The sequence below is a fragment of the Phalacrocorax carbo genome, chromosome Z (genome assembly GCF_963921805.1).
Source record: "Phalacrocorax carbo chromosome Z, bPhaCar2.1, whole genome shotgun sequence".
Lineage (NCBI taxonomy): Eukaryota > Metazoa > Chordata > Aves > Suliformes > Phalacrocoracidae > Phalacrocorax > Phalacrocorax carbo.
In genome coordinates, this window is record NC_087548.1 from 23,964,083 (window position 1) to 24,108,261 (window position 144,179).

The window sequence follows — 144,179 nt, forward strand, 5'->3', positions numbered from 1 at the left end:
GATCCCTGTTCTTGAGTGAGTTGCAAGGTATGGGAAAAGATTTTGGCCGCCATCTAGGTGAGCACATTGTCACCTGGCTGCTGCTATGCTGGGATAATGGGGCCAGTAGCCTGGAATTAGAGGGGAAGGAAGCCAAACAACTGGGATCCCTTTCTGGGGAAGGGGTCATTGACAAAGCAATTGGAAAAAGAACACAAGCCCTCAGCCTCTGGAGGCCACTCCTGTCCTGAGTGAAGTGAAGGTATCCCTTTAAGGAAGATGTTACATATCTCCCAGGAAAATGGACAACCATGGAGAAAGGTATCCAGTACCTGAGGAAACTAGCTGTGCTTGAGGTGATTTATGGTGACCTGGACGATCGACAGTCATCCAAAGATCCAGATGAAGCCAAGTGCACACGACTCATGTGGAGGAAGTTTGTACGGAGCGCACCATCCTTGTATGCAAACTCATTGGCAGTAATGTCCTGGAAAGGTGATGAGGCAACAACAGTGGCAGAGGTGATTGATAAACGCCGGGATTATGAAGCAAATATCTCCTCCTCCCTCGTCTCTGCTGTGGAGTAACTGTCCCAAGAGGTCCAGCAACTCAAAGAAGGTATGTCCTGCTCCCCACCTCTAAGGACTAGTGCCTCAGCCGTTAGGAATAAGCGTCCTTTTGTTCAAAAGAGAGGATACACACCACAGACCACCCTATCGTTTTACCTGCATGACCACGGAGAGGACATGAGCAGGTGGGATGGCAAGCCTACCTTCACCCTAAAGGCACGGGTACGTGAGCTGCAAGTAAGAACAATCACTCAGGGAGGTTCTTCCAGGAAAGCTGCTACTCCTGACACCCCAACTACCAGTGCTGGGCTGGATGTTCAAAGGGAAGGTCACCTCTATACATCATGCAACTGATGCTACATGGAGTAAATGGGTTGCACTGATCACCCAGCAGGTTCAAGTAGGAAACCCCAGCCGCCCAGGAATCTTGGAAGTGATTATGGACTAGCCAGAAGGCAAAGATTTTGGATTATGACCAGAGGAGGAGACGACATGTGCTGAAGAAGCCCCACTCTATAACAAACTGCCAGAAAATGAAAAGCAGTATGCCCTGTTCACTGATGGGTCCTGTCGCCTTGTGGGAAAGCACCAGAGATGGAAGGCTGCTGTATGGAGTCCTACACGACAAGTAGCAGAAACTGCTGAAGGAGAAGGTGAATCCAGTCAATTTGCAGAGGCGAAGGCCATCCAGCTGGTCTTAGACATCGCTGAACGGGAAAAGTGGCCAGTGCTCTATCTCTATACTGACTCCCGGATGGTGGCAAATGCCCTGTGGGGGTGGTTACAGCAGTGGAAGGAAAGCAACTGGCAGCGCAGAGGCAAACCCATCTGGGCCGCCGCATTGTGGCAAGCTATTGCTGCCCGGGTAGAGAACCTGGTTGTAAAGGTACGGCATGTGGATGCTCATGTCCCCAAGAGTCGGGCCACTGAAGAACATTGAAACAACCATCAGGTGGGTCAGGCTGCTAAGATTGAAGTGGCTCACGTGGATCTGGACTGGCAACGTAAGAGTGAATTATTTCTAGCTTGGTGGGCCCATGACACCTCAGGCCATCAAGGGAGAGATGCAACATACAGGTGGGCTCGTGATCGAGGGGTGGACTTGACCATGGACGTTATTGCACAGCTTATCCACGAATGTGAAACATGCGCTGCAGTCAAGCAAGCAAAGCGGGTAAAGCCTCTGTGGTATGGGGGACAATGGCTGAAATATAAATATGGGGAGGCCTGGCAAATTGACTATATCACACTCCCACAGACCCGCCAAGGCAAGAACTGTGTGCTTACAATGCAGGGCCCATCCACCGGCTGGCTGGAAACATACCCCGTCCCCCACGCCACTGCCCGGAACACTATCCTGGGCCTCGAAAAACAAGTCCTGTGGCGACATGGCACCCCAGAGAGAATTGAGTCAGGCAAGGGGACTCATTGCCGAAATAACCTTGTAGACACCTGAGCCAAAGAGCACGGCATGGAGTGGGTGTATCACATCCCCTGTCACGCACCAGCCTCTGGGAAAATTGAACAGTACAATGGACTGTTAAAAACTACACTGAGAGCAATGGGGGGTGGGACATTCAAGCACTGGGATACACATTTAGCAAAAGCCACGTGGTTAGTCAACACGAGGGGATCTGCCAATCGAGCTGGCCCTGCCCAGTCAGAAATCCTACATACTGTGGAAGGGGATAGAGTCCCTGTAGTGCACGTGAAAAGTATGCTGGGCAAAACAGTCTGGGTTCTTCCTGCCTTCGGCAAAGGCAAACCCATTCATGGGATTGCTTTTGCTTAAGGACCTGGGTGCACTTGGTGGGTGATGGAGGAGTATAGAGGAGTCCGGTGCATGCCTCAAGGGGACTTGATTTTGGGTGAAAACAGCCAAAGAACAACGAGCTTTTTACCCTTCTGATTCTCTCCCCTATCCCACCAGTGGGGGAGTGAGACAGTGGCTGTGTGGGGTTTAGTTGCCAGCTAAACTCCAACACTTACCCATCTTTCTGAGCATTCATTTAAGAGCATCGTCCTTCACAGTTAAAAGAAAAAGCAGTGAAATAGAAGGCAGCAGCTTTTGGAAGCAGGTGATAGTACAGGTTATCCTATAATACCGGAGGGTTTCTTCAAAGCTGCTCTAGAGAAATCTTAGTTTCTAAAAAGCCTCTGACAATTGAGACATCCCACGTGAGAAACAGTGACTTCCGTACTCTACCTCCATGGGAGCCTAGAGCCGCAGCCAGGCTGTGGTTTGCAATGGGTACCAAAGAGGACAGGAAGGACAGAGGCAGATAGGATGCAGCACCTTTTTATGAAGCTTTGTAAATGACATGTTGAGAGACAGACTTTGTGATGGAGCCTGCTGTGAAGGTCAGCTCTAGACAGATACTGAAGCAGTGAGAATGAAGATCATAGAATCATTAAGGTTGGAAGAGACCTCTATGATCATCAAGTCCAACTGTCAACCCAACACTACTGTGCTTCCTAAAGCATGCCCTGCAGTGCCATGTCTACATGTTTTTAAATACCGCCTGGGGTGATGACTCTACTACCTCTTTGGGTAGCCTGTTCCAATGCCTGACCACTCTTTCAGTAAAGAAGTTTTTCCTAATATCCAGTCTAAACCTCCCCTGATGCAGCTTGAACCTGTTTCCCCTTGTTCTATCGCTAATAACTTGGGAAAAGAGACCACCACCCACCTCACTACAACCTCTTTTCAGGTAGCTGTAGAGAGCAAAAGGTCTCTCCTCAGCCTCCTCTTTTCCAGGCTAAACAACCCCAGTTCCCTCAGATGCTCTTCATAAGACTTGCTCTCCAGACCCTTCACCAGCTTCATTGCCCTTCTTTGGACACACTCCGGCAGCTCAATGTCCCTCTTGTAGTGAGGGGCTCAAAACTGAACACAGTATTCAAGGTGTGGCCTCACCAGTGCCAAGTACAGGGGCACGTCACTGCCCTACTCCTGCTGCCTACACTGGTCCTGACACAAGCCAGGATGCCATTAGCCGTATTGGCCACCTGGACACACTGCTGGCTCATGTTCAGCCGGCTGTCAACCATCACCCCAGGTCCTTTTCCACCAGGCAGCTTCCCAGCTGCTCTTGCCCAAGTCTGTAGTGTTGCATGTGTTTGTTGTGACCCAGGTGCAGGACCAGCACTTCATACAATTGACCAGTCTGTCCAGATCCCTCTGCAGAGCCTTCCTAATTTTGAGCAGATTGACACTCCCGCCCAATTTGGTGTCATCTGCGAATGTACTGAGTGTGCACTTGATTCCCCTGATCCAGATCATTGATAAAGATATTAAACAAGACTGGCCCCCAAAAAAGAGCCCTGGGGGACACCATTCGTGACCATCCACCAACTGGATTTAGGTCCGTTCACCACAACTCCCTGGGGTCGGCCATCCAGCCAGTCTTTTATGTAGTGAAGAGTACACCTGTCTAAGCCATGAGCTGCCAGCTTCGCTGGGAGGATGCTGTGGGAGACAGTATCAAAGGCTTTGCTAAAGTCCAGGTAGACAACATCCACAGCCTTTCCCTCATCCACTAGGCAAGCTACCTGGCCATAGGAGGACAACAGGTTAGTCAGGCAGGACCTGCCTTTCATGAACCCATGCTGGCTGGGCATGAATCTGGGGTGTCCTGCTCAGGGCTTGTAAGCACACTCAAGATTAACTCGTCCATGATCTTCCCTGGTACCAAGGTCAGGCCTGTAGCTCCCTGGATCCTCCTTCCAGCCCTTCTTGTAGATGGGCATCTCACTGGCAAGCCTCCATTGTCTGGGACCACCCCTGTTAACCAGGACTGCTGGTAAATGATGGGACAGTGGCTTTGCGAGATCCTCCACCAGTTCCCTCAGTACTCTCAGGTGGATCCCATCCAGCCCCACAGACTTGTGAGTGTCCAGGTGCCACAGCAGGTCATAAACTGCTTCCTCCTGGATTATTGGGTTTATTCCGCTCCTCATCCCTGCCTTCCAGCTCCAAGGACTGAATACCCTGGGGACAGCTGGTCTGACTATTAAAGACTGAGGCAAAGAAGGCATTAAGTACATCAGCCTTTTCCTCATCCTCAGTGGTGTTGTTCCCCTCTGTATCCAAGAGGATGGAGATTCACCATGACTTCCTTTTTTGTGTTAAAAGTATTTGCAAAAACATTTTTTGTTATCCCTCACAACAGTACCCAGAGTGAGTTCTAGCTGGGCTTTTGCCTTTCTAATTTTCTCTCTGCGTGACCAAACAAGATCCCTGTACCCTTCTTGAGTTGCCTGCCCCTTCTTCCAAAAGTGGTAAACTCCCCTTTTTTCCCTTGGTCCCAGCAAAAGCCTCTGTTCAGCCAGGCCGGTCGCCTTCCTGGTGGTTCATCTTACGGCACATGGGGACAGCCTGCTCCTGCACCTTCAAGAGTTCCTTCTTGAAAGGTACCCAGAATTCCTGGACCCCTTTGCCCTTCAGGACTGCCTCCCAAGGGACTCTCCCAACCGGTGCCATGAACAGGCCAAAGTGTGCTCTTCGGAAGTCCATGGTAGTGGTTCTGCTGACCCCCTTCTTACTTTGCCAAGAATCAAGAAATCAATCACATCACAGTTGCTATGCCCAAGACGGCCTCCAACCACCACATCTCCTACCAGTCCTCTGTTTGTGAACAGCAGGTCAAGCGGGGCACCTCCCGTGGCTGGCTCACTCACCAGCTGTGTCTTCCACACATTCCAGGAACCTCCTAGACTGTTTCCTCTGTGCTATGTTGTATTTCCAGCAGATATCCGGGAAGTTGAAGTCCCCCAAGAAAAAAAAGGCTATTGATTGTGAGACTTCTGTCAGTTGCTTTTAGAATGCTACATCTACCTCTTCATCCTGGTTGGGTGGTCTGTATCAGACCCCCAGCAGGATGTCTGCCTTGTTGGCCTTCCCCCTCATCCTTACCCATAAGCACTTGACCTTATCATCACAGTCATTGAACTCTATACGATCGAAATACTCCCTAACAGATGCACCCCACCGCCTCTCTTTTCATCCCTTCCCCTTCTGAAGAGCTGTCATTGTTTTATATGGGATAAGATTTAATTTTCTTCACTGTAGCTGGCATAGTGCTGTGCTTTGGATTTAGTATGAAAACAATGCTGATAACACACCAATGTTTTGGTTATTGCTGGGTAGTGCTTACACTAGTCAAGGACATTTCTAGCTTCCCATGCTCTGCCGGGTGCACAAGAAGCCAGGAGGGGAGAGGGCACAGTTAAGAGAGCAGATTCAAACTGGCCAAAGGGATATTCCTTATCATGTAACGTCATGCCCAGTATGTTAGCTGGGAGGGGCTGGCCGGGGGAGGCAGGGAGCAATCGCGGCTCAGGGACCGACAGCGTGTGTTGGTGGGTGGTGAGCAGTTATATCGCTTGTGGTTTTTTAATCATATTGTTATTTGTTATTATTATCATAATCATTGTTATTATCATTACTGTTTTGTTTTAGTTATTAAACTGTTCTGATCTCAACCCACAAGTTTACTTGCTTTTGCTCTTCTGATTCTCCCCCACATCCCACAGGGGTGAGGGGAGTGAGCGAGTGGCTGCGTTGTGCTTAGTTGCTGACTGGGCCTAAACCATGACAAGAGCTTAGAGCCATCCATTGCAGCGCTCCAGTCATAAGAGTAAACTGTAAATGATACCAAGCCCACAAACAAGATAAATGCTCGTTTCCAAGAAACAGTCACTGGGATTTCTCCAAGCGAAGCCGATTGCTAGCAGACTTGGAATGCAGGTAGCTACCAGAGGACAAAGGGAAGAGAGAGCACCTCACTTCAGTCATGAAAGAACTGATGCTTTTAAAATACAGAGCTGCAGCTTCTTGCTTACAGTCTGTGTTTTGCATGTAAGGCTTTCAGAACCAGAGCGCGTACGCTGTAGGCAGGCCCTGCTCTTATGGGAAGAGCTTGTCCCATTATCCCTGGCAACTCTCCAACTGATGTGGAGACGGCACGTCAGTCTTGTCAGAACTGCGGTCAACAAAGCCGCACCGGCACCTTCGGGTAACACGTAACGGGCCGGCAGCGTGCTTCTGTGCACGACGTCACGACCGCGCGCCACGCCCGTGGCTCCGTGTGTCGCCGGTCACTGACGTCATGCCGCCCAAAGGCTCGCCAAGGCGGGAGCTGGCCGTGCGTCTGCGGCAGTGGTGCAGCGGTGGCGCGCCACGGGGTGAGCCGGCCGCGCGCCACGGGGCATGACGACACGCGGGCTCGCCGCGGGGAGGCGGCTCCCGAATATCGTCTCGAGCTTCGGAACGGGCGGGGGTCTCGCGCGCCGGCCCGCCACGGCCGCCGGCAGCCGCCAGCAGTGAGATGCGCCCGGGGCCCTCCGAGCGGGGCCGGGGGGATGCGGGGGGGGGGGGGACGGACTGCGAGCTGCCGCCGCTCCGGGCGAGGTGGTGCGGTCGCGCGCGGCGCGGCGCGGAGCCGGCCGGTGCCGGGCCCGCAGGCCGGGTCGGCGCTGAGGGCAGCGGGGGAGCAGCGTTCGGCGGCGCGGTTCGGTGCAGAGCTCACCTTCCGCAGGGAAGGGCAAGGCTGGGCCTCGCTGAAGGCGGCTGTTTTCCTCCCGCAGGGTGAAGAGGAGCAGCTGCCGTTTTACTGCTAAGCAGGTTCTTCCCTAAGCCAAAGGCAGAGTCAGTGCGCGGTGGTGAGTTGTTTCTCCAGTTTGTTACCTTCAAAGGCAGCCGCGTGTGCAAAGCGTAAGACCGTGGCCCTGAATCCATACCGATCGCGCTTCCGGCTGCTCCTGTGCCCCTTGCTTCCCATGCCTCGTCGGTGAAGCGCAGTCCATCGCGTAAGCTTCACTTCGGTGCCGGTGTTCTTCTCTGCTCTCTGCTTTTCGTCTCTCGTCCTCTCATTGCACTGTTCTGCAGAAGGGCATTTAGTACCATACATGTCAATGACATAAGAAAGGTCTTTCTTACCCAAGGTTTATGTGGAAACTTCTGGAACTGTGTAATGAGAAGCAGGTTTTAACTGCGGTTAAGGCGACATGGTTTAAAGCTGTTTCGGAGCATGAGGGCAGACTGCAACTTGCATTTCTGCTTCAGCTGTTGCACCCTAGCTGGTTACGTGAAGTGTTCTGTCGTATTGTTTTGAACATCTGTTGAGATGAGATGAACAAAGATGAGATGCCCAAGGAAAGAGATTGGTCTTGGGAGATGGGCCCTCCCATCAGGTTACTATTAAACTCTAAAAATATTCTTCTGGTGTCTGTGTGTTGCCTCGGCTTTTCCTGAGTCATCAGCACTGAACCCTGCGACAGAGTTTCTTACAAGCTATGTGCAAGCAAATCCTAGGAATAGTCCCACTGACACTTTTGTACTGCCTGTACTGCGTTTTTGGTCAGTTTGGTCAGTTTTGGTCAGTTTGGCGCTTTGCGTTTAACCAGAAAGGCTGTCTCCTCAGTATTGTCAATGTGATCTGACTGACTTCCCTTATTACTATTGCCCACCTTGGTCGCTGTGGTCTTTTATTCCTGTGCTCCTCTTTGGTCTTTGTTCTTTTGTCCTTTGTGTCTTCTGCGTGCTGGCTTATTTTGAGACTGAGGTTTCAGTTTTGATGTCTTGTGTTTGTAAAAATGAATTTGGAGAAGTTCTAGTCCTTTGTTTTGGTCCGTAGCAGCATGGGGAAAAAAAACCAAAGCCCTGTAAGTCTTTGCAACTTGGGTCTTTTTATTTGTCTTCTTCACTCACTGTGGCTTAGATTGGGCAAAGTAGGGACAGCCTTGTTGATTTACGTAAGGAAAAGTTAATCTGTTTTTGAAAAAATCTTGGTGAGGACTGCCATTAGCCATGGTAGTGGCTGTGGTCATTAGTGTAGTTGTTAGTGGTTTTAGGTAGTGCCTCGTGTAGCCAGGATGCTGATGGTTCTTTGGTTGTACTGCTCTGTCAAAACACTGGCATCTGGCATGACTGATACAGGTACTGTAGGGGCAGGAAGATACTTGTGGGACAGCGTACGAAAGTCTGGGGAGAGATTGGTCTCAATACCAACTGTCCCTGAAATCGACAGTGTCCCTGGAAGCATCGCCAATATGTCAGTCATATCATTGTCACTGTAAATGCTAGCGTTTGTGTTACGCCTTTCAGAAGGTGGCCCGTAAGTGGCTCCTGTGGCTTTTCAGAGTGGTGACACTGATTTTCTGGTTCTCCTTAAAACGAATGTGCTAGAAAAGACAGCCTTAAGTTTCTACCTGAACCTGCCAAGCTGCAGTTCATAGCTTTATGGTGATGTATTAGCATATAATTGCTGACAGAAGCATTTGGCTCTGTCCCCTCTGTGAGTGCCCTTCAGGAAGTTAGTTGTGTCTCCTAAGTGGAAGCTAGGGGAAGACTTTACTAAATAAGTCCCCAGGCTCTCCTTGTAGGTGATTAGCTTTAGGCCCCAGACCGTCTTAGTAGCTCTGGCTCCTCTCCAGTTTCTACACTTCCTTCTTGTGCTGGGGAAAGGGAGAACTTTGATGGCAAAACTGAAGACAGTATTCGAGAAGCAGTCTCAGGTACTGCTGCAAACACTGTTCAGCAAAAGGCCTAAAATCAGCTTCTCTGAAGAAGTTATTTATGGTTTTGTTTACACAGACGTGCTCTGTCAGCCTACTGACTCTCAGAAGTTCTCTCTTTTTCGTTTTCATCTGGTAGTCAGACTGATGGCCTGCTCTTTTTTCAGTTGAGTAGGCGCTCAGAATTATACTTATCAGGTCTTATTTGAAAGTGTTGACAATGTCTGTGTTTCTTTTGAAAGCAAGTAATTTAACTTTTGAATGTAACTAAATGAAATAACTTCATAACATGAAGTGTTACTCCTCCTTAAATCTGTTACCCCAGAGGTGCCACCGCCGTTGCTGATGGGCTCAGCCTTGGCCAGCAGCGGGTCCGTCTTGCAGCCGCCTGGCATTGGCTCTGCCGGACATGGGGGAAGCTTCTGGCAGCTTCTCACAGAGGCCACCCCTGCAGCTCCCCCGCTGCCAAAACCTTGCCACGCAAACCCAATACACAGGGCAGTAAAAGCAGAGAGAGAAAAAGGTGCATCACATGTAAAGTATAAAGCAGAGGTTGAATTCCTAGTTCCATTCAGTTATTGCTGTAAAGAAAGATCTGATTTTGTGGCTCATAGTTTTGAAAGTACACTTTCTTTGACACTAGGATCTTCAATTTTTAGTCTTTTTTTGTTGAGGAATTTTGGAGACTTACAGATTGAGATTTCTTATGGGGTTTTTTGTGTTGTTTTTATTTTTTCAGTTGTGCAGGGCTGTCACTGGTGTAAAAGGTCTTTTATTGCTATTTTAGTGGTTTGGGTGTTTGGGTTTTTTTGAAAAATCAAAATCTGAAACCTATGTCAGAATAGATTTAATTTCTCTAGCTTCCTTACCATCACTATAACAATTTTACACTTCAGTATTTTTTTCCTGAACATTGGAAAAATCAGCACTTTTTTTTTTTTTTCTGGTGTTAAGCAAAAGCAAATCCTCAGGCATGTTTGCTGAAGAGAAACTGTGTTTGGCTGTTTATTTAGAAAACTTAAGTATATAAATATTTAACACGTGTCTGTGTTGCGGAAAGTTTACATAGGTTATAAGTGGAAGTTTTTATGGACAGAAATCCCGTGTTAATTGTCAGGCTTCATAGTTGCTTCTGTGTATGTTTCTCTTTAAGTTGCAAAGTTTTGTGTTTAGAGAGCACAAGAATGTATTTAGATTGGAAATCAGGCAATTGGCATTCTTGGTTCAGCTCATTAGCATTTTGTATGCCTAATAGGTAATGAAGGAATAAAAATATATTGAGGAAAATCCAGTTTCATTCAGGACTTTAATTGTGAAACTACAATTTATCCTCTTTTGATCAATATAAAATGTCTAGATCAATTGGAATTGTAGAGTTTAACTATCTGAAATGGGTCACTATCTCTTCTGGGGAAAAACTATTCTGAAAACACAAAAATGTTAATCCTCTGTATCTTTGCCTGTTTCAGACAAGCCCGTGGTTTGCTCTGCCTACATCTGAAGTCATTGCGAGTTGCAGTTTTGCTCTGGGTTTGCTGTGCTTCACAGGGGAGGTAACTGGTTTAAAATCAAAATATTTCCTGTAATTTCTCTGATCGGGTAAATGTGCTTGTAATGATAGACTTAGTGCCTGTTTCTTCAGCTGAGAGATTTCAGAAAGCAAAACCCATTAATGGCTGTATCTTGATGCTGCCTGTGAGTGGGTGTGCTGCTATCTTATGCAGTGTAATCTAATGAAAAAGTAGCCATAGGTTGTTTAGATAATGTGAATGAAAATATCTGTCTATATTCACTGTCCTTTTTTTTTTCTTAAGTGTATTTCCTCTTTTTTAAACATTATTAGGTTTTCATGGATCTCAATAGTGCTAGCACTATTGTCTTGCAAGTCCTGACGCAAGCTACCAGTCAAGATACTGCAGTACTGAAGCCAGCTGAGGAACAACTGAAGCAGTGGGAGACACAGCCAGGTTTTTATTCAGTCTTGTTGGTAAGATACAGTGGAAAAGCAGACTTTGAGTAACTTTTATTGTGGCTCTCTGGAACACTGTCGAACCATGATGTCTGGCTAAGAGAAGCGTTGAGCTGTCATGGTGCAGCTGCTAGTAACCTTATGCTGTGCAGTGGTGGGCATTGCCATCAGTGTGTCTCAAAGCAGGCTCTTTTCCCAGGCATTCAGCAGAAGGAGGAAATCCAACTTGTAGCAGCGCAGGGGGGTGGCTCTGGCGCTAAACCTTTTGTTGGCCTGTTGTGAGTCGTGGCTAATAGGCGGCCGAGAGGAATTACCTTTTGTACCCCATGAGGCAGGGACAGTTGTATATAGTGAGGCAGTAACCCGGTTGTCTTATTGTGGAGGTGATGCACTATGACCGTTTTCATAGAAGTTCCCCCATGGTTTTCAGTGCACTGAGTTTGGTACCCAGCTGGGATTGCTTTCCTCCTCAGTGGAGAGAGACTTCCAGGGAGTTAAGCTGACTGGGCTGGCAGCGAGGTTCCTGAAATGGGAAAGGTGAATACTTCTAAAGGTACTATGACCGTGCAAAAACAGATGCATTTATAAGGTGAAAAGTGATGCAAACATAGTCAAAGAAGAGTTCTGATTCTGGTCTGTATGTTTATAATAGTCTTAAAAACACAGATAACCTGCTTTTCCTACAAAGATCTTTCTTCAGTGCCTCGGATGACTGACTCAGAGTGGTGGAGTGACATGTTCTGTTCTCTGTAGACCCTCCGTTTCGTTTGTTTGGAAAGTGGAAGGCGAGTCAGGGGATTTAGGGAAGAGGGTTTCTGTAGTGATAAACGATCTCAACAGAAAACAGCAGAAATTGCCACTGACTGGGCGTTTGTTATTTTCTGGACATTTGCGGTGGGATGTTTACAAGTCAGGCTGTAGAGTACACTCCCAGTGTAACTGAAGTTGCTATGAATTTGTTTTAAATATAAGGACTAAAAACGAAGGGTTTGAAAGGATCAAATACTGTTAATTCTAGTAGTGTGGTTAAGTAGCCCTGTTTGGGGACTCATCAGCCTTTCTTCAAGTGTGAAGTAGAGACAGGAATTTTCCAAACGAAGGGAAAGTAGAAAATCTGTACTTCTTTGTTTAACTTGGTTATGAGAGGGGTACTGCCTGGGAGAGAAGACAACTGGCAGCTTCCTGCTGGAGCAGAAAAGGGTGGGTGGAAGCAGATGATTTTAAATGGAGGGTTGGTGAGGCAGTAGATCTCTGTGGGATATGGAAAGTAGTATAATTACTCACTGTCAGACACATTTGCCCCTAGGGTGATCAGGATAGAGAAATGATAATGAACCATGAAAGGAGCATCTCTAAACGTACTGTTTTTAGTACCTAGTGGAGTTATTCAGGTTAGTTTCTATGCTTCTGTTTTGAGGTGTTATGTACCTCTCTGCTGAAAATGGGAGCAGAAAAGTCAGAGAGAGAGTGGCTGTTTTTGAAAAGCAACCTCTGTCCTTTACCAGTTGTATGAGTTTATGTATTGTTTAACGTCATCCCTGTTATTTCTACGGCAGCATTAGTGCGTTGTATGAAATTCTTTATGTTTTGGGAAGCTCACATACAGCTGGAGAGTATGTAGAGAGGTTTTGTTGGTTCCTGTGTAGATCCCATGGCCTTTTTTTGCATTTCTTATCCAGGCCCCACCTAGTTTCACGGTATTTGATTCGAGGAAGCTTTGCTTCCAATGAATGTTGTAGCAAGGAGTGGAATGGTAATTAGAAGGCTCAATGGGAATTTCAGAACAAATAGTTTTCTTTTTCCGTGTTTCACTTGTCCTGCAATGCTTTTCATGGATATGAGGCTAAAGGGGTGTTTGAAGTTTCCTCTTCACAGTGCCAAATGCCTAAGTTGCACTTGGGAGAGGTCAAATCTGGCAGAGGTTCAATCCCTCTTTCGAAATGAGCTTTGGGAAAGGAAGTCATACACATACAGATCCTCTTCATGTTGTGTGGTGTTTGTCAGTGGGCCACAACCTTTTTGGTGCTTTTCTACAGGTTGCTGTTTTTGGAGTCAATACCTTTGTTGGCATGTAAGCCTGTTTGCTTTCTAGCGATTGGAGTTTGTGAGGGTTTTTATCGTGTTGGGCATTATATCTAGAAAGCTGTTAGTATTACAGAAGTAGAGTTTGAGACAAGTTTAAATTTTTACTTCATAGTGAAAATGCTTGAGGAGGTCCCAGGTGTCTATAGTGCTGAGTTCTTGGAAGGGTTTATTTGTGGTTCTTCAGACATGGCACACAAAAGTAGCAGATGCTCTTGAAGTTTTTCATGTCCCTTCCCAGTGGCCTCCTAAAAGCAATTGATACAAGTGGTACGCTCTTTCTTTACAGCGCACTGTACAGTAAGACCACTGAGGTCATGCCTATTTGCTGCCTGAAGGTGGGAGTAATGCCTCAGGCCCTCAAGAAGGATCCATCGAATGCACTGGAAAACAGGAAGAAGACAGTTGTTGTTCAGAGCAGTACCTGTATTAGGATTCAGTAGCCTACCTTTATTTTAGCTTTTCCTGCTTGGTTAATTTTACATGTTACTATATGAAATAATCCCTCTGTGTTTGTCTGTATATACAAATAGGCACATAAAAGTGTACCTAGGTAGATACAGAGATAGGTACGTGTTATGGATAGGTAGCTTTTCAGTAGTAGAAACTAATTTCCTTGAATAAGCAGAGGCAAGTTTGAGAGTTGCTGTCCTACCAGGTCACTGTTCTGCAGTCAGCAGTGGTAGCCAGGACAGTTCTCAGCACATGTCAAGACAATGCAGAAATCTCCTGAAAGGTCTCAGAAATCTGTGGCTCTGCACAACACTGAGTAATTCCTTATTCTCGTCAGAATCCAGCTCTGTCATTAAAGAGTGTAATAATTGGCTGGTTCTAGTGCTTATTACCATTTTGTTTCCTGCTCAGCCGGATGACCTCAGAAATACATTTGCCCTGTGTGTTGGGTTTCTTTTTTATAAATCAAGCATTAGGGCTAGTGATAAGCATTTTTGTAGTCCTTAAAAATTAATGTTTAACACCTTGTTTCTCTTGTCTGTCAAATGGTGACTAGTGCATTTTGTTTATATACACCTGTACATAGAGGTGTGTGTAGTTACACATATGCCAGTTGCCAGCGCATGTGTTAAAACACTTTCTCTGCTGTCTGTGGTGTATTGAGTAGTTTGTAACGTAATGGGTTTTTTAAACAGAACATCTTTACAAATCATACCCTGGATGTGAACGTAAGATGGTTAGCTGTGCTGTACTTCAAAAATGGAATTGATCGCTACTGGAGACGGGTGGCACCACAGTAAGTCCTGGTTTTCTTCCACTGCACCTTCTACAGTAGGTTTTGTTACAGTTGCCAAGCTGGAAAGCAGCAAATTCCTTGGTTGGTTATTTATGTTTTACTTCAGAAAGCTGAGTTAGAAGGCTATTTCATAAAGCCCAGATTTTGAAGTGACGTGATGAGCTTTATAAAGTTAACACCTGGACTTTCTGATAGTGGCAGATGTGAAAGATAGGAAGTCTCTTGGAGAGATTATGAAGGAGACATTTCATTGAAGCCAATTAATAATTTGTATTGACTTGAGAAAGAGGAAGTAGCTATCACGAGAGAAAGACCCGATATTCATTTTCTGTGGCTTCTGATAATGTGTGACAAAAAGTTCTCCAGAGAGGCTAAAAATCTAACCAGCATTCTCAAGCACCAAATCGTTGACTTAAAAGTTAGAAGCAATGCCATTATAATTGGTGATACCTACAGAGCTATACACTTCCCAGTGTTCTGTGTGAGGTTTTTTTAACTCTACTCAGCGTGATAAGTCTTTGCTATCGGAAGTAGTGAGTCCCTGTGTTACATGCACAGGAGAGGGACACATGACCACTAAAATATTGTTGCAAATGTTTGCTTTTAGGGTAAAACTGACCTCAGTTCTCTATTATTTTGAGATTAATATTTCATACTTGTCTAGATTAATGTAAAAGCTGTGTTTTAGGGAACTTTAGGCATCATTTTAAATCTCAGTGTATAGAACTAGTAGGTTAGTATCTCTGTCTGAGGTCAGAAAATGGGAAGTGGTTGTGTTGGTGTGTTTAATCTTCATTTCCAGCCATGAGACTTCATTGAGAGGTGATGGTTGTGTGCGTGCTTCTGAATTGTTGCAATGTTAGGTGAAACAGTTTCATCTCAGCAATGTTGCGCAATAACTGAGGTATTTTTCTATACCAGAAACAGCTTTCTAGTTGCTCTCAGTAAATTAGAGTGGATTTTTTTTTTCAATTTTTCCTGATTGTATTATATAAGTATTTTTAAAAGCAGCTTGTTCTGTTTCCTGCCTGGAACTTAAAAGAAAATTACATGGGTCATATAAAGTCTGAAATAGTCCAGGAGTGCTATGATACTGTGACTTGTAGTATCAAATGGAAAGAGGTTGCTTAAAAGGAAGTAAAAAGGATAGCATAAAACTGCACTTGAATGAAAATGAACATTTGTGGCTTAGAATTCATCGTTGCTTTTTGAACAACAACATGCACATATTCTTCACTGAAAGGTATGATTTTCAAAGAATCCATATTTGGAAGTGTAGCTGTAGGATTTTCTTGTTGAAGAGGATTTGTGGTAGAAGAGGATTATTGCTTCTGCAAAAAGAGCTGTCACCTGATACAAGGATTGCCTTACACTGGGCACCTTTTTGTCACTATCCATGAGTATGCATGGGCAAACTCATGATCAAGTCATGAATGCCCATGGTAATAACCCTGTAATAACTGTCTAATAACCATCAGTTTATAGTTTGTACAGTTTTCCCTTATGTTCATAATATATCTGGGTCCCTGACTCTGAACTTTCTCTTTTGCTGTTTGTGTTTGCAAAGGTCAGGTCAAAACCTGAGGTCATAAGGCCTCATAAATATTTGTCTGTTTCTCTGTTCTCTCTCTTTTAAAATATCTCGGTGATAGTGGAAAACCAAGGGACGTTCTCTTGCTCGTTTATCAAACTGGAACTTGTTAAAGTTTTAAGGAAATGGCATATAAAAGTAATGTTTGCTCAGTCAAACACGGATGCACAAATGGAAATGATCATTTAACCTCTGTGTCCAGTAAGAGTGAGGAGATAATTCTGAATATGAATTAATAGTTGTTTTTTACTGATAGTTAAATAATATTCTAATGAATATACTCTGACAGTGCTCTTTCTGAAGACGAGAAAACTATGTTGCGTGCTGGACTTATCACCAACTTCAATGAGCCAGTGAATCAGGTTAGTGGTGGACAATTGTTATTACCCTCGCAGCAAAGGCTTGTATTGCTATCTAATTTGGTTTCTCTCTTTACAAAGTGTTCAATAATAATACTAATGAAGTTGTGGGCTGATTTTGGCTGGGATAGAGTTAATTCTCTTCACTGTAGCTGGTAAAGTGCCGATGGCACCTTCATGCTTTGGTCGCTGTTAAGTAGCGGCTCAGTGTCGCTAAGTAGCGCCTGTAGTAGCCGGGGACCGTTCCAGCTTCCCGCGCTCTGCCACGTGGGCAGGAGGCCGGGAGGGGCGGGGCCACGGCCAGGTCAGCTGACCCCGACTGGCCAATGGGATGTTCACCCCATACCATGTGACGCCACGGCCAGTACATTAACGGGGCAGTTGGCGCGCGGCGGGGCGGTTGCGGGTCAGGCACTGGCGGCGTTGGTTCGGCGGGCGGTGAGCGGCTGTGACACGTGCTGTTGGTTTGGGTTGTTCATTCCCCGTCGCCCCCACCCGCCCCGGGTTCCGCCTCGCTCTCGTTATTTTCCTTTTCATTGCGTTGTTGTTGTTGTTGTTTTATTTTAATTATTAAACAGTTCGTATCTCAACCCTTGAGCTTTCTCACTTTTACCCTTTTGATTCTCTCTCCCATCCCACCAGTGGGGGAGTGAGCGAGTGGCTGTGTGGAGGCTGAGTTCCGGCTAAACCACAATAGTATCTTTTGGCTCCCAGCGTGGGGCTCAGAGTGTTTGAGATAATAACAGCTGCTGGTCATTGCACCATGCTCTTGTTTTTGTAGTATGTGTTTAAAGATTGGTGTTTGTTTGTTTATTCTGCTGTGTTCTGCTGTGATTAGTGATGTTTTGCTTAAGAGATTTGTTATGTAAACACTGGTTTTCAGCCTTATCTGGTATTTGGGTTTGTGTTGGAACCCTATCTGTACTTTGGATACCACCTTATTGAGGCAATTAGCAGTTATGCCTCCTCCTCTGAGAGATTTTATAGGGAGGAAATTAAACAGCTGTCTACTTTGCCTGGCCTCTCAAAGGACCCTTCTGTTGCAGGGTTGCTGAAGGTCAAAGAACAACAGGTGCTGATTGCCACCACAACAGTGCGTTGGCAGCAATATCGCACCAACCGAGACTCCCTGATTCCCATCCACGAGCTCATTCATCGACTGGAGAGCCAAGGAGTGATCAGTAAGACCCACTCACCCTTTAACAGTCCCAAACGGCCAGTGTAGGAGTCTAATGGAGAGTGGAGGCTAACAGTAGACTATTGAGGCCTGAATGAAGTCACTCCACCGCTGAGTGCTGCTGTGCCAGACATGCTAGAACTTCAATCCGAACCGGAGTCAAAGGCAGCCAAGTGGTATGCCACAACTGATATCGCTAATGCATTCTTCTCCATCCCTCTGGCAGCAGAGTGCAGGCCACAGTTTGCTTTCACCTGGAGGGGCGTCCAGTACACCTGGAATCGACTGCCCCAGGGGTGGAAACACAGTCCTACCATTTGCCATGGACTGATTCAGACAGTGCTGGAACAGGGAGAAGCTCCAGAACACCTTCAATACATTGATGACATCATCGTGTGGGGCAACACAGCGGAAGAAGTTTTTGAGAAAGGGAAGGAAATAGTCCAGATCCTTCTGAAAGCTGGTTTTGCCATAAAACAAAGTAAGGTGAAGGGACCCGCACAAGAGATCCAGTTCTTAGGAATCAAATGGCAAGGTGGACGTCGTCAGATCCCCATGGATGTGATCAACGAAATAGCAGCTGTGTCTCCACCAACTAGCAAAAAGGAAACACAAGCTTTTTTGGGTGTTGTGGGTTTTTGGAGAATGCGTATCCCAGATTACAGTCTGGTTGTAAGCCCTCTCTATCAAGTGACCCGGAAAAAGAATGATTTCAAATGGGGCCGTGAGCAACGACAAGCCTTTAAGCAAATTAAACAGGAGATAGTTCATGCAGTAGGCCTTGGGCCAGTCCAGGTAGGACAAGATGTAAAGAATGTGCTCTACACCACAGCTGGGGTGAATGGCCCTACCTGGAGCCTCTGGCAGAAAGCACTAGGGGAGACCCGAGGTCGACCCCTAGGGTTTTGGAGTCAGGGATACAGAAGGTCCGAAGCCCGCTATACTCCAACTGAAAAAGAGATATTGGCAGCATATGAAGGGGTTCGAGCTGCTTCAGAAGTGGTTGGTACTGAAGCACAGTTGCTCCTGGCACCCCGCCTGCCGGTGCTGGGCTGGATGTTCAAAGGGAACGTCCCCTCTACACACCATGCGACTGATGCTACGTGGAGTAAATGGGTTGCACTGATCACCCAGCGGGCTCGAGTAGGAAACCCCAGTCGCCCAGAGGGCCTCCTCCCAGTGGAGGAGACGACATGTGCTGAAGAAGCCCCACTGTATAACAAACTGCCAGAAAATGAGAAGCAGTATGCCCTGTTAACTAATGGGTCTTGTCGCCTTGTGGGAAAGCACCGGAGATGCAAGGCTGCTGTATGGAGTCCAATGCGACAAGTCACAGAAACTGCTGATGGAGAAGGTGAATCGAGCCAGTTTGCAGAGGTAAAGGCCATCCAGCTGGCCTTAGACATCCCTGGTGAGGTTGCTTCATGTATCAGATATGGAGAAGGGTTTTTTTGTTCCCTCCTGCCAATCGACAAAATTTGATCTGAAAATAACTAAGTCTCCCAGTTCTTCCTTACAAATGTTGACGTCAGTTTTCTGAAACAATTCTCCTACCTAAGCAAGTGGGCAGGAATGTATATTGTGGGAAGTTTTGTGGCATGGTCAGAGTTAAGCTGAAGCAGCTAGGGAATTAGGAAAGGAGGGCATAGCTCTTCCCTCTTATGCCTGTACATTGCTTGGATTCCTTTTGATAGCAAAAGAAGATGAATTATTCCCTGGGCTGGAAGTGTGGTGGAGGTTGTAGGGGTATCTTGAAGGAGAGAACATCTGCTTCATCAGTGCAATCAGCGACCTTTTCCATGCGAACAGGATAAGAATGGGGATAGAAGAACATGAAGGCTTTGGCTATCTGAGGTGGGGTTATGAGTGACTATTTGAAATTTACTAAGGAACGTACTGGGGAAGGGGGTTGTGGACCAGCAAAGTGGGGAATAGCTGGGAAGAAGGTATGAAAAGGGCCAGTCATGTGTAGACCATGGCTGGTCAGTACCTGTGTCTGAACCAACCCTGCGCCTAATCCCCACCACCTGCCATGTCTTCTGATTGAATCCTTTACCTGTCTTTCTGCATAATCTCACTCTGTTTGTGGTGTGTGTGTGCTGCAAGGACTAGGTGCAGCTACTGGCAAGACTGGCGTGAGTGGGATTTGGTGCCAGCAAGCCGAGTGAGATGGTGGAGGTGGTGGAGGTGGCCGTGGCCTGTGGTGTGAGGGTCTGTAGCGAGTGAGAGTCTCAGCTTCAGCCACTGTGTCTTACAGGCACGCGTGCCTGGCAGGGGGCAATGTGTGTCTAAAGCTCAAACTTAGGTACAGCAGAATTAAGGGTAATGTATGAGTGTATTCATCAGTCTATGCTTGTTTGTAGAAAGTGATGGAGAGTATCACTAAGTTAAAAGTGTTTCCCAATGTTGTGGTTCAGCCTCAGTCGGCACCTAAACACCACGCAGCCGCTCGCTCACTTCCCCCCACCCCTGTGGGATGGGGAAGAGAATCGGAAGAGCAAAAGAACTTGTGGGTTGAGATAAGCACAGTTTAATAATTACAATAAAAATAATGATTATTATAATGATTATTATAATAATGACAAGAATGATAATATAATAAAACGGAAAAGGAAAAAAGTCCAGAAACACAAACGATACAACCTCTCACCACCTGTCAACCGACGCTGCCTGTTCCCGAGCCACGATTGCTTCCCTCCTTGACAGGCCAGCTCCTCCCAGTTAACATACTGGCCATGACATTACATGATACGGAATATCCCTTTGGCCAGTTTGAATCCGCTCTCTTAGCTGTGCCCTCTCCCCTCCCGGCTTCTTGTGCACCCAGCAGAGCATGGGAAGCTAGAAAAGTCCTTGACTAGTGTAAGCACTACCCAGCAATAACCAAAACATTGGTGTGTTATCAACATTGTTTTCATACTAAGTTCAAAGCACAACACTAAGCCAGCTGCAGTGAAGAAAATTAACTCTTATCCCAGCTAAAACCATGACACCCAAATATCTGTTTCTTCTTTTCCATGATTTCTGGAACAAATAAATTTAGTGGTCTTTATGTAAAATTTAAACAAGGTAGCTGGCTTAGCATTTTATGTAAGTATTTCTTTATGCGTCCGCATCGAATAGAAGACTTTTTTTCCTCCGCATTGATTGTGTTCAGCAAACTTAAAAATAGTTTGAGGAAAAAGCACAGAAAAATCTAGCCATCCATACTAGTTTTTTTTATTCAGGCTTTATTTGGCTGTTAATTTCTGCATTGTACATGTTGAAAATGATCTTTGACTTTGTAGTATCTGTGTTTTGTTTTGCTTTTTTTCAGATAGCAACTCAGATCTCTGTACTGATAGCTAAAGTTGCCAGGGTGGACTGCCCAAGGCAATGGCCAGAACTTATACCCACTCTTCTACAATCTGTGAAGGTCCAGGATGATCTTCAACAACACAGAGCCCTGCTTACCTTTTATCATGTTACAAAGACCCTGGCATCCAAACGGCTTGCTGCAGATAGGAAACTTTTCTATGATGTAAGTAACGTGATGCAATGTTGTAGAGCAACACACAAACCACATGTTGTACATGCTTGCCACTTCCCATGGTGAGCTGGCAGTGCCTTAGTGGCAGGTATGTTGACTTTAATGTGTGCCTTAGAAACAGAATTGCTCTTACTTTGGTGGGTGCGTGTACAATACAAAATACCTGGGAGTCAGCTCCTAGGTGAAATGGTTTTGAGATCTTTATTAATTTTGCATGCAGCTTCAGTGTTGTTATAATAAGTTGTGTTCAGAAGCAGAACTTCATCTACAGAACAAGATCTATGTATCAGCCACGTGTCACCATGCCGTACAGCAGATCTTTTCATATATGAACTTGCAGTGGTTTTGGAAGTGTGCTCTGGATTCATAATTGAGTATAGTCTTCGAAAAATACTGTGTTTCAGGCATCCATATGTCAGCACTTTTGGCTTTTATTGTCAGTGGGAGTGTGCGTGGGGTTTTCCAGATCAACTTTCTCCACGTTAATTGAAAGGCAAGCTGTGAATGCAAATGCCAAATCTTGCGTCATGCAGCTTACATTCTATGTTGTAAGAATGCACTGATCAGAACACAGATTTACCTTTGGCTGTAGGCTGTTACAATCTTCAATCCCACTTGGAGTTAGGCAGTGATGTAATAGACCTAACTGAATTTAGTAGAGTTAACTGAATTTTTCCAAACATCTTACATTTGAATTTTCAAAATTTTCAGATGTTTTCTCTCTCTGCCATGTTTAGGTATGGATCAATGTAATCTTTGTATAGGAAATATTTGTTTATATTTTGAGATTTATTAGGCCATTGTACATGGTCTGGATAATTGCAAATCACTAATTCCAAAGCAATAAAGAGCAAAGCGAGATAATGACTTCTTTTCTAGAGCTCTCCTAAATCGTCTTGTTGCTTATACAGCCTGGCTGTGCAGCGGAAAATATGGCTAATGCTCAAGGATATAGCAAAAAGAACAAAACCCAGTCCCAAAGCCCCACTTTCATAAAAGAGCCAGATCCATGCCATCTCAACAGAGGGACAGAAAGGAATTTATAGGTTGTAAGGTGCAGTATTTGTTAAAGTTGTCATGTCCAAGAGTACCTTTGATGTGTTTCCACCTTCTTACCATGCTCAAAAAGAGCTTAGTTACTTTCAGCCCTTTTTTTGTTTCCAAGAAACTCGTTAAGTTGGGATGGACCTTTCTCCTTACGGGATGCCATTTTCCCAGCATGGTATTTTCTTTGTTTATGCTTTTATTAGTGGAGTGTGGCAACTTCAGACATGCGAAGCAAAGGCTTATGAAAATTTTTTTTAGATTTGTAAGGCAGTTCTTGTCAACAATAGAATTGGCATTTCATTTTAATAAGCATAGTCTTTAAGCAGGCTTTTTATGCTTAAATGGTGGTTTTCAACTTGTGGCTATGTTCAGTATCCAAAGCACCTCTATCCCCCGATTTAATGTGAATGAAAATTTTCAGTGCATCCAGTTTCACTGTCGGGGGAACACTGTCTATCTTCATGGGTTTTTGAACTTGAGGTGGAAAAGGAAATTTTCTGAGCATCTGGTGCTGTAGGGTTCACAGTGAAGGATTCTTTTTTTTTTTGTTGTTGTTTTTTTAAGTAATGGCAAAATTGGACAGTGTTGAAGTCTGCTTCTTCTGTCCCCTGGTAAAGGGAATTCACATCTGTTCAGTGGCACATGACTTCTCTTGGATGGTCCAGAAACCTTTCTTGCAGAATGAAGCCCATCTGAAGCTAAAAGCTTAAGTAATGGATGACAAACATTCTTGATACTTTCACATAAGTAGTCACAGTTTCAACATTTTTTTAAGTACAGCTTTGGAAACACTTGATAAGTTTTCATGTACTACAGTACTTGGAAAATTACAGGGTCATGCTTATGGAGAAGGCGTCCCTTATTGAAGAAGAGAAAAATGTTAGATGACGTGTGTATTGTGAAACACTAACTTGTAGATGCAGCCGATTTATAACTTCATCTTTCTGGTGAATAGTACAGTTATGATTATAATTACATTAACAATCTCCAAGGTGGAATCGGCTGCTTTAGTTCAAACAGAAAAATGTAACATCTGGTTATATACCATTGGTGATATGCTTAAAAACCTCCATTTTCTTTTGAGCCTATTTTTCTGGACCTAGTCTATTAAATGAGTATGGTGCCTCTTTGAAGTAAAACCAGGGAGTTTTGTTTTTCTAACAAAAATGTACTACTACATTCAGGAAGCAATTGATTTTATGTGTTAAAACCTGTAGGACTTGGACATCTTTTTTATAATTTCACGTAGCCATGTAGCACATACTGGAGAAGTGATATCGTGGATTTACTGCAAATCAGTAAGAATATCGGTTACAGAGTTTTCCCCTAATTCATTTGACATTAAGCTTTTGAGTCTTCCTGTTGCTTCTTGGCCCTGGTTTGAAAGAATGCTGTTATATTTTTACAGGTTATCTGATTTTTTTTTCCTGAAACTGTAGTTCTGCACAACCTCTATCTTAAACTGGGAGCACTTTTCTTTATAGTCCTACCATAATGTACAAGAAGGTTTTGGGTGCCTCATTTGCAACTGGATGCACACAATTCAGTTTAGTGTCTCTAGAACCTCAGTGAGAAATTTTACGATTGTTGTGATTTCTTTACTGCTTTGGGGATCTTTTTACCACCACCAACATGCTTTGCCCGTGTTTTACTGACTAGAGGAATTTAAGGCAGCCAAGCCCCATGACTAGGTCTTTAGGTCCTGCAGTAATACAAATTATAATTGCTAGCTGAATGACTTCAATGGGAAAAATGTGGTGGGTCCTCCTGGATACTTTGTGTATTTGTGGTTCTGTCCCCCCAGTTTTTAATACAGGAATGTTTGTTTAAAATTTTTGTAGTACTAAGGTACGCTGATTGGATGACAGACCAATGGGTTTATCCAGAGTATATTCTACTGTTAGGACTATTATTGCTGCTTTGAATTGGTTTTGGTTTTTGGGGGGACATTGTTTTTTGTTTGTTTTTGTTATGTTATCTGAGTGGTAACTGCTTACTACATTGGTTGGTATTAGTGTGTTCTATTTAAAAGACACACCCTGCCCAATACACAGAGTCAACACCTGAACATGAGTAGGTTGAAACTATTGATAATTATTCTGTGATGTGTTTTTGCAACTCCACAAACACACCATTGAATGATTATCAAGAGTTTATCCTGTCTCACCTTTACTCAGTCAAAGGAACCAAGTAAACGGGTCGTATGCGGTTGTGATGCCATCAATGTCACACGTAGCAGACTTAAGTGCAGTTTCTTCCTTAACTTTGAAGCTGTCAAGTGCTGCCATAACTCAATGAAAAGTTCTTTATCTTCTCTTTATACTTCAGATAACTTTATCAGGTAAGCACTGTTTTGTAATAAGAATGGAGTTTGACATTTGTTTGGTGCTAGCTGACGAGAAACTGTCGTTCTATACATCAAATAATTTGAGGGAAAAAGTCAGGGTTTGCAGCTATCAATCAACAAACCAAAAGTTAGTTTCAGTGTAGGCATTGTTCAGTACTATTTTTATTAGAAGTAGGCGTGTAACTGCTAAGTGTGTCCCAGGGTAAGCTGATTCAGGTATTAACTATGCCCTAAGGCAAACAGTTTAAGTCTTGCGGGAGAGGTGGCGATGAGGAGAGTGGATAGATTTTTGAAGCCTGATACTGTACTGTAGAGCTTTGGCTGTATTTAATGAAAATCACTAGGTAAGAAGGAGGCATGAAGAGTTACCTTTAAAGTGGTAGAGTCATAGACCAAGTAGTCAGGGAAGCAGGTGAGTGTATCATAACATCTTCAAATTAAGACAAGGTATTTTTCTGGAAGAGGTCTTTGGATTGGTAAAACTCGGTACAACAAAGAAGTACGTGAAACACTGTGGCCTGTAATATACAAGAATGTAGATTAAGTAATTCAACAGTTGAAACTGGCTTTTAAAATTTAGGAATTTGTTATGCCGTAGCCAAATTCAAGAAATCAAATATATTGTTGGTGTTTCTTCCTTTTGCAGCTTACATCAGGTATTTATAGCTTTGTGTGTTCCTTGTGGAATCATCATACCGATACGTTCCTACAGCAAGTGTGTAAAGGGGATGAAGCTGCAGCCTCAAATTCTCTAGAAAGAACGTTGTTGTCATTGAAAGGTAATATAATAGAATAATATTAAATATACGGAGTCAAATAAGTTTCTTCACAGTGAACAAGTAAGGGTTCTTTGGTAAAGAGTTAGCATTCTCTAACAAAGCTATGCCCATTGGGAAAAGCAGTAATCTTGGTTTATTTTGCCTGTACCTTTAGCAAGGCAGAAGGAGGATTGTTCACACAGAAGGGCAAGAAGGGGCTCTTGTTTCTCAGTAGTACTGTACTGTTCTGATATGCCAGTTGTAAGAAGTCAAAGCCTAGGAGGTAGGAAGGTGGAGGGCATAACAGTATTTTTACGTGCGTTGTATTTTAGGCTTGCATCTGTCTATCTTAGGCACTTGACTGAGAAGCTGGACTGTGAGTTTTGTTGCATTAAGCTCACCTTGTGTTCAGTGAAGAGGTAGCCTTAGCAGTCAGTTTAGGCTTTAGGTTGATGCTCAAGTAGTCATCAGTGGGATGAATACATGCATATCCTTACTGTCCTTTGCTGCTTTGAGGAATCGAGATGTTTGTGTGCGGTGCTTGCAATATAGATGATAGCAGTCTTGAATTGTTTCAGGAGGTGCAGTGTGCAGCTTGTCTGGGTTACCGGCAGTGATTAAACCTGAGAAAATTCATAAGATAGCTTATGGGCCCTAGTAGACTGTAGCTGGCGCTTTTCCTGCTGCAGAACCTTTCAGAGGTTGAATACTTACAGCTTTTGCAGAATTCTCCTTGATTCGGTGACTCTTGGAGTACTATTTTACAGATAATGTACTGAATTCTAGAGTAATTTGAAGAAGATCAGATTCATGTTAGGTATGGTTGAGGCGTCCAAGGGCCTGAAATGAAATGTACTTTTTGATATGGAGAATTGGAAGAAAGGCACAGCCACTGTAATTGTAATCATGTTCTGAAATCTGCTGGAACAAGGGCTGAGAAATAGCTACACAAGTAACTTTTTCCCCCCCCCCCCCTTAGTGCTTCGTAAACTGACAGTCCATGGGTTTGTAGAACCTCGCTGGAGTGTAGAGGTGATGGTAAGTGATGTAATTCTGTTTCTAGTTCTAGGTTAGAAATCTTTTGTGATGATTTCAGTTGTTGTCTGAGCTATGTTTCCAAACCATTGCAAGCGCGCACTTGTGTTATGTGAAGGAAGATGAAGCAACGCGCTCTCAAAGTTGTCCTCTCATCAGTTAAGAACTGCCAGATCCTAGATAGATGTTAAACACTTTGACACCAATGGCACGATGTTTAAAAAAAGAAAAGGTACCCCTTCCAATTCACCTGCCTTGTGATAGTGACACCCCTGTTGCCTACAGGAAGATGTCTTATTTGTAGTGTCCCCCATCATTTGAAGAGGATGTTTTCATTTAATGATGAATGTAATGGCGTATTTGTCCTACCAAATTCTGTTGATAGAATTTGTCAGAGTGAGACGAAAGCCAGTGCTGTGTGGCCCATCTGGGGAGCCGGGTGGGAGGGTGCAAGAAAAGAAAGAAAATAAGCTTCATCTTTAAAAGACACGTATACTTTTCAATTCTTCAGGGTTTTCTGCATGCAGTGTTTGAACGGCTAAAACAGTTTCTGGAGTGTAGTAAGTATCTGAATATTTTTCCTTGTATTGGTGGTTAAACGGTAGAAGCTGGATGAAAACATAATACAGTTTAGTGCCTGATCATTAATCATTTAGTTGTAAGGTATTCTGGATAAGTGCAAAGCTTATCCAAAAGCTTTCAATGCCACTGAAACTGTCAGAAAAGACTTCAGTAAAAATGTCCTTTTACATCAACAGACTAAAATTCCACCGAAATTATCCTTGGTGTGACAACACCAATTAAAAAACCCAAACTCTTATGCTATGGATTGACAAAGTATATCCATATTAGAATTTGCAGTTTTCTATGATGCTGCAGACCATCCTGCAATTTCTTCTTTGGGCGGGTTTTATGTTTTTCTTTCTTCTGGAGTTTGCCATGTATTTTGGTAAGTGTCAAATGGGAAATAAAGAGGACATTCTGCTATCTATACTTTATAACTGGAAGAGTAGTATTGTGCAACAGGCAACTGCAGGTTAACACTGTCAGCAGAAATACAAGCATAATTGGCAGGTGTTAGTGCTTTTGCAGCAAAGTTAGCTGAGCAAGCAGAAAGGTGGTGTTTGGCAGTGCTGCGTCTGAACTCACTGCTCTTTTCTTGCTGGTACACTTGTAGTAGAGCTGGTGTGAGCCATGCATTCATCTGAAGCCTGTCAGGTCATTCTTCTGGGATTCAGCAACACTTACTCTGAGAATACATGTCTAAACTGATTAGAAAGAATTGTTTGATTATAAAGGAAGGTACCTGGCTTGGGACACTGTACTTAGGTGAGAGGGGCTGATATGGGCTCTGAGCCTTGTTTCTAGAAAAGATGGAGACCGCCACTGTGTTCAGTACCAAAATAAAATCCCTTTGATGCTCGTCTGAAATGCAGGTTGCTTTGCATGCAAGTGTTTGCCCCTTCTAGTATACTATAGCATGCCCTTTCTGGCCCTTCTTTCACTTTTTGTGAGATAGCTGCCTAGCTTTAGTAGACTGAATTGAAGGCCATCCCATCCTGAGGCTTGGTGGTTATCATAGTCCCCTAGAACCTGAGGCCTGTGGGGTTTCAATGTCCTAAGACAAGAACTGAGCTGAAGCTTCCCATTTCCACTTCTCTACTCAATAAGTTGTTCTGCAAAAGCGGGCATGCCTCCCTCACAAGGTTAGTGTGTGGTATGCATTTATCACATCGTGGTTTTTGCCTGCATGCCTTCATTATGGCTCTTCTTGCTTTTCTCTTTTGTTATAAAAACTTCATCTATTTTTTGTAAGTTCAGAATGTTTTCCAGTGTCCATAATCGATAGGTTTTTTTAAGGTGGCGTTTGTAGAAAAGCACATAGTGTTACGTAGTAAGGATAAAGCATCATTTTCATAAAAGGGCATTTTCATCTTTTTGATGCTTTCCTACTTCCTGTCTATGCTAGTACTTGTTTGCATTATTTTAACTGTCTTTTGTCATTGAGTTGTCTGTAATGATGCCCAAATTGTTTTATTCTGGTCAGTTACTGTGAATTTCAAAGCAGCTGAGAGTCAGGGTTAAAGATTCCACATACCCCGACCCCACCCCAGTACCCATTACCTTAACCTTGAATTTGAATTTATTCTGCCATGGAAGTGTTTTCCGGCTGCCATAATGCTCAAAATACATGTAAAACAAGTTGTTGTCCAGTGTTAATTTTTTAAAACTGAGCTCTCCAGAAGGAGAAGGAAAGTCTGAAAAAAATGATAGTTGTTAAATATCTGATTTACCAGGTAGAAGTGTAAGAGCAGAAAACGTATGCAGAGACCGTCTAGAAAAGACTATAATTCTGTTCACTAAAGTGGTAAGTAAATTCTCCATTCAGTTACTGAATAGTTTACCGTTCTGGAGGAACAGTCCCATTCAGCTATGTATGTACCTTAAAGCCAAAAGATTTCAGATCTTTTAAAGAAATGGAAGGTACTGCAACTTAAAACTTCTTTGTTATGAAATATAGTTTTGAATTTTTTTAAACTGAAATGTTCAGGGTTTTAGGTGTGGCTGATATGTTTTATGTATTGTGTTGCCAGCAAGTTGGTGTGGTTGAAAACGGTTATTGTCCCGTAAACTTAAAAAAAAAGGTCATATTGAACATGAACGAAGAAGTTCAGGGCAAAGTGATGCTTCATTGGCCATTGGTACTGATCTCTTCCTAGTCTCCTGTCTGTGTTGAGTTTTCTCTGATTTTATATAAATTGGCTCTTGGTTTTGGCAACTAATTTATGAAAACATTTACTAAAAGACTTGCGCAAAAAGTAATTTGATTTCTTTCTTGCTCTTCTCCTTCCTTGATTTGTAGCTTTTAGACTTCTTGGATCAGCATCCTTTTTCATTCATCCCTTTGATTCAGCGGTCATTGGAGTTTGCTGTAAGCTATGTTTTCACAGAGGCTGGTGAAGGAATTGTATTTGAGCGGTTTATTGTACAGTGCATGAATCTCATTAAGATGATTGTAAAAAATGATGCTTACAAGCCATCTAAAAATCTTGAAGGTACTGCTGCTATTTACTCAAAATGTTTTCTTGTCTCTTGAGAAACTTTTGCTAGTTGCTCCCAACAGTAAAACTCCTTGAAGACATTCTTTTGCAGGACTTTATGTTTTAATAGGTAGTAATGTGTGCTTCTGTCTCTACATTGATAATTCTTATATTGATGGTTAAAGTATTAATATATAGAGAGAGACATTGACTTGCTGAAGTAGTTTCATATACATAAGTAGCGTAAATATCTTCTCCTTGTTGATTGTTTTGGTTTTCATTGAAGTAGTTTTAAAAAGTATTAAGGGATGGGGTTTGGTGAATAACCCAAATTCATCAATTGGTTTGATGCATCTTTCCCTTGAGAAATGTTTGCCAAAATGGGGTATTTGCCATAATTAACTAATAACAGTAGCCTGAAATAAAGAAACACAGTGAATTGAATTGGACATGCGTTTGAATACAAAGCAGTTTATGTGGTCTGCTTTGTAGGACTATGTTTCATTCTGAGTCTTCATACAGTGCTTTATGTAGAGATAATAAAAAATAGAATTGAACTGTATTAAAAAAAATAAGAGCTTTCCAAATTACTTTGACATTCAGCAATCACTAGATAACAGCATTCTCCTTCTAAATTTGGGGGAAGAAAAAGTTTCATGAACATACTGGTATGTGTCCGATCACAGAAACCCAGCATTTAAAATTATTCAGAAGAGTGATGTATTTCAGCGTTGCTCCATAATTTTATGATACATTAGAATGCCCTCAATCCACGGATTATTGACAGGTATTTCTCCTTGCGAAAGTTCGTAGCTGTGTTTGAGTTTTGAAATAGAAATGTGGTCACTTGAGACAAGAAGAACATGGCACATTCTGATAAAAGCTATAGCACTTGACTTTTTGAGAACAGGGTGGTTAAGATAAATTAAAATAGAAAATTTATGTTATGTAATTTCTGACAATATATAGCGTTTGTGTTGATTGTACAGCACACAGTGTTTGGTTTTATTGCTGCTTTGTTTTTTGGATGTTAACTCCTAAAAAACCCAAGTTTTTTTAAGATTGTATTTGAATAAACTTTCTGAACTTGTACAAAAGAATCTTTCTTTGAGGTCCTTGTGTTTTTCTAATTCAGTAATGATAAACAAAACAAAAATACCAAAAGCAGCAGGTATGTGGTTTTTCTTTTCAACTACATAGTAGCCAAAAAGCATCATAAATAGTTTGTGAAGCCCTAATGACCCTTCAGTGTAATTGGGTTGTTAGAGAATTCTCTTCAAAGTAAATTAATTTGGGAGTTTAACTTTCTTAGAAAAACATACCACCTGAAAGTCTGTTGTGAAAGTCAGCGATGAAAATGTTTTCTTTATTTTCTTCTCTGAGGATAAGATTTTCTTCCCTGTTGATTTCTTTCTAATTTTACTAGACTACTGTTTGATCATTAAGCCCCTTAACTGTAATTTGGAATTTTCTGTGTTTTATTTCAGATAGCAGTCCTGAAACTCTTGAAGCACATAAGATAAAGACAGCATTTTTCACATATCCAACCCTAATGGAAATATGTAGGAGATTAGTCACTCACTATTTCCTGCTGACAAAGGAAGAGTTAACGATGTGGGAAGAGGACCCTGAAGGCTTCAGTAAGAAATGTGTTGTGTAGTTGGTTGCAGTTTAGGTATTGGTGTAAGAGTTTTGTATCCCCATTGCCTCTACAACTTGCTTACTGCAATATTGGCTGCTTGATTTTCTGAAGTCTTGTTATGTGGACAAATACTCCCTCTAGAGATTGTTTTGAGAAGAGGAGATTTCTCAGTAGTCTATGGTGTTGACATACGTGAAATTTACTTGAGCCATGGCTGAAATAATACTTTTTCCTTTTCTTTATGAAATAATAGCTGTGGAAGAGTCAGGAGGAGATTCTTGGAAGTACAGTCTCAGAGTAAGTGTTTCAGTTTGAAAGAAAACTATTCAACATTTCTGGATGGATTTCCTGGTAGTCTTATAACCACAAGAGGTTGGTAAACTCCAAACCTACCAATTTGGTAGAAAGATAAGATTGTGCTTTTCAAAAAAATTATTTTGTTAAAGAAGTTGCATTAGAATTAGTATGAATTAACTTTGTTAATTTCTCAATGCTCAAACGTGCTGCAATACACTGGAAACTACGCTCTTTGTATTCTAGGAGGGAGGGAAAAGGAGTTTGCTTCAGCATTTGTATTTTGTAGTATCTGATGGTTATTAAATGCAGTAGGAGTTGTCTCCTCTTTAAACTGGTAACTGATGTTATCAGTTGCGACTCTTTATTAGTAGATATAGTGAGCGAAGAACATTTCAGATGCATCTGTGTTAGCATTTTAGTTCAGATTGAAAGTATGCTGTGGTAGTAAATCTCCCAATTATTGCTGCTGTGGTTTGCTTTGCAGAGAGGTTTCAAAGTTCATTTGCTGTGTTACTTTCATTGCAAAACTAGAACACACAACCCTGTGCATCTAGTGTTTTCCAAGTGCAAGCGGGTGTTTGGTCCAGGTGACTCAGCTCAAGCTAATGCAAAAAGAAACCATGACATATCTGCAGTGTGGTCACCAGCTGCTCAGCACCAGCCGTTTGACTGCACAGATGTGGTGTTCTTCAACCGCACAACTGGCTGATACAGATACAGCTGTGGAAATCTTGCTGGAGTTGAGCATACTGTATAGTAGGCAGAGTGGTATTTCACGTAATAGTAATTCTGCCGCACCTTTGGTGCGAGAAATGCAGCACTTAAATACATTTTTTGCTAAAATTTCTTAGTTGCCTGCATTTTGATAGATTCTGAAACAGATCTTTTAATTTTTCAGCCATGCACGGAAGTTCTCTTTTTTGATATTTTCCATGAATATAATCAGACTCTCACCCCAGTGCTTTTAGAAATGGTTCACAGTCTACAAGGTAAGTTTTTTTTTGGGGGGGGGAAAAAAAGGAACTGTAAAATGTAGAGTTCTTTACATTTTATTTTGTGAACTGTTAAACAATTTTACCCTGTGATGTCTGTTTTTATATAGTGCATTCACTTTGTATTTTTGAAAGGACATATTGATATTTTAAAATTCTTTGGAAATAATACCAGATCGTCAACAGTGTTCAGCAATTTTTGGGTTTTGAATCTGTTCATTTAATAAAATACACGCTTCTGACTTTCTTGCATGTGGCTGTTAAAAATGTTCAGCTCCGAAGAACTCACTGAAAATAGCATGTGAAAGCAGAGATTTGATTTTAGTGTATTTACTGAAGAAAGTACAAAAATTCAAATAACTGAACTTGTTAATGTAAAAGAAAACAGGGAAGCAGGATTAATTCACAGCATCATTACTGAAAGTGTAAAAGTGCAAAGTTGACTGCGCTCTTTGTTTTAGTTATGCTTTTTTCTTTATTTGAACTTTGTCTTGTAGGATCTACCAACATGGAAGATAGCAGCGCTATACTTATTAAAGATGCTGGTAAATTAAATTTACTTTACCTTTGAAGTAACAGAGGCACTTTTGTGTATGTGCTTGACTTCTTAAAAAGTATGTGAAGAATTTGCAAGATTTATTTTTTAAGACGTTTGGAGAGTAGGACCTAAAACCTGTTTCTCCTTGCACTTGATGACAGTCTTCCCTTTTTGAAATGCTTTTGTAAAAATATGGTCCCTTTTTCAGCCTTTTTGTGAAACAAACCCTTAGACAATCTCCCTTACTGTCCCGTCCTTTCCTCTCTGCACATAAATGAGCTGCAGTGCTTCCATGGAGATACTCTGTCCACCTTACAAGTAAGGAGATTTTATGGCAAAAGAGAAGAATTGGCTAAGACCTGTGAAGGCACCATTCTTGGTGTTAGAATAAGATCTATATTGTCCTTCTGGCTTTTGGCTATTTTCAAGAGTCTGAATTTTCTTCTGTAACACCTTTCTTTGACTAAAATTTCCTCCATAGTTCCCTTTGCCATGGTCTGGTGATATCTTTCATCAGAAAGATATGCTTTGGTTTTGTTTTCTGTATTACACTCAGGTTATCAAAAATGTTTTTTGAAACTTAAATGAGTCTGATTATTTAGTATTAAAAACTAAACATGGAAGCAAACAATAAGCATAACTGTTGTTTTTCCCCAGTATATAATGCGGTTGGACTGGCTGCTTATGAACTGTTTGATAGTGTGGATTTTGACCAGTGGTTTAAAAGTCAGCTATTAGCAGAACTACAGGTTTCTCATGACAGGTAAACACCTTGGTTTGTTATGCCTTCATTGTTTATATACAAACTGTTGATACAAATGTGGTAAAATATGATGTCTAATAATTGCAGCCTTTAAAAATACTCAAGATTTAAACATACCCACTAAATGAGCAGAGGTATGAAATCCATACAGGTGACTGACACAGTCACAGAAGCGGCAGTGTTCCTGAGAGTTTCTGTGTGTGGCTGAATTACTGGTGTGGTGGATGCTTCCAGGGTTCTGTAATAATATTACAAGTCTGGCCTCTTGCATATGTTTGAGTTGAGTAAACTTTCTCAGGACAGCCACCTTTGCTCCTTGAAAGAAAGGTATTTAGGCCTCCTGAGACCGCAGAGCCCTTTAGGCAGCAAAATCCAACTGAAATCTGTGGAAATAGTCTCTGTAGGGTGGGAGCTTAGCCATAACAGTGATTTGTTCTTCTCTACTAGTTTAAATACAAGCCTTCTGTAGCATGCTTCAGTTAATTTTGCTGGCAGTAAAGTGGGGAAGTAAGGATTTGTGTTGTGAAGTGTGAATGATCACAGGCTGGTTCTACATAAAGTGTATTATATAGCCCATCTGCAGCGGGTTTTCCTTCTCACCAAGGTCCCCTTCACTTGGGTGGCCTTCACAAAAGTACGGGTGTTTTGTTTGGTTGGTTTTTTTGTTTAGCAGATACCATAGGGTGTTTTGAAAGATTGGTCTCGTCACCCCAGTACAGGCTGTCCATCCTCTTACTCAAACTGTCACTCTACCCTCAGGGGAAGGACAGTGACTGCTGTTGTAGGTGCTACTCCTCATCAGAGGAGTTCCCGCGAACCCTTTGACTCTGAATAAGCACGTCCTGTTTTTCTCACTGCCATCTCATTGGCAGTGACCCTAATGTCCTTTGAAGAACTTTACTATTTTTTTCTTCTACACTTTAAGTTTGTCTTACCAGGCCTGATTGCATCTGAAATATAAACTAATTTGCTTGCTCATACCTTTAGGAGCTATTATAAATTGTAAATGATTTTCCTTAATGAGTTGCCAGCCAGCTTTTTTAATTTCCAAATGCTAGTTACAAGCACTGTCTTTACAAATACCATTCAATTTCATGTTGAGTGGAAGACTCTGCTAAACTTAGAAATATTAAAATGCTTCTTTTCATTACAATATATTTTTTAAAAAATTAATTACTTACTTATGGATGTATAACCTTACTTCAGAGTCACAGAGTAAGTGCCACAGTTGTTTACCTGGTGTCTCCTGATGATTTATTTCCTTTTCCCTTAGTCTTGTGTTTGGGTTTTTTTGTGTGTGACTCAACTTCACCTTGCTATCCACCAATGGCCAAGCACTCCAATGGTTAGGCTAAATGTCAGAAAAGCAGTAAGTAATGAGGTCTTAGCAGGAAGTAATGAGGTCTTGCATATATATGATTGATCCTTTGTTGTTGTGCCGCCCAAGCCCTGATCTGTGAATAAGGCTGCCATGGTCTTTGTAACATGTTCTGGCTTTGGCATTTTTATGCTGTGCACACAGCTCATAGTTGTTCACATTCTTACTTCTTCAAAGTATTCTTGAACAGCAAGTGAAATGAGTTAAAGAATACAATGGTGTTTGTTTTTCCCCCCCTCCTCACTCTTAAAGATATAAAGCAATACGCCGAAGAGTAATTTGGCTGATTGGACAGTGGATTTCTGTAAAATTCCAGTCAGACTTGAGACCCATGTTATATGAGGCAATTCGTAACTTGCTTCAAGACCAGGACTTAGTGGTAAGTACCAGTAGGTAATGTTTTGGATTACGCATTTGTTCTGTAAATACAGGTGAAGCATAAATACCATACCTTGTGTAAACTTGATTGAGAGCTTCATAACATCACACCTTAAAGTCTGTTGTGTCTTGTACAAGATAATCAACTGGGGAGTTGTAGGGGTGTTTCATTGTGGAGATGTTGAACAGCAATGTCAAAGACATGAAACGAGCCCTTAAGATCTTTTCTAGGTGATGACTTTGGGAAGGTGACTGGCCATAGCAACAGTCTGGTTTTTGTAAGAAGAAAGTTGTGAGGTGTCTTGAGAGAAATGATTTATAAACAAATGAACACGTTGTGTGGATAAGACAGGGTTATTCTGTGACTCGTCCCTGCTGTATACAGTATTATTTAAGCATCAGCATAGTTATTTTCTAACCGAATATGATAAAGGGCACTGTTTGCTAAGCTGGTTGAGTACAATTGTGTGGTTTTAAGCTAGTTTCAATTTGCCAGCAGGTGAGGTTTCGTTGAGCAGCTGTTCTTGTGATTGTTTCTTTTGTGTTTTTATTTTCAAAGCAGCAGACCTAGCAGCCACAACAAATGAACCAAATAAACCCAGCTAGGTTGTCAGCTAAATATTGGAAATTGGCAGTCATAACAGTTATTTCTGTGATTCTAGGCAGCTTGAGCAGAGCAGGATGTGCTTCTGTGTCAGTGTTGTGACCGTTTTCAGTTAATGCTTTCTGAGCATCTGAACATCTACCAGGGAGGACCATGCTAACTGGTTGAGTTGCTTTGACTCTGTGCCTTTTGGGTGGCAGCAAGCCATGAGGTTAACCCCAAGTTAAACTCCTGCTCTGTTGCAAGAGTTGTTATTGCAGGCTAGATATCTTCTTGTTTAATTCTTTCCTGACCTTTGTGAAAGTTTTGCCTGAGTAGTTTCTCCAGGTGGTACCGCTTTAGCAATGCCAAATGGACTGCAAAGGGTAATAAAATGAAAGCAAATTAAAATGTTTGGGTAGGACTAAATACATTTCTTAGACAATGACAGGATGCATAGAATGATGCAAACTGCCAAAGCAGCCACTGGTTTGATATTGTCAGATATTAAGTTGATAATCAGAATGTTTAATGGACGTATGCGTGATGCTTCTTGACTTCTGTCTTTCAGGTCCGTATTGAGACAGCTACGACACTGAAGTTAAATATCCTTTTATTGGCAAAGACGTTTGATTAGTGCTTGATTCAGAGTTACTGGAAAGTAAACCATTTCAAACTTACTACCAAATTCTTCACGTTATGATTTTTGTGTACCTGTGGAATATTTGCTTATTTGCATCTCTTATCCACACGCAACCTGTATTATTTTTCCTTAATGGTCGTGTACCTGTAGATGACTTTGAGTTCACAACTGACCAGTTCTTGCTGGTAAGAGCATTTATATGGGCATATTCTGGTGAGCAGATAGATCCGTAGAGGAAAGCAGGAAAAAGTATTTTCCAATTTCACTTTGAACCAGGAAAAAAATTATTTCCAACTTCATTTCATACCACACTACTTAGTGATCAGTGTGCGTGTATTTTTTTCTTTTAAGCCTTCATAGGCCAAACCCTGTAAAGACTCATACTGCTGCTGTGAAGGCTGTTAATGTGCAGGATACAGAAAGACAATTCAAAACCTTGTAGTGTTAGGACTCTGAACAACGCCCTAGCATTGTGTTTAGTACTATATACACTGTGTGTTACCAGCTGCTAAGTTTCTTCATGCTAAGACAATAGGAGTGCTGTCTTCAACAAATAAGTTTATATGCCAGTGTGACTTTCCAGTATGCCTGCTTCCACAGGACTTTCTAACCTGCTGTTTCACTCAGTTACTAAATGTAAGAGTGTGGTTAAAACAGCGCCTCAAAATCATAGATTTTCTCGGTCTCCTCTGTTTGTGTTGTTTACAGTGGCCATTACCTTGTCATTAAGTAAAAAATGAAATGTTAGCTATAAATAGGGCAAAGATCTATTTTGTTCACTCAGATTTAGCAGGTACTTTTTCTTCTCATTTGATTATGACTTGCACATTAACTGCAACTCTCTTGAGAGCAAACTAAAGAACACAGAGTGCATCTGCTCTGTGAACATTGGCGTTGTTTCAGATTTTTTTTTTTCAGTTCAATATCTAAATTCTATCTGCTGACCCAAAAGCTGGAAGACCCTACCTTTGCTTTGACCATAACAAAGTACTCCTCCTGGAGAGACGGCCTTCAGGTTTCTAGTGTGTTAACTGTGAAGTCATGTTCATGCTTACCAGAACATGAACATGCTGGATGTTCAAACTGATCACATTTGAACCGTTACGTAAGAGCATATCTGAAATTTTCTATGTTGTTTAGGCAGTGGTTGGCTAGTATGCATTTTTCCAAATGGAAGAGTAACATTTTGCACGCTTTGCAAGTGTCTTTCAAAGTTCACAGACATCTTAGAGTTGCAAGCATACAGGAAAATCACCAATTCATGGCACCGATTGTATATTTGGTGGTCTAATCCATAGTGGTTTATTTTTCTTTTAGTATCTGGAATCCATGTTTACACTGCTCTTTGAGCTGCTTCAGGAAGTAACACAATGTGACACCAAAATGCATGTTCTTCACGTTCTGTCTTGTGTGATTGAAAGAGTCAATATGCAGGTAAATATATATATAATTTTTTTACACAGATTTCAGTGTTGGCTTTGCACGAAGAACACAGAGGAGGATCTGATGGCTTTGGCTTATACAAAGCTGGTAGAAAAATGTCATTGGCTAATAGCCTGGTTATTGTTACAGTAGATGCCTGCATTGTTTGCATTATTTGGTTCTCCTTTCACTTTTCAGTTCTCATTTATCTCTTGTGTAAAATGTTCTTGCTCAGTTACTATTTCCTTTATTTACTATGTATTTTTTAGAGTACAGAAAGACTTCCCCGCCTACGTTATTGCGCTTCTTGCAGTTTTCTTTTTTTTAGTTATAATTTATTTTAATTGTCTTTTCTTATACATGAACAAGTATTTTATTAAAACTTAGATATTAGAAGAGACATTTTGGTGCAGAAAACGCTTCACACTCCTAGGGACGCTGCAGTTAGATTTGGAATCTCTCATTGGCACTGATAAGTATCAGGATTGCCTACACAGCAGTCTCCTTAACTGCATAAAAAGTCTCAGGTTCACATTATGAATCTTCAGTATTTCCTTCTTAGTGTTAAAGTATATTCTTCAGCTTATACATGAAGAAATCGAAGAATTAAAAACCAAAGTGTTGACTGCTTTTCTCTGAGGGTCTTTTTTTGCAGTATTACTGTACGAAGGACAGAGTTCATGCGTGGCTTTTAGCCTGTCTTCTCTGTCTACACGTAGTCAGTTCTCTCTGAGAGCCAAGTGAAGCTTTCCTAATTTTCCCTTGTAGTAAAAGTCAATGTGACAGCAGATTTCTCTGCTCTTTAGATCAGCTGGAGAAGCAGCAGAAAAAACAAGTTGAGAAAGAACCTTTGAGTCTGTCTAAGTTAATGCCTAGTAAAATACTTCAGAAGACAACTAGATTTACTTTTTAGTATTGTAGAGCATCATAGAATAAATTCAGACTGGGACAAACCACTGGAGGTAATGTAGTCCAAGCCCTGCTCAAAGCATGAGTAACTTCAGAGATTATTTAGCATTTTTCTTTTTTTTTTTTTGAACTGGATCTGTTTCTGGTTGTCTTAAAGGATGCTGATATTTAGGAATCCTCTCTTAAGTAAAGAATATATTATTATGAAAATATCTGTGGTTACAAAATTAAGTATTTTTGGTGTTCAATTTATTACTCAAGCCTGATTGCCATGCACAAATGTTACTGTAACTACTATGTTCTTATCAAACCACTGCACAGTGTGAAGTTACTTGAGTTGCAGAGTATGGAATACAGCGTTTTAGGAAGACAGAAGAGGAGTAAATTAAAGCAAAGTGTATTTTTATGTTAGAAAAGCAGTTCTAAATGTTTTAGAAATGATGCTTGGGATAAATTAATGGCTTTGTTTCACACATTGAGAAAGAAATTTGTGTTCTGAACTTCAGATACGACCATATGTAGGATGTTTGGTTCAGTATTTACCACTGCTTTGGAAACAGAGTGAGGAGCACAATATGCTACGATGTGCCATTCTAACCACCCTAATCCATCTCGTCCAGGTAAAAGACCAGAATCACATAAATGTTGTCAGTATCTCCTACAGTTCTTTCTCAGACATGCCTATATTTTTTGTGTGTTTTTGTGTGTAGGTATATATAGGTGTATAGGTAAAAATAAGGTATATTTGGGCTTTATAGGCTGTTTTTAAAAGCTTTTCAGTCTTACAGCAAAGATGGTTTTTTGATAGTGGAGGTAAACATGGCTGAAGTTAAGGACTTAACTATTTTGCTCTCAGGGACAGTAAAAGCAGTTCATTAGGCAAATTCGCTTGTGTTCTGGAGTGGGTTTTGTTTTTCTAATCTTGGAATTGAACCTCCTTTAGTGACTTTGTATTGTCTGAGAAAAAGCTGATTCTGGCTTCCTGTATTTCCCAGCTGGCATTAAGAGTGTCAATGTCTTCTCACAATCATTGTGTATGGTTCAGACTTGTTTCTACAGTGTAGGCACGTCTGTTTCCCCGTTGCTTTCTGTTCAGCTCCCAGGGAGGTGGAATTTTTTTCTGGGATCCAAACTTCCTGGGAAGATGAGCCATTTTTAAATCATAGGCCAAGATATGGACCACCACAAGAAGTTTCACTTTGCCTGTTCTTCACATTTGCATTTTAATTCAGATTATGCCAAATGTTTCTTGTTTAAATCACAACTGTTAGGTTTAATGTCTCAAGGGTGTTGGTTGTCATTGACTAATCTTGGGTCATCTGGTTTATTTAGAATTCCAGACCTTTTTTTTGTTACCACTTTTACCATCACCTTTCTACTGCATAACCTCTGGTACCTATTACATACTTTGGCAATGATTTCTGCACCATTTTTATATAATATATGGGAAAAAAGTTTTATATTTCCTAGCTTTTCTGATGTTTTTTTCTGCTTTGTTCATATGTTATATGAAACAGAGATAATAGCAGCTCTGAGCTGCCTGCTTTGTTATGTAATCAATTTATATTGTATCCTGTTACTTGCATTTGAATCTTTTAGATTTTTTTTATTTTTTGAGAATTTATCTATGCTCATTATTTTCCTTTTAGGTATACTTGAATATCTCCTCTTTTAATGTTCATTTTAAAATGGAATGATCAGAACTACTAAAAAGTCTGAGCCAGGGTCTGTTACCTTACCTTTGTTCGTGACTGTGGCTTCAAAGTACAATAAGTGATAGTAACACTGAGAATAGAGGTGAACGTAATGATTCTTAGACCATTGTTTTTCTGTAGATACTTGTGGAATTTTTTTTTTGTATCTGTGTGTTGTAGGGAACTTTTCCTTTCTAGAATATATTGTTCACATTTATCAACATTAGGTTTCATTTGCCCATATTGTTTATTTAGCTAAGTTTGTTTAGTTCACTCGTATCTTACAGTTCTCACAAATAAAGAAAGTGAGACAGCCTGTGGTCCTAGAATTTGTCATATAACGCTAATAGCTATGTTGACCAGCATTGTATCTAAATGAAAGTTGGTGGTAGTCAGGTAAATGAGTTTTGACCTTTTAGAATCATAGTCAAAAGACTCTTTAAGATCATCGAGTCCAGCCGATAACCCAACACTACTAAGTTCACCACTAAACCATGGCCTGAAGTGCCACATCTACACATCTTTTAAATACCTCCAGGGATGGTGGCTCTACCACTTTCCTGGGCAGCCTGTTCCAATCCCTGACAACCCTTTCAGTGAAGAAATTTTTCCTAATATCCAATCTAAACCTTCCCTGACAGAACTTGAGGCCATTTCCTTTCATCTTGTCACTATCACTTGCTACTTGGGAGACAAGACCAACCCCCACCTCACTACAACCTCCTTTCAGTAGCTGTAGAGAGTGATACGGTCCCCTCAGCCTCCTTTTCTCCAGGCTAAACAGTCCCAGTTCCCTCAGCTGCTCTCATAAGACTTGTGCTCTAGACCCTTCACCAGATTTGTTGCCCTCTGCTGGACATGCTCCAGCACTTCATTGTCCTTCTTGTAGTGAGGGGCCCAAAACTGAACACGGTATTTGAGGTGTGGCCCCAACAGTGCCAAGTACAGGGGCACGATCACCTCCCTGCTCCTGCTGGCCACACTATTCCTGATACAAGCCAGGATGCTGTTGGCCGCCTTGGCTGCCTGAGCACACTGCTGGCTCATGTTCAGCTGGCTGTTGACCAGCACCCCCAGGTCCTTCTCCACTGGGCAGCTCTACAGCCACTCTTCCCCAGGCCTGTAGCATTGCATGGATTTGTTGTGACCCAAGTGCAGGACCTGACAGTCAGTCTTCATGAACCTCAAAAGTTGTCCTCAGCCCATCAATCCAGCCTATCAAGGTCCCTCCGCAGAGCCTTCCTACCCTCAAGCAGATCAACGCTCCTGCCCAATTTGGTGTCACCTGCAAACGTACTGAGGGTGCGCTCAATACCCTGATCCAGATAATTGATAAAGATATTAAACTGCACTGGCCCCAAACTGAGCCCTGGGGAACACCATTTGTGACTGTCTGCCAACTGCGTTTAACTATTCATCACAACTCTTTGGGTTGTCTTGACCAAGAATTTTGGTATAATTAAATAATCCTTGACTTGAAATATCATGAAATATCTGTGTTGCTGGCAGTAAAAATGCAGATAAAATGTGACACGTTCCTGAGAAAAGACTGACTAATAAAACAATACATAGCTATGTTGTCTGCAGAATTTCTGCTATTAAGTACTTCTTTAATATGGACTATTTACCATTCCACCTTCTCCAACTCCTACTACATCTCAAAAAGAAATGTAGTAGGACTAGCAACGTCCAAGGAAGCGCTCCTGGGATGTAGGGCAGTGTCCATACAGGAACAGACTGAATATGCAGGCAGTCTTGAAGTTGCAGAAATGCATGACTAAGAGGATGGTATTACAGAGGTTAGCAGTGGAAAGAAAGTGGAAGACAAATGACTAGACATTGCAACTAAAAGAAAAAATAAGGTTCTTTGTAAAAGTGGAGTTATTTCAAACAAATACAAAATATATTTTCAAAATAAACAAATTGTAGAACTTCTTGTTACTGATGTCTGTGGAGGCCAAAAATACAGATAGGCACAAAGATTAGACAAATAGATGGGAGATTGTTTTTCGCTTAGGACAAATTTGTTTAAATAAATAATTCCACAAAGAAGCCTTAGCTTAGATATATCAAATAATTTTAAACTTACCAGTTGCCACATATAGTAATTATGCAAAAGCAGCATTCACCTAGCCTCGGTTTCTTTTCCACATCATTATGTTTATGTTATAAAGTAGGCAGTAGATCCCAATTTAAAAATTCCATTACTTTTAAGATTAGTTTTAATCTGTGATTAGTTTTGACAGTTATTATCTTTAACTAATTTTTAAAAATTGGGTTTCCTTATTAAATGGTTGCTGAAAAAATTCTTTACTCTGCATTCTTGGGAAGCTATCTTTGTGTATGGCTCATGGATCATGTAAAAAATATGTCACTGTCATCAGGTGATCTTTGTGTAACCCTTCTCCTGATTCTTAGAATATGTCAAAGGTTTAGTATGTGAAAAGTTCCAAAGGGTAATTATTTTCTTGATCTTTAAAACATTTTGTTCAGCATTTAGTCATTTACTATTTATTAGAACTGTGGCTTTTCTCAGAACGAGAATGACCAATGAATGTGTACTGTATATACTTTTTTCTTGCAGACCATTGGTAAACTGCTTGTTTTTAAAAAACTTATGTGATGCTCTCAAGATATGTTGAGAGAAAGCTCAGGAGTATCAGACCATGTTGTATGAAATGCATGCAAGTTCAAACTTTGATTTCTTGAGTGCATGTTTACAGTATGTGAATAGAACAGCATCACAGATCTTTTTCAATGCTATTCTTGAAATACTTGATTTGAGGTTTTTGAAGTATTTTACAGTTTTTATTTACTTTTATAGGGACTGGGAGCAGACAGCAAAAATCTCTATCCTTTCCTACTTCCAGTTATTCAGCTAAGTACAGATGTTTCTCAGCCTCCACATGTCTATCTTCTTGAAGATGGTTTAGAGTTGTGGTAAGAATCTTCTTTATCAGTTTCTAATTTTTAAAATGTTATTTTTTTGTACCACCAGATGAAAAAAAAAAGATTTTAAAAAAGCTTTTAATGTATTAAGAATTTATGTTCCTGCTATCTTACCTTGATATCATCTGTTATCATACGTTCTCTCAGAAGAGATGAGTGTAGGAACTTAATAAAAGAAACACAATCAAAAATAACTGAGTAGATTATTCATTTTTAGGCAGCTGGTAGTAAGAGACAGCTCTACTGTGATATTCGACAGCAAGACAAAAAGACTAGACTCACTGTAGTGTGCATGCTACACTAACAACTTGATGTGCTTACCTTTGGAAGCAAAATGACCCAATGATTCTTAGAGCTGGTTGCTGGAAGAGGTGGTGAGTTTACAAGGATAAAAGCTAGAAGTTTTCTTCCAGACCTCAAGCTGTTTGGTGACTGAACATAAAACAAGAAGTGGCACTCTGCTCAGTTTGCCATGAGCCTAATTTGCGTTTTTTTCTGGTACAGCTGACACTCTAGGAAGAGGAAACTGTTGCCTGGACCGAATTCAGCATACCTCTTTCCTGCCGAAAAGGAATATGTTGAGTTTGTCTTGAAATAGTGAGGAATTCCTTTAATCTAAATTGTAGATGAGCATTTGAATTACATATAATTAACCTACAAATAATGTATTGTAGGCGCAGCAAAACTAAGATTCACAGGGTCCTTTTTAATGTATCAGTTCAGAACTTCTATATCTTCTCAATAATACTGATCTCGAGGTTGTTATTCTAATGCCTGTGCAGAAGAATGATATTTTAAGGTGTCCTAGAGCATCAGAGGGATCTGTATGGAACTGGCAGGGACAGCTGGGACTCTAATAGCTTCTTCAAGAGGAGAAGAACAGCTAAGATACTTTATGTAATCAGAAACGTTATTTAAATACAGTAATCCCACACCTAAGATCTAGGAACAGACTGGAGAGTGTTGCTGCAGCTTTAAGTATGAATTTAATTTATAGCTGCGGTTTTCAAACTTCAGGAATTCTAAATTGATGCAAACAATGCTGTGCATATAGTTATGCTTTTTTTGTATGGTAATCAATGCATCATTTCAGACCTAAAAAAAAAAAAAAATGTTTGAGCTGGTTGCTGCCACAGCTGCTCCTTTGAGGTGTAGAGCACTACACGCTTTATCCTTATACCAGGAATATTCCTCACTACCCACCTTCTCTGAGTTCCCAAGCTGGGTACTTAAATATTCTCACTGCTGCATTTTGGAGGTTATGTTGTCTTTATAAAAAGACAGTAGCATGTTTTTCTTTCTTTTCCTACCTTACCAAGACCCATGCCTATACTGATGGGTGTGTTGTAAGGACTACTGCTGCACCTGAAATATGCTTCAAGTAATTGTTACACATTGTTACACTAATTGTTACAGAAAACAAGTGTTTTACATCTGTCAAAATGATTGCTTAATGTTACTCATAGATCATCTGAAATATTTTTCTTAATTGTTCTTAGGTTAGTGACATTGGAGAATAGTCCATGTCTTACCCCTGAGCTCCTGAGAGTATTTCAGAACATGCCTGCCCTTCTTGGTAAGTCTTTTACTAATAACATTTCTGGGTTTTTTTCCTACTACTTGTGTTGTTCATGCATTAAGTAATGCTGCTGTGGCTGCAAGAACTAAATGAGCTTGCAAAGTTTTAAGCATTAAAAAGCAAAGAGGTGTTTTTTATTGTTTGACTTTCCCATCTTCTTTAATATTTATCTGCGTAGCCCAGTTCTCTTTTTTTAATTGAAGCTCCTTTGTACCCAAAATGTAAGACAAATTTCAGTTTATAATTTCAGAGTGTTTTTTTAAGGAAGCTCCTGAAATTTAACACCAAATGTGCTGAATTTCAGTCATGTTGATTATATGGAATGCTGTCCTGTTCTGCTTACAACGAGAATGATGATTTCTAGTCTAAAGAATTAGAAGTTTCCATTATTAGATTTTTCCATTATTCAGTTAATAACTGTGTAGGATGTTTTCAAACTACCTAAGTATGTCTATAAGCATATCAGTCAAGCAGCACTGATATTAAAATCAGTAGTTTTGCCTGAGTTTTTGACAAAATATAAACTTATTAATGAGGATTATGATTCAGTGCTTAAGAAATACTGATATTTGAGGTGCTTTTGCTTTGTAATTAAAGGGAATATAAAAATTTTGTAGTTTAATTTTATTATGTAACATGTTTTTGTTTAAATGTTTAGCTGTGCTTTTGTAGGTTGTGGAGCTAATACACCATGTGATTTTCATAATAGTGTCACACTGCCAATCTGCTTGAGTTAAATTCAGAAATACTTTATTTGTGGCTTGTTTACATTTGCTAATGCTATTACCTCCCCATCCCGTCCTCCATAGTCCTCATACGATACTTTCCAGGGTAGAGATGAGTATGAATGGCATACCTCCACCTTTTGCTAGAAGACTATTCAGGAATATTATACGCTTGTAACAATTTCCTTATCTTATGAATGAAACCAGGAGCATAAATATATGCTCTCCTTTGGAAAAAATATATCCTCAAGAGAATGTTCCTTGTTCGGAAAAATGAAAGCTGATGTATGATTCTGGTAGAGCAAGTAGTACACTTAAGCTAGGTAGGCTTTCCTTAAGGTGAGGCTTCAAACACATTTATGCCAAACTGGGGGGGGGGGGGGGGGGGGGGGGGGAGGTTTATCAAGGAAGGGGGTAAGTGGCAAAGACATAGCAGCCGATGTGTAATCATAGACTGGTCTCCTCATATAGACTTCTGATACTACTTTACTGCCTGAGCATTTTTCTGAGAAACTTGCCTTCTGAGTGTCATGTCAGTCCAAAATTTTAATTGCTGAAGGCCAAAATGGTGTGTGTTTTGCCAGAAAGTAGAAACCATTCTGGTCTTTGCCTGCAATTCCATTCTGTTTATATGAGGAGAATCTAGCTGGATAGCCTCCACATGACATAGCCGTGCACTGTGATGTTGAAATAGAGCTTGAATTTGGATTAGTGCTAACCTTATTTTAAAACTTGGTAGTTACAAAAATAATGCAATACTACCATCCAGTATCCCTCAGGCAGCTACTTCATTCATTAAGTATACTTGAAAAAGGGATGCTTCACTTAATGTGATCAGTGATGATCAGCTATGCAAGTTAATTAAATGGCTATTCAGTCTTAGTTCTGTAGTACAGTTTCTCCAGTATAAAAGTGGCAGTATTCACCTGAAACTTCCAGCACTTAAAGGACAAACTTCCTATCCTCTCATGATGGTGACTTAGCTGTCAGGACAAGGTGTTGTAACTGGGAAGTCTGCTGATTTCAGTTGGACAGATGCAGAAATCCATTCAAAGTTCGAGATCCTCAAATTTAAAGTTTCAAAATTGGTAAGTCTTGTGTACCTTAGCTGTCTCAGATAAGGCAAACTAGAAAATCTGAGGTGGGTTCTCAATTCAGTCTTAAGGTATCAAAATGGAAGCCAAAGGGCAGATCTGGTGAAGGGAAGTTCTGAGAAGACTGCCTTGCTTACATCTGTCAGAGCAGGGTGGAAGACTAGCAACAAGGTGCTCCAGAAAATGATTTTGTTAAAAATACAGTGTAGGGAATATGAACCTTCTGACCTTTAGTTTCTGAATTCATTCTTCCTGATTGGAATTACTCTAATATAGGGGTAAGGTAACTATTTTTCTGGTGTGTTGAACAGCTGCATCAGCATTGATGTCCTTCAGAAAGTGTCCTATTAGAGGTCAACATGGTTGAACTAGAGGAGCTGGAAGGGAAGAAGAGAAGTAGAACTCATACATGAGATTTTTTGACATTAGGTGTATATAGCAGATCCTGTCCTGCTGAAGAGGAGAAAAGAGATGTGCCAAAAAGTCATCAAACTGGAGAGAGAGAGAAGACGTTTTATCTTCTCCACGACCAGATTATAGCATTTTTAAGTCTTGCATAAATGTTACTTCTTAGATGTATTAATATACAATAATAGGGGACAAACCTCTGTGGGAATTGAACAGCGTGTGTAAATAGATACAGTGCAGCTTTGATAACTCAGACCCAAAGGGACTGTGGAAAAATAATATTGATAACCATTTATGTAAAAGTAGATGGTTTGGTTATGTTTAAGGAGGTACAGACAATAGGCTGGATTGTGTATTATTCAGGTGTTTGTTATTCATTGTATTGTAGCTTTTGCTTTGCATTAATTGCCTTTGTGAGCAAGGTCCTGTGGGACTTGATTGTGACTGTACACTGTATTTTTTCAGAAAATTTGGGAGGTATGCAGTGATAGATTGGCAGTTCTGAGTCAGGACCATTAAAAGCTCTTTGAACATCTAGTGTTTCTCATTGGATTCGGGAGTTTATCTTAACCATCAAAGTACAAAACTTGATTTATGATTTCAGTGTTATAAGAGTACATATTCTTAGATAAAGTGATATAAAAACAAATAAGATATACTGTGTGTACTGCGTGCAAATTATGCCTGGTAGTTTTTGAAGTGTGCTATGGATATCACTTAACAGAAATATGCTGCTGTGGTTTTTTTTTTTCCTATTGGTGAGTCAATGTTCAGGTGATTGCAAATGAATATATTATCTGTTACACAATTTTTTAAAGTGCTCATAAGATGCTTCCCAAGGCATATACTGTACAAGCACTTGCTCGTCTATCATTGGTTCCTCACCCATCAGTGATACCTTAGAAACTTGAACTTTGAAGGCCTCTCTGCTGCCTCCTCTCTCTCATGCTTTCTCTCCCAGAGCCAACTGTCTTGTTAACAAGAGTAGACCTTCAGCATTCTCTGACTTTCATTCCTAACTTAAATTTGCAGCCTAGAGAAGTAATTGCTTGCCATTTTTTCTCCTGCATCTTTTAGGAGGCTTTTTTAAAACATGTTTATCTCTTGGCAAGCAGTTCCAATGTGTGATGCATAAAAATTGGTTTGAGATTTAGTTAATGCCTTTTTATTAGTGATGCATTCACTCATACTCAGTTTTTCATTATTTGAACATGTCTTTGTCATGGCTATGTCACAGGCCTGTGGCATATGTCAGCATAAAGTATATGTAAGTGCAGTGACACCTCTTCAATTTTTAAAAGTCAACTAAAAGGGGAAAAATATAGAATTTTTATTTTTTTTATTTTTTTTTTAACTAGTCTGAAAGTAATATGTAGTTACTCCTTCCTGGATATATTTGTCCTCTGAAGAGAGCTCTTCATATCCATTTCAGGATACTACTGCTGTTGAAACTGTATGTCAGAGGAGTTGTACAAAACAATTAGATTTGCCTTTTAAAGTAATCAGTGCTATCCTTAAATCTTAAAGATACAGAGGTAAAATGTTGCATTTGATATGAAGGCTTGATTTCACTTACATAACTGATCTTCCTTCATAGATTGTGGTGCTATCACTGATGTAAAATAATCATTCACAACATAATTCTCATATTTAGGTTTCATATGAAACCTAAATTAATATGAAATGAATAAATTCATATGAATTTATTCAGCAAAATATATTTTTGATTTATGAAAGTCTGGCAAAAGAATTGATGCATAATTAGGTTTTCAAATGTAATCAGCTGAAGGTGATATCTTTCTAGAAAAATGCTTTTACTAAACGTTGAGCATTATGCACAGATGAGTGACTAAAATTCTGTTGTTTCCATGACATGTATCTTACCTGTTTTTTTCCTTCTGGCCTGAAATAACTAACTTATTGCAATTTTGCTATCATATATTACCTTTGTATCAGTTATCACAGAATCACAGAATGGACAGTGATGGAAAGCTTGGTAGTACTTCATGTTTATACAAACATTCCTTTACAATTTGTCTACTGCATTAGTATCTAGTAAGAAAAAAAACCTGCAGGCCTCTAAGGAGAGTGCAGTAACTTCAAGAAATGTGTAACACTAGTAATATGCTACTAAAGCTAATTTATAGATGTGTTGGAGTCTTTTGATGAGGATATTGGATGCGTAGGTGAAAATCCTCTCTTTTCAAGTCAAGATATGTAAATATTCAAAATAAGTGATAAGAAGACATAATGTGTCCAAGCACTGAGGTATGAGAGTAGTCACACATTCAAGGCTGTTCAACGGCCATGTCAGGTAACAGGAGCATTAGTATTCTTTATAACGGGAGGGAGAACAAGAGAAACTGCTGAAACTCCCCAGAACTTTTCAGATGTTATAATGGAAAACCAGCCATGGTTTCTGTCGTGATATTTTTTGTGGAAGTTTTTCTGTATAAGCATCTCTAGGTGTAAGCCACACTTTCATACAGGTGAAATTTATTTAATACTTACATAAAAGTATTTTCCTGTTGGCTCTCCATGATGATTTTATTGGAGTATTAATTAATTTAGATGTTCTGGGGTGATTTTTTTTTTTTAAAAGTCTTACAGGTACTGCTTGAGGATGTCTCTTTTTTTCTTTTTTTTTTACCTCTCTTCAAACTGCTGCTGTATACCACCTCCTGTGTATCTGTCTCTTATATTGGTATGCTTTCCTTTCTGAAATACTCAAAAGTATGGCCTAAAAAAGTGTGTTTCAGTCTAAAAGCTCAATGCTATTTGATGTGGCACCTGGGTCAGAAGACAAGACCTGCAATCTTTATTTCAGTGCTTCTACTCAGCATTTACTGACTCAAATGTGAGGGATATAATTTATCAGTAATTGCAGGTCTCTTAAGTACATTTCATTTGTTCCATCTTCAATATCTTCTTAGCTCACTATCACATCCAAAGCTTTGTTTTTTTAAATTAGCATTGGCTTTTGAGGTTATGGATTTCTTGTGCTTCCATTTGAGAACATGTGAGCGCTATTATCATTCATCTTTTATTATTGTCTCTGGCAGGGAGGCAGAACCTGAGTGGTACTGAATCTAAGATAACATTTTTCTATTTGTAGGCATCTGGCACTTAAAAGCTGCGTGAGGAAAGACTTTCAGAAGTGAATAATTTTAGTTGTACTTTGGTTTGGTGATGAGGTTCTGAACTGTGATTTCTTTTTTTCCAGAGCTGAGTTCAGAAAATCTCAAAAATTGCTTTAAGATCATCAATGCTTATATTTTCTTATCATCACCGGAATTTTTACAGGTATGTTTACCATTATGTAATGACTTATATTAACACCTTATTTCCCTACTGGCAAGTTTTTTTTTTCTTACATTGGACAGATTGTACACAAAAACATTTATACTCTTACTCATTTATGTGTATACAAGCATATTGTTCTAATGTTAGCTCTTTTATGGTACATGGTGGGCACTCAATCAAATTAGATTCAAGAAAGATTATTATTTAGAGTTAACTTTTTGTGGGTTGATCTAGTACTTTTGTACCTGAAAAGCTCCTCTGCATGGTAGTAATAATTACTTTAATTACCCTACCAGAATAAAATTATGATCATAAATTCTATCAATAATTGAGCTAGGAATATTATGCCTTGTTCTCACACCTTCTTTATCAGAAAATTGTGATAGATCGCTTAAAAAAACCTGCAATGTTAAAAAAAATTAATCAAAAGGCTTAGATTAGATTTTAATTCATTTGGAAAAGACAAACATTTTAGAAAATATTTCTGAAGGGAAGCTGCGTCTTTGGACTTAGGTAGTCCCTAATGTGTTGAGTTTTGAAATATATACATAGGTATAAAGCACATTTGCATAATACTTTCTTCTTTTAATTTCAGACGTATGCTGCTGACTTATGCCGGTCATTTTGTGACCTTTTGAAGGACATAACTACTGAAGGTCAAGTTCAAGTTTTAAAGGTAGAGTGTAATAAAAACAACACCCAGATATTCAGCTCTGTACATCCATTATTCTTGCTAGTGTTTTATCAGGTTCGAGTAGTATTTTCAAGCGTGATGGAGTTTTCATCCAGCTCTGGAGTTCGCAGCATAAGAAAGACATGGACCTGTTGGAGCGGGTCAGGAGTAGGGCCACAAAAATGATCCAAGGAATGAAGCACTTCTCCTATGAGGACAGGCTGAGAGTTGGGGTTGTTGAACCTGGAGAAGGGTCCAGGGAGACCTTGTAGTAGCCTTCCAGTACCTGAAGGGGGCCTACAAGAATGCTGGAGGGGGACTTTTTACAAGGGCATGCAGTGATAGGACAAGGGGTAATGGCTTTAACCTGAAAGAGGATATATTTAGAGTAGATGTAAGGTAGAAACTCTTCACTATGAGGATGGTGAGGCACTGGAATAGGTTGCCGAGAGAACTTGTAGACACCCCTTCCCTGGAAGTGCTCAAGTCCAGGCTGGATGAGGCTTTGAGCAACCTGGTTTAGTGGAAGGTGTCTCTACCTACAGTAAGGGGGTTGGAACTAGATGATTTTTAAGGTCCCTTCCAATGCAAACTGTTCTATGATTCTATGCTATAGTTATAGATCCTTTATATATATATCACTATGATATAGGTATATATCATTTAGATATATATTGATATATATAATTTATAACATCAATATATATTGCTTATCTACTTAGCTCCCAGTGTGGCCTTGCATTAGCCACAAGGTTTTCCAGTATACTCTGAAAAACTTACTAGTGTATCTACTTGATTCCAGAGGGATAACTGAGCTAAATCCATGTAAGTATTTTTACAAAAAGGGAAGTGTTTTGTCAAGTGTCACTATGCTGACTCGTTTAACAAAAAAAGCTAAGATAAATATTGGGAACAGGAACATATGGGAGTGTTCTCAGAAATATTTTCCTACAAACAGCTTAGGCTGGATTGAAAGCAGGCATTGGAATGGTAAATAAATGGATAAGGTTGAAAAAGACTAATTTGAACTGATGAGACTATTTAGATTGCTGAGGTTGATGTGACTTGATTTTCTAATTATAGGAGACAGGCAATAAAAGGTTTGAAAAGACTCTGTACAAGGAACAAATGAGTTAACAAAAACTTCCAGTACCCAGAAAAGATGAGTGGGGGAAAAATTATGTTCACCTCCATATAACAGTATATTAAAGGTATATAGAACAGAGAGGCATTGAAAGGGGTCAATGGCTTAACATCTCTCTCAAGGCAAGAAATAGAGGGCATTAAATGAAGCTAGGAGGAACAAGGCTCAGAAAAAAAATTAGGGGAGACTGGACAAGAGCACAGAAGAGTACTAGTCCCTCTAAGCTAAAAGTAGGTGGAGACTGAGGAGAATGTTTAAGGAAGGTACCTTTATATGCTTTATACACATCAGTGTATAGATGTATGGTCTCTGTCCTTAGTGAACAGGTATTGGCCTGTTATTCTCACAGCCTCTTCCCCTCGCCATCTTGGTGCAAGGGGAGAGCCCAAAGAGATGGGTGAAAGAAAGCCGGAAGAACACAGTGGAAAAAAATTACTTCAGGGAACAGCTCATGGGAGGAAGAAAAGAGCTGAGAAGCAAATGTAAAGAATGTAAAAACTAGGAAGCAGAGCAGGGTACTGGGAATAGCACATCTGAATGCGCTTGTGGTTACTTGATCACCCACAAAGAGATGGTAGCTCCTAATCAATGGTTCTTTAAGAAAGTGACAGGACAAAAGTACAGGAATTGCTTAAATTGCTGGTACTCCTCCCTGCCAAGCCATGTCATCAAGCTGCTTTTCCTGGAACTATATCAAGGCCCCTTCTTCCAGCCCACCTCCATCAGCTTTGCCAGGGGCCAGGAGGCCAATGAGGAATAGCTTGGCTAGGTGGGTTTCACTTGGGATGCCAGTTTTCATCAGGTCTGTTATGCAGCTCAGGTTTACAGGGTACGTCACTAGAATATACTTTTCAGCAGTCCTGGGGTTTGCTGGTATTTAATGGTAAGCGTCCTACCAGGCCTCTATATGTAGACCAGTATATGTAATTTTAAAGCTTCAGTTAAGATTTTTAAATATACTTTACTAATTGTCTAATTTGCTTTTGTTCTTAAGGTTGTGGAAAATGTCCTAAAAGTAAACCCTGTTTTGGGTCCTCATATGTTTCAACCCCTTCTGCCATCAATATTCAGGGGGATTATAGATGGGGAGGTAAGAGTTACTCATTAATTACCCCCTACTTTTCCTTTTGAAGAGGAAAGTACCTTCTGTTATCTGGCCCAGTTTTCTCATATTGATATTGCATTTTCTCTTGTTTTAAGAGCATCTGATAGCTCTTTGACAGCTATTTTAAAAGTCTGTAAAGGTAACATAGTGTGAGAGTTAAAGCAACTTATCCATCACTTAATTGCTGTTTAGTGTTTATTTTAATAAAATAACACAGAACATATTCTGCCATTCCGTCACTATTAACATTGATAAGATGCTATGACTCTATGCTCAGTTAGATCCTTTGTAAGGGTTGGAGTGTTTTGTTGGGTTTATTTTAAAGAGACTTATATTACTGCTTTTGAAGTGTACCTGCACCAGAGAACAAATGGACAAGGAGAAGACTGACTCCACCCTTTTCTAATTGACATATCTAATATGAAAAGCTGAAGGATGTGAGAATGCTTTGTGTGGGATAGAACAGGTTTTAAGACTTTGCTTGCTTAAATGTCTTAAGTTCTCCCATGTCTCTCTCTTTGCCTTCAAGAAATTTCCATGTTGGATAAAGGGGAGTAAAATCTAACATGCTTTAACTGTGTTGAACCTGGCAGTATCAGCAGGAGGAGTAAAAAAAACTTTAATCAACAGAATCAGCGGGTGGAATTCACTATGCTTCTTGACTTTTTTTATCAAAACCTTTCCTTTTTTTCAGAGTTGAAGACTTTCAGATATCAATATTTGTCTGCAATTATTATTGAGTTAAATATTTCCAAGATTAAACCAAGTAATACTGCTTAGCAGTGTACTTCTTGCTGTATAGAACACAAAAAAAGACAGTTTGTTTGAACAGTTTGCAGTTTAAGAAGACAAAAGACTGGAGAGTGGATTATTAAAATGTCTTCTGATTTAAGATGATTAAATTCATTGCTCCCTATTCAAAAAGCTATTAATGTGGGTTAACATTTTCAGGTAAATATTGGCAATTTTTTCAAGTATTCAATTCTACAAAATACCCACTGTTATATTGTTAGATGCTGAATTTAATACAAAGAAACCTGCAGCTTCTTTTAAAAGATCAAAACTAATAAGAAAAGGTAATAAACTAGTGAGCTTATTACTGTATCCAGTTAATTTTGAGACACTTGCCAATTAGTTATGGCAGTTATGGCACTGACTTTCTGTCAGTGAAAATAAGTAACAACAACTTCAGAAATACTAAGCACTTCTTAATGATACTAAAATAGTTAACACTAACTTTGAACCTGTTGTGGTTTAACCCCAGCCAGCAACTAAGCCCCACACAGCTGCTCACTAATGCCCCCCATGCTGGGATCGGGGACAGAAAGGGTAAAAGTGAGAAAGATTGTGGGTTGAAATAAAAACAGTTGAATAGATAAAGCAAAAGCTGTGCACGCAAGCAAAGCAAAAGAAGGAATTCATTCACTACTTCCCGTCAGCAGGCAGGTGTTCAGCCATCTCCAGGAAAGCAGGGCTCCATCATGTGTAACGGCTACTTGGGAAGAGAAATACCGTCACTCCGAATGTCCCCCCACTTCCTTCTTCCCTCAGCTTTTTACGTTGGGCATGATGTCATACGGTGTGAAATATCCCTTTGGTCAGTTGGGTTCAGCTGTCCCAGCTGTGTCCCCTCCCAGCTTCTTGTGTACCCCCAGCCTCCTCAATGGTGAGGTGGTGTGAGAAGCAGAAGAGGCCTTGACTCTGTGTAAGCCCTGCTCAGGAGTACCTAAAACATCCCTATATTATCAACACTGTTTTCAGCACAAATGCAAAACATAGCCCCATACTAGCTACTGTGAAGAAAATTAACACTACCCCAGCCAAAACCAGTCCATTCTTCACCCCATATTCCATACCATTTACATCATACTCAGGACTCACACTATCCAGTACAACCTCATTAGCCACCAGCCCCCTTCCCAACCTTTGCTATAATACACAGATACCATTCGTGGACCACCCCTGTGAAATGGCTGTGAAACGTCCACAAATGTCCATTAGGTTCATTTAGTCTATGATTTTGGGCTCAGTCGGTTATGGTGGCCACCCAGTACAGGAGGGGTGGTGTGTTGCTTGGACTTTTCGGGCACCTAAGCCAGCTCAGGGCATGTCACTGCTGCAGTTGTTCTGCTTCTTGTAAGGCTTATCTTCCCTTGGTTCATGTGGTTACTGCTGTAGTAATTCCTATAACATGCTACTCGAATCATGGGTTACAACAATTTAAAGGTAGAACCATTACAGTCTCCACCCCTGGTCCCTTTGGACCAGACCATAGGGTTTAACACTGCAGTGAGCTCTTCCCCCTGCCCTTGCTCTGGCATGGACTTATCCACAGACTGCAGTCCCTTAGGGTTGTACCTGCTCCAAATGGAGCCTTATCTAAAAGCCACAGTCTCTCCAGGGCTATACCTGGTGTAGTACAGACTTATCCACAGCCACAGACTGTTTGAGGTGCACCTGTTCCGGCATGGCCTTTTCCATAGGCCACAATGCCTTCAGAGATGTACCTGGTCCAGTGTGGACTTATCCTTGGGCCACAAAACCTTCAGAGGTATACCTGCTGTGGCATAGACATACCCACGGCCACAGACACTTCGAGATGTACCTGCTCTGCTGTGGACTTATCCACGGCCACAGATGCTTTGGCGTGTCCTGCTCCCACAGGGACTCACTCACAGGTCACAGTCCCTTCGACTCCAGTTCACACTGGAGTTCCAGCCTGTCCAGTACAGCAGCACAGAAGCAGCAGCGATGCCCTGGCATCTGCCAGCCCAGGCACCTGGCCATTGCAGTTATCAGAATGTTCCCAGGCACAGCAGAGTAAGATGATCAGCAGTATAGTAAGCAGAGAAAAGAAACAGCAGCCACTAATGAGCAGTGGACTCCAATATGCCCTGAGGCAAGCAAGCCCTGTGGCAAGCACAGGGGCCTGAAGTGAATAGCTGAACAGCAGTAACAGCTATAAATTTGATCTATCACATTCCAGTCAAACCTGTCATTATCTCAAACCCTTCAACAACTCTAAAATATAGCCCCATACTAGCTACTAACTCTATCCTAGTCAAAACCATAATCAACTTTAAAAGTAATTTTTTATCCGTACAATATACTGTTCGTTCATTAAGATACAGGTTTTTAAATTTCCACTAAAATCACCTTGCAATTTGTCTTGGAAATTTGGAGGAAACTGACTTTGAGGTTGCCACAGTTTTCCTATTGTAAGGATCGAGAAATTCTGGTAATGATCATTCACTCAGTCTTGTGTTCTTAGAGGCTTTTAAATTACAATTTATAATTTTGTATTTAACAAAAAAACCATAAAGGATGCAGGCAAGCATTGTCCACATATTTCTGCTTTATATGTTAAGTACTTTTTCTTAATTAACTTAAGCCCCCTTTGTTTTGGTTTACTTTTGTTTCAGAGATACCCAGTGGTGATGTCGACTTATCTGGGGATCATGGGTAGAGTTCTGCTACAAAATTCAAGTTTTTTTTCTTTACTTTTGAGCCAGATGGCCTGTGAGTTGGGTCAGGAGGTAAGGCTTTTTGTCTTGGTATTTCAGCTGGGTTACATGTGGAAGTTTTGCATTCTTTTGAGCTGAAATAAGGTTTCCCTCTGTTTTCCATGTTTGTTCTTCCCCAGTCCATCTTGGAAAGGGGCCTTTTCCCCTCCTTTGGTCCTTCCCCTGAACGTTCTGGAACAAGTTTTACATGTTCCCACAATTACCTTAAAAGATCTCATTAGAAGTTTTATACAGAATCCAAATTCTCTTCCTGCTGCATCCCACAATAAGCCATATAAACACTTTCAGTTTGCAGGGTGTTGCAGGGTGAGAGTTTCTTTCCTTGTGCCATTTTGATAGGTCTTGCGCCAGGGATAATGGTCTAATAATTCTCCGATGAGTTTTTAGGAGTGTTGGATTCAGTCTGCTGCAGTTTCACTGGTGAGGTTACTGAGGTGGTTCTGCTACAGGTGTTCTACTATGTCTTTAAGTGAAATTCAGTAATTTTCTTATCCTTAGATATAATACAGTTTTCAAACAGGTAAAGACAAGTCTTTTTTTTATTTGTCACCAGTGACGGTAAATCAGAGCACAAGTTCACATTATATATGTATTAGACTACTATAGGAAAACTGTTTCAGTAATTCAGAATCAGTGCTCTGTCCATGAATTAAGTGCATTTCTAACTTCTAGGTTACAATAAATGGTGAGGGGGGTTTAGGGTCTGGAAGCACTGTCACAGAAAATTTAAAAAATACAGTTAAATATATCTGACAGAAGTAGCAAGCAACAGGTATCGTATCTTTCCCAGATCAAATAATGTATTCAGTTGCTAGAAAAATTAAAATAAATTATTTTCTATATATGCTGAAGTACTTATAAATGAAAAGGAATGTTCTGTTTCCCATTGCAGTTGGACCAAATTCTTGGTAACATGATTGAAATGTGGGTTGATCGGATGGATAACATCACTCAGCCAGAAAGAAGAAAACTTTCTGCTTTGGCATTGCTTTCACTTCTGCCATCATTAAATAGGTAAGCAAATGTACAATGCCTTAAATAAGAATGCTTCAAAGGCCCTTGAGGTGGTTTTAAGGTATTTCACAATTCTGCAGATAAGTATTCCAATACAAGTCGTATTGCCTTTTTCTTGCCAAGAGAAACTTAAAAACGTAGCATTTTCATGCTATATTATATTAACTTCTTATTTGGCTCGTAGCAATATCGTAACCTTTCTTCTATTTCATGGCAAACATCATTTAGTAAAAATGAGGAGACAGAACTGCATATTTTATTGTCATTTCTCATATCAATATTGAACTAGATGCTTCTCTTATCTGTGATGAGGTAGTTGCTTTAGTTGTCTTTTTAGTATTTTGGTGTCCTTTACAGGGAACAATGTTTGTTCAGTTTTCTTTCCTGTTGTGGGTAGATCTGAACTTTCACCCTGGTTTTCCCCTTTACAACATTAAATGGAAGAGTTGCTGTGAAAGACCATGAAACAGTTTTTGCACTGTAGAATTCTATGGCAAGCAGCTTTTACTGTTGTCCTTTCTCTAGCCATTGTCATTGCTGAATATACATACAAAACAGGACTTTTTAATGAAAATGCTGAATAGTGTTACGCTTCTAAATTGTCACTACTAGAATTCATGTATAACACATGTTTAGGTAAGAGTTCAGTCCATGCTTAACTTCAGGTTATTCTTGTCCGTTTGAAAGTCAGGAAGACAAGACTGCATGAGTTTACATTTAGTCTGCCAGGTTTCCTGAGAAGTCTTTAAGTATTGTCTAATAGGAATTTAGATGTTGCTCACAAATCCTAAAGCTATGTTAGTATCTGTAAAGCTGTAGAATATGTAGTCACTACCTAAAAAATCAGGGGACTCTTACATGTAAAACTTACACAGAAGCTTTTGGTTTTTGTTCCCTATCATCAGGACAAACATCTAGCCAAAGGTGAACCAAGCAGCTGCTCTACGAGAAAGCTTTTTGTTTTTTTTCAGTAAATGTAACAATGCTATGAGTATACTCAAAATGTTCTTAAAGAGGTGTTACCTAAAATTTAAGGTGCTGAACTACATGTCTGCCTTCCTGTGAAGCTTCTTTTAAAGAGGGGAAGGAAAAATAAATTGCATTAGGTACTGTGTTATTTTGAACTACCTTCAGTTGCTCCAAATTTCCTGCTGTAAAAGCCAGTTATTTCTGGCAGTCTTTAACATAACAAAACCTTCTGCAAATGACAGCTTTATTTTTCACATAAATAATTTAAGAAAGCCACTTCTTAAACAAAAAGCCTCTCTTTAGTGGACACATGTTAAAGCAACAAAAAATTTACTATACAACCGATAGACTGCCAGGGCCAAACATACCTTCAGACTGAATATGTGAAACTGATTCTGTCTAGTGATTGTTCCTTCAAATACTGAACAATGTGAGTCACTCTGCTTTTGCCATTTCATATTAATTATATGACATATGCTTGCTGCATCTCACATCTGAAACTTGTGTTAAAGATAAAATTTTTCAAAAGGAGGCTTCTTGTGCAAGTCCTCTTGCAAAGTTTAAGCAAAAATGTTTTAAATATAATACAGTATTTAAAGAAAATATTTTGATTGATACAAACAAAGTTTTCAAGAAAAGCTTAAGTAATTTTTCCTGTTGGAGTACCTCACTAACCAGATTCCTGATTCGATACTACTTTGAATATCCAAAGCCAGTTCAAGATTTCTCAGCTGCAGAGACAGAACAAAATTTTGTCTCCTGAGGATGGCCATGAGATGGGCTTGCTTGGGAAGGCCAAGCTGAGGGTGAGGTTCTACCCACAGTTTGCTCCTGTATGATGGTCAGGGGTGGTACCAGTAGCAACCTCAAATTTTCAAGATCGTGCTATGGGGAAAAGAGGCATCTGCACTGTGTCCAGCACTTTGTAAGGATTTTGCTCTTTTTGCCACTTCTTTCCTCTAGCCTTTAGCTGGAGCTGTCCCAAGAGCATCAGGTTATTTTAGAGAGGAAAGGGAGGGAACAGACTGGGAAACAATGAAGATAATGTGTGTATACTCACTCTTTCCTCAGAGTTGCTTTATGGATAAAATGTTTGGAAAGATATTAAGGAGTGACCTTTTTTTATTCTCCCTCTAAATGCTACATTATTACTTCATTGCTTTTAGGTACTTTTCTTATTAGTGGTTGTGCTTATACTTATGTGGACATGGGACTTTCTGTGAGAAGCTAAAGCCTCCATCATTATTCATTTAAAACCAGTATAGCAAAAATAATTCCTACTTCAAATATAGTGCCTTTGACACCATCACAAGTGAAGGATTTTAGAGCAGGTAAGATGAGAATCGCTGCAGAGCGGTTGTAGTTCACAGTGGTTCTTGGGCCAATTATTTGGACTAGGCAGGTTAAAGTGGCAGTTTATTAGCCAAACTATAGCTTTCTTGTCTAGGCAATATCATCCAGAGACACATGCAATGACATGTTAGTACCAACGGCACCATTGCATTTTATCATGTATGCATATAGTCCTTCAATCCAGCATCCTGTTTATCTTCCTGCACACAGCTGCACATTGTGTTAGACTTTAGAAGTTCATATTAAAAACAGAACAATAACTGCTTCTTTCCTGGTTAGTGTGTTGCAGCACCTTTTCACTTAGCAGTAATTTCCTGGTATTACTTGGGTTTTTTGCATAAACTAAATACTACCTAATTATCTGCATTTGCTATCTGAGTCTGGCCATTCAATGTTAGCGTTTTTTGTGTCTGACTGATATAGGCATCCATATTATTTTCCACATTTTGTACTTTTGCTGCCTCTTTGCCACTTATATCTATCCACGTGCATTTTTAATAATCTATTAAAAGTTCTTGATACTTCGTAAAATAAAGACCTTTGTCTTTAAACTGATGTATACACCAGTGGGTCCAGTAACAAGATTTAGGCAGTAAGGATACACTTACTGAGTAATAGCGCCTCCAGCACATGAGAGAAGTATGGATAGACACACAATAGCTACAACAGTGCAGGGTTTTTGAAAAACACAAGAGGACTTGAAGTTTGGTGGAGGAGAATCATCTGAGCTAGGGTGTGAGACATGAGAGGTGACAGCAACCCAGATGAGTACATTCACAAATATCATACTTTCCTGGTCTAGTTCAGTCATATTCCAGTTTGTCTACAATCTTAATGGCTTGTTTGTGAATGTACAACTTTAAGACTAATCTTCTAGGCAGTACAGTGGACGTAGTTATGTTTTATATGGCTATAATTGCACCTTTTCCCCTTCTCATACCTACATATATCTGGAGATAATCAGCTTCCTTACCGTGCTGCTGTCCCTTTGTATAATGTCAGCATTACAATATTTTGAAATGTCCTAATTTGGGGATATTGAAAGCTTTTAATGATTTACTTAGCAAAGTAGATTTATTTTTATTTCCTCCAGTTATTATCTGTGTATCTTGGAGGAACACAACACTGAAAGATGCTTAAGAATTATAGGAATATTTTAGTCTCTAACAGGAAATGTAAACAGAATTTGGAAAGACGCTGTGTAAATGATTAACTTAGCTTGGTGTGGTACCTAACTGTAAGCATGGGTAGCATCTGACACCATGTTGAAAGCTCCTCTTTTGCTGGTAAGTGTTAGTAATACTATGCCTATCATTCTTGAATGATAGGTTTGCTTTTTTTGAATGAGATTTGCTTTTGCTCAGTCAGTGCTTTCCAAAACAGTCCACTAATTGTGATGCTTGAGGATAGGTACATTCTGGTGGATCTACCAGTGTAAAGTGGTACCACTCTGAAGTGAGGAGATTACTGAGCTTGAAATATGAAACATTTTAATTGATTTGTCTTTTTCCTTTTTAATTTGTGTTACACGACTAGCATTTCCAGATGCCAGTGTTAATTTTTCCCCTTTGAGTCAAATGGGTTTATCTGAAAACTCTGTTGTGAGGAAAAGATTAAGACCCTGAGAGGTTCTCCAGGTTGTTCTGTTCACTTCTAAGAGTTACATAAATGAATGTGTGCTTCTTCTCGCTGTGTATCAAATCTGATATGTCAGCCAGTATGAGTTCTGCCAATTAGATAATTGGTATTCTGTGAGTATAAGTACTTACAGTATGCAATTATAAATCTTCATTAGGTTATTACAGACATTTTCTTCTGTCATTTGTTAAAGTACCTTGTGAGAAATTTAATTTTCCTCTCAAGAAGTTGTCTATATGTAATGTTAGGAAATGGCAATAAAATGTGCCTAATAAAATGTCATGTTCTTCTTCAGGGTAGTTATGTCCTCATTTATAAAGTAAGAATTTTTACATAACGAACTTGTACATCCTCGTTTCTTTATAGGGAATCCATTTCCCTGTCTTTACTTTTGTTTGTTTGATTTTTTTTTTTTAATTCCTCCAGTCAAAGGTGTGCTCACCCACACATCTAATACACCATTAGTATTAAAAGGAGCTCTTTAAATTATGATTTTTGCAGTTGTCATCCGTGTTTGGCCTTGGATTTGTTTCCTTTGCCCACCAGGTAACAGTGCAGTTTCAATGACGTGAGTGAAAAATGTGGCTTTGGTCTTAGTCTGAGTATCACGTTCGGCATCATTCAGTGTGTTACATATAATACCACAACTTCCATACTTGTATGTTACATCATAGCATTGACAAGAGGATGCACTCTTTAAACTTCCCTTGTTCACGATCCCCATTAATTTTTCTCCTACACCTAATTGTTAGTATGGACAGGTCAGAAACAAATTATCATTTCCTCTAAGACCCATAAGGCTTGTTTACAAGGGAAAATGCACCAAGTGATTGCATGGGATTATGTCACTAACTGCAGCTGAACTGCTGCAGAGAACAAACTGCAGTCATAAGGGATTGATTGCTGCTGGTATCTTGCTTTCGTTTGTGGCCTATGCAAAGAATTTCAGAAGTCTTTCCCCAAAACTTTTCCAATTATACTCTACCCTAAAATTGAACCTTTTAATTATATAAAAGACAGCAAAAGATGATAATGGACTAAATAGCTGTCTTCAATCTTTTTACCTTTGTCCTTTGTAATACGCAGTTTACATGTTTGCAGATTAGTTATTCAATAAGCAGTGATTGAAGTATAGCATATTATTTAAAATGTGTAAAAATCTCAATATTATAACAAATTAAAAAAAAAAAAAGAATGAATACAGATTTATAGCTGGTTTTCTGCCTTAGTTTGTTGTGAGCTGTTTTGGTACACCCACTTACCTCTCTGCTTGATACTCAGTGAAATTTGAGACTACCTGAGAGTAGCTGAGATTCTGGTAACTTTTTTTAACAGTGCCAGACTATTATGATAAGATACCAAAAGTGGTTAACAACGTAATACATATCCCTGCAAGAACTTATGCAAATAAGTATTGTCTTAAAAATTAACATTTTATCTACAATTTAATGGGAAAGTGAGGGTTTGAAACAAAACATCAAGTTTTGATATTAAGGAAACACCTGGTGTAAAGGATGTATTTTTAAGGAAGAAATAGCTTTTGTATTTGCATGTGAGTATTCTCTGTAATAGTTTTCAGGAAATGCACTAATTGTTTACATTTTCTCGTTTTGTAAAATTTTTAGAAGCTATCAGTTGCTAATGCCAAGTGCATGTCCCTCCTGTCTCCTAAACTAGCAGGCCCTGTGCTGCTGAAAGTTGTACAATTGGATTTAGTTTTGAATCAATTCCTAGAAAATTAATTAGTTTTTCTGGTTGAAATTTGGGAAATCACTTTGCTTTGATTTCTTTACACCTTTTGGTTTGAATTGCATTCATATTGGGTACATTTCTTTTTGCTTTTATAGTTTGAACAGTTTAGTAAATAATGCTGTGAATAATAAAAGCTAAAGTGGTATAGTTATTATCAGCACATCACATCTGTGGATTTCATTGGTCGCCAGTGTTTTTTATATTATTGTTTTGTTCACAGACTTACTACTTACTCCATAGAAGACTTTTGTTTTTGTCAGTTTGCATGACAAATGCAGTTCATTGGTGCAATAATGATTTTCAACTAGGTGAGAAATTTACTCTAACAATTTCTCAAAATGAGGTCTCAGTTTCAGTAGAGCTTTCTGTCATATTTCTTTACTAAAGTCTAAAGCCAAATAAGATTTGTAGATGGGAAACTTATTTTCTTATCCTCAATGGGGAAAACAATTATATAGTTTTCACTTCTGTTTCTCATCATGTTGCAAAACCTGCTTGATGATTTAATAAAAAATAATAAATGCCAAGGTTGATAAGGAAAAGAAGTTAAAAGACAGCTTCATAATTTTGAAACAGATTTTGTGATGTATTTTTACATATACAAATGTTCAGTACTGTGGGTTTATTAACAGAAATGTTTTTGCTGGGTTATTAATTTAGTATTACAACTTCTGTGCCTGTGCCTCCACTTTGTAACTATCACTGTTGCTATTATGAAAGTGGAATAACACTCTGTGGTACAGAGAAATTTTCAGTAACTGAAGCAGCAAATAAAGATTTTTACTTAGGCAGGAATATGAAATACTAGGAGGAATCTGTAATTTTTGAGATAATCTGGATGATAATGAGAAAAACAAAACAGGGTTTTGAGGTCTGATAAGTTAACATTAACAAGGTTCTCACAGCAGGTGTTACTGGATGTAGGCAGGTGAAACGAGACTGACTGTTGGTGTGCATGCTACCCAAGCAGCAGATTAGTAGCTGAAATGCTTTGACTTGCAATCATATATGGAGAATGATGCGGGCAGAAGGTGGTAGGTATTGGAAAACAAAACAAGAAAGTTGTATCACACGGGAAGAAAACCTGCAAGAGGAGGTACTTGCTAAATGTACAGTGGGAGCAACAGATAGTTTCACTCTTATAAGCTTAAAAAAATAATTGTAGTGCTAAAAATTGGTTTTCCTCTGTTCTGTGAGCTTTAACATAATTTTGTAGTGACTACAAGAGTGAAATCTCTCTTCAAAAATTAGCTTTAATACATTTTAAAAATGGGTAACTTCAGAATCTTTTTTGAACTTGTTGGATGTTTTCTGTACATAGATTGGAGTTGGATGACTATTTTATGCTAGCTAATACTAATAATCTGAAATATATTGGCTTTAATCTAACATGGATCAGTGAGAAAATATAGGTTTGTAAAGGCTGTACTGGGTGTAGTGCTTGTATGTTCTTTCAGTTACTTTGATCTGTCATTTTATGCACAATTTGACAGATTGCTGTTGCTCAGACTTTATGCTTGTATTGACAAGGAGTCATTGTTGAAGTAGATTTTAATATGTTAAAAAGCAGTGACATTAGTAACTATCAATGTTGACATATTAAGACAAAATTCACATTAGGATTCAAAAATAATTTTCTCTGTTGCCATGCGAAGATGTATTCAGATATAAACTTGGTATTTCTGTCACTGGAGAACAAAATTTGCACTGAATAAAATAAACCACTCTTGGAGCTGCCCATGCTTGTTTGAAATAAATGTTTGTGTTGTCCTTACAATTTTCAACTGGTAATGAATTTAATTGTTTAAGTGCAAGCCAGTTGAGAAATGCTGATCCAAGTTATATGTGTACCCCAGTCTTTTTTATGGTTTTCCCCCAGATAGTATCAGTTATGTGGCATGTTATTTTGCCTCTCATTTTTAACAGATATTGCTTTCAGATACCTTAACAGTGTGTACTTAACAGTGTGTATTTATGAAGTGGAAGACAGGACTTTCTCCAGATTTCCTAGTGTGAAATGAGAGGAGCCATGACCCGGGTTAAGATTTTTCTTCCTCATTTTGTACATGGGATCTGAGAATCAGAAGGGTCAATGATACACTCAGAACCACAGTGGCAGCTAGGGTTTGAGCAAAATTTTTATGAATATTGGTAAGGTACCTTTAGTACAAGACCAGAGAGACATTGAGGCACTTACTGGGCATCAGCTTTCATTTATCTGGTCACTACTCTGTTGGTTTCTTTACATTTCCATGCTCTCTGATATCCCATAGAGCTTCAGCAATTCCTTCAGTCTTTCTAAATATGTTAATTGTGGCATTTTGCAAAAAGAGACATGTATTAACATTTGTCCTTTAAAAAGATTTGGGTTTTGGGTGGATTGTATTTTAATTTGTTGTCGTTTCTTTTTTAGATTGGGACTTGCTTCTTTTTAGCACTATGGGTTTGTTTCACATAGCGCACCTTGGAAGAAATAATTTTTAACTATTTCTTTACCCAAGTAAATATCAGCATAAACAGGCTATAGGTAGTGAAGCTTAGGTAGGAGATAATTTCCTGCTTGAAGTAATTTTTCGTTTTTAGTCAATTTCTTTTTTCCCCTTCACCTGGCTCTATTTGACCTGGATAATTTTTTTCAGTTACTCTTACTGTTCTTTCCCCCATATCTGGGATACTTCCCCGATCATCCTGGGATGTTCAAAACTATGCAGTGTTTTTACTTTAAGGAAATGACATTTTATTTTCCTTCACGTTAACAATTATGTTTACTTGCCTTTATATTAACAGTTATGTTGAATACCATGAAAAATTAAAATGTGAAAATAAATAGTTAAATCTGAAGAACAATTAGTTTTCCTATTAGTTTAATGGTCTCAGAAAAAAAGAACCAAATGCTGTTCAAATTCTGGGCTGTAACTGATACAGGCTTTGTCTGAAGTGGCCCATGGACCAATTTTACTGGTACTGCTGATTTCTTACTTTAGACTAGCTATTGTAAGAGGTATGTCCTACCGATTTCTTACTGTAGACTAGATATTGTAAGATGCATTGACTCTGATAGAATTGAAGGTAATTAATTTTTAATTGAAGGAGTGTTTCTCTTTATATTGAATGTTTTACAGATTTCAGACATAAAAAGCCAGTTATTTATGGTCAAAAATGTTTTTTTTGAAAACTTCAGAAATGTAAGTTTCTTTTGGCCGAATTTGGAAGAAAGCCTCTTCAGAAGCATGTCCTTGTCTGTTGTGCTTCCATCGCTCGTGTGGTTTATGCATTTCAGCTTGGATTATTATAGACAAAGGTAATTTGGGTGGTATTTCGCCCCTTTCGTGAGCTCATGCTTCCTGTGTGAGATCATTGTGGCCAAAGTGACTTGATTCTTCTGCTGTTGTGTCTCGTCCTTGGCAGTGGCTACTGTTGGGCTTTGTCACCTTTGTTTTGTTGAGCAGAAGGTCTCCTTACAGTATAAACTGTGATTTTGTAGTTACATTGCTATTTGTAGGTTTAATGTCTAATTAACCATCTCGTGTTGTTGTTTCCCCTTTCCCCCTTTGGTGATGTGACCGGACTTTGCAGGTATTTAGTCCCTGTGATGGGATGTAATGAGGATGTAGTCTCCGGTACTTAAGTGAGGGGGTTATTTATAGCACATGTTTGCACTGCGTATCTGTGCAAGGGACGCTGCAGGAAACAAAAGCTGTGGACCAAAGGTGTGGCAGTCAGAATATACATAGTCCTCTGTGGATAGATTTGCTTTAAAAAAAGTGGCCTAAAGTGATTCTTAAAGTGCCTGTATCAAGTCTGAAATAACAAGAACAACACAGCAATTTAGTACCACATCATGTGGTTCTCATCTTCAAGATTTCCAGGGCTTCCCTGGGGCTGCCGGCAGGGAGTGTCTTGCAGGGGTGCAGGAGGCTTTGGGGCTCCAGACATCGTCTTCTCCCTCTTCAGCTCTGCGGACAGACAGAGACCGGTCTAAGTGTTGCTATTGATTTAATTAAACATTTCAGTTTCTGGCTGAAAGATAAAGGATTTACAGATAATGCAACAGTGCTGTCACAAATAGGTATGCTTTATTCTAAAAGTTCTGCGTAACTCAGATAGAACTCTTCTGAGCTCTCCCAGTTAAAAACAGTGGTTTAAAAAAAACAAAACAGCAGCAGTTACAAACTAAGATAGCTCTTCGTTTTCTAGAAACAAATCACTTGAGATTTCCTTTCCAACAATACTTCTGAAGCACAGATAAAATGGCTTCCTGTCCCAGGGTTTCCTGTATCCATGGCAACCTGACTTTAACCACTTCTTTCTTAGTTTCCTGAGCAAACAGTTGCAAATCCTGGGGCAAAATGTGAGCGCTTTAGTACACGGCAATACCACTTTTACAAAGGTTTCACGGATGGGTGTAGTCGGTCAGCTTGTAACTTAGTCCACTGAACAGCAAAACCAGCAAAATAACAGAAATAATGAACTTCAGATTTGGGGTAAGGAATTGTTTTTATTTCTTTTGAACATAACTTAGCTTTATAAAAGTAAAATTCAAATTATAAATAAACCACCAGTGAAAGGAAACTTGTTTCCAGTTGGCATTTCTACTTCAATGCTATAGAAACATTTCCTAGTAATTCTTAACTGTAAAGAATAATAGTATTTTAAATTTACTAGAGAACATTATTTTGGCAGCTTAGTTGCTTTTATGCGGTAACCAATTAAATATTTTCTGGCTAGGTTGGCAATACATTTGTTTCATTGTTCATTTACTTCGAAAATTTTTTTCAGTGTAGTTCAAACTTAGTAAGTTTTATTTTTAAACTAGTTATTTGGCATCAAAGGAGAATATATAAAATACCAACCTTGAAAGCAATGCTTATATTATTAGACTGTACACATAGAATCTTTAAACTTTTGAGCTAATAATATTTACAAACTTCTTTTTATCTCTACTAGCAAAGTCAGAGATGAGTGAGAAGGCCAAAGACAGGGATATGTGTGGTCTGCAAAGTTCTCCACCCTGCTTGGGAGCATTCCTGTATATCCTTAATTGTTTTCTTTTGTTGCTGCTCCAGAACGAGGCTCTTGGCTGTCCAGCTGCTTGCCAGGTCTGCACTGGGAGACAAGTTAGCTGTCGAAATTTAGGGCTTTCAAGCATCCCACAGAACTTTCCAAAAACCACAATTCTTGTGTACCTCAGTGGGAACAATATATCGCGTGTAACTCCAAATGAACTAAGAGGCCTTCAGAAGCTTGCTGCACTCTACATGGATAACTCCAGTATTTCATATGTACACCCAAAAGCTTTTGTGGAACTCCCCAAACTGTGCTACTTGCATCTAAATAACAATAATATTAAACGCCTGGATCCAGGAATCTTTGAAGGTCTTTCCAATCTTCATTGTTTGTACCTTCAGAATAATCAAATAGCTTTTGTTCCCAGAGGATTATTTAGTGATCTCCTTTCTGTTAGATATTTAACACTCCAAAGAAATCGTCTCAGTGTCCTTGGAAGTGGGACCTTCTTGGGAATGATAAGTCTCCAAACTCTTAACCTAGCCAATAATAAGATTTCACGGATATCAGATTCAGCATTTCATCATCTTGAAAACCTTGCGTATTTGTTCCTTGAAGGTAACAACTTAACTTCTGTACCATCGAATGCTATTGGAAGGCTCAAAAATCTTGAAAGACTTTCTTTGTCTCACAATCCCATTGGATCAATACATCCTTTTGCATTTAAAGGACTTGACAAGCTTAGATACCTGTCTTTAAAAAACGTAAAGCTAAAATGTATTGCTGTAAATGGATTTTTTGGATTAAACAGCCTTAGCCAATTAATCTTAAGTTATAATGATTTAGAAAATATAAATTCCAGCACATTTCCTTTATTGAACAATTTAATGTATCTGCAGCTAGACAGAAATAAAATAACCAGTATTGGCAATGGTACCTTTGAAAAAATGGGACAGTCACTTAAAATACTCAGTTTAGCATTTAATAATATTACTGAGTTACAACCTGAAGTGCTCAAGCCCTTAGTGTCTTTAACTCATCTACAGGTAAATTATAATCCTTGGAATTGCAGCTGCAAAATGCTTGGATTACTTAATTGGCTAGCATCATCTCCTGTTTCTGTAAAAATTCATTGTCAGAGTCCCCTGAGTATGCGTGGTAGACCTTTGCATTACATTAAGTTTGCAAACTGCAGTAGCCCTACTGCCAGCCCGGAAACAACCTGGAGTCTGGGATCCGTAGGTGTCCATCACAGCGCTACCACTTTGCTGATGGCGTGGCATAAGGGAAGCAGGCACAATGCATTTGAACAGTTTGTTAATACAGGAACTAAGTATGTTGCTTTCTGGGAAGAAACTACAGCCACATCTGCTAACCCGTTGCCCTATGAAGAAAATGTTGCTGAAATTCCATCCCGGGCAACTACAGTATTATCAAAACTAATGGTGCCAATACCAGCGCAGATTATACCTGTTAACAGAACTGTAGAAGAAAAAGGTTTCTTTCCGACAGATGCTGCTCCTGTATCATTAAAAACTTCCCTACTTTGTACACAGCAGATTAAAAAACTGAATCAAGCTTTTGACATTTTACTAGGCTTTTTTATTCTGGCTTGTGCTGTGATCCTGTTCTTAACCTGTAAAATTATTCAGTTCAGGCAGAAACTAAAGGTGCTGGAAAATTCAGGGGAAAAGAGAATAGAATACTATGGTTTTTATCAGCCTGGCAGATACAACATAACTGACCCAGTGCAGTCTTTAACTCGGAATTCAGTGGGGCATTCGGAAATGGACCAAATTAGGCTGCTCAAGCGAACAGCATCTGAAAGTCAAGCACAGGTCATATTGTTTGAACATTCATCATTGTAATTTATCTCATTTGATTTGAGGTTAGCTTTATTGTGATCTGAAATGTCAAGAAATGAAGAACTCAATTTTCTTCACTGGTTAAAATCAACTGGTTGATAGACTTGTGGAAAATGCTATAATTTGCTTTCTGAATCATCATTTGCTTTCTGAATGTTTTGAAATTTATTCATTTTTAATAGATGTCATTTAAATCTGACATGGATAGGTATGTTACCCTCTGACCCTGTTGCAGGAATAACTCAAGTATATGTGCAGTATAATGTATATATATATTTAATTTATTTTGCAGTACTTAATGGTGTAAGTTTCTATAGAAATTCCATAGCTAACTGTAAGCTTGAAGCAAGCAAAACATCAGTTTTTAGCAGGATCATGAAGCCAAGAAATCGGGAGAATGAGAAAAAAAAAGCAATGCTTCATTTATTTATTGTAATGCAGTTTCTGTTCCGCCTCTATTAATGGTCACAGTGGGGAAAAAAGTGAGCATATTTACATCTGGCATGTTTGACCTCTCAAGGAAAAGAAAAATTTAAAACTATACAAATCTTATTCATACTGATGACATTTTAATATACAAAGTTGTGTATTCAGTCTGTATAATGAATATATTAAAAATAATTTTTTGTTAGCGTGTATCTGTATCATTTTATGATAATACCTGAAACTGGAGTTAATAGGGAAACTGAATTTCTTTTGGATTGAAAACTTACCAAGTTTATTATGAGCTTGTTAATTATTGTCGGTAAAAGGTATTTTGTCTTCTATATAGTAGTAGTTGGAGGGAGGTTTTGGCTGGATAAGAAGTGTAAACTGAAGAAGTATACTACACTTTAAATACATAATTTTATATTAATTACTGAAGATGTTTACATATTTGTAGTGTATATTTTGAAGTGCCAGGTCAAAGTACGTTTTCTTAGTGAAAACCTAATTTTAGGCTTCATCTTCAAAAGATTGATATTATTTTACTATATAGTTTGCATTTGTTTTAACTTTTATTTCTATTTTGAATATTGATGTTCTATTTACATTATTGTCAGGGTTTGTCTAGTGTGTTGCAGCTTTATTTTCAACCTGAATTTCTATGATTTTTTTTTATCTCATCGTTACTCCAATAATTCAAACTTTATTCAGGAAAAAGTCATAAAAATATGTTCCAAATAGACCAATCTTGTAAAACTTTCAGATAACTGAATAGGCCTTATAGATACTGTTTGTCTTCTACAGGCCTGTGCCATAGAGACTTCAATCACTTTGCTTACAAGCAACACAATTTACAGATAGATTGTTTTGTTGAAGGGAAAATGGAGAACAATGTTTGATAGTCTGCCCTCTTCGGGTCGATTTAAGTTGTGTAGATGTATATTGCTGTTCCAGTATCCAGCCTTGAGACTGGGGCACTCTCCAGATGAACCAGAACTGCCCTCAAGGTTCTTGTTCCAGCCTGCCGGATTTCTGCTCGTGTAACTCATGTGCAGCCATGTTGTGCTGCTCCCTGTCGTCCTGTTCATCCATCTCCAGTTCATTTCCAGGAATGACACACATTATCTGCTACCAGTACATATATAGACACTGGCTGCAGACCCTTCCATGTGCACATGTGGTTCATATGTCTTGCATTAGAAGACTCAGTTGAGTCTGGCCTCTTGAAGCAAAATGGTGATTTATGGTTATCAAGTTTATGGTCAGCCATAAGACTTCCCTGGAAATGTCCTAGCTGCTGCATGACTATTTTAGGAGCTCCTTAGCAGTGTACATGTCCTAAGGTGGGGTTGTGTGTGTGTAATGATCTTTTACATAGCTCACAGTACATGCAAAGTAATCTCCAGTTGTCCCACTCCACCTTTTTCCTTGGCTAATGAGATAAGAATAAATATTGAATTAATCTTTCCAAAATCTACTGTACACTAGTAAAGGTAGTAAAGGTACGAAATTAAGCTTTCCCTTGTTTTGTGTTTACTGCTTCATCCTGGTGAATGAGAAAAGCAGAAAAGATTTTTTACCTCTTCCTTTTAATCTCTAAAAAAGTATGTTTTCCCATGCAGATTTTTTCCTCCCTTTCTGACAGGCTGAGGAAGATGCATAGCAGACATGGGGACCATTTTATTTAAGTATCCCTAAAAATTTATCATTATAGATGTTTTATTAAGATGATGGTAAAGCTTTATTTCCAGTGACTATCTATGTAATTGAAATCCAAATTCTGATTTTTTGCATGAAACCTCAGGATAATAAATATGTTGAATAGATAGTTAAGTGTATTAGAAATGATAGAATGAGAAAAAACAAATATTACTTTTTTCGGAACAGATGTCTGTTTTTTCCTTTGGAAAGCTTTTACTCTTTCATGTTACAAATTATGCAAATTTTTAAATAAAAGGTTTGAGATTATTCAGGTATAAGCTGCCCTAAATGCTCGCTATATTTTGTTTTCATTATAGGCAAGGTGAATTTGAGTTACAGACAGCATAAAAGATCCTTTCTGTTATAAAAAATATTGTTAATATATGTAAATTTCATATTTGAAACTGTTCTTGAGTGGTTTAGATCCTAACAGGTTCACAGAAGTTATAATCGTCTAATTCTGGGCCTGCCTTTTGACAATTTTTGCTACATACCAAATGAGGCTTTGTCCTGGTAACTTAGGGAAACTGGGTAGTTATAAAACCAGTTATAACTTGATGCTGTTGTTTGTTCCAGTGCTGGTCTGGATTATATGCAATTCAAGGGGGGAGTTGCTTAAATGGTACCTTCCTCTGAAGTTAAGATTTTAGTATGGACAGTATTAACTTCCATTTTGAAAGTTCACCTAAATACAGTGTCCCTGTCATCTTCTGAATCTTCTCATATGACTTTCTAATGTATTTATTGGAACAAGCAGGCTAATTTTACTATCTTTAAAAAGGTATTGCGTTGATTTGCACGGCTCTTTTTCTCTTCTGTGAAAATAAGGCCTGATGCATTTTATATTGCCATTGAACTTTAACTGAGGTTTATTTTTTTCAAACCACAATAAGCCTTTGCTGTCTTTATTTTTCACTAGCATGTGTCTTGAATTCTAAAAATAATTGCATGGTTTAATGATTTCATACTTGGTAAACATTTTGGTGAGTCTTTGGTAGGAAGAAACTTCATGTCCCATTTAAAGTGAAAAAGAAGAAGGGGTAGAAAAAAGGAGGTGTGATCTTTAATGAAAGCTGCAGGAAAGAGTTTCCCCTCTTGAAGGGTCTTCTACATTCTTCAGCATTGCTTCCCTAAAAAATAAAATAAAATTCCTTGAATTTTCCATCTTTCACAGAAGAAAGAAGTAAAATATCATCCCTCATTTATGCCATAAAGTACAAATAACCTCTCCAAGTAATGAAATGAATAATTTCTTTATGTGCTTTGGAGTTAACTATCAAGACCAGTATTTTGGGTCTTCAGCAGCTGTCCTCAGTTTCTTCTGGAAATATCACAGATCCTTGGAAACACAAGTTACTGAAATAGGCCTCCCTGTGTGTTCCTCCTATCAATCTGCAAGCTTGGAAAAAACTCATAAAGTTAATGAGCATTATGCCTAGAGTATTTATTTACCTGTTGGTTAACTAAAGTAACCTCCCCGAATACACTGACCATGAGCAGTGCAGCTCATGAAAAGGCTATGCCTTCGTTGGGTCAAACACCTTTCTCTTCCCTCCCCGTGTAAAATTTCTGTGGCAGTTAGGGATCCTTCACGCAGCTTGGAAGGAAAAAATACAACTACAGGGTAATAGATAGCAACCTGTATTGTTCATTAAATAGTGCATATGTACGGGGCATATTTTATGTCTCCAGGGTGCAAAGTGTTCGCATCTGTTTTGGTTGAATGCCCCTTGTCCTCTATTGACATGAATCTGAGGACAGCTGTTTCCTTTCTCATGTTTGAAAATATTAACCACATTAATTGCACTTTCCTAGAGATGGGTTTCAAAAAAAGTATGAAGCAAAAGAGCTTTAATGGGAGGTGTGCTAGGTGGGAATCTCTGACTTGAGTGAAGAAACCTGCTCTGTCTCTGAGGGCTTGTTCTGCAGAGTATGAAGGAGGCAGCACTCACTTTCTCAGTGGCACTGTGTGGTCGGTAGGCTGTTTGCTTGCTCCCTGCAGAACCCCACAAAGGTTCAGTCTCACAACATGTAATACTTTGCTGTTCTGAATGAGATGGAGAAGCTTTTTGGCAAGGGAGAAAGTAATTTCTAAAATATATACTTGACAGTGATAATAAGAATAAGCCAGACTGAATCAAAATCGAGTCAATTTTAATTTTATGGAATTCAGGAGTTTCAAGTTTCATCATAAAAATACAGTTCAGATCCTGGCATTCGACAGCAGCTGAAGGAAAAAGGGAACAAAAATAATCCTTTGGAAACAAAATGATTGTGATTTGAATCATAATCTTGTCAAAACAAATCTAAAAGAAATATTTTATATGCTTAGTATTCTAACTTGATAGGCATTTTTCCAAAGCATCTATTGCTATGTAAGTTCTGTTTGTAATATACGTAAAATTTTGTTTTATGCCTGACACAAAGTTCTTCAAATGCAATAACTAATGTACAAGGAGCTGCAGTTTATCCAGTTTTTCCATGTTCATCTCAAGTAAGGAAATGAAAGAATATTCAGAAATAGATTTGTCTACATTAAACCATAAAGGATCAAAGTACAATACATGACCTTAGTATTCAGTACCTTTAAACAAATTTGGAACATGTCTGCTTCTGCCCGCTGGACAGCAGCATCATCTTTTGGGGAAAATTAAGCCTGAAATTCCAAACAGGGAGTAATAAAATGCTTCAATCAATTGCAGTCCCAGGAAGAGAGCTGTAGTTTACCTTCATCAGTTAGGTAATTTCTGTTTCTTTGCTGCTTGAGGCTGGAACTTTTGCAGTCTTCCCAAGTTAACATCTTTTCATTTGCAGTATGTCTTCACCCTTTAGTAGTTCAGAGTAGGGTTCCATGTACCGAAGTCCCACAATAGTGCATCTCTGGCATTAGACCCACAGTAAATTCCGCAGAGACAGCAGTCACAGCTGCTTTCCGTTAACTAGGAGCTGCTAGCAACTACTTTATACATCATGGGGAGATCATGTTTCTGTGCCTTTACCCTACAGGCATATGAATTCTCAAGGCAGGGGCAAGTGCCTAAATGTGTAGTGTCATTTTGGCCATTGTGGGGCATCCGGTCTGGCCTTCAGCTCATGCTGGGGAAAGGTGCTTATCTCTCTTAAGTCCTGAGTGATACCTACCAGCCCTTGGCAGTTGTTTTAAATTGGTTAGTGTTTCAAATGGCAGGAGGTGCCTGCGTGTAAGCACAGAAATCCTACCTCACCTCTCTAGTCAGGGAAGTGGCTTTCCTGCAGACCTGGGTGCAGATATTTTTCACTCTCTATGGGGAGTCATTCAGCTGCCTAGGAGGGTGAAGAAATACCCATAAGACTGGTCAGAGAAAACAGCAGGGAAGTGTACCATCTTCACAAGCTGCCCTTTGCTCAAGGGTTTGTGTGTAGGTTTTGCATTGAACAGGGATGGGAGAAAATGTGTAAATATGTTAGGAATAGAAGGCAGTACTCTGACTTACCTGCTAGCAGGAGCGTGCCATCCCCACTCAATTCTTGAGTCCTGTGCTAATGTACTTTTTCTTTTATTCCATTTGCAATTATTTCTAGGTTTTCAACAGTGGCACATCAGGTTTTATTCTATTTAAGAATAATGTTTCTTGCATATTTTTGAAGCCTTTGTGTAATTAAAGAAAATATTGAATTAGCTGCTTGACAGCATGCTCAGCTAAGCAGTAAGCAGTGAAAATACTGCTCATTAAATGTGCTCTACAGTTATTGTGCAAATTTCCTGTGTAGTTCTTTTAGCTAAGTCACTTTCCTGTTCTTTTCCAGTGTTATCCAAGATAAATTTTGTGGTATCATCAACATTTCAGTGGAAGGGCTGCATGATATTATGACCGAAGATCCTGAAACAGGAACTTACAAAGAGTAAGTGGAAAATCTAACGAATTTTTGTGTGTTTAACAGTAGTAGTACTATTTTATATATAGCGTTTTGATTAGAAAAATCTGTAGGCAGATAAGACATGCTTGTGAGAGTTCTGTTTTAACGAAAGCGAATGTTTTAGTAAATAGGAAATTTTTGATCCTAAATAAAAATAATTGTAATGGGGGGAGGGAGAGCTTAAAATGAGAGTCAATATAATTTTCTGTTGTTCATTAAGTTACCTACTAAGTGATGTCTTAAAATGTTCATATCCTTAGATTTGCTTTTTGCTCGCTTTACTATTATATCTAAAATTACAATCCAACAAGCTTGTATGTTGTAGGGTGGTAGCTCAGAGTTTCTCTGCGTGTGACATCTGGACTTTAACCAAGATCTTTTCCTAAATGCCTCAGCCTCATTGAGTGGACATAATGTACAATACTGCACAGCCCTGGGAACTTGAAAACCTACCCCACAAAGGCAATTCTCCCCCTTCAGTGTTCCAGTTCACACACTGGCTGCTACAGGACATACCTCAAAAGCCAGTTTCCAGAGCCAGAAGGAAGAGTTTGTTCATGGCAGGAAGGTGGTGTCAGGGGTGCTTAGAGTGTACTGTCACCCAGCTCCTCGCTCGTTCATCCCCTGCTGACTCCCAGGTTACCGGTGGTATTTCATCAAAGCTGGAAAAGTGAAAAAACACTGAATAATAGGGATTTTTTTTTAGGACAGAGATCTTAATGTTGTTTTTTCTTTGTAATTGTTACATAGTTTTAAAATGGTGAAGAGTTCTAAAACATTAAAAACAGATGCTCTGCAAGATGTCCCTACAGACACTAAATTCTAATAACACTATTTACCAGATGCTAAGATTCATACACTTTTAAACTTTCAGATAATTACCTGGTGGATAGAACAGACTGTATCTGAACTAATTAATTGACTGCTTAAGCAGGTGTTTGCTGGCACTGAAACCAGCTAGCACAGAACAGCCTGCATGCAATCCATTAAGTTTTCCTCCACTTAAAACAGGTGCTACGCACACAGGTGTGCTCTGAGAATGGTCCCCACTCATGATGAGCCTGAACTATGCCCAAGAATTGCTAGAAAAAGTACTTTCCACTCTGCACGCCCCCCAGCTTCCAGTATAGAAGGCGTAACTCCAAAGTCTGGGAATGTGCTTTGTACCTGTGTTCTGTTTACAATTGGAGACAATGTGGCAGAGTCTCTTCTATTTCTAAATATCTTACCTTGCGAGCACTTGTTGAAAAGAGTTCTCACAGAGAAATAAAGAAAACTTTGTCCTAGTTCATTTCATATTTTAAGCCTGAAGGCTTGTAGACTGTGTCACTGTACTTTTCCAAACTGGGCCTTGTTCTTACTTTGTAAAATATAGGTACACTGAACCGAGGACATATTTCTGTTGACATGACATACTGAATGGGCTGTTTGAAAGATTCTAACATTTGTGTTACACATTTCGACATAATCTGAAAGTAAATAAGGTGAGATAATCTGGAGTTGTGTGCACTGTTCTGGCTCTCCAGGTTGAAGAAGAATGATTTAAGCTTGAACTGGTTCAGAAAAAAATTTGTGTACTCCACTGACTGCACTACAGTAGCTAAATATTAGATAGAGACTAAAACAACATGTTTAGCATAGGAAAATCAAGACTGAAACAATACAGAACTGCAGCTGCTAAAGAATGAAGAAGGGGGTAAATGTGCACAAGGAAAACTATACATTAAATTACAGTGTTGTCTTAAGTGTAAGCTGACCATGAATATATTTAAACTGGAAATTTAAACTGGAAACAGTTGTAGTTAGGGCAATGAGATTTTGGAAGAGCCTTTCCAAATACAAATGCAGAGATAAAGGTCTCACCAGATTTTAGAGGGAGTTTTGATCAGGTTATTGTGGTTTAGCCCCAGTCAACAATTAAATACCACACAGTCACTCGCTCACTCCCCCAGCCCCAGTGGGATGGGGGAGAGGTTGGAAGAGCAGAAGTAAGAAAACTCATGGGTTGAGATAAGAACAGTTATTTTTATTTCTATTTCCATTTTTGAGAAGGAAAATAACGAGAGAGGCAAAACCTGAGGCGGGGGTGGATGGGACACAAACAAGTGATGCAACCACTCACAACCAACTGACTGACGCCACCAGTCCCTGAACCACGATTCTGCTTCCCCCAGCCAACTGCCTCACTTAATGTACTGAGCATGTTGTCATATGGTATGGAATATGCCTTTAGCCAGTTTTGATCAGCTGTCCTGGCTGTGCCCACTCCCCTCCCAGCTTGTTGTGTACCTGGCAGAGCATGGGAAACTGGAAAAGTCCTTGACTAGTTTTGTTCCTAAATAGTGCTTACTAAAACATCAGTATGTTATCAACACCATTCTCACACTAAATCCAGAAAACAGAACTGTACCAGCTACAGTGAAGAAAATTAACTCTATCCCAGCCAAAACCATGCAGTATCCACCCCTTATTCCTTACCATTTACGTCATGCTCATGTCCCATACTATCTAATACAACCTCATTAACCTCCACCCCGTTTCCCATCCTTTGATATAATACACATATACTATTTCCTTAGTCTGTGAACCATCGCTGTAAAATGTCCACAAATGTCCACAAAATACCCACTGAGTTCATTCAGTCCATGGCTTTGGGCTTCATCTGTCATAACAGTCTTTCAGGGCAGGAGAGGTGGTGTGTGTGGTGTTGCATTTTTGCATGCAGAAGTCAGCACTTGCTCCATCACCTCTGTACTTCCCTCGGTTTAATCAAAGTTCATTCTTCATTAATTTGGGAGATTCCTACTGTGATACCATTGATATGGCATATAGCTACCAGAAAAGTGATGACATACAATGTTATACCGTTCAGTTCATTGGCTGTTTTCACCCAAAATCAAGTCCCCTTGAGGCATGCACCGGACTCCTCCATCACCCAACAAGTGCACCCAGGTCCTCGAGCAAAAGCAATCCCACGAATGGGTTTGCCTTTGCCGAAGGCAGGAAGAACCCAGACTGTTTTGCCCAGCATACTTTTTACGTGCACTACAGAGACTCTATCCCCTTCCGCAGTATGTAGGATTTCTGACTGGGCAGGGCCAGCTCGGTTGGCAGATCCCCTCGTGTTGACTAACCACGTGGCTTTTGCTAAATGTGTATCCCAGTGCTTGAATGTCCCACCCCCCATTGCTCTCAGTGTAGTTTTTAACAGTCCATTGTATCGTTCAATTTTCCCAGAGGCTGGTGTGTGACAGGGGATGTGATACACCCACTCAATGCCGTGCTCTTTGGCCCAGGTGTCCATGCGGTTATTTCGGCAATGAGTCCCCTTGCCTGACTCAATTCTCTCTGGGGTGCCACGTCGCCACAGGACGTGTTTTTCGAGGCCCAGGATAGTGTTCCGGGCAGTGGCGTGGGGGACAGGATATGTTTCCAGCCAGCCAGTCGTTGTTTCTACCATTGTAAGCACACGGTGTTTGCATTGGCGGGTTTGTGGGAGTGTGATATAGTCAATTTGCCAGGCCTCCCCATATTTATATTTCAGCCATCATCCCCCATACCACAGAGGCTTTACCTGCTTTGCTTGCTTGATTGCAGCGCATGTGTCACATTCGTGGATAGCCTGTGCAATAACGTCCATGGTCAAGTCCACCCCTCGATCACGAGCCCACCTGTATGTTGCATCTCTTCCTTGATGGCCTGAGGTGTCATGGTCCCACCAAGCTAGAAATAATTCACTCTTATGTTGCCAGTCCAGATCCACGTGAGACACTTCAATCTTAGCAGCCTGACCCACCTGACGTTCTTCAGTGGCCTGACTCTTGGGCACGTGAGCATCCAGATGACGTACTTTCACAACCAGGTTCTCTACCTGGGCAGCAATATCTCGCCACAATGTGACGGCCCAGATGGGTTTGCCTCTGCGCTGCCAGTTGCTCTGCTTCCACTGCTGCAGCCAGCCCCACAGGGCATTTGCCACCATCCAGGAGTCAGTATAGAGATAGAGCACTGGCCACTTCCCCCGTTCAGCAATATCTAAAGCCCACTTTCTCATGTCCTTTCCGTGGTCACGCAGGTAAAACCATAGGTGGACTGTGGCGTGTAACTGCTCTCATGAGCAAAGGGGCTCTTTACTCCTAATGGCTGAGATACTGGTCCGTACAGGTAGGGAGTAGGACATATCTTCTTTGAGTTGCTGGACCTCCTGGGACAGTTTCTCCACAACCGAGACAGGGGAGGAAGAGACATGTGCTTCATAATCCCAGTGTCTGTCAGTCACATCCCCCATTGTTGGTGCCTCTTCATCTTTCCAGGACAATATTGCTAATGAGTGTACATGGCATGAAGGTGCACTCTGTACAAACTTACACCACATGGGTCATGTGCACTGGGCTTCATCTGGATCTTTGGGTGACTGTTCATCGTCCAGGTCACCATAAATCACCTCAAGCATAGCTAGTTCCCTCAGGTGCTGGATACCTTTCTCCATGGTTGTCCATTTTCCTGGGTGATATATAACTTCTTCCTTGAAGGGATTCCTTTCTTTTACACTGACAGGAGTAGAGTCGTGTCAAAGCCTGAGGCCTTGTGCCCCTTTTCCAATTGCTTTGCCAATGCCCTCTTCTCCAGAAAGGAATCCCAGTTGTTTGGCTTCCTTCCCCTCTAATTCCAGGCTACTGGCCCCATTATCACAGCTTTGGAGCAGCCAGCTAATGTGCTCACCTGAACGACGGCCAAAATCTTTTTGAGTATGTCGCAACTCACTCAAGGATAGGGATCAGGTGGTTTCTGTCTTGTTTATGAGCACTTCCTCCTGTTCTCATGATGGGCCTGCTCTTAGAATCATAAAATCATAGAATATTAATTTTGGAAAAGCCCTCTAGGATCATCAAGTCGAACCATCAACCCAACACTACCTTGTCTCCTAAACCATGCCCTGAAGTGCCATGGCTACACGTCTTTTAATACCTCCAGGGATTCATCATCCCTTTCTAAACAAGTTGACGTCCGCTTCCAAGATTTCTTCTTGTGATGGGGGCAACTGATAACTGGCACGGGTTAATTCTCTGATTCAGCTGCAGTGCCTGTCGTGGGGGTTTGAGTAGCCACAGTGCTTGTCCTGAGGGTTTGAGTGGCCGCAGTGCCTGTCACTTTGCCTTTGATCCAGAGACCTTCTCTTCCCCTTGGGAGCACTGAATACTTTTGAACAGGGCTCAGTACACATGGGCCAGGCCCCAGCACATTGCAGTGATCTGTGTCTCTCTGGAGTCCCCAGCATAGCAACATACTTTCTCCAAATATTGTACTAGTTTTTCAGGATTCTGCACTTGTTCAGGGGTGAAGTCCCAAAACACTGGAGGTGCCCACTGCCCCAGGTATTTGCCCATGCTATCCCACATGCCCTGCCGCTCATACGTATCAAGCCTTGGGGCACATTGCTGGATGATATTCTTAAATTGCTTATTAACCTTAGACAACACGGAAACAGTATTTCCAAGAAATACCAATATATCTGTCTTAACTACCCAAGGATGTTCATGATACAGAAAAGTTATTGTAATGAAGGAGGAAACATGATACAAGAAGGTGGCTAAGGTGCATTCTGTACTTCTTCCATAAAAAAAACCTCTCAGAGGAGGATGTACAATTCCTAAATGTTTCCAGGAGGTGGTGCCCAAAGTACAGTAACAGCTTCAGTACAAAACGCAAATACCAGATAATGCTCCAGGCTAGTGTTTGAATAACAAACCTACTAGGCACGACATTGCTAATCACTGCAGAGCACAGCAAAATATAAAATCAACCCCAGTCTTCAACATGTACAGCAAAAGCGAGAGCATGGTGCAGATCAAATAAACTAACACTGAGAACAGATTAGTCATTGCTGTGACCAGCAATTGTTATTATCTCAAACCCTTCGTGCCCCATGTTAGGCGCCAAAAAGGAGTGTCGTGGTTTAGCCCCAGCCAGCAGCTAAGCACCACGCAGCCGCTCACTCACTCCCCACACCCCTGTGGGATGGGGGAGAGAATCAGAAGGGTCAAAGTAAGAAAACCCGTGGGTTGAGATAAGAACAGTTTAATAATTAAAATAATAATTATTATGATAATGACAATAATGATAAGAAGAAGAAGAAAAGGCAAAGAACAAGGTGGGGGGATGGAGGGGAAGAGGTGGGGAGGCAAAACCTGGGGGAAAAATAAGCCAAGTGATGCAACCACTCACCACCTGCTGATTGATGCCACCAGTCCCCGAGCTGCGATCTCTGCCCCCCCAGCCAACTCCCCCAGTTAACATACTGAGCATTATGTCATATGATATGGAATATGCCTTTGGCCAATTTGAATCGGCTCTCTTAGCTGTGCCCCCTCCCCTCCCGGTGTCTTGTGCACCCGGCAAAGCATGAGAAACTGGAAAAGTCCTTGACTAGTACAAGCGCTACCCAGCAACAACTAAAACATCGGTGTGTTATCAACATTATTCTCATTCTAAATCCAAAGCACAACACTATGCCAGCTGCAGTGAAGAAAATTAACTCTATCCCAGCTAAAACAGTGACAGTTATGAAAATTATTACACAGTGCCCTGGCTTACAATAAAAAGAGATTATACTCAGCCAGGTTTCCTAGCGCTTATGTTTCAAATGGTAGTGATAATTACAAGAAAGCTTTACAGAAGTCAGATCTCCTGGGAAGGGGAGCATTCCATTGCTCTTGTCTTATCTCAATATTATTCACAGTCTTACCATTTTCATAATCATCTTTTTTTTTATTCCCTCTTCTAGTTTTTTTAATTACTCTTTGTGGTACCTAAAATTTATCAAGGTCTGATAAGTTAGTTCAATCTTGTATTTTGTCAATCCACATATTTTTGTCTCCTTTTTTCTTTAATAAACTGAGTTGTGAGAGATGATGCCATTTATGAGGAGAGGAGACAGGAGATTTGCTGTATTATTTTGAAATAGCTAATCTTTCTGTTGGAAATGGCTTCTGTGTTAGTATTTGACCCTTCTACCATGCTGTTTAGCAAGTGTTTCATATAACTCTAAACACATGTTAATAGAAAACTAAATATATAAACAGAGTAAGTGTGAACATTTTCACATAAAATCACAACTCTTCTTTGTATTACTAACTTTAAAACAAGTTATTTAACTTCGCTGTCAGAACCTTTCACCTGCTAGTGGAATGCAGCAATTAAAATGCACAGTAGTACAGGGCTGAAAATGAGTGATAATGTAATACGTGGATTATGTGTCTTTCCTAGCACCTTTACCTAGCACCTGGTGTCAAGTTGTTGTCACCTGATTGATTTTTAAATCCTTTTGTTTTTTAAAGCAGATTTTATAGGAAAAATTTGGTAAAGTGGTGGAATATTTTATGTATCTTTCAACATGGGAATGTAAAGTGAATGGAGAGCATGTTTGCTGTAGGATAGCTTTTACCAATGTCTTTATAAAGTCCATTCAAACTGTTTCAAGGGACAGAAAAACATCTGGGATTTACACTAATTTTTTTTTTCACATTTTCTGGTTTTATACTTAACTACAAAAATACTAGTTAAAACGTAGCTGTTAATTTTGTGTATTGGTACCTATCAGTTGAGGGTGGATCAAAACAAAAAATAAGGCACTTAAAAGCTTTGCTTTACCTGCCTAGAAAAAACTAAATAAATGACTGCAGAATATAACTAATTTCTGTCCACCTAAGACATTACTGTTCAGTGTCTTGCAGATTTTAGTGTCTAGAACCAACAGCAGTGACCACATTAGTTTTCAGGTCCTCTTGTTAAAGATCTCACAGGAAAGCATGAATGCAATGAGAAATCTTTGCTAGTTCTGCATGTATGCCACATTGATTTTCATGTTGATAGCATACAGATTGCTTGTGTAGCACTTCCTTGGAAAGATTGGGAAATTCTAGTTAGGAACAGTAGGTTTTTCTATATTAATTTTTATAAACCCACATAGTCTGTTTTGTATATGCAGAAATGCATTTTTAAGCCAAAACTTGGGACAAAATATGGAGGATAACTGAGATTGTTACATGGGTGTAGGTGACACGGAACATGCATTCAGCCTTCTTTAGATTCACTGTTCTCTGAAAAAAATGGTGTTGTAACAGATTGCCTGACTTTCATCAAACTCCCTCATATCTGTCCTGTGTTTTTAAAGGTGCTTTAAAATAATTTTTAGTGATAATGTACGTTGAAATTATCTCCTAAAATACTTTGAAACTATATTCCCATTCTTAGCTGCATGATGATATCTCATTTTGAAGAGCCCAAAGTTACAGAAGATGAGGAACCTCCCACAGAACAAGACAAAAGAAAAAAAATTGTAAGTTTTAATCAGTTCTATAATTGAATAACAGATCTAATGTGATTCACTTGCGTCAGACTAAATTCTTTGCCTTTGGAATTGGTTTGTCTATTGTTCTTGGAAAATCTCTTGAATCAAAAAAGCAAAATGCTTTGATGACAAACTGTGCAGCCACAATACTTCTGCTTCTGCTTTCCTTTTGACTCTGGGAAAATGTTGCCAAAATAAACAGCTTTTCACAAAATCTGGACATTATAATACTAAGATACTACAAAAAAGGGTTTTTTTAAAAATGCAGGGAGACAAAGCTTACTGAAATGTCATGGCAGGCCAAAATTCACATATGTGAAACAATCTTTCTTATATTGGATTATGTGTTTTACCTGAACAGCTATTGAACCATATGCTTGCATAGAACCTTTTTCTAATATAAAGTACTCTTAATAAGGACTATTGATTTAGGTGAAGATATCTGGATTAGGTACCATGCAATTGTGCTATTTTTGTCTAACCTTATCTGTGAATGTTTCATAATTTAACTTATTTCTATAAGAATTCAGGGAAACTGGTTCCTCACATGGAAAACTGCAGTGTACAAATGCTGTGGAATAAAAGAGAGTCTGAACTGCTTGTCATTGAGTAACTACAAAATGTAGAACTGGGTGATCGAGTAGATATGTGTAGCCCTGTTGTGCATTTGCTGTAACTGACCTATATGTATCCAAAAGAATACTTGTGGACAGTGTTTTTTTAGGACTTTATTTCTTCTTGTAGGAGTGGAAGAGAATTTGGATGGCTTTTGATAGTTTGTTTTAATTTGTTTGGGTTTTTTTTAAGCCACTGGATGCTTTTAGTTTATTAGGCTTTTCTTCTAAATACTAATCAATATATGGTTCCTTTTTTAAAAAAAATAAATGCCAGGAGAACTCTTGTGTATTTTTCTGCTATTGGTAATGCCTTAAGAGAAATTCCTAGTGTCTTGCAACTTGTAATTTAAACAAAACACAGAAATATTATTTTCTATGGTCCTTAAAAACATATTAGATAGTTCTATAATTCAGTTACTCTTAAAAGCATCTCTACACTCTGTTAAATTTGGTTAAATTTTCTTCTAGCTTGTGGGATTAAATTCTATGTGCTTGTTACGGAATGATAATTTTTATTCTTAGTGGCTTTGGATAATCTCTTGACATATCTTTATCAATAGGGATAGATGTATCTATATATCAACAGGGAGAGAGATACGTTTTGTTTGTTAATCAGATTAAGAAAACATAAACTGAATTTAAACCTACAGTCCTTTCTATTAATATAGTTAAATTTTATTTCTTGGTGGCTGGCTAAAGTTCTAATAACTACCTTGCAGAAATTCCCTTAATTTTGCAGTTACAGGTTGACTTTAGTAGTTTGGATAAGTATTCAGGAATTTAGACTTGTTAGATTTGCTGTGGACTACCTTCAGTGTAGATATATTAGGCAAAATGAAAAGCAGGGCACATTGGTTTATGACCTTGATCATTCTTCCCTCCTAAATGATACAATGCACCAGTATAATGTTGATGAACACAGTCATAGTGATGGAACTCCTCAGGGGTCACATGCAATACAGAGTCAATGGCCTTTTGAGTAAAGAGAAATGGCTGTGCCTTTGTAAGGAGGAGCCAGAACTGATAAGGTCACGGCAATGCAGGTTTTGATTTACATGGGAAATATATCTTCCCTTGCATGTCAGTTTCCTTTTTTCTGTAAGGAATTGCCTGTGATTTGTTCCTGAGCTGTTCTTTACCATTCAGCTTAAACACCTTTCCAGCTTTTGTTTCCTTGGAAGGTTTACACAGAATAAATTGTCATACATGAACATCGAATCTTCATTTTTGTTTCTGATCTCATAATCTAGACATAACTATTTCCACGGTTACTGGAAATAACCTAATAATTCCTAAGCATGATGAAAAGCCTTTGTTTTTCTCCTTTTAATCCTCTTTTGTAAGAACAGCTGTCAGTTTCACTCTTTCCCATATTTAGCTGATGATTTCTGATACATTTCAGACTTGAGCCTTCTATACTGTCGTTTTTTCATCTAACTTTAGTATTCACTGTGTTCTTATTCCTTTCTATGCAATTTCTCACAGCTGTTAAAGCTGTTAAAGTGAACTGTAGTTGTTATGAATATCTGCTATAAATTCATTCTGAATCCCAGCTGAAATTTGTCGGTATAAATTCTTGTGGATGGTGGAGAAATTGAGACTTTCCATTTTTCATGCCTGTTCATTTCAAAATTATACAGGTCATTTCGGTACGTCAATAGTAGTAGAAGTGTCAAATAGTAATCAGGATTGTTAATCATGGCTTTGAAAGCACAAGCTAGCATTTTATTTGAAAAACTGGATTAAAAACAGAACGTCACCTGGGCCCATTCCTAACCACCTGTACTGGAAGTTTCTTCCTCTCTGTAGGAGCCTCAGCGCACACACTCAATTCATGTGACATTTAGAACAACTGCAGTAGCAGGTACCTCTGGTGAAATAAAAGTGGGAACAAATACTTGAAGTGAGAACAGGAAAATCAAGAACAACCTAAAGGGAATCTGCAATTTATTTAAGAAAGTTTCTAGTCTCCTGTCCCACTTCATTCGTGCAAGAGGTTCCTACCATTTTATATATTCCATTGCTGAATCAGCAGCTTGTATCAGGGCTTAGATCTTAAACCTCATAAAACAAAAATGAAAAGATAAATGTGATTCTTTTTCAAAATAATAATGCTTTGCAACTTTTAAGGCCATTAATAGGAGGAAAAAGATGGACTGGCATGTTCCATGGTAAGTATCACTTCCTGATGTTGGAACAGGGTCTAGATATTTTTCTTTGTTCTATCCCTTTATCCTGTCATTGGTACCTCCATTTATTATTACGCATAGCTCAAAATTATTAAAGAGAGTTTCAGCTAGAACAGTGCTTTATAAGTTTATGATAATTTTATGTAATCAACATTTCCAGATACTGCTATATTTTAGTCTCATTGCAAATACATTGAGGAAAATGTACACAGGTGGAGAGTGATTCATGACCTTGCACTGTACATAGTGTATAGACTTCAGGTGACTTATTTTTGAGTGCCCTTAATGTATTTTTTAAGAACTCCAATATCATTGTTTAAAAATGGGAGTAAAGCTTTTTCAACTCTTTATTTGAAACTGTGGAGAGAAAAATGAAGTATTTTCCAATAAAAATCCATATGATTTAAACTTGAATCATCCATGCAGGTACATGTTTTAGAAGATGCTTGTATGTAAACATAGAAGGCTACAAAGTTTTTTTATTTTACCCAAGTTTGGGAAGAAACTACATGAATTGTGATTTTATATCTTCAGGAAAATAAATAAATAAGTTGCAGTGTAATAAGCCAAATGATGACATTGTATGTGTTTGTGTGATTTACTGAAAGTAATACTTTTCCTTCGTTGTTTGGGGTATAATTTCTCCATATACATTTAATCTACAAATTAGCCACAGGTCTAATGTAAGTCCCACTGAAATCCGTTAAAAAGTTTAGATATTAGGAGCCTTTCATGTCATTTGGCTCCATTTTATAATCACTGTTAAACATAAAGGATACATTCCCTCCTTAAATTATCTTTCCTGTCTTTCCCAGAGCATCACAGTCATGAGATACTAACCAAAACTTCATGGTAAATATGTGTAATTTTATGTCCACCATTCTTCCTCCCTCTTTAGTATCAATGTATCCATACGTAAACTGAAGAGAGTATCTCAAGTTCTGGAAATCTTTTCAACAATTTAATTCAGATACCACCAGCACACTTTTTTGAGTTGTATTAGAATTTAATTTATTGATTTTTTTACTGTAGTGTTGTCACTACAGATGTTGAGGAAAGAGATCCATCTAACAAGTACTGGTTCAAACAACTGATAATTCTGCAGAATGCCATTGATGCTGGCAGGTAGAGCTTGAAGGGGTGGGAAATGTTGTCCTGTAAAACTTCCGTACTGCTTTTCTGATTCAAACTGCTGTTTGCAGCCAGTGAGGTGGAAGATTTGTTTCTTTGGTCCAGTCCCATGTTGGCACCTGTGTCCAGTTTCAAGACCAATTTGTAAAGTAAATAGATTCTAAAGCTAGTCAAATCAGGTTTTCGCTGAGCAGCGTAAAGCACATTTCAATGATGTGTATTTCCTCGCCAAACTTGTGTTTCCTGTCTGTAGCTGTTCTAAGAAGCTGTTGGAATTTTCTAGGAATTTTTATTTCTATGGGAAAACACATGTGTTTTTCTCTTATCAGAATCAGGAGCATTTCAATTAAAAAAACCTCTGGCCACACACCTAGGAACTCAGCATACATATTTACTTTCAAAAATATGGTCCCTCACCCAGTGTTTACAGACTAAGTAGCCAGTATTAATATTTATATGGTTGTGTTCCGTGCTGGACTGATGATGGATGCTTAGCGCTTAGCAAGCTGGGAACTCAACTTTCAAAAGGGTGATTTTTCCTCCAAAAAGCAAATAGAATAATCTGAAAACATCTTATGGGTCTTCTCTTAAACCAGATACTATTTTAATTTTGTCATAATGAAAATACAGTGAATAAAGAACAGTGCTTACAGTTCATCCAAACTTATGATTTTGCTTGTTTGTTCAGCTAAGACTGCAGCTGATTGTCTAATACTGTTGACAAATTATACCAAGCTATTTAATTTGTTTTGTTAGTTCTGAATACAAGTTCCAATAACATAGAGTGAAAGGAAAGCAAATTTATTATTGTTGCAGGACACACTTTAATTTACTTGAAATATTTTTGACAAGACTATCTGAATGAAATCAAATTAGTGTATTAACTGCTTAATTAAGTCTGAAGACTCTTAAGTCCCGTTTGGCTTACAGATGTTAGATGCTGCTTCTAGGAGCAAGCATTAATCATACCACAAAGGTCCCTAGTGGCTTCCAGTGCTGCTGCTTTGAACTGTGAGGGATGGGTTTATGCTTGTTTCAATAAACTAAGCAGCATTTTGTACAATTTCGCATTTATCCTGACAGATCATGCGTTGTTAAATCTGCACCAGCAGTGTTTCAGTTACTTTCCTATGTAATGGAAAGACTACATATAAAGTCAACTAGCCTCACTGAAGTTTTATGAAAAAGAAAATGTGGAATTATAATACTTCTAAAATCGAAGTATTGAGGTTCTGAAGTTGCAGTGCATACAGTAGCCTATTCCTGTAACTCCCAGCATTGTGCAAATCTGGCAGCTCCATTAGAAATAAAAAATATTAACTTTGAATTCTGTAATATATTAAGTTTTGTAATCTTCTTCACTGTGATTGTTTTTCAAGATTAATTACTTTTCAGTGGTATTGCAGGGGTGATTCAGAAGATTATTTGGAAACCCATCATCACCTGCTGTAAGGCAGGTGGTAGAGGGTTAGCACCTGTAAGAGATGCTAGAGAGCATCTCTATAATTATTATTGTAAGAGATGGTAGAGATAGCTCAGACTTGAATTTCCAGCAAGCTTTGCAAATAAGCAAGGGTTCAAACCCTTTATATTCAAAACAATACAGCACTTGTGTCCAGAGTTTGCAAACTGCCATTGGGCTGCTAGAACAGCATTTCACTCATACATGTATTCTAGTAGCTTGTTAAAATTGGAGAAAAAATTGGACTGAAGTGGAGGCTTGTTAGTGAATGTTGACATATGATTTGAGAGGTTTGTTTACCATTGACTTAAGTCTGGTTTTCTTTATTTCCACATAAATATGAGAAAAAGCTTCTTTCCTGTGAGGGTGACAGAGCAGTGGCACAGGCTGCCCAGGGAGGCTGTGGAGTCTCCTTCTCTGGAGACATTCATACCCCGCCTGGACACAGTTCTGTCCCCCCTGCTCTAGGTGTGCCTGCTCAAGAAGGGGGGTTGGACAAGATGATCTCCAGAGGTCCCTTCCAACCCCTGCCATTCTGTGATTCTGTGATTATTTTTTTTTTTTTAATTTCTTTTTTTTAAAATTGTGTCAGGAGAATAAACTTTGTAATATGAAATTGCTGATTACATGATTTTGTCTTGGTAGAGTAGAAAGAAAAATTACCTGAAATGGATATTTTAAGGCAAATTATTCTTACTTCCCATTCTAATTCTGAGTACTTTAACCTAACCAAGGATTTATGGTAGGGTCACATAAGTCATGCATTTAACTAAATATGTAGGGTAATTGGTTTGTGAGCTAAAAGGTTGTTAAAGGATGTCTTTTTGGCGGTGATTCCCGAAGTGACTTTGTAATGCATGCCATTCATCTAACTTCTGCTCTGTCAGGGTCACGAGGATGAGATTCCTTGTCTATGGCAATTTTAATACCTGTTTTTCTGTGCAGAATTTCCTTCAATGATTTTATACATAACTGTTTAGAGCTATGAACTTCCTGAGACTAACTAATTAGAAATGTGTTATATGTCCCAAATTACGATTGTTGGTTAACAGATGTATTCAAGTTATTCAGAAAATGGTAGATTCTTTGCTTGGCAAGACAGGGTTTTTTATTTTACCTTGTAGATTGTGCTAACACTGTTAAAAAAAAAGAGGTAACTAACCTTGGCAAAAGAGCGTAATGTTAGGAATAAATAATAAGAAGATTGTATCTTGCCTTTGAAATGTAGAATAGCTGGATAGCAGAAAATGCTGAAGGATCGAAGACTAAAAGGTAGTGTTAGGCATACTGAAGGAATGATTAAGAGATTAACAATATGAAAGGTGAGGTGACCGAGTAAGAAAGAAGAACTTGCAAGCATTTGTGGAAGAGGCTTAAAATCTGCCTGCTTTTTCACAGGTGTTGTTCCTAAGAAGTAAGACTAACTTTTCTTTTGTGGTAATTACAGGGGTTTTAGATGTTTTACTCTGTCTTATATTTATGTGGCTCTTTCAATGAGTATTTCCCCCTGTTTTAGCTATAATATTGTTCAATAAAGAAGGAAATAATCTTAAGGTTCAATGTCTTCCACTGCATATTAAAATTCAAATATTCCTTTTTTTGTACCATGCCAAAAGAGCAGTTGTGCAAGTTTAATATGCCTCATTTCTTTGGAAATAATAGTATAGCAGGGTATTATGAGCTCAGAAGTCTCCTGTTTCAGTGAACTCTGAGAGCTAGCATTATATTTTGTTTCCTGACCTTCTAGTGTAAATAGTAGTGTTGTTAGGTTTTGATACTAAGATGAACAGATCACAGGTCTGCAGCAATTACATGTTTATTTCAACATCCTACTTCTTTATGATGTGGCAGCCTTCAGGTGCCCCCACCTCTGGTGCCCTTTGATCCAGCCTGGTGGACTGAGGGACAAGTGCTGCATAACTATCTCTGTCCTTAGCCTGCCCACACCGGTCTTCTGATATTGAAATTAAAAATAGGTCCTCTGTCAGTGTAGCCCCTTCATTTATCACTTTTTGCTTTCATTAAGAAGCAGTTAACACGTGGAACACTGTCTCTCCCTGCCCAGAAGAAAACTGTATAATCCAGCTGTACTGATGAGGCTGTATAGGTACTACTTCTGAAGTGTGTCTATTCTTTATGCGTACGTAAAGTTTATTTTAGCTGTTGTTTGTCATATAATCTAAACTAGTTCAAATTTTTCAGTGTTCTGTTTCGTTGCTAACAAAATATAACTGACCACAGTTCGTGCCATCTCTAAAGTGCTTGTCATGGTAACATCTGATGTATTTTTTAGGAGTTATGGGAAACTCATTAGGCAGTGATTAACAAAGCAGCGATGAAAATGTTTTATCTTACAGAAGGGTGAAATCTTACAGCAGACTGGGTCCAGGGTATGGGAGTGTTTCAAATAGTTTTAAACTGATGTTTACTTTTGATAATAGTTAATTTGATCTTTGCTTTACAGGAATTTTTCCTCGTGTTTCTTAATTAAATACAAAGAAAAGCAGATTTCTTTCTTGAGCTTAGGTTATAAAAGAGATGAGTAAGTTGCAGAGTATTTTGTAGTGCATCGTTACATATTCTTCTCTTACATGTTTTCCACAGCTTGCACTGAAGGACCCTGTACACACCCTGTCACTGCAGCAGTTCATCTATGAGAAGCTAAAGGCACAGCAGGAGATACTGGGAGAACAAGGTTTTCAGGCACTTATGGAAACCGTGGATACAGAAATAGTTGCACAGCTACAAGAATTTTTGCAAGGCTTCTAGATGAGCAGAAACAAGATTTTTTATGTCTGATTTCCCTATCAAAAAAATATGAAAGAACTCTAGCCTTCCATCGTGTATGGAAGAGCCTACTGAAGGCTGAAAATAATTTGTGTTAAAAAATAAGTTCCTGTTATTGCTGTTAAACTAACTTTGGTACTGCTTTATGTTATTGTTTCATAATCTGCCTAGAGTTTTATCATCAAAGTAACGCTTCCATGATTCCTAACATGGTACTTGCTGTTGTAGATAGTACCATTTTTTTGGTACCATTACTGGCTTTTTCACAAAAACCCAGTAGTTTTTCACTGATTCACAACCCTATGTCATAAACTGAGTTGTCTGAAGGAACTTAATAATGTATATTAATTAAAAGTGTCTATTAATCTCGCAGCATAATTCAGTATCTGGAGCTGTTTGTCTTGATATTGTGTACCTACAACTTTCTCCCCTTCCTATTACCATTTCTTGACTGTACAGTCAACCATATAAGCACAGTTAGGAAAGCAGTAAGACTGAGCAGAAATATCTTTTCATGAGAAAAGATAATTCCCATTTGAATGGTCTCAGAGGAAAAGAAACTTAAGATTGCAATGCTTAAACTGTATTTGAAGAGGTGTTAAAGTATATCAAGGTATATCTCTGTCTGAAGATACGGGGTTTCATTTTTATCACGAATTTTATTTTGTATTATGAAAAAGATCTTGCTTTCTTGAGTTCCTTCTGTCTCACTGTTAGCTGTTGTAATACAGAGAAACTCACCAGAGCTAGATAAGTAATTAATTCCAATTAATTCTTGGCTGTACCTGGACTACTCTAGAATTGTTGTTCAGTATCTCAATTCTTTGCTTTCTTCATCAAAGACATATCATCAGGATACTTCATAATTGTTACTGAAAAGTTTGAGCCCAGATGTTCACAGCTGAAATAATTATTGGCAAATATGAGGCTCACTTTGAGTTTTCATTATTTATTAGTCACCCGGACAGCTGCAGGAATGACAGGCTAATGTTGCTCCTTTCTATGTGCCTTTCTCTTTCATACCTTGGGAGCAAGAGGGGGGAGAGATGGCTCTTTTCCATTTTGAGATTTTCCTTTCAAGTTCTGATCTTCCACCTTCAAAGTTGAAATGAACTTTGTTTGGTTCACTAAGGGATGATTGAGCTATTAAGACAGTATGACAGCATGTCATTTTCTCAGTCTTCTACCAAGATCAATTCTCACAAGAGTTTTGCCTGGTTATGTTTGGTATTTGCAAGGGAAGGAACACAGTGTGCTAATGGTCCCTTTCAGCTGTGAACTACAATTACTAGAACCTGGCACCATTTGACTGAAATTGCATTCGTTGCATAGTTAATCTGCAGAGACCCTCAGCTTTTGGTTCAGGGTCAAACTAGCACACATCTGGTCAGCCTTGCTAGCTTTGACCTTGCACAGCATGACTGCATGGTGTACAGGAAAACCTAAGGCTGGGAAGCAATACTTTTCTATCACCATTCAGTAAAATCACTTGGGCAGAGCCAAATTGTGCTCCCTGATGTTTCGAAGGGAGGAAGGTCCTACCTACTGTAGTCCAGCCCTGGCCAAAAGGCTGGTCTCTGCATTTCTGCTGCGTGGCCAAGCTTCCAATCTCCCTGTGCAGCACCTTGTGGTCAGGCAAACCTGTCAGCACAACTGCACTCAGCTGAGCCAGACCTGCCTGCCTGCATCATTCTCTGAGGTATTCAAGCCCCCATTACCTCATGTGATGGAGTGTTAATTGCAATTTATTTTAGTGCATGGTAACTAATGTTGGCACAGACTCTGTCAGGAATGATGGACATACTTTTGGCTAATAATGGCATGATAACATTGTGATTAACTTTCTGAGTAATGTTTCTGAATAAGTGTCTGTATTAATTTTCATATGTGTTAGGGAACAAGTTAAATTTGTCACTAGGTGTTTAGCTTTTCATCCGGGAAGATTTTACTCCAAGGTTTGGACTTTATATGGAAACAATTATCATCACCTTAGCTGCTTATATGACAACCACTGTCAGTTAGCACACTGCAAAACAAGTGTCCATCTATGGTATAGTACTGAGAAAGTGGAGAAATTTTGGCTTAAAACAGCAGAAAAACTCTAGATAGTATCCTTATATATTCAATGCTTATATATAGGATTAAATTTTCACTGGAAGGTTGTGGATTAGAACTGCAGCAAGCTTTAGCCCTTTTTTTGGTTGTTGTTGAAATTTCTGACTTTAGCCTGTTGGGGAAGAAGGGAAACAGAATACAACAAAATGCCTTACACCAAAGCAGAAAAATATAGTTTCTGAAATTCTCATGAGGAAGGGTCTTTGATCCTGTTGCCCTTTAAGCTTTGTTTTTCAAGGCAAAAATTTGGGATTTTTTTTTTTCTACAGCACAATTAATTTTATTCAGTTTACTTTTCAGAAGAGGCAATGACTGTGAGTTGAAGACAAACTTTTTTCTGTCTCTGATAAGAGTTAAATATCGTTGAAGGTATGTGTTGAAAGAAACTAAGAAGACTAATTCTACTGCTTCCATCTTCAAAAAATTAACTTTGGTGTATCAGTTAAGTGACCATCTTTAGGCCTTTGGCCCAGCTGAACTGTTAATGACCCATCTAATCTCATTGCATTTTGTTTAATATTTTTTCAGCTTCTAAAGGTTATTTTATCCATGCTCTGAGTTAATTTTATTAGATAGTCTCATTTGTCTCATACAAAACAATTACTGGAATAATTTTACTTCTACAAGAGCTTTCAGGTTAGGTGACCTGAAGTGTGATAGATAACATTAAGTATGATAAAGGTCTAGATTTACAAAGTAAAAAAAATATATTTTTACAGGTATGTTATGAAATTTTCGTGTAGATAGATGTATATCCTGTATACATGGGGGCGGGAGGTAACAGGCACTTGGGTTTCAGCACAACCGCCCTGTTCAGGTTGCTGGAATAGAACGCCTGCCGGCGGCCGCTGCCACCGGGGCGCTCCCTCAGGCCTCCCTCCTCACGGCAGGCGCCCCGCTGCTGCGGAGAGGCGGGCCAGCACTCCCGCCACACTTCAATTGGGCAGGGGACGCGGTCTTGGGCTGTCGCAGCATTCCCTGCCTCACTGGGAGGGAGGTTGTGGCCTTCTACCTTTGCTCTGGTGAAACGAGAGGGGTTTTTTGCATCATCTGCAAACAAGTGCAAGGGCCAGGCCATTCCCTGATAACCTCCACCATTGTGGTGGCCTGGGAGGGTGCAGGGAGAGTGCACAGCACGGTGGGTGCCTGTAGATGCTGCAACGCTGCATGCCATCCTAGGAGCCCTTTTTTGGGCAAAGCCATTGGAAAATACTCTGCTTCTTGCCAGGTAAGTGAGTGCTTGCAGCGTCGCTGACAGATGTCAGGGGGCGTTCTGCCGGCCATTCATTCCTCAATTGAGAAGGGGCTCAGCGGTTCCAGGGAAGCCTCAGAGCATTTGCAGGAAGGAAGCCTGGCTCCTGCAGTGCTGTGGCGTCATGCTGAGGAAGAGCTGTTGCAGTTGCTCTGTAAGTTGCGTTATTCAAGCTAATACTGCCCTGAAGAAAAGGATGTTAGAGAGTTAAGACTTCACCCTTCCTGTTTTGATGTTACCTGTTTTCCAAGGTTTGAACCACAGTTTTTGTTTGAACAGGGACCACCATATAGTGTTTACTCCGTAGCAAAGCTGCTTATGAAGATACTCTGTTTTCTTGTTGGTCCCAGCAGGTGTTCAGACAGCTTCTGCCAGGGTACCAGGAGTGACAGCTGAAGTCCTAAGTGGAATCACAGCTTGTGAATGCAAATTGTAACAGATGGGCTCATTTCTCTGGTGGTTCAACAATGATAAAATCACTTCTCTAGATCATATTAACATAGACGCAGTATCAGGTTTACAGTCAATATAATTCAGTAATTGAATTATATTCATATATTCATTAATTATATTCATATTCATATATATGATTGACTTTTTTCTTCTATTTTTATTTAGTTCCAAACTCTTGTGATGCTCCTAAATTGCAGTTCATGGTGTTCTTTGAACTGCCGAATGTGCCACATCTTCACTTAGCAAAAGCAGCACCTTTGTAATTAAGGTACACATTTTGAAGGCTTTCCAAATTAATTTACTTGTCTTGATTCAATGCTGCTGCTTCTAAAAATAAATTATTAATTCCTAATTTTAAAATGTTCACAATTTCCATCATACTGCTAACTTTGATTAATAATGATGACTAAACATCAGATAATCAGATTTGAGTGGTTCTGTAGGAACTTTTCATAAGGTAAAATAGCTTGTTCTTACCAGATTTTGCTGGCTTTTGGAGAAAATTAAATTAACTGTAGTCAGCCCCCTTTAAAAATTCATTGGGGCTTCGTAAGGAATGCTTAAAAATGTTACATCCTCTATTCTCCACACTGGCTAGATACCGTTTTGTTAGGCTGAGTGCATCCTAGTGCACTGACTACTACGTGCTTAAAAATACTGATCTTGAAGGAATTTGTTTTCAGGTTTACACAAAATGGGTGATCAGTTTCCAAAGAGTGGTCTAAAATGAAGTGAAAAGCAGGAAAAGTGAATTTGTTCCAAACAAGCAAAGTCCAGCACCAATACAGAAATGTAATTAAAGCATGCCCCTTAAAAGTTGATTATACAAACTAAAATCACATCCCACATCAAGGTACATGTCATTTCTGAAGCCAGCCATGGCTGTCAGCAGGTGACAAAACATGTCTTCTGGAGTGGAGCTGTGCAAGTAATTGACTTTTTCATTTTGTTTCTGAAGAAGGGAAAAAATGGTGGGTTGGCAAAAGCATTTTACTTGACCCAAGGTTTAATGTTGCGTATCTTTCCTTAGATATCTTAACCTGCTTTTAATAAAATATCAAACAATTTTGAAGTCAAGCTGTCACTTCTAAACATGTCAAAAGCCTAGAACATTTAAAACATTCATAGGTAAAACTGTTTCCTGAACTTGCATATTGTTTCTTACCACCTGAAACTACTTTTCAGTTTCTGCATTTTAATAACGTCTGAAAATTTTATGCAATTCTATTATGGAATATAGTGTAAATAAAAGGACACATGGTGTTTAAAACAATGAAAAATTAGTCATGTTCACTGTGATTGTGGGTTGTCATCACTTCCCACAGCAATTTTAACTGCTTCTTAGCAAGAAAGATTATTAAAGCGGTTTTTTAAAATAGAAAAGGTTTAAATTAAATTAATTTTTGACCTGAAAGTTACATCTGTTTTTTTCAATATTTGCACCAGCAAAATCTTTGGTATTACTCAGGGAAAGTCACAGAACACTGTGGGGCCTGTCTGGTGGTCGGTGGTTGTGGTCTAAGCTAAGAAAGTTTCATAAGATATTCAGGAAACCAACTGAATCAGTCATACAGCATAGACAAGTACTATCCATCAACTTATCAACTTGAGAATATTGGAATTGCTGATAGGTAAATTCTGAGCAGAGAAAGTCTAAATCTGGTTATTTTGCTGCATGGCAGGGTTTCAAAAATACACTGAATCATTTCTAAAATTCTCAAGTATTTTAAACCAAATTGTCTTTCTTTCACTTGGAAACATTCTATTTATTGTAGTTATAATTCTATTTCCTTTCTTTTTTTTTTTTTTTAGACAAAGGTGAGAAACATATCTTGCAGATTTATTTTCCCATTTTTCTAGGATACTGAGAAAAACTAGAAACTCTCGTACAGCAGGAATGTGGCAATTTGTATGTGCATTCAGAGTTTATGACTCCTGACTCTCTAACTGAACTTGCAAAGGAAACATTAGAAACCTAAAAACATCACTTTCACCCCAATCCAGTCTTTAAACATTGGACAGGTGTTCAAGGAAGCACATGGGCGTAAACTGTACAAGCAGCGAAATGTTTTTGTCTTGTTCAGCTGCTGAAATACTCTGCCCTGTATTTTCCTACTCTCTGTACTACCAGAAGCTGCTTTTTGTTTTACTACATCTCTAGCAAGTGCCTGCTGGCTCACTAGCACTTGTGTTTTTCGATTTTTAAACAAATAATGAAATCTGCGTATTCAGGCCACTGAGCACTCCAGTCAGGGATAAAACAGGCAGGAGAATGGTTAATCCAACAGCTGTTCATGTAGGAAGCAGTGAGTCCTCTATTGTCTTATCTGCCATCAAGGCTATTTATGCACTTTATTCAATGTTACTGTAATGAGCATGTGTCAATAGTTCCTGGATCTCAAGAGTCCTAGTTTTTTGCTGCTAGCCATGCTCATTTGTTGAAGCATTTTGATCTATTGTCTCTCTTTTGAAATCAGGCCCAGAGACCTGCAAGCAGAATTGTTCTGCTTCGCAGCAGCTCCTTTCCTGCAGCAGTTCCATTCCCTCCTCCACCTCCCGAAATACCCGTGCAGAAATCAACAAGTTTATTTGTGCGTCTTTCTTGAGGTTCTGCAAGCACAATGTGAAAAATGTGGCTGAATGAGAGGAGCTGGACTTTCAGACAGCTGTAGCACAGAGACTGGTAAGGAGATTGTGTGGTTGCGCAGTCAGAGATTAAATTCTAATGTGTAAATAACTGAGGTAGAAAGCAAGAAGGTGAATAAGTGATTTTCAACCCAGCAAAAGGTTAATAGCAAGATGTTGCAAGGTTCTTTATTAGTACTGATTCTTATCAAATTTTATGAATGGTTTGGAAGTCTTGACGAATAGTGAACTGGCAAAAATTGCCCATGGAATAGGAACTGCAAGGAACGTCACAGGAGGGTGGTGTAGCAATGCAAAGGCAGATGAAACTTCAGTGCTGGGAAATGCTGATCAGCCTTGCAAGAGATGTTTAGAGCCAGCCCTTGTGTGTCAGGTTTTGCTTCATGGGGCTGCTGAAATGGAAACTTAGAGCATCCAATTACTGAGGGAGAGAGAGAAATGGAAATGAGATTTCACAGAATCATTTTGGTGAGAAGGGACCTCTTGAGATCACCTAGTCCACCCCCCTGCTTAAGCAGGGTCAGCTACAGCAGGTTGCCCAGAGCAATGTCCAGTTGGATTTTGAGTGTCTCCACAGATAGAGACTCCACAGCCTCTCTGAGCAATTTCTTTGACCACCTTCACAGTCAAAAAGTTTTCTTGTCTTCAGATGGAATTTCGTATGTTTCCGTTTGTGCCCATTGACTCTTGTCCTGTCAGTGGGCACCACTGAGAAGAGTCTGGGTCACTCTTCTTCATTTTCTTCTGTCAGGTATTTGTACATGATGCTAAGATCCCTCAAGATTTGAGAGTGTCCTATTGTGGAGAGGTTTCACAAGACAAATTGCAGAGTAAATGATGGGCTGGAAAAATTCTCCCCCTGAGGAATGTGAAATGGTAAACCTTAGTGGATCTTAAGGTTACTTGGTGTGGAAAAGAAACAGAATTTTTCATGTGTTAGAACAGAGAACTGCTCAGTGTTAGGGTATGGAGAATGGGTGGATTTGGGTTTATTTGGGTTCCTTGTAAAGGGAGAACTTCTGATATGGGGAAAGACAGAATGGGATTTGGAGGAGACTTTCTGCCTTGAGGCCTACAGCTGGCAAATTAACTGCGGAAGGAAGGATTTGATCTTGTAGTGTTTAAGGTTGTATTTGTTCACGAAGTCTGCACTGAGGTTGAAGAGTGAAAGACAGAATAATTTTGTCCTGTTTTCTTAGGTAAACTTGCACAACTGGAGAGAGATGAACCCTGAATCTGTTGTTGGGTTGGAGGCATCTCATATGCACCCAGCCACATGCATACTTGCATCACAACACAAAACCAGTAGTGTTGGCTCTGACCATTTGCAAAAGAGTAAGGAAGATATTAACCTTAATTTGAGATGGGGATATTTACTGTTTTTTCATAACAGCATGAGCACCTCTACATAAGCACTATGTCTGGAGTTCAAGGCCCTTATTTTAATATGTAAGGGTATAAGTGTGACATACTGAAATATTTAGTGTCTTATTGCCCACAGGCCATTAAGTAGGATAATCTGGTTTCAGTTGCACTTTGTGTAAAATCTATTTGTAAATAGTAAAATAATGGTATAAACTGTCAATAGAAACTTATCAATGTTATTCTGTTCCTTCACTTTCTCACTATTTTTAAGTAACATTAGAGTCGTACAGAACACTTTAACCTAGCAGACCATATCAGAAGCTGTTCTATTTTTATATTTTATTTTGAACCTCTTTTATCATTTGTTGTGAAGGATTCCAGGATGCTGATTCTGATTGACCATTGTGTTATACTGGCATTCTCTAGTCTATTTACCAGGTTCAAAAAGAGTAAAAAAAGTTTGGTTTGGGTTTGTTCTGTTTTGTTCTGGGTTTGTTTTTTGTTTGGTGTTTTTTTTTTTTAACAGAGCTACCTTCAATGTGTAATTCTTAGGTCATTGTTAATATGATTCATTACCTTTACAGGTATGTAGAATAAGCAGGTTAGCCAAAATATGCAATTAAATAAAAAACAGCAGCATTAGATAATGCTACTGGCCCTAGATATTGGGCGACTTTGATGGACTTGTAGTCAGAAATTGAGAAGATTTTCTCAGGCTTTAAGAAATAGTCTATGTTTGCTTCTATTTACACTTAAGAACGATTCTAGATGAGCCTTTTTATTTACTGTGTTTTTAAACTAGTTCTCTCTGGCCTGGATATTGGGATGATAGCATGGACCTCACAGTGTCACTCCTGCAGATTTATTTTGTCTCAATTGCATATAACTGCCAGTGACCCCTCAGCAGTGTTTGAACACAACCCAGTTATGTTCTCTGCTGGGTATTCTCTCTGCATAGCTCGGAGTAGGACAATTTCAGCTGCCTGCTTACAGAAAGCAGATGAGTACAACATACCCTCAGTAGGAATTGAAGAGAAATGGATTGCCTTAGGGAGGAAGAGGATAGAAAAAGTGCGTTCTGGAGGAAAAGTAGAGTGGGAAAGAAAAAAAGTGGAAGGTGATGACAGTTGACGTGGGAAGAGAGGCAAGAAATGAATGATACAAAACTATGAAAATGATAAAAAATGATGAAAAACAGCAAAAACACAGGCAACAATGTCGAAGTAATGATGTTCTGTTCAGTGCATGTTAGTATGTGTGTATGCACTCAGCTGTGTTTCTGTGACTGTTGCCAGGATTGATACATTTTACAGAGCTCCCCCCAGTGAAGTAAGCCCTTGAAGCTTACATCTGAGCACATTGAGAAGGTTGCCAGAACTTCTGCATTTTTGGAGAAATAAGCTGTTTGGTGCTGTCATAGTTTAGCCCCAGTCAGCAACCAAGCACCACACAGCCACTTACTCACTCTCCTCTGGTGGGATAGAGGAGAGAAATGGAAGAGTAAAAGTGAGGAAACTTGTGAGTTGAGACTGTTTAATAGGTAAAGCAAAAGCCGTGTGTGCAAGCAAAGCAAACCAAGGAATTCCTTCACTACTGTCCTGTGCTTCCAGGACTTGAGTTCTGGGTTTCTGCTACCTCTGTGCCTGTGCTGGACACAGCCTGCTGCTTTGTGCTTCCCCATAACCTGGCTTGTGGGTAATAGGATCTGCAAGAACCAGCTGAGCTCTAGTGAAGTCCATGCTGAGCCAGAACTGATGATCCTTGTTGCACCAGAGCTGGCTTTGCTAGAGATGTGCTTGTGCTATTGTATCTAGCATTTCCAAGTCAAGAAAGGTGGCCAGAAACACCATGTTTGGATCTACATGTTTAGGATAGGTTCAAACACAGCCTGTTAGTTATGGTCCACCATAACAATGAGCAACAGTAGTGTTTATCTGTCTGAACTAGCCTGAAATGTATAAATTATGTTCAAATTACTTCCTATCTGAGCTAATAAACATTGCCAGACCAAGCCCAGTCAACAGCATGGCAATTTGGAAGTTTCTATACCTCCTGCCTTCTCAATCTGCAGCCTGGATGTTCTAATACATCACTGAAAATGGTGTATCAGCAACACTAAAGCCCAGTTAAAAATACTTCAATGCATCTAACTTGTCCACAGTTGGCCTGCACTGGTAGGGGTGCAAAGAAAACAGGGCTATAGATAACATCAGCTGTGGTCCCTTCATTTGCAGTTCGCCCAATTCTGTTTGGGCCCATCTTGGTTTTATAAAATATACTGAAACTTGGAAGTCCAGCTCCATACTGTGACTGCTTGAGTGTATGTGAAATGGATGGGAGCTGCGTGAAGAGCAACCATGATTCAGCTCCTAAGGCGGGAGACTCTTACTGGAGCAACAGAGGCTCTATAGATTGGATGTGCAGTGAAAAGAATTAGAAAACTGCTTCATTCTCACTCATACCAGCCCTGTGTGGAGCTCTGACTATACATATCATTTATATAGCTACAGTCTGAGTATTTTACTCATTGCTTCCACCCTGGAGACAGGCAGGTGGTGGGCATTGCAGGCTCCTGCTACGCAGCATCAAGGGCTTGAAGTTTTGGTGCACCATGTGGTGCACTCTCACTGCAGTGACAGAAGTGGTGGTTAAAGCACTGCAGACAGAAATACCGCTCTTCTCATCTTTTTCCCTGGCTCTAGATTCTTCTTGGACCTCATTACTGTTCTGAGGCATAGTATGCTGTGTTCTGCTGTGCACCATACTTCACAAGTAAGGGTTGTTACTGTTCTAGTGAAATAGCCTAGCTGAATTTATATGACTCTTCTCTATTTGATGATGCTTCTTGCTTTTCATCATGTTAAACTGAGAAGCAAAAATTAACAGGTGTGTACTAACTCAAGAGCTACTAAATGGTGTGGCAGTAATGATCTCTACCAAAAATATCAGAAGTACCAAGGCAAATTCCTCCTTCGGTTAAATTGCTGTAATTTGGAGCAGACTGTAAATTACAGATAGTGTGTCTGAGTTAAGGTGTGACATACACATTAGTCCTAGGTTTAGCAAGTTGCTGTAAAATTTGCTGAAAGCAAGTATTTGCCTAGTGAGATTGTGCGTAAGCAGAGAACAGCCCCTCTGTAGTAGGAGAGTCTTGCTTGAACAAAGCTTCCTGCTTAGGGACCTGAAGAAAGGAAGAACAAAAGCCATATAAATGGGATAATGGCAAATTTTAATGGTAGTATGCAAGAGAAGGAGGTGTAATTCTGTATTGAGTATAATTATCATAAAAGATGATAGCACATCCTAAGAGTGTGGTATGATTTTCTGTCCCTGTAATTGATGAACGGAAAGACACAACTAGTAAATCTCTTTTGGGGTGGAATGTTTCTGAATACAGAATGGCAATTATACCTGAGAGGTTATTGCTTTTCATGTTCAGGAAGGACGAAGGGGGATAAATTTCATGAGGTTCCCCTCAGCCTAGCTCTCCAGTCTGTCCAGGTCAAAGTTGCATGTGCTTTTGGGAAGTGTGTTTATAAACAATGACCTGGAAATAGAAGATAGTATCCCACAATATATATCTTTAGCTATACAGTTCTCTTAAATCCTTCCTTGCTGTGTGTGAATCTTTGTATTGTTCTTCATAATTGTATCATACCTCAGAACAGTCCAGTCAGTTTTGGGTTGACCTGCATTTCTTACAGTGCCGAAGCTGGGATTTCTTGGGGCCGGTGCCTCTGAAACCCGTGCAAATCATAAGGTACTAATATAGTAACAGCAGACACTCACACTGAGGAAGCACATTCGACCACTGAGCCAAACATGAGGCTCGAATAAAAACAGCTTCTCTTAGTGTAGAGAGACTTCTGCAGGAACTTTACTATATTTTGGCTGCTTCGCTTTATTTTCTTTTTCTTTTCTGTTTCCTTTCCTTTGAGTCCTCTTCATTGCAAGGCTTTTTGCTGTAAAAAGTAGAGAAGTAAACTGTATGCCGATGGCGGGGCTGATGACATGAAGGGTTTTAGGATGGTTTTTATCTCCCTCAGTGAAGAAAAGCTGACCTTCTTGTAGTAACTGGTTTTCTTGATAGGCTTTTAGTGAGAATACAATAGTGTTACGGAAGACTGTATAATGTTGACAAAGCTTAATACTAAGTGCTTATGGGGATACAAAGGTGATGCTATGGTTTGTTGAGAATGCTGTGGTTTGAGTGTGCTTGTGAACAAAGTTGAGACAGAAATAAAACATCCTTTTTAAAAAAAAATCAACCCCCAATTAAATATCAGCTGAAAAATTCTACTTGAGATAGTGGCATTTGTCATCAGTTATTTATTTGGGCTAGTGTATTAGTATAATTCTTTAAAAAAAATTTTAAAAAGGGTAAGCAGAAGAATTTTTGAAGGTTTGGAAGTTTAGCTCTTGCATTCCTCTTGAACCTGTTGATAAGATAATTCTTGTCAAAAGCCAATCTTTTAAAAATAAAAAACAGTAAACACTTCAGACTTACCATTTGCAGCTTTCCTATAATAATTGCAGTGTGTGTATGTGCATATGTTGAGTGGGAGGTTTATAGCTGTTCCTTGCTTACCTATTATGGACACTCTTATTTTTATAGTATTGCAGTGATTTGCTGGAGATAGTTCTGCAAGTTTCTAGACCATTGTCAGTGCCTTCACTTTATTCTGATGTTTTTTATGTTATGCAGGTTAGAACAGGAGAGAGAGCCTTAGTAAACTGGATCTTGGTCTCATTTTTTGTTATCAAACCTCAGGAAAGTTCTATTCATCATCTGCACTGTCTAATGAATGACAGTAATAGCTGCATAGGTTACATGGTGTTCTGAGGTTATCCTAGTTAGTGCTGATGATATTGTTTAAAAAGCTCAGAAGAGCCTCATTCTAACCAAAAGATTTCAGGGATCACAATAGTTTTAAAGAGGCAATATAAGATCTGATGGAACCAGAATACACTTTGTTTTTGAACTTATTGTTCACTCTGAGCAAAAATTGGGGTGTGCTGATAAAATAATGAAAGATACATACTGATAAAATAAATGCTGGTACACTTCTGTATTCTTTTTGTAGGGTGGGATTTCTGGAGCAAGAAAAATGATGTTAAAATGGGGATAAAAAATGTTGGTGTGCTACTTCAGTCCAGTTAATGTGAGATAGGAGAAGGCTGAAATTTGTAGGTTGTGTCTGAGTCAAGACTGAAAAAGAGTTTTCGTTATAGCAAATTCTGGTGGGATTTCAGTCCTGTTTTGCAAGCCAGTTGGGTTGTGGTGAATTTTAGGTAAGCATCCAAATTCTGGGATCTTTTCCTGGGTGCATATCCTAATCCACTTAGAGCTCACTAAGTAAAACCTTGTGCTTTTTTTGAATATGGGAACTGAGTTTCTTTTTTTCTTTGACAGACCAGTTTAAGTCAGCAGGACTCAGGATTTAGCACCAATGCTTTCCAGAAAAGCCACAAAGGATGCCCAAGTGCAGTTGCTTGTATTTGTTTCTGAAGCAAAAAAAAAAAAAATCATTTTAGATATCAAATCCTTTTCTACTATCTGGTTTATCTGATGTCAGAACACCATATGAGAGGAATTTTAGGAAGAAGAATCATACAGGCCAGAGGTGAGTCCTCTATGATCCCCTGTATTTATCTGGGCTGCTGGGCTCTTGTCATATTCTGTGAAACTGATTGTGGTTGCAGCTGGCAAAGAACAGGTAGGTGTTAGACCGCCAAACTAAATCTAGATGTTACAGAAATTAGCACTGCAGATGGTACACCTCCTTATGAATACTTTGGCTTCTTTATATTGAAGAGGGGGCTGTGCATGGGGGAATGGAGGTAGAAAGTGTGGGGGTGGCAATGCAGTTGTCTGGGAAACAGAAGTCATAAAGCTGGAAAGCATGGGGGAAGATCCAGGCTGGTCCCGCTATACTATCTGTGCCTCCATATTGTCACCCTGGTTCAGCTGAAAGCTCGCTTAATTGGTCTGTGATTTTGGTTGGTTTTTTTGCAAACAGCTTTGCTCCTGCAGTGCTGCTGGTACAAGGGAGGGAGCAGGAAGGTGTGGGGTGGGACAGACCCCAGATGGGGTTTTGTTGCTTCCATGCTTTCAATGTCCCTTCTAAATTTTCCTCACTGGATCCGCCTGGCTTGAGGAGCAGTGCCAAAGTTTGGGAGACTTTCCTGCTCCTGCTGAGATAGCTAACATCCTAGACTGACTGCCCTTCCTCCAGGCGCTGTGGTGCTGTCCACGGGAGCAGTGAAGGCTGATGGCTTTGGTGCCAGGAGAGCTCCTGGAGCAGTCCACCCAGAAGTGGAGGAGGGTAACTGGCTTTTGGGTGGGGGCATGTGGTTAGCACAGGAGCTTCCTCTGGTGCTGAAACTACATCTGGGAGGCAGTGTTTGTCCAAAAATACAGACTAAACAGGACTTTTCCTGCTTTGCTATTACCATGCACAGTTTTGGTAGTGCTTCAAGGTGTTGGAAAGCCAATGTGCTGAGTACAAAGAGAAACACTGCTTACAGTTAGGTTTCCTGCTTGCTTCTTACTTCCTAAAGGCAATCTCTATTCTGGGGCTTGAATCCGCCTCTCTTCCTCTACCCTGGACTCACTCACTCTCCTTATCCCTACTTTTGCTCCCAAATAGAGTCTGGTAGTGGGAAGTTGTCTGTTGCAAAGATTGGTGCTTTCTTTACACATGTCTGACCATCAACATATCTGAAGCTTATGTCATACTTGAAGAATTTGGTTGCAATAAAGCTTAACTTCTTTTCCCCAAAAAATAAACCTGGAAAATATCAGCTTTCATTTTTTCGTATCGTTGCTTTTGGAGAGAGCTAACCAGCAACTCTTGTAGAGATGAATGAATTTTGTTGTTGTTAATGTGAAACTAGTAGGACATTTGTATTCAGCAGTTCTTTTATGTGTTAATTGATCCTATTCAAGAGCAGTGGTTCTTTGTTGTACCCCTGGGTACCAATTCCAACCTTCTTGCTTGCAGAAATCAAGCATCTGCATTCATTATGGATTTCAAGTGTTATGCTCACTTTTCTGAAGACTCTTCTGAAATGTAAAATTATGCTTAGAATTGTGTCTTTGGTTTTTTCGTAGAATTACATCTTTGGTTTTATGAGGATTAACTCAGATCAAAGCTAGAAATTTCCCACCAGGCTTTCTTAATTTTATGATGCCTGCCTTAAGAGTCTCCTTTCAGATCAGTTTTCTGTAATTTTAACATATCTGCATTGTTTAAATAACAAATCTGTCAGATATTCTAGGTCACCACATCCCTTCATTTTGAAGGTTCTTACCCGCTGACATACCCTACCATCTTATGTTTCCTATAATATATATGCAGATTAAGTTATTAATAAGTGAAACAATATTAAATGTATAAATTACAAACCTGAACAAAATACAGAAAGATTGGAAGTGTCTGAAGCAGTTTGTAGGGGAATAGACAGGGATCGGCGACCAGAAGATCACGGGATGTGACGGAAAGATAGACTCCTCCCCATAGGAGTGGCAGGAACAGGAAGCGCAAGAGCTATATAAGCGTGTGACGCAGCTAAATAAACGGACATTTTGTATCCATCATATTGATGTCTGTGTATCACTGTCCCCAGGGTGGGTAGAGCCCTGTGTCCCGGAGATATGCGGCCCAAGATAAGTTCTCCCATAGAAGCATACAGCAACACAGTTACACTTCATCTCTTTTCCAAAAGACTAGTTTAAAGGACAGAAGGTATCAGCATGGAAGAACTCTAGTTCACTCAAAAGAACTTTGGGGATCTTTTTTGTTGTTATTCAGCTCAGAAATATAAACTCTGGCAATCATTTTAAAAGATGAAAATGTTACAAGGCAATCACTTCTCCTTTCCCTACCATTTTTCTGATAAACTGGTTATAAGAGGCACCAGATTGTTCTCTGCCTGTAAAGATACAAATAGGTTTCACTGTTCCACATCATTTCTCCCCAGTGTGTTTCAGACCCTAAAGGTGAATTAAAAAGCTGTGACAATAAAAATAGTGAGAGTGAATTGCACAAAGCACTGGTAAGGATATTAAGTTTTGAGGGGAATTAGCTGGGATGAAAGAATGTGACATTATAGCTGTAATTCCCTATGATTGTGAGCTTCTGGCTGCTGTTGCTTTGCTAGAAGACTCTGGATGAGGTGTTTGGTTCAGAGGTGTAGCATTTCTTGACTCTTCATTTCTTGCAGACAAAGGTATTCTTTACCCACCTGTATCAGCAGGATGAGTAAGGGTAGCTTAAATTGCTGACTACAAAAACTGCAGATAGATTCGACGTTAGTGGTGACTCTGGACTGTGCTTGGAAAGCCAGTATGACTGGAAAGTACATCTACAGTAACATTTGTTTCTTACCCAGCTATAAGGATCAAATGTAAAATTTGCATACCCATTTTTCAGCTATGCTTGAGGTTTAGCCCCAGTCAGCAGCCAAGCACCACGCAGCCGCTCGCTCACTCCCCCCTGGTGGGACGGGGGAGAGAATCAGAAGAGTAAAAGTGAGGCAACTCATGGGTTGAGATAAAGACAGTTTAATAGGTAAAGCAAAAGCTTCACTTGCAAGCAAAGCAAAGCAAAACAAGGAATTCATTCATTGCTTTCCACAGGCAGGCAGGTGTTCAGCCATCCCCAGGAAAGCAGGGCTCCATCACACGTAACGGTTACTTGGGAAGACAAACACCATCACTCCAAATGTCCCCCCTCTCCCTTCTTCTTCCCCCAGCTTTATATACTGAGCATGACGTCATATGGTATGGAATGTCCCTTTGGTCAGTTTGGGTCAGCTGTCCCAGCTGTGTCCCGTCGCAGCTTCTTGTGCACCCAGCAGAGCATGGGGAGCTGAAAAAGTCCTTGACCAGTGTAAGCGCTACTTAGCAACAGCCAAAACATCTCCACATTATCACCACTGCTTCCGGCACAAATCCAAAACATCGCCCCATACTAGCTACTGCAAAGAAATTTAACTCTATCCCAGCTGAAACCAGGACAGCTGATGAGTTTGCGGTTTGCTTTGTGATGATCAGTTTTCAGTTGTGAAAACTAGACTGAAATGAATTTTACATTTAGTTAAGCATGATTTGATTACATGAATATCTAACTTATTGCAAGTGCTAACTGGAATCAATTTATATCTTGACTATCTTTACTGGCAATATATATATATTATACAATGCTACATGTGTGCATGTATGCACACAGAGATATCTGAGTTTTCTGTGAATTTTTTAGTTTTAGCCAATATTGATTTATGTCATGTGTGGCTAACAGTCTCTTTCCTGGCAAAGGGTAGTAGAGGTGTGATATTCTTGGGTTTATTTTCATTGCCCAGTGACCTGAAATATCTCTGGTCAACAGTTTTGAATTGTGTCTTTCAGTTGACTTTTTCTCCTAGCCTGTAGATCGAGAACAAAAATTATTACAAGCTTCAGAAACAGAACACTGAATTTAAAAAATCAAATGGGTGTTATCAGTGCTCAGTTTTGTGTACCCTTTGTGCTAGTGGTTTCTCCTATTTTAGCTCTAGGTTATTCTTTCCTACATAAGTCATTACTTGGTGATATCCAACCTTCACTGTGCAGTACTCTTTATGTTAGTGTTGGTCAAGGATGGATTAATCGTATAATGCAGAATTGCTATTGCTTTCTCATCTGCAGCATGTTCTCTGACTTGGACAGCAAGAGAGAAGCACAGTGCATCTTTATCCAGCTGAGGGAGCAAAAGCACTGTTTGCCCTCTTCCAGGTGCATCCTTAGAGTGACAGTAGCATCACCATTGCTGCAGTGATCATCTTTACTGAGAGTAGCAGCACAGGCCCTGGGCACCTTGCTCTTGTTCTACTGCAACAACAGAAATATGACACTAGGATCTGTCAAGCAGATGTTACCCAAGAGACAGCCAGCACTGATCACAGGGCTTCTGCATTTCTGCGGGCTGCTCTGGAGCTGCTTGTAAAGAAGATGCAGAAGTCTCCTGCAGTCACAAGGATCATGCAGATCTATGACTGCAGGGATTGACTGTATGTTTATGAAAGGAACTTGGGTCAGAGCATGAGATAAAAAGGTTGGCTTGTGTCGTGGTTCAGCCTCAGCTGGCAACTGAACACCACGCAGCCGCCCGCTCACCCCCCCCCCCCCCCCCCTGTGGGATGGGGAAGAGAATCGGACGAGCAAAAGAACTTGTGGGTTGAGATAAGCACAGTTTAATAACTACAATAGAATGATGATGATAAATGATTATGAAAATAATGACAGTAATGTTAATACAATAAAAGGGAAAAGGAAGGAAGGAGAAAACAGGGAAAAAAAACGCAGAAACACGAACGATACAACCGCTCACCACCCGCCGACCGACGCTGCCCGTCCCCGAGCCGCGATTGCGCCCTCCCTACCCCGGCCAGCCCCTCCCAGGTAGCATACTGGGCATGACGTTACATGATATGGAATATCCCTTTGGTCAGTTTGAATCCGCTCCCTTAGCTGTGCTTATCTCAACCCACAATTTCTTTTGCTTGTCCGATTCTCTTCCCCATCCCATAGGGTGGGGGGGGGTGAGCGGGCGGCTGCGTGGTGTTCAGTTGCCAGCTGAGGCTGAACCACGACAGTCTATTTTTGGCGCCCAACGTGGGGCTTCTTCAGCACGTGTCACCTCCTCCTCTGGTGATATTCCAAAGTCTTTGCCTTCTGGCCAGTCCATAATCACTTCCAAGATTCCTGGGCGACTGGGGTTTCCTACTCGAACCCGCTGGGTGATCAGTGCAACCCATTTACTCCACGTAGCATCAGTTGCATGATGTATAGAGGGGACCTTCCCTCTGAACATCCAGCCCAGCACCGGCAGTCGGGGTGCCAGGAGCAGCTGTGCCTCAGTACCAATCACTTCTGAAGCAGCTCGAACCCCTTCATATGCTGCCAATATCTCTTTTTCAGTTGGAGTATAGCGGGCTTCGGACCCTCTGTATCCCCGACTCCAAAACCCTAGGGGTCGACCTCGGGTCTCCCCTGGTGCTTTCTGCCAGAGGCTCCAGGTGGGGCCATTCTCCCCGGCTGCAGTGTAGAGCACATTTTTTATATCTTGTCCTGCCCGGACTGGCCCAAGAGCTACTGCATGGACTATTTCTCGTTTAATCTGTTCAAAGGCTTGTTGTTGTTCAGGGCCCCATTTGAAATCATTATTTTTCCGGGTCACTTGATAGAGAGGGCTTACAATCAGACTGTAGTGTGGAATATGCATTCTCCAAAAACCCACAACGCCCAAGAAAGCTTGTGTTTCCTTTTTGCTGGTTGGTGGAGATATGGCTGTTATTTTGTTGATCACATCCATGGGGATCTGACGATGACCATCTTGCCATTTTATTCCCAAGAACTGGATTTCTCGTGCAGGTCCCTTAACTTTACTTTGTTTCATGGCGAAACCAGCTTTCAGGAGGATTTGAACTATTTCCTTTCCTTTCTCAAAAACTACTTCTGCTGTATTGCCCCACACAATGATGTCATCAATGTATTGTAGGTGTTCGGGAGCTCCACCTTGTTCCAAAGCATTATGGATCAGCCCATGGCAAATGGTAGGACTGTGTTTCCACCCCTGGGGCAGTCGATTCCAGGTGTACTGGACCCCCCTCCAAGTAAAAGCAAACTGTGGCCTGCACTCTGCTGCCAGAGGGATTGAGAAGAATGCATTAGCGATATCAATTGTGGCATACCACTTGGCTGCCTTGGACTCCAGTTCATACTGAAGTTCTAGCATGTCTGGCACAGCAGCACGCAACGGTGGAGTGACTTTGTTCAGGCCACGGTAGTCTACTGTTAGCCTCCACTCTCCATTAGACTTCTGGACTGGCCATATGGGACTGTTAAAGGGTGAGTGGGTTTTACTGATCACTCCTTGGCTCTCCAGTCGACGAATGAGCCCGTGGATGGGGATCAGAGAGTCTCGGTTGGTGCGATATTGCCGCCGGTGCACTGTTGTGGTGGCGATCGGCACCTGTTGTTCTTTGACCTTCAGCAACCCCACAACAGAAGGGTCCATCGAGAGACCGGGCAAGGTAGACAGCTGTTTAATTTCCACCGTCTCCAAGGCGGCTACACCAAAAGCCCACCTGTAACCTTTTGGGTCTTTGAAATACCCTCTCCTGAGATAGTCTATGCCAAGGATGCATGGAGCCTCTGGGCCAGTCACAATGGGGTGCTTCTGCCACTCATTGCCAGTGAGGCTCACTTCGGCCTCCAATACAGTTAGCTCTTGCGATCCCTCTGTCACTCCAGCAACGCTGATGGGTTCTGCCCCTATATAGTTTGATGGCATTAAGGTGCACTGTGCGCCGGTGTTCACTAAAGCTCTATATTCCTGTGGGTCAGACGTGCCAGGCCATCGGATCCACACAGTCCAGTAAGCCCGGTTATCCCTTTCCTCCCCCTGGCTGGAGGCAGGGCCCCCCTAGTCCTGATCATAGTATTCATCACTCACTTCCGGTAGATATGAATCACGGGTGTCTCTGTTAAGATCAGTCAGGCCATCAGCACTTCTGCTCCTCTGTCTGGAGAATTGCTTACGGGAAACTGGGGCAGCAGCTCTCCTGGAGAAACTCCCCTGAGTAATTGTTCTCCCTTGCAGCTCACGTACCCGTGCCTCTAAGGCTGAGGTAGGTTTTCCATCCCACTTCTTCATGTCCTCTCCGTGATCACGCAGGTAAAACCATAGGGTGCCCCGTCGTGTGTATCCCTTCTCTTGAGCCAAGGGACGATTACTCCTAATGGCTGAGATACTGGTCTGTACTGGTGGGGAGTAGGACATATCTTCTTTGAGTTGCTGGAACTCTCGGGACAGTTTCTCAACAGCAGAGACGAGCGAGGAAGAGAGATTCGCTTCATATTCCTGGAGTCTATCAATCAACTCAGCCACCGTTGGTGTCTCGTCATCTTTCCAGGACATTACTGCCAATGAGTTTGCATACAAGGATGGTGTGCTCTGTACAAACTTCCGCCACATGGGTCGTGTGCACTCAGCAGAGCATGGGAGGCTAGACATGTCCTTGACTAGTATAAGCGCTGCCCAGCAACAGCCAAAACATCTGTGTGTTATCTCAACAGGTTTTTTTTCCCATGCTAATTTCAAAGCACAGCACTATACCAACTAGAGTGAAGAAAATTAACTCTATCCCAGCTGAAACCATGATAGCTTGTTAGCCTGTGCTTATAATAGTGTTCATAAATTTAGAGTATGTCCTGAAGCAGCTCAGCCCTAAGCAGGCCTCCTGAAGAGGTTGCCTCTGTGGTGAGGAACCCATTTCCCTAAACCATCCTACTATGTGCTGTGGGTGTAGAGACTCTGATATATGTCACTGGGCAGCCCTTATTGACATAAGTTAATTTGCATTAGCAAGACTGATTGTATGTTTGCCACTGCAAAACACAAATATGGATTAGACTTTATGCAAGAGAACTAAAGTAGTCAGTTAGCCTGAGTGGATGTTATGGTGGCTTATTAGATATAATTGTTTTCGTTTAGAAAGTATATTTTTTTATTTGTAGTTATAAGTCAATTTTGCTGATATGGGAAAAAATTTATAACCAGGAAAAATAGATAATGTACCTCTAGAGTTAATCTGTTATCTGAGGAGATAAATCTGTCCTGACAGTTGTCAGCATTACTTCAGCTGTGATAAAGTGCTTACAAGTTCTCTCACCATTTACCAAAACTATTGACTCTTAATATTCTTGTCATAATTCTGGTATTTTATTAGTAATGCTTCATTATATTTCAGTTGAATTTAGAGAGTTTTCTCCAAGGATTGATTCAACAATGTCACTTTCCTGCTTTAAGGCAGGACCCAGTTCAGACTTTGCTCTGCTGGGAAAGAGAAAAAGGGAGGAGATGCTGGTCAGGAGCAGGTGGCATTGGGGACTAACCTGGTACCTTGAGGGAAGGGGCAGCAAGCAGGTGGAATGAGTCAGAGCCTGTAGCCCTGTAGCTGGAGAGGATGGTGTTAGTTCCACCCTGGGTACAGGTGTGCTTCAGGTCCTGTGTCAGCCCCCTGCGGCCATAAGCTATCAATGTAATAATTTAAAATTATGTGCATTCAGGGCAGGGTTAATGGAGAGTGCAAAAGAAAGTTCTTAATTAGCTGCTCGCTAAGCTTTTTACACTTTACCCTCAAGTCTGTTTCAAATGCGCAATAGCATAATCCACACTGTGCACTTAAATCCTCAGTATTACCAAAATATAAATGTTTTCCTCTGAGATTTTCTCTCTAAAGGCTGTCTGTGAATTGAGCAAACTTATCTGAGGAAGAGAGAAACAACCAAATATCTGATATGACACAACCAGGAGTTATTCAACTGCAATACATTAAACCCATTTCCAACACCATTCTTCAGAGAGTCATAGAACAAGCTCTATAGATACCTGAACTGGAAAATTTTTAATGCTGTTAACTTCTTAGATTTTGAGCTGCTTATTTTTTTGTCTTTTGCAAATTGCATCTTCTGTGACTCCTGTTAAGGAAAGTCAGCTCTCTTCTGTTCTTTAGCTGATGTCAGACCTATCAGATCCTTTTCTTCCTATTTATAGCCTTTTGAAATTCAAAGATGTTTAGAGAATAATCACTCTTTGGACACATAGAGCAGAATCTTACCTAACTTAAGATAACAAAGACCAAAATCTAAAAAATAATGCTTCCAAATAGGAAGATCATAAATTATACAACTCTTCTGTAAATATTATGGTACATGAACATTTTTTCAGGCCTTTAGAATTTATTAAAAGAAAAGGAAGATAAAAGAAATAAAAATAGAAAGCTTTCAGACTAGGACAAGAGAATTTGGGCAGTAAAAGAAAGGAAAACATTGCTTTCATCATGGCCTGAAGGCTGCCCAGGTAGTCTGCCAGGGATTCTGCCAGATAGCTTTTGTCATTGGTATATTAATAGTAAGACCCATTAGCTAGGCAGAGCTTGCAAGATCATCTGTCTTTTTGTGCATATCTTCAGCTAATTGCTTTTCTGTAGTAAGAAGTCAGACTTAGTCAAGTGAGTCAGCTCTACCAATAAATACTTTAATTTTTGTTTGAATGCTAAACAGGATAAGTCAGTAGTGGACAGAGATGATGTTCATCTACACTTTTGTAACAGTTAGTTAATAAGAAGGGGTGGTGTTAAACCTGTCTTCAGAAATCATTCCATGTTTTTGTCTTTGCTTACTCTACCTGTTGGCCAGATGTCCAGGCCAGCAATGCCATCCCAGGCTGTGTGTGTGTTGAAAAGTAAAACATCAAGGCCAAGTTATTAGGTACAAGCAATATTATTAACCTATATCATTGTGCACCTGAGTGCTGCCTAGACTGGTCGGAAAAGTCTAAAGACTATTTTAGAGATAAATACACCTATTCCAGTTTTAGATCAAGGAAAAACCTAGTATGACAAAGTTAAGCATATTGTAAGTCCTGCTGGCCTAGGAAGTGGGTTGTATTGGAAGACTCTCAGCAGGGAATCAGCATAGATGACTTTTAAAATGTCTTTGTGTTTTATTTTACATATAAATTGCACCTGAATTATATGTGTGTGTGTATAAAATAACACAGCTCCTTTCCACATCTTTTTGCATTTGTAAGCCTTGAGCGAAAATCTGTCTTTCACAGGAATTGAAACATTCCTAGTAATCATGCCACCTGTTATCATTATGGCTCAAGATAATAAGAAAGAAGGCAGATAAGCTGGCAAAACAAAATAAGTAAATGATCCATATTTTGTACCTCCACCTCCAGAGCCCTGTGCAAAATGAAACAGAAATCAGATAAATTTATGTATACATGCAAAACTCTGTATGAGGTGGTTATGAACAGTGTGTTCTGTGCTTTGGTTTTATATGGCAGCAGTGGCACTTGAAATGAAAGCAGGTTCTAAAAATAAATGTCAGTGAGACCTTGAAATAAAAATCAAATCACAAAGATGCCACTCAGTCACTTTGCTATTGTTGGGGAATTTTGCCTATGTGGAAACTGATGGATTTCATACACTTGTCTTAAGATAAAACCAGTTTGCATGATCTGGTCCCAGGTGATGCCATAAAATCCATTTTGCATGCAGCCTTCTGGATGGCTGTCTCTAAATGATCAGGACAAAAGAACTTTCCTTTAATGCTCTGTGAGAGGTTTCAGACAGGCACTCGTTATTAGTGTATCAGTGTGAACTTACAACAAGGTGGACCTGATGTTCCTGCCAGCAGTATTTTGTAAGATTGGTGATTTGTGGTGAGTTACTGAGAACCATTTCACACTTAAAATGTACCCTATCTCCTACATATGGAAATGAGATAAGACAGAGCAGATGCAACCCAGAAATCTTCATGTGTTTCATTTTTACCTGTTTGTGAGGGATGTAGGAGGAAAGAGTCACAGGTAGGAGATGAAAATGATTTGACAATTCATAAGGAAGGACAAGATCCATTCCCAATTATACAGCTGCTTCTGTCCTCCCAAATTGTGTTTGGCTGGTCAGTGAGAGGATTTGTGACACAGCAATCTATTGCAGCACGTTCCCCACAGTGTCACAGTGCTCAACATGTAATTACTATAGCTTTAAGCCCGTGTAATATACTGGCTTGCCTTTTCCTGGATAGGGAAAGGATACCAACTTGTGCTGGACCAGTGCAGGGTAATGTATGTCCTGGCTGTTCTGCTGTTGGTGCAGGGATGGGAGGAAGGCCAGAATGGGCAGCAGCAGACATGGCTGCAGCAATTCCTGTCTTTGGATGAACTTGTGCATTTCTATTCTAGCAGGTTTGCCATGTGTCTGAAAATGTCCTCATACCTCATTCTGGTGACCATACGCATCTTGCTCCAGATGTCTTCCAGTTGTGCTGAGAACACCTTTTAGAAGATGGGCATGACATTTTTCCCCTCACAAGTCTGAAAAGCTGCTGTCCAGTCACTGAGAGGAGACAGCGACCGAGCACTGGGACACAGACCTGGATACTGTGTGCTTCTTCATGGGAACAAGGCATGCCCACATACTGATCCATTTTCTGCTTGCACCTATAGTATGTGTGATGCATAACTGGAAATATTTTATGATTGGTAGTTCAAAAATAGCTATAAATGTACTATTTATTCAACTTGGGGTACACTACAGATAAAGACAAGATAAAACTATAAAAATCAACTTTATTTCCTATTTTATGAGGCTTCTTTCTTTCATGTTGTGATAAACTTCACTGGCTTTCTTCCTAGCGTAAATTTCTGTCAATGTGCTCTTCCTTTCCTGAACTAAACTCCTCTCTACCTGCTTACAGTTGTTTTTGTCAGGTTCTCAAGTTTAGCAAATCAGTTTGTCACTCTCTCTGGCACCTGGAAAATAGCGTTTTTCCTACCCAGTATGTTCTGACATTACTAAAGTTCTGAAACAGGTGCCTTACCTCTAGCAGTGGTTTGTTTTCCTTTTGTGTTGCTCTTCAGCATGCTTCTTGGATGCAGTCAAGTGAGATGGCATTGTACTGGTTATAGATAAAATATGTTTGACAATTAAAAAGTACTAAAAAGTTATCTTATTTTCTCCATGTTTATCTTTTAATCAGAGATTAAAATGACAAGGGGAGAGGCTTGGCCCTACTGAGTGGTGGTCCAAAGGCTCAAGATCCGAAGGGTTAGAAAACAAATGTTTTTCTGCAAGTAATTTTGGTTTTGTTGTGGGTGTACCTTTCTACTACTGTTATTTTTTAATAATGAGTTTTAAAGAGTGTGTACCTACATGCAGATTTATGACATTACGTATACCACTTCCAGACATATGTTGACTGAACCTATCAATGAAATGTTGTAGGATCCCTGTGGAATAATCACTAGAGGTGACTTAGAAATTAAACCTTTGTTTTTAGAAAAGGTACAGCATTGAAGAACCTGTCAGGGTGAAGTGCAGCTGCTATGTGAGGAATCCATTCCACAGAAGTTCCCTAGTAACCATAGATGTCAGCAATGCCAGGAGAACTTGGTGTACTGACTCTAAGAGAAGTTGTCTGGAGGGTGGAGCGGTGTGGAGGCATCACGGCCAGGCTCTGCGATAAATGGGAACTCTAGGTACCATGAAGCTGGTACGCTGCATATTTGCAACTCCGGGCCAACAGTCCGTCATACTTTTGACAAAATGCTGTCCTTGTGGTGAACTTTGCTCATTATAATATCATTATAATACCAAACCACACCTCCCTCCCAAAAGTTACCTGCCTCTAAGGTACGACCACCCCTCAATGGGCATCTGCTTTGAATTTCTTCTAGTCTATGCTTTTAAAAGTAAAGTGAGGAAATTTTACACCAACCATAATAAAGGTATGTATGACTAGAGTCACTCAAGCTCCACCTGAAAGATAAAAAATAGTATAAAATGTGTGAAGAGAAAGAGGGTGTTGGGGAAGATACCATCACGTACCACTCTGACTTCTGGGACCAGTTGATGGGCTGAGCATCTCTTCCCCCCCAACTGGGACACCTTTGGGTAAGGTCAAAACATCTGGTTATACCAAATGTTTCCCCAGAAAAACTTAGAAACCTCTCTATAGCTTCACTTTAAATCTCCAATGCTTCATATTTGCCTAATGCTTTTGTAGCCCAGCAGTGTTACTCATCTTCTTAGCTTTTATGTGTGTCTTGTAACCAGCAATCCTATCACCGGTAATCCAAAGAACCTGTTATCTGTTGCTTTAATAAATCATGCTGTTCATTAATCTATCCGTGATAGTTCTCACTGAACACCACTGGCCAGGGCATCTGGCAAATTAGTTACTAATAACAAATACTCTGATGAGTGATTACTTCTACAGCCCTTAGAAAATAAACTGTTGACCAAGTCTGAGACTAAGACTGGACTTAGCCGCACCTGGACTCCTCTTGGAGAAGGAATTGAGAAAGCAAGGCGGTCCTGTCTGAACCTCGTGACTCAACAGTAGGGTCTCTCCCTAGCCACTCCTCAGACTCTTACCATTAACACAACAATCACTTATGAAAAATTCAATGTGTGAGTTACAGGTAAGAACCACAGAATCACAGAATGGCAGGGGTTGGAATGGACCTCTGGAGACCATCTTGTCCAAACCCCCTGCTTGAGCACGGACACCTAGAGCAGGGGGCACAGGACGGCGTCCAGGTGCTTTTTGAATGTCTCCAGGGAAGGAGACTCCACAACCTCCCTGGGCAGCCTGTGATGCTGCTCTGGCACCCTCACAGGAAAGAATTTTTTCTCATATTGAGGTGGAACTTCCTGTGTTCCAACCTGCGCCCATTGCCCCTTGTCCTGTCGTTGGGCACTATTGAAGAGAGCCTAGTCCCATCATCCTGACACCCACCCTTTAGATATTTATAGGTATTTATGAAATCCCCCCTCAGCCTTCTCTTCTCCAGGCTAAACAAACTCAAGTCTCTCAGCCTTTCCTCATATGGGAGGTGCTCCAGTCCCCTGATCATCTTTGTAGCTTTCCACTGCACTTGCTCAAGCAGTTCCACATCCTTCTGAAACTGGGGGGCCCAAAACTGTACATACTACTCCAAATGTGATCTCCTACTTGAGCTACTAATACCTACTTTGAAGGAGAATTAACCCTATAAATCATTCAGTAAGCAGCAACTTTGATGTGCCTAGCCACTTCTTCAAGGTGAGTCAAAGGAGAAAGCTATTCTTCTGTCTTCATGTGCACACCAGTAGAAGATTAAACATCAGAATGGTAAATAGTTTGAAAGTGCAAGTATTTTCCAATTAATCTTTTGGAATTAGAAACTACTGATGATATAAAATTCTCAAAAGCTGAGATTTCTAGACCTTTGAGAACCAGAGCAACATAGGAGGGGGGCAGCTTAAGGAACATTGGCTTCTCTGAAAAGACTTCCTTGCTGTTTTAAAGCCAGGTGTTTTAAGACGTCAACCCATCAGAAATAATTTTTAAACTAAGAGCTTGTCTTGTAGCACAAGTGTGTATTCCCACACATATTCCTCAACCTTTGCTGAGGAGCAGCAGGCTTAAACAGCTTTTCAACTTGTCTGTGTGTAGATTTTTTTTATTCGTTTATAATTTCAAACTACTCCAATTCGATATTTGTTTTTGTTCTGCTGCTGTGACTTTCAGAGCTGGAGCTGCTTTTATAAGGTACAAGAGATATGTTTCTTTTAGTTTTGCAAAATACAGTTTTGTAGGAAAAGCTACATTTTGGAGATTGCTTCCTTGTTTAAGACCTTTTTTACCAAAAGTGTGTTATGACAGTAAATTTATATCAAACAGTTATCCTTATTGTGTTACTCTGACCAGTAATATTTTTAATCTTAAGACAACCCTCTTGTTGCTGTAGAGCAGTGTTGTAAAGTAGTTTCTACAGGCTTGTATTTTAAAAATATATTGTTTTTTGTAATAAAGTTTGAGTTTAGGATGATCAGAGTGCATGAAATGTCAGAAGTTACTTGTGGTTTTCAAGAAATCCTCTGACATTTCCTTTTAAGAAAATTTTTCAAATTTTCTTTCTGTCCACCTCATAACTTTATTACTGTCTGGATTCTGCTGAAAAGCTGATGCTAGATACAACTGCTCTGCGCCAAATTTGTGCATAGCTTTTCCATCAACAGATGGGTGATTGGCAGACAGGTAGATCAACAGCTACACAAACGTAGCTGGCTGATGCACAACAAAAGCGGCTTTTAGCAGAAGGAGCCCTGAATCCGAGCTTCCTCACTGGAAAACTGAGATGAGATGTTTTACAAGGGGAAAGAACATAGAAGGGAAAATTGAGGAATAGAGAATTCTAAATATAAATCTTACTATAGGTTTCATAAAGTCAATTCAATTATTTAAAAAAACAAAACCAAAAACAAAACACGGGGCAGAACTGTGACCTGGGATAAGTGATCTTACACCAATGGGTTGCTTTTTTAATTTTAACAGAGATGTTTTGGACTTTGGAAGATATTAAATATGCAGCTTTTAAAAGCAGAACAGCACAAAGCAGGTGGGTTTTCAGTTGAGAAGTTGCTGTATCACTGGAAAAATCCAGATGTACCATTTTATATACAAGGGAAGTGCATTTTTTTCAAAGTCTCCTTTCCTAACTGCTATTTGCATTTGCATTACTGGCACCACCAGCCCCAGGTGTTCTCACCTGCTGCTCCCTCCATTTCTGTTTTGGTTTCTATGTCATGAGAGCTCACTGTCCTACTCCCAGCTTCCTCAATGCTAAAGACGTGTGTAAGAATTGTAAAGAACTATATTTTCCTTGTATAAGTCTTACGTAACACTTACAAAGAATAGTAAAGAATTTATAGTCTTGTTGGAACAATAAGGTTAGAGGGGGAATTAGCTGTTACTGGGTCTTTGATGCTGTAGTACTTGCCTACAACACAGAGAAATATGGGGGAGATTATGCTTGCTTATTCCTAAGGCAAAATGTAGATTGCTAGATTGCCTTAAGCACTATGATTTAGTTTTTTCTTTAGTGCTGATGCAAAGACAAAGTTCATGGGCTCAAACACTACCATTAGAGAGAAGCATGCAGATTTGACATCTGATTTCATTTACTGTTGCCCCAAGGCTTTAGCAGACATTTGAATTTGGATACTGGTTACTAAATAATTTATTTCCACTTACCCATTCATTCCCAGAATCAAACTCTCCATCCCAGTCATTGTAGTGGGGCAAATTATTTTTTTTGTGTTTTTTTTGTTGTTGTTGTTGTTTGTTTGTTTGTTTGTTTGTTTGTTTTACAGATGGCTATACTCTATGTCCAGGGAGTCAGCTGAAGATGTTTGCATTTTTATTGGAAATGAAGTAAAATCACACAGCTGTACTATTTATAAAAGCCTGTAAAAGTTTGGTCTCAGTAGAGGCTGTTCAGAAGAAGTACAGATCTACAGAGGTCTTTAACACAGTAATCAGAGGTTGATGGCTGTTGAGATTGAGAACAAAGAGAAAGATTTATTGCTTCTGGTTTTGTGTTTTGCCAGAAATATAGATGCCTTTTCCACAGAGATGTTTCTGTAGATATTTGACCTATCTGAATTTAAAGAAAAAATAGAGCAAGTGAGAAAACTTACAGTCCTGAAGAACTGAGCTAAACAATTCAAGTTAAAAAAGCTTCTTGCAGGAGGGAACATTAAGTAATGTCAACATTCAGGATTAATGAATTATATCAATGTTATGGTACTCAGTTAAAGCTGAAATGCTTTCATCATTGTTTAATTTTCAGATGGTAAATGCTCTGAATCAGCAAATGGAATTTCACACCAAAGTAGGTCCCATCTTGGTTCTTGTTCTTCCAGTTCTTTCTAGTCAGTCATGCCATCATTTTATTCTTGCTCTGTTTTTTTTTTTATTAGTAGAAAAGAATAATTTATGAACCATTCTATTCATTGTCAACTGTATCAGACTATTATGTGTACAATACTTCTTTGTGATGCCATTTGTTTTCAGAAAGTTTGGGATATTTTTTCATGATTTGGAGCAGCAATGGTTTTCTGTCTTATTCCACCCTTGAATGGCTTTTCTTTATAACGAAAAAATAATTAAAAGAAGTAATTAGTTACTTAGAGGGAGAAAAAGGCAAGACACAGTTTTCTTTTTTTATATGATAATATTGTTTTTGTTCAGAAACTTACATTTCCTTTTCATTTAAGAAACCTTATTTGTAGAAATAAGCTGATGATTTTTAGCTGAATGTCTAAAACAGGGATTGTCATTGATAAGGAAGTGGTGACATTTTTTAAGATGTTTGGTTTTCCAGAAGCTTAATCAGTAATGGCCAGTGAGTGCTTAGGACTTTGACAATGAGTGTGTCTTATTTAAATCACTAAATAACATGTTTTAATGAGACATCTATGTTTCAGAATAGGTAATAAAGCTTATTGCGATGTTCTGTAACTGGAACATTTGGCGAATATCAGCTTTCTTGCGTATCTGCTTTCAGAAGAACATTGTAAGATGACTTATTTGAGTAAGCTGGTCTGTCTAAGCAGAAATTCAATATATTGAAGTATCTGTGTATCTTGGAAGCTCTTTTCTAAAAATTTTAGTAAAAAACTGGGGTTTGTATCACTGCTTGAGCTCTGCAAGAGTGGACATGTAACACTGCAAGTTAGGTGACAACATCTGGTTGTGCTTCTTGGCCTCTGACAAAACCACTGAGGCTTTTTGTGGTAAGGGAGTGTTTTCCTTCCAGCAGTACCATAAAGACATTTGTCTGTATCCAGAGGAACAAGCCAGTGCTTGTATATTGCTCAAATCCCATTTCAGTCTTGCAGAATTGCCCTACTTAAAAGCTGCACTTGTGAAACCAGGACCAGAAGCAACCCTCAGAAGGTTTAAAATAACTGAGTAGGGCAAAATTATATCATTTGATCCCAATTTTATCTTCTAAGAGTTTCTTGGTCTTACTGTAAACTGTTGGGAAGGAGTCATTTGAGCTCAGAGATTTATCCAGCTCCTTTATCTCAACATCTGCTTCAGGTCACTGTACTACAGCAATTCCTGCTAAACTGAGATACTGAGACTTGATCCAGCTACTGCTCAGCTGATGTGTGCCAGAGAAAACCACTAACTTGTTTTTGGGTTCAGCGTAAATGTGGTCTATGATTAAAAGTTTGGGATAAAGGTTTAAGAACAAGCTTTTGGGAGCTGCTGTTAATCAAGTTCAGTATTTGATCTGTGTTCTCCTTTTTATTGTGAAAACTATAAGACTTTATCTAAAAAAAAAAAAAGGTAAAAATCTATTTAATGAAATAAATCAATGGGTGATAGATGAATGAAATGCAGCCACCTTAAAGCATCACTTCTCAATTTATTTCCCTTGTTTTTTTTTCACAGATCTCTTCCGATAAATGTATATGAGAATTATTAATAATCTGGGGTGTTTGGGGCCTTTTTAAAAATGTTGGCAGAACAGTATTCTGCTGGGAAAGAAGCTTTGATACTCAAGCTGTATTCCTGTGGGGGTGCAGACCTGAGGCAGGTGAAATGGGTGGCTGGGAGAATGTAACCACAGTGAAAAGAAGGCTCAGGGCACACTTACTGACTAGTCTCATTACTGCTGGAGCTATGCCTTTACTTAGTAGAGGTCCCAGGGCAACGTAAAAGGGTGGAGAGAGCCTGAGAGGCAGTGACATGGTGGCCAGCACTCCTGGGCTCCTTCTGCTCCTGCTTTTCATTTTGCCTTCTGAAATTCAGGCTGCCTCCCACTGTGATCTCTGGGCACCCTAGTACTATTTGTCCTCCTGGGTCGAGAACTGGTCTCCTGGGAGAGGGGGCAGGTGCTGTAATATTAATGGAAAGCACTTTACATGCTTGGCTTTCCATGTTAGGGAAGAGACATGTGTATGTGGAAACTTTATCAGATGCTAATGTCTCATTAATTTTATTTCATCCCAAAGGATGGTCACTATTTGCTTTGTGTTGATTATCAGGAAATGAGTTGAAGTACTAATCCTAATGAGGGCAATAGTCATTAGTTTAAGTGTATTTTTTGTTTAATTTATAAACCCCAATGAAAGTCAGATAATGAAGTGATCACGCATTTTGAAATAAAAATACTTTCTTGGAAAAATGGCTAATCAGTGAAATCAGAGCACTAGGGGCTTCTTTTGCCAATAAAAACAGAAGCCCAAGCCATTATGACAGCATCGGCGATGGTAAAAAACCACCCCCACTCCCTCATCCCATCTCTCTCTCTTTTTGGCAATGTTTTGATAGTACATTTGGAATGAAAGCCCTTGAGTAAATAAGTACCAGATTAGCCATAAATAATTCCTGGTTCGACTTACAATAATTTTATGTAGATTTCTGAATGCTCTACTAAGGGCTTTTGTTCTTGTTTTATAAGCATTGGGATTTGTCTTGGTATTGGGGAAAGATGGCAAAGTAACAAATTAGAGACAGTTGTAACACCCACATATGTAAAGCTTGATAATAATCAAACAAATACGGTTTCTGAAACAGAAGCTGCTATATGTGGCAAATTGGAAGCTGATTAACCTATTGCTAATGATTACCCAGGTAACAACAACACATCATTGGGCTTTCCAAAACTGATGTTATTCAGATAACATGGGAAATATGTTGCTATGAAACAGTGATGTATATTTCAAAAATCAGTAAAGCAGAACACTTGTTCTCATTCTTAGTTGATCCACAAAGTGAAATAGTTACATAATTTTGTAGGAATCAGTGTGCTTACAAATGTTTTCAAAGAAGGAAAGATAGAATAAGAAAGCGTGGATGGTTTTCAGATGAGACTATAGGCACATGAAGTAGTGGCTGGGTAGAAAGTTGCCCTTTGAATTTCTGGGTTTGTGCCAATGCCAACGTAGAGCTGTGTTTATCATTGTAGGATTTTCATAGCTCAGATGCAAATATTTTAATAATCCACTGTAAATATTGCTGGGTTCAGTGAAGCTTTTCCAGATAAAGATCAGTATGCAGGTTAAGGAAAGCAACAAAGAAATCAAATTATTATGATGAGACTTCAAGCAAAGTGTTTTGTAGAACACCAGACCATCCTCTACAGATTTTATCCTGCAATGTGGATACTCTTTTCTGTTTGTTTCTGTAGGATTTTTTCCAAGGCCCAAGCCATCCTTGGAACCTTGTTTTAATGATAGTGCATGCAAATAATTCTGAAATTTCAATGTGGCTACTGAAATTTATCATCAAATGTTATAAAACCTGAGGTCTGTGTTGAAGTGTTTGCACTGGCAAAGCTCCTATTGACACCTGTGAGAGTTTTGTCTAACTTAACACTTTAGGGTTTGGTTCAAGAAAATGAAGGGAAAAAAACAACAACACAAGAGATAAGCAAGATGAAAAAGAAAAGTGTTATAGAATAAAAAGAAATTCTACATATTCCACAGCAGAGAACTAGACTGGTCCTGGCTTTCTGCAAACAAGATAGAAGAAAGGAATGCCGAGACCTTCTGGCCTCATCATCCCTGTCCAAAGGCTGTGCAGGAGTGTCTCGGTAGGCTAGTGCTGCTTGAAAGAGCTGAGCTCTCAGATATGTCAGTTCATCATTTCGCGTCGCGTTTTAGCACAATTATAGGAGTAGTAATGCACAGGCAGCACATTTAACATCTCTCCAGGAAAACAGAGCTCCATGTAGTAATACTTCACTGCTTTTGGCTGAAGAGCAACAGCTGGGTCCTAATTCTAATTTTTTTTTTAAAAAGACCAAATACAAATAATGTACAGAATGCAAAATTTCCTGTGCATTCTGAGCTGAACATCTGGATGTGTGCTTATGGTATACACCCAGTGAATATTCTCTGGAGAAGAAATTTTAAACGCCTGTGCCATCAGCCAAAAGGAAAGAGTCAAAGATCTTTTTTTCCATACAGATAAATCCTTACTACCAAAAAACGTTACATGTTCTGCTGCACACCCCCCTCTGTTGAAATGAAAGCATGGGTGAAAAAAATCTTCAAAAGCTTTCAGTTGTTTGTTTACAAAATAATAAATTTTTCTGCTAGTGTCTGAGACAGCCTGTTAAGGAGTGATGCCTAAAAATAAGCTTTGTGTCCATTCAGGATACAATGTCATAAGCTATTAAACTAAAGTGTGTGAATGAAGGGCTCAGGATCAAAAAAGTTTTGTTATGACGTCATTAATTAATGGAATTTTTGTCCAGTAGAATGTAGACTTGAACAGAGCATGTAGTATCTTCTGGAAGTTCTATGGTAATCCATAGTCTGACCTCCTGACTGAAAATGTTTTCTTGCCCTTCCCTCATGACATACAAAGCTAGAAAAGATTGTGTCCATGTGGCCTGATCTCCCATACTGACAGAGTATCTAGACCTTGCCTAAATTCCTATCTGAGCTGCAGTAAATTCTTAAGAAAACTAGTGATGAGAAATTTTGTTGTTGATAGATTCCACTGCAACCTCTTGATAAGTTTTGTGATCACCATCAATTGAAATGAAGCAAGCCACTTTTTGCCTATTTCAAATGGAATGTGATTTATCCGTAGCTTGGTTATCTTTGTTGTCCTGACAGAGTGCAGCTGCTGCAGTGTTTCACAGAGCAAAAATGGTCTCTCTGATGTTCCTTGGATTTCATCAGATAACAGCAGTGAAAATGAGAGTTCAAAACTCTTGATATCACCAGAATGTCCCTGGGGAGCAACACAAGTGCAAGCATGTAGTATCCATAGCAGGCTGTATCAGAGGGAAGTCAAGCAGCCGCATCTGATTCCAGAGGTTACGCCTGCATCATCCTCATGTTCAGCTTCAGGGATTGAAAGTCACATCAGCCCATGGTGGATATTGAAATGCCTGAGATTGAATGTCTGAGAGGAGGGGGACTAAACCACAGAAATCATGGAAACAAAACCCCAAATATTTGGAAACTCATGCTACTGCTCCCAGTGTAGGGAGAAGTCCAGCAGGTCTTCAAGATTTTGCACAATGCTGATGTGTAGGGTTCCTACCATCACTGAATATGGAGAGAATACATTGACCAGGTTTTCCACAGCCGTCAGCTTCAGCCTGGTGCTTATAATGCAAAGTCTTATTGTTCCCAGGGCATTTAATGATAACTGAACAAAAGAAAAAGGTATGAGAAATGTCAGCTGGTAAGAGGAAACAACCATGACTGCCATCTCTGCCAGAGATCTTGTGCAAGTATTAAAAAACCCATAATAAATAGATACCACTATCTCCAGCTGGGACTAAAGACATGAAATGTTTCCCTCTGCAGTCACCTGGTGGGTCTCTGCTGTCTCGACAGGTGTCAGTTAGGTGAGAATGTGTTAGTCTTCATCAACCCTGAAACAGGCTGATCCTCAGCCTTGCTTAATTGCCATATTCCGTTTGCTTTTTGTTGTATATTTCTTTTCAGTCCTTGAGTTACCATTGCTGACTTAAGTTCTGTCTTTTATTTTTATTAAAGTTTCCTATCTTGCCTGGCTTTAGCTTTCTTATACTCTGTCACAGCTCAACAACTGTTTTTTCAGTAAAGGTAAATCAGGGATGCACGCCTGTTCTGTAGTGATCTGGGCCTTGGGTCACAGTAGCCGAACCCCAGACTAGGGGTTACAGCGGCATGACAGTTACTAGTTGCTTAAATTCTTTTTAGAAGTACCTCAGGTAAGCCTTCCCCAAAACTAAGAAAAATTATAAAAAAGGCATTATTACTTAGGGTTTTTTTGTTGCATGTTGTATGCACAGTAATGTATTTTACGTAATGCATTAAAAAATCTAGACCAAAATTTAATTAATAACTTAGAAAAACAGGTTAGCCCTCTGACATGGGATTCCGTTGCAGGTTTACTCTGAGTTATTGATGTATGCATTTGTGGGGCTGAGCATTCCACTGCTGAGGTGAAATATGGGGCTAGCACTTGGGAACATTTCTGAAGCTTAGGATTTGAAATTTCAGACCAGAAAAATCAATACTTGATTTGGAAATGTAGAATTCAACACAAAAAATATAATCTCCCTCCTTATGCTTAATATGATCTCTTAGGGTTTTAGATATTATTTGTGCACAGAATCTGATTGTAGACAGAATAATGGAAGTGAGTTTCCATGAATATTTTTGTTTAAATGTTTACATAATTCATTTCAGCCTTATTCACTCTTCCTTGAGGTATTTGTGAGCATTTTTGTGTATCAGGAATATTTGTAGATATCAAATATCAGAATAAATTCTGCTGCAGACAGTGGAAATGCTTTTAAGTGTCCAAAATTAGCCAATTTAAATGATGAAGTAATTATCCCATGTCCTCTATAGCCCATGGCATTGGTAGAATATAAAGATCACCTATATATCATATGATTTTTAAAAATATGTATTAGAGAATAAATGTTTCAATCTTCCATACATTTCCAAGCAAAGAATGTAAGGCCACTGTCTTCAAAATCAGTTTGGGAAGTGCCAGCCCTCAGATGTGTTTGTCAGCCTTACTGGCTAAACATATGTTTCTGTAGGATCAACGTACACACCTGTCAGATGTATTTACTTGCAGTTGGTATGTGGTGCTGAGGAATATATTGCATCTTGGAAAGATGTAGCTAAAGGAAGGAAATCATGCACATTGGCATGAGCCTAAAGAGCAGCAGAATGGAAGACAGTGCAGACAGGTGCCTCTGGAGAAAGAATTAGTGACTAATTCTGCAGTTTGATGGGTTCCAAAACCAGTACAGCTGTAATAGTTTTCAGTGAAATGAAATATGGATCAAAACTCTGAATTACTTCAGCTGGGCCAAGCTCTCACCCGTTACTGATACTTTTGCCTTAACTATAATCTGTTCAAAGCAGGGCACATAATGTTTCCTGTTGTTGTGGAAGAGTGGAATGCACCTTATTAAAAAAAAAGAGAAGAAGCAGAATGTTTTATTGAGGTAAAATAATAACTTGACACAGTTGAATAAGTTTGATGGTATTTAACAAAGTTTAACAGTGGTTTGACAAGGTTCAATAAGCTGGATGGCAAGGTTCACCTTATTAATTACTGCATGGAAGAAACATACAAAGGAAAATTGAGTTACTATCAAATTAGAATCATGCACATAGAGACTGGAGACACAAAGATTAAGGAGGACCCTCCCATTGAGTCATGCGGTTCAGAGTGGACCCCCTTGCTTTCTAAACTCCTTTTGAAGCCTAGATTCAGTTGGAGCCAATCTTAGTCTCAGACTTGGTCAACAGTTTATGTACAATGAAATTATTCATACAACAGTTATAATAACACTGAGTAGCTACAGGCGTTAGTAATGTTTCATAGTATTAATTCAGCATGCTATCAGTCACTTACCAAGGATCTGTTACAGGGAGGGATCCCTCTGACTTGGGTAAGGGAGGATCTCTTAGTCTCAAGTAAGGAATCTCTACCCTTAAGAGGCATCCCTGCTCAAGGGGAGGGTCACTTGGCATGCAGTCCAGCCGTAACTCAGGGAGAGCTCAAATTGTGCCTATCCTGATGGTAATATTTATAGAGTGAATTAGTTTACTGGTAGTCAATCAAGACAGGTGTCTTAATTTTAGCTCTGGTATCTTCTTCTGTACTTTGGCTGTCTTGCACTTTTGTGTTTCAAAACCATCTTTTGAAATATTTTTCAAGACACCCTCACTCCTTTGTACATGAGCCAGGGGCTTTTTAGCTTGCAAGTTCACCCCAAGGACATGAGACCTGTTGCTCCTTCATCAGCCTGAACCAAAGTACGGCTAGGAGCCAAGCATATCCATCACACCTGTGTAGAAATAGGTGATGAACAGCAGCAGTGTGCTAACCATTGTCAAGGGCTAAAGGATGGAAATATACCAAGAAAGCACATGATACAGTATTTATTAGAAGGTTTACTTTAGGACAGCTTTTCTAACAAGATAGATTAATAAAGATGCTACGGTCATGAATGTAAAGGAATTCTTATATGTTGTTTGAGTCCAGCTCAGCCAGATCTTGATGTCCTGCCACTGCAAATTGTGCTTAAATCCAGTGGCACCTTGTGTGATAAAGCTTGGGATGTGCAATCGAATAATTGCCTTCAGTTGTCTCTCCACCTTGTTCACAAGGTAAATTATTGTATTGACACAGCCAGAACCCATTAGGACTGAGTTGATATACATGAGCATGATACATGATGGGAAGTAAGGCTCTTGAATAGGAACTGATTTTAACAGAAACCCACAGGAGGAGGCTGATTCTGAAGATTGAGAAGGAGTTATTGACATTGTCTGTGGTTTCTTCATAGTATGATAATATAATTCCAAAATATATAATCTGCTGACATTTATCAGACATGAAAGAAGGCTCATAATTATTTTAAGTAGAAAGTCTGACTTTTAACTTCATGGAAATATCCCTGAAATAGGGCAGATATTGATTTGATAGGCAACTTCATTATAGTAAATGGTGTTTTAATTTATTGATGTTTATTACTTGTTAATTGTTATATCACAAGGTATTAATGCATTACATTTGAATAAATTCAGCTTAAAAGAAGACTGCTCCCATTCAAGAGATTAATAATTATAGTATCACAGATAACTTCAATACAAATAAAGACTTTTAAAACTAAGTCTGTAAAAAACAGAATTTGCCTGAACTTTGTCCAAATCTGACTGAATTCTCAGGAAGATCAAGATTGTTTCAATATAATCTGGGAATAGAATTTTTTAATGCCTAGAGTTTCAGAGAAATTTTAGCTTTACATAATTTTCAAGGTTTCATATCTTTGAACCTGTTCCTTTTCAAAATTAACATTTATCCTTCTATTACATTCATGTTGTTTTGCTCATATTTTTGTATTGGGAAGAGATTTTCTTACTGGGATCCTCACTTCATTGAATCAATGTTAAGTTTTAAATATTTTGTCATACCACTAAAGAGTTTTTGAAAACAGGCTGTCTCTGTGGTTTTCATCAGCTAATCTGTGATAAACATTTTATAACCACAGACATTATATCTTATGTCTTCATACTCACATTTTTACTGATGAAGTTGTGCTTCAGTCTTCCATGTGCAGTTACATTTAGTGTAGTGAAACTGCAGCTAATTTGCACTTGTGTAGAAAAACATCAGACTCAAGGCCATACAATATCTGTTATACTCAATAATGGGGCGAGCTTTGCAGAAATCTTACCATTAGGCTGTTGCTGTTCAAAACCTACAATTTCTTCAGAGGTCTTTTGGCTTTCTGTGTTATATTCCCTGTTGATTCTGGTATAGAGTGCAGACTGTACCTTCCTGCTACAGCAAACTACTTGAGTTGAGCCAGGAAGAAACTTCCCAATAGAGTTTCTGTCTCTGGACCAAAAGTCCTTGTTTAAATCTGTCATGAGGTTATGTGGAATATAAAGTAAGTAAGGCTACAGCAGGCACCTGTGCAATCAGGGTGAAAAAACAACAAAAAAACCTTAACACACGTCCTATTGTTAATGTTATTTAGGCTAAAACAAGGCTGGCCTTTAACAAAAATAAATTTACTCAGCAGGGATAATAGAATCTCTGCAAAGAAAACGTGCAGATTTATTCATGTTCACAAAGACTTGCTGCTCCCTGTGCGTATCAGTGTGAGTGTAGCATCCTCCTCACCGAGCTGTATTGCTGAGGAGGTGTGTGGTGACATAGGAGGTGTCATATAGCTGTGTAAGTGCTCCATGCTCCAGGAGGAAAAACAGAATTTGCATAGAACATGGCCCTCTGCCTGCTAGCCGTGATAGCTGTGCTTTCCAGAATTAAGGATGATAAGTGTTTCTGCCTCCTAGGATTTTATGCCATACTTAAGTTCAATATATGTAATTGCTTTAACTTGTTCATGAATATTGGATGCTTATCAGAATTAGCATACAGCATGATGCTGAAAGGAGGGAATTGTCAGGCTCACATAAAAGCAAATAGCCACCTATAAAGCAGCATAATTTCATAAATTCTGATCCAACTAAAGTTCAGTTTCACAAACAGTGAAGAATCTATAGCCAATACAATATAATTCACTTACTATGCATGGAAAATCTTTCACCCATCCTTCTCTGAGTAGTACTGTTGGTGGAGAGACAAAAAAATTAATAGAATTTTTGAAGCAGTCTTTGATTCTCCAGGTAAGTAACAATATGTATTTTCTTGGAGATTATAAATTCCTAATTGCAATGTTATTAAATTAATGAACCATTATTACTTTTTTTAACCATGGATGACTCTTAAATGAATGAAAGGTCATTACTTTCCGTAAGGGTTAAGAGAAGAATCTGAAAAAGGCACATAATTATTTTAAAAATTGAAAACCAGTAGAAATGCCGGGTTGGCTTGCTAATGAGGAATATAACATGGAGCTTCTGTAATGAATTTTAAAATGGCAAACCTTAAACTATGTCTATGTATGCAGGATGCCCAATTATACCAATTAGTATAGGTTTCATCAATAGTGTATTCCTCTTTGTGTTCAGAATAGGCTTAATTTCTGTGTCTGTGGGATAGCAGTCAAGACCACCACTGAGAATGGAAATGAATCAGAATGCACTGAACGTCTTGCATAGTCATAGGATGTAATTCCAGCTGGACTTCTTGTTTTCATAGTTAATTATTGTGGCTCCTAAAGTAAAAAATTGTCAGATTACTTAATTAGAATAACTGTATAGTTTCATTTTCTAATGAAAAGAAAAAGGACCAGTGGAGAATAAGCAAATAGAAACAATGAATAAGAAACAAGGGAAGGAAATAATGCTGAAATCAAGCATTGTTGCGTTCCTTAATAATGGTAACACTAATCTGCAGCCCTGTACAAGAAAATGCTGTAAGCATCCATTCCCTGGTGCTAATTTACAAGGGAATACTTACAGAATGAACTAATGAAGGAAATGATAAATTTATTAAGAACTTGTTACAATTGCAAGTCAACTAAATTGGCTGCAAGCGGATCTTTGAAGTGCTACTTTACCAAAATGCTGCTACAAAAACGTAGTGTATAAGGGAAGCATATAATTTTTCTTCCCCAAAATAAGTTCAGCACTGAAGATATTAATATAATTCCTATTCCTTTCTCCCCTCAAGCTCGCTGCTGTTCTCATTCAGCTGATCTTTCTAAAGGAACTGGAAAGAAGTGGGTATGCTCTACTGAGTGGTATGTCATATATTTTTATATCTTGTTTTTACAACATTTTTTTCAGGGGTTGCTGGTGCTGTACAGTAACTGTCTGACTAGTCAGCTGCCTTTGGACATTTATGATGACTATCCAGGGGGGTCTTCAACTGGCAGTATGGGCTGACAAATGCAAAAGAACATTGTAACACACACCGCTCTGATTTTAAGAGGAATAGGGAAAGTGATTCAGCTTCATAATTAACAATTTCCCTTGCATGCAGGTGTTCCTCTTTCATCTGATTTGCTGGCTCTGAGGTTTATGAACTCTGCTGCATCTGGCAGCTGCTGACACGGGCTGCAGACATTGCCCAGTTCTGAAAGGCTGGGCAAGGGTACATTAAGAAACACAAGAGGAAATTAAAATGGCAAGACTTTGGAGATGGTTGATGAGGCTGGCTGATAACTCTCACTCTGGAGGGAACAGTAGGGTGTGCAGTAGGATAAAACTAGGCAAGAAACTTGGAGACAATATTGGTAATGGCAAACATTTTCTTGCAGCTTATTAATATCCCTTCTGAATGTCTGTGTTGGTGACGGTTAGGCCATCTAGCAAAATTTCAGGGAAATGCAAAACACCCTTCCATTGTAACACACAGCTAGGGGGTCTCTGAAGTTTCAGGGTACCCAGCTGCTGAGAGTAATCCAAATCTCCTTTCAGCTACCTGCCCACTGTATGCATTGCAGCAAGGTTGCTTGTGAGGCGTGGGCTCTGTCGGTTAGAGGTCTGCTGTACGAACCCCTTGGATGGCTGCTTCTCCAGATAAGCTTTGTGGCATGTGGTTTAAAGGTTTCTTGATGCATTAGTTCACTGCTGGGAATGAGTTCTTGGGAGAAGGGGGAGACCTTCCCTTAGCCTTGTGGTCTGACTTCCCAAGCAACAGGCAAGACTGGCCACAACAGACATCCAGCACTGAAAGTTCATATGCCACCAGTCTTAGGTCTTGCTTAGATGGTGCCTCTCTCAGAAACTAGGATAAAGATGTAACCTTTCTCCCCAAATGATCTGAATTCAAGATATGCCTGTTTCTCAGCAGCCCATACCCAAAGGCCCTGTGACTGGACTTTTGAAATATTTTTTTTAAAGGAAAAAGAGTGCAAGGTGGCAGGTCCACGTGTGGTGGGTGTGAGGCTTCGGGGAAGGGACTTCTGATGGGGAGCAGTGTGAGTCCCTGATGCAAGGGCTTCTAGGCAGCAGAAAGGACAGGGTGTGGTGTGCCTCCACATTTTGCGGCGAGGCAGGCATGGTTTCTCCTTACTGTACCTCTGTCCTGCTAAACTGGTCCTCTTCAGCCAACAATGTTTTTCTTGCTTGCTGCTGATGTGAATCCCTCCTTATCATCTGTGAAAGATGGTGCCAAGAAGCAGCTATGTGAATTGCTGCTGTGTAACAGCAGTCCTTCCCTTGACACATTTTATGCATATGTTATTTTTCAACTGAACTGCAGTATCATTAGTTTAATTTGAAATCTTTTCAGACTTTTTTCTTCTGCTAAAGGATTAAAAATAATTAGAATGAAGTCATCAAGAAAATTTTCAGTTTGATTAATGGAAAAACATTTTGGGATATCTATTTGTGTCATTCATTTGGAATGGACAGGATTATTTTACAGCTTTGCATGTAAAATACATCCATTTATTGTATAAATGTAGTGGCAAGATGTGATTAGAGACATGGGTAAGAAGCTGCAAGTGATCCAGTTATTTAACCATGTATTTTTAGCAATTTTTTTCTGATATAAGGAAAAGCACAACTTTTCACATATAAAATGGAAAAGGGAGTTTATAGGTAAGTGTATCTAAACTGTCAGTCTAAAAATTTATCTTAAAATTACCTAAATCTTAATGTTGAAAGAGAAAACCTAGGACAAAAATACAGCTTCTCTGAGGGTTTTTCCTTTCTCTGTAGTGCAAATCTTATGCTGGCTGATTAGAAGTGACATAATGCAGCACAGAATTTTGGCCAGTTTACATGTTATTATGATGACACTAAAAATAAGTTTACCCATGCCTGATGTTGTTTCAGCTTGGAATTTCTGGGAAATTCACAAAAAAAAATTCCAAGTAAATATGTATTGAAATATAAGAAAAAGTATTAAAGTTTTCTTAATTTTCTAAAATGTGAAAAGTGTTAATTTTCATTATAGGAAGTATCTTAAGCCTTTAAAATCCTTCTTTCATGCTATCCCTGCTGCTGGCATGCAGTGATTATGTGTTCTAATTTTATTCTTGTAAAAGCTACTAAGAGCTGCTGCTACTTAGTAATGACATATTTTCTCTTCTGGATCAATGATCTTCCTTTGTTTACTGTAGTATTCCAAATTTTTATAGAAATGAACCTTAAAGTTCAAAATATGATAGCAAACGTTCACAGAAAAAATGAGTTTTTAACAGTTATGTCCTAATATGGTGGGCTAAGAAATTATGTAAAAATTTAAAAATGGAAATTCTTTGAAGTTATTTTGAATTTACTTTCGAACTGGGCGATTTAGGTGTATAATTTTGACACAACATTTTGAAACTTGCAAACAAATCCTTCAGAAATGCATGCAAACTATTCTGTTTCATTGAAATGTTGAACATTTGTTTTCCATTGCGTTCAAAGTTGGTTGTTGGGTTTTTTTTTTAATTTAATAAGCTAACATTGTCAGTGAAATTAAACTGAAATAAGAGCATTTTAAAGGGCCAGACTTTCCTAACACTTGATATAAAAGGTTTGTAAAAACCTGCCCTGCGCTGTCTGACTGTGCTGCTGTGTTAGATCTGCCCAAGAGCTGAAGCAAGTGAAACATCAGCGATAGCAATTTTGCATCTGGTATGAGAGCCTGCAAAATCAGATTCTTAATGTATTACAAATAATTATAAAGGCATTAACAACTTTCACTTTACATGGTGCTAATTTTTCAAGCTATGAGAATTCTTGTTCATCACTATGAGCAAAATAAAAACATATTTTTCATCTTGGATAAGGATTCTGAATACAGTTAGAATCCCTCAAACAAGTCCTGCTAGTTAGTGAAATATTGACCCTGTCTCTGAATAAGTAGTATAATAGTCAAAAGGAAGTGATGAAGCATTTTCACCTGTTTGACATCAGACTGCTTATACTGGTTCGTTAGTGCTGTTGTTTCCTGCAGGAGTTGGGTTGTTACTGTATTCCATGCTGTCCTGCTGTATCCTTCATCTGCAAACTAGCCTGCATGTCCCATGGTTTTTCTGCACTGCCCAACAACTCTTTGGCTGTGGTGCTTTGACTGACTTTTGCAGTGCAAAAGCAAACCCTATACCCTGTATAATTAATTTTTTCTTTTGATTTCCTCTCCTTCTTGCTTGGTAAATGAAACTGCTGCTCCATAAGATATTGGTGAAAATGTAATATAGATTTGGGTTCTGATATTGCTAGGCAGAGCTGTCATTTACTCAAAACTGGTAAGGGAGAACTGCCTCCTTGTTCAATTTGGGCTGTTCTCTTCCTCACATTATACAGGAGATTATTTGAATGACGGCTTCAGTAGACATGGGAGGGAAGGTACAGCAGATAACACTGTGGATGATACTTTGTCATAGCAGCTCGCTCTGGAAATGGGCCTGGCAAATACCCAAGCCCACATGGTGCCTGAGCTCTGCTGAGGGATGAGTCACCCCTTCTTTTCCTTCGTTACGGCTCCCACATGACATTTGCTAGCTTTGACTTACTCTTAATCCATGGGTTAATGGTTTATGTCCCTCTGGCACCTCTGTGCATATCTAGTGTGTCTCCAGGCTGTTTCATTCTCACTTTTGTGCATTCTTTATAACCTCAAAACGGGCTTGCCTCTCATTTCCAAAGGAGGTTTCAAAAATGTAAAGCTGAACTTTTTGGCAGGTTTTTAATCTCTGATAACTATTTTTATCACACTAAACTACTGGGAGAAGGGTATTAAATATACCCTCCATGCTGCACTGAGCAGAAAAGGTGAGAGAGTAGACGTTTAAAATGGTTTCACTGGGGAGCTGCCTAAGGCTGGTAGGTGCAGGGAGCAGGGCTTGTCAATGGACACTGCCAGCTGAACGTACAGAATGACTGGGAATGGGATAAGGAAGGTCATGCCTGCCCAATCTGGGGGTTGCGCTGCATCTCTTTGTCTTGAGTTGGCCCATTCGGCTACCCTGGTGCAGCTGCCATAGGGGACTTTGCCTGAGATCTGTTTGAACAGGCATGTTTTGTCATTAGAATGGGGGCTGAGCTACCATTACCCCATAATCTCCTTGTGACATACATAGCTTTGACAAAGCTCTTTGTAATTGAGGGATTGGTTGCTATGAGCTGCTTTAGGCTTGTAGTGCTCTGACATGAGGGAATACAACATTGTTTAGCCAACACTACATGAAAACTTTCAAAATCCTTTTTATATTAAACTTTAAATTTTGTATTTCAGAATATAAATCCACTTAATGAAGGAAGGATAGAGTTTAAAAAGCCTTCAGCGGTAAGCAGCATAAATCATAAGTATTTAGCTCTTGTACGTGACCACCATGTTAAGGTTAGCAGGAACTAGGAGTAAGATTTCTCTTAAACGTATTACCCATGCCCTTATCCTTCAGTGTCTTACTGTGCTTCACTTCTTACTAGTATCTTCTAGGTCTAGCCAGAATTGTTGGTGACCTGTTCTTGAAGTGATAAAAGTTTGCCTTTTCCTATACTATTGTGAAATGCAACATAGCCGTGGGGCTCTGTTCTGCAGAGAAACGGACTTTTTGGAGCATGCCTGGATATCTGCAGTTCTGAGATCACAGGGAGTCATGAGAGGGACCTGAACAGTACACCAGACCTGAGGAGGAGTACGACTGGCTCATACCACTGTCCATCTACTACACAACATTGTTAAAAACTTTGAAAAGGTTAGAAAGGACTTAGACCTTAGACTTACAGCTTAGAGACCGCAGCAGGTTAGATGAAAGCAAGGAAAAGTTTGGGAATTTTAATTTTTTTAACATTGTTCTTGTTACTGGATAGGATTCAGCTGCTGCTGGGAAGCTTTTAGTTGCAACAGAGCCCTGTTTCAATTGTTGCTACACAAGTACTTTGAAAAAATTCAAAGCAGATTTTCAGGCACTCACTGAAGCCACCTGAAGTTCCTGTGTCTGCAGCATCCCTTGGCAAGGGGGTCTGTGTGTCTACATACAACCGGTTTTGTGAGTAGCCTCCTCTTGATGGTTTTGAATCTGGCTTCAGCCACCTTTATTTGATGGCCTCTGTTTATTTGCATTAGCAGAGGAGACAGCCAGTCCCTATCCACTCCTTCTAGGGTAATTATGATCTTGCAAGCCTCTATCGTTTCACTCAAACATACTCCTTTTTCCAGGCTGCTTAAATTTAGCCTGCTCAACCTTTACTCTCATGAAAGCTGCTTCATATTTGTGAGTATCTTTGTTGCCTGCATCAGGGCTGCTCAAATTGTGCAAGGTATTGCTTTCCAGTAAAGGATTTGTACAGTGACACTATTACATTTTGTGTTTTGTTCTCTGCCCCTACTCTTAAAAACTCCTAAAGGCAGCCATTGTCCCAGGTCAAACAGAACAGGTCATAAAGCCTCAGGGTAAGTGCAGGCAAATTTTTTTGTTTTCACGGGGGTCCACCTATAGAAGAAGTACTAAAGGGTTTGCCTCAATCTGGAATTTTGCACTTTTAGGACATGTTTCTATATATTCCCTTTGAATTAATGCAAACAAAATACTAATTACGCCTTCAGTTCAAGAAACCCAGATATTTAATAAATCAATCACTACATCTTAAAAGTATTTTAATGAACATTGTGTATATTAAGGGACTATGCAGCACAACATTCTGCTTGGTGTATTTGAAATGTCAGATCCTGGGAAGTGAATTATATTTTAACTTACAAATAGTCCAATTAAAATGAGAGGGATTGCTTTGTGGAACTTGCTGCTCTCAATGTCCAGTGACAACAGCAGAATTTGTTTTGTTTTGTAGCAAGAACCTTTCAAAACCTCAGACAAACACATGCACCTTTGTGAACTCTGCAGTTTTCTTACTTGGCCGTAAGAAAAAGGCAGCGAAGCTTATTAATAGCCATTCATGTGTACAACATACTCCTGATTTTCCTCTATAACTAACAGCAGAAGACCAAATTTTGGTAAAACCATGCTCTTCAGATGTCAGCAGCATTGATGCTACAGGAAGAGTAGTTATTTTTTCCTATTCTATATTGCAGTTTAGGAGACCAGAGCTCTAGGAATATTTTAATTGTTTTTGCAGCTAAAAATTCTTCCATTATAAAATAGGAGAAGAAAATAATTGCTGTCCAGTTTCAAATGTTCAATAGATGAAACTACAGAAAGAAAAATGGCAATGTAAAATTCTGATGAGGTGCATCTTACACAATTTCTCATGTTTTGTGCTAAGGACAGAAAAGACACATCTGCTTCTTTTGCTCCCCACCTGCATTAGCATGGAACAGGAAGATTTTCTTTCCATCTTCTACAAGGCTTAGGAGGTCTTTTAATCAATGTCATGTGAATTTTCCAATAAACTCCTCCTCTTGTCTCTTTCTGCAGCTACTTTCCCTGGGCTTTCCCCACTTTGGATAGCTTGCACTTTTTTAGCTGTTCCTTAGAGACACTACTATATCCTTTTTCATTGTGGCAGGCAGATTCTGTCTTTGTTCTCATTTTGCTTATTCTGTAAAGTTTTAATCTGTTTTCCATTTATGCTTTACTACTTCCTCAGTTTTACAATACTTTTTCTTCATCTTCCTCTTTCAAGGCCTTTCCTACACAGACATGTAAGATCTCTGATAATTAATGGCAGCTCATCATTCATTTTCATCACACTACTGTACAAATCTTGTTAGAAACACCAGGGAAACTGTAAAGCTGCTCACCTTATAAACTTTGCACCATGTCTGGTGATTGATGTATCCCTTTGCCATTAATGATCCTGGAGGATGTAATATAAAATTTGACATAAATAACAGAGTAAGGAATAGGGAGGAGGGGTTTGTTGTTTATTAACCCAGTCAGAAAACCTTCAGAGCTAACAGACCTAGATGTTTGGGATAATGACCTTGGAGACTTGCCCTGTTTCTTGGTAAAAGCTGAATTGTTTGTCTAGGCCTACTCTAACACTGCAGAAGCGAACAAAGTGGACAGGCCTCATGTGATGCACTGGATGGTGCAGGTGTGAGTTTTGTATGTGGTCTGGTGTATCTGTGTAGAAATAACTGTTGTATGAAACAGGAAAATAGCTGAATGGTGTTACCTTTGAGTCATGTATAAAGCAGACAATTCTGCAATGTGTTAATATTAGTTCATAATGTTGCAGCATACGTGAGAATCTCAGCATAAAAATAGCCGATGGAAAAGTACTACTGAACTGTGTAGCTTGCCTTATGCTGTACTGTAGCTTGATGTAGCTGTGTCTCATTAATACTGCATATACTGGATTCTGACTCAGTAAAATGAGAAATATTTATCATTGCCATACCATGAAGCGCAGTAAGTTGATCTCCAGGTATACTTAAGTTTTTACACCTATGACAGTGCAGTTTTTCTGGTTTTGCCTGATCCTCAGTTCAAATAAAAGAAATTTAAAACTTGGGATTTTCCTAGGGAAAACAAAGACAACAGCAGTTCAAGATGCAGCTGTGAGTTCTGAGCACTGAGGAAGGGTTGAGTCCCTGGAGAAACTGAACTTGACAATTGCTGTGGACCATGTGATAAATTAACAGTGTTGTGAGACAGAACAGATTACTATTTAATATTCTTTCTCTTGTAAATGGCTATATCTTTGGGAACATAAGGATATGTGATAAATGAAGTACTCCTAAGGGCTTTCTAACTGAATTTTTGACACATTTTGGCATGCTGTTTGTGAAGCACTCTCCAAAAGAAGTGCCTGAATACCCTTGCAGCACAGTGGAGATCCTGCAGATAGACAGGTTAAGGGATATTGCTCTGTAGGGACCTTGGCTAAATGTTTTTCTCCCCTCTAATCACAACTTTTCAAAATAAAGGTGTGCTTAATTTAAAAATAGTTTCTGTGCCTTGTCTGCATTGAGTTATAAGGAAAGCAATAAAAGTTCATAGGTGGGAAAGTGCTTTTGAACTTTCCCACTTTTGATTGCTTTTGATTGCAATGAGGGGAAAGTTGTTACAACTCTGAACTGCCTCCTCTGTGTTATTGCTCTATTAGAAGTCGCCTCTACTGTATGAAAATCTTTAACATCTCATGAAGTTAGGTACATGTAAATCCTCCCTAAACAAGTCCTTCACATAAAGGAAGGCAGAAAATCATATCTGGGGTCCTCCTGCATCTTGCATTGTACCTGCAATATTATGAAAAGCATATACATCATTTTTGGGCAAAGAGACAGTCAACTCAATATAAACCATGTTGGATCCTGCTTGGTTTAGCCTCCCAGAAAATAGTCTCCAACTAAAGCATATGTTCCAGTGTATTAGATAAGAACCAAATAAGGCTCATGGCACTATACAAGGTCTGTGTGAATCCCTGAATGTATAAGATGAGTGTATATACCACTGTATTCATGAGCTGTTAAGCCAGTGCCTTCCTCTGAGCTAGCTACGTGAGTAGCTCCACTTAGGTGGTGCTCAGAGATGAGTAGGTTATACCCATGCTTCTTCTCCTCAGTTCTGTGGAGTGGCTGCTGTGGAGGCTTTACCTTCTGCAGAAACACACATGCCTGTATAGGAGCAGACTGTACGTGGATATTGGCTATTAAGTGCAGCTACATCTACTAAGATTGCACAAAATACTTAAAAGGTCAGGAACTGCAGTAGCATTTCCATAGGCACATTATACAGCATGCAGTAAGCAGCAGGGGGATTCAGCTGCCATCTTGACTAAAGAACAGAAAATGTGTATGCAGCATGGTTAAGCTCTCTATGGAAGCAATATTTAAATCTTATGATTTCTAATTTGTTTTAAAAGTTTTGTATTTTTTGTACTTAAACTAACAGCCTTGCAGCAATGCTGTAATAAGAGTACAAGAAAAACAGGACTGCTGGGAGAGGGAATATCCTTTGTAGATTGATGGTGCTGTTGGAAAAATTTACTAAACTCTTCTCCATGCAGAATCCCTTCAGATCTGAAACAAGCAGCAAATTTCAAATGGCTCTGATGAATGAGTACACAAATGTGGGTTCACATTCACAATCAAGACCAAACATCATAATACTGCAAATATTTATCTTTGTAAATCCTACTTACTATATCAGTTCTTTCAGACAAAGGCACTATTTTATTCAGGTCTTGTGCAGACCCACATTTGGTTCCAGCAAGCACTTTTCAGGTAATTAAATTTTAGAGAACTGCACCCCCTGATAAAAGCCAGCTGAAAAATGAGATAATTAAAAATATTTAGAAATCTACTAGGACGTGAGAAAAATGACCATGCTAAACTTCAGAGGGCAGCATAGGTGAGTGATATATAATTTATGGGCTTAAAAATACCAACTGTCATACTAAAGATGTCAGACTGGCACTTTCAGGTCTGATGAAATAAGAGCATTTTGAAGAGAGGCTTAAAAGAAGAGAAGATAGAAGATGGCAGATGGGGTTT

At 39.6% G+C, this 144,179-nt stretch overlaps 2 protein-coding genes across 7 annotated transcripts; both read left to right on the top strand.

Annotated features, from left to right (window-relative positions):
- Nucleotides 1-6,641: 6,641 nt before the first annotated feature.
- IPO11 (importin 11) lies at nt 6,642-95,323 on the top strand. Of its 5 annotated transcripts, XM_064438735.1 has the most exons (32): nt 6,642-6,734; nt 7,137-7,211; nt 10,535-10,618; nt 10,909-11,052; nt 14,265-14,365; nt 16,246-16,318; nt 20,809-21,012; nt 25,062-25,194; nt 26,153-26,211; nt 26,720-26,768; nt 28,506-28,576; nt 29,072-29,264; nt 30,737-30,889; nt 31,145-31,188; nt 32,087-32,177; nt 32,678-32,725; nt 33,376-33,481; nt 35,112-35,238; nt 36,392-36,425; nt 36,608-36,648; nt 37,781-37,897; nt 39,301-39,414; nt 43,313-43,428; nt 44,937-45,013; nt 50,467-50,546; nt 51,142-51,222; nt 53,358-53,453; nt 56,891-57,004; nt 57,885-58,006; nt 76,504-76,599; nt 84,868-84,952; nt 92,968-95,323. In XM_064438735.1, the coding sequence occupies exons 4-32, from the start codon at nt 10,915-10,917 to the stop codon at nt 93,130-93,132; spliced, it is 2,928 nt and encodes a 975-aa protein (XP_064294805.1). In that variant the 5' UTR covers nt 6,642-6,734; nt 7,137-7,211; nt 10,535-10,618; nt 10,909-10,914; the 3' UTR covers nt 93,133-95,323. The 5 variants fall into 5 exon arrangements, with proteins under 5 accessions (XP_064294805.1, XP_064294808.1, XP_064294810.1 ...); XM_064438738.1 differs by lacking the exons at nt 84,868-84,952; nt 92,968-95,323 and adding an exon at nt 77,095-77,933; XM_064438740.1 differs by lacking the exons at nt 84,868-84,952; nt 92,968-95,323 and adding an exon at nt 77,010-77,098.
- On the top strand, nt 66,861-71,226 carry LRRC70 (leucine rich repeat containing 70). 2 transcript variants are annotated; one of them, XM_064438742.1, is made up of 2 exons: nt 66,861-68,202; nt 68,785-71,226. In XM_064438742.1, exons 1-2 carry the CDS (start codon nt 68,185-68,187, stop codon nt 70,591-70,593), a joined length of 1,827 nt encoding a protein of 608 aa, XP_064294812.1. In that variant the 5' UTR covers nt 66,861-68,184; the 3' UTR covers nt 70,594-71,226. The 2 variants fall into 2 exon arrangements, with proteins under 2 accessions (XP_064294812.1, XP_064294811.1); XM_064438741.1 differs by having other exon boundaries at nt 66,863-68,202; nt 68,666-71,226.
- Nucleotides 95,324-144,179: the final 48,856 nt, after the last annotated feature.

Bases quoted from the DNA above. Each gene is read 5' to 3' on its own strand.
- LRRC70 (XM_064438741.1), top strand. From the start codon at position 68,677: ATGAGTGAGAAGGCCAAAGACAGGGATATGTGTGGTCTGCAAAGTTCT.
- IPO11 (XM_064438735.1), top strand. From the start codon at position 10,915: ATGGATCTCAATAGTGCTAGCACTATTGTCTTGCAAGTCCTGACGCAA. The intron at 25,195-26,152 runs GTAATATAATAG...CCCCCCCCTTAG, and splicing joins AACGTTGTTGTCATTGAAAG to TGCTTCGTAAACTGACAGTC. The intron at 45,014-50,466 runs GTAAGTCTTTTA...CTTTTTTTCCAG, and splicing joins GAACATGCCTGCCCTTCTTG to AGCTGAGTTCAGAAAATCTC.